Raw genomic sequence first — 126,331 nt, 5'->3', positions numbered from 1 at the left:
AAATAAGTGATTCCTTGCTATACCTGCATTCCAAATATAATGTTATTTTTTGCTAGCTTGTATTTGCAAACATACTAAAGGGAGGGAAAGGGAGAGATAATATGTAGATACTTGTCAGAATGTCTCTAGACACAAGCCATAAAATACGAAACACAATCTGGCAAAATTTCTTCAGTAAAAGGTACTGTAAGAGGCACAAGGTAAGAGGCACAAGGTAAGAGGCACAAGGTAAGCCTCTAGAAAAAATTTAATTGCTATAAATGAGATTCTGTAAGAAGTACTTTGATAAAGTAATATTATCTTAAAGAAGAATAAAGTAATTACTATCAAAATATTCCATGTGGAAAGAAAAACAAATAGAGACCAGAACTTACGTTTTCCTGAGGGCTATTAAAATATCATGGTAACCATATTAATTCACAAGTCTTTCCTAAATTAAATGAATTCTTGAGCATGTTAGACTTAATTAATGAAAGTTAGGCTTTGGTGACTTTAGTGTTTTTATTAAGCAGCAATTTATTGTTTGATCAGTTTAAGGTAAAGGTAACGGTTCCCCTCGCACGTATGTGCTAGTCATTTCCAACTCTAGGGGGCGGTGCTCATCTCCGTTTCAAAGCTGAAAGCCAGCGCTGTCCGAAGATGTCTCCGTGGTCATGTGGCCAGCATGACTAAATGCCAAAGGCGAATGGAACTGAGCCACCACATCCCACTTTTGATCAGTTTATTACTCATTATAATAAACTATGTAAAAATCCAGAACATGGAATAGTTCAGTTATGTTATGTGGATGAAGCTATATAATGACAAGTTATGCTCTGCTTTGTATGTAAATCTGTAGGTAAAAGTTTAGCAGTTAACATCAATCACAATTTATGGACCAAACACATAAAACAGACTGAGCTGATTCTAAGTGCAAGGAACAAGAAAAGAAATGGGTTTAGACAAAAAGTAATTAACCGTTCATTAATATCTATTGCTCTAAATGTTATTCATAGATAACCTGTCAAAGTGATGTTAATATGTAAGTTGATCAATGAGCATATTATAGATTGATTTGAGTTAATGTAAAATAATTGTGACCAAATTATTTATACTTATTAATATTAATGCAGCATTTGAGAAATGGAAAGCTATTTTAAAAATGTGGAATTTCTAAATCAAGTTTAAACCATAGGCAGGAATTAAACCATTCAGTATAAATCCAGGAAAGTCATCTTGTTAATTCATATTGAAGAAATTTAGAAATTTAGAAACCATAATTAATTTCAGCAAGAGATTCAAGAAAGATTCAAGAATAAGAAGTATATATAGATATAGTGTGAGGTGGTTGTCCTTCCCACCACATAGACCAGGGTTCCCCAAAATCTGGACTGTGGCCCTCTAGTGGGCCATCAGCTGTTTGCAACTGAGCCATAGAAATATCTTGTGAGTGCAGGCGCATATGCATCCCCACTGGCATGAGCAGCGGGCAAGCATGTTCCATTTGCATGAGTGGCAGGTGCATGTGCACACTGCTTGTGCAAATGGAGCATACATGTTTGCCAGCAACTTGGGCAGAACCATTCCCCACCACCACCACAACCAGTCCAGAAAGCCAGAAAGGTTGGGCAACTCTGCCACAGACCATTTGGCTTCTTCCTTTGAGTGGATTGCTCTAGCTTCATGCGTGTCTCCTTTGTTTCTGCAATGCTGTCATATTGCTTCACTAAATGACACCTGCCACATCTAAAAAGGTGGAGAAATAGATCTGGAAAAAGTTAAAAGGGATAATCCTGACTTCAAACTTATGCCTAGGAATTATAGCAAAAATAGCAACTAATGGCTAGAACATCCATCACAATCAAAATCTTTTAGTGAGAGGCATTTGAGAATTATGACAAAGAACTTTCAGGTAAAGAACTAAACCTCAATCATTCAACCACAATCTTTAGACATATTCTTGGTTTCAGTTGTTAACTGATTTTAAGTAGAAAGATTACAAAGGGAATACATCATCTAGAGCTCACATAATATGCTGTGAAAAAGATAGCATGGTAATTCTGTAATTTGACTGACAGCATCCACAGTAGCTTCTAATAATAAAATGTGGGTTCCTTTATTAAGACAATCTTTGTTATTGAAATTCTGATTTTAAAATATTAATATCAGCCAGTGACAAAATATTAATATCAGCCAGAACAAATGCATGTTGCTTCCCAAACTGCAGCCCTCCAGGCTCAGATACATATGGATCTTTAGTAGAAATGGGGCTGGGAACTAGGGAGTTAAAGTTTGACTCCTATAGAGGGTTAAGATAGAAGAAATGGGTTTTTATATTAGAGCAGACTAGAGACTCCACTTATAAATCCAAAGAAATTTCTCAAGCTTTCGTGTGCTTTCCAAATTCTGTAGATTAATTCTTAGCATCTACAATATATCACTCTAATTGTACTTATTCTGCAACCAAGTTTTCTAATTGGTGCTGCCAATTTCTATCTTCCTCGGATAAAGGTTAAATTATTCCACAATTGAACAGCAAGCGTGATAGATGGAATTTGAGTGGAAAGGTTCCATAGAAAGCTGTATGGGTTATTTCACCCTTCTGGTCCCTCTTTGACAAGCACAATTTAGCTAAAAGGATACATACGACATTAAGCTTTCTCATGCCTGACCATTGAGAATGCCATAATGTCAATTATTAACGTTTTCCATTTGTTTCAGGAACATTTGAAAGGAAAGATCTGTGAAACACTCAGAAAATTATTGACTGAAAAAAAGATGGGAAATCATTATAAAATGTACCATCTCTATTTACTGGATATATTTAATACTAATTATGTACACTGTTAAAATATTGTATGGTATTCAATTATCTAGAGAGGCAGTGAAGTGATGTGATTAAAGTACTTATATCAAATCAGGAACCTTGTTTTTAGCATCTACCACATCCACAGGATCATGTGGTTAATCCATTGTCTTCAGCAAAGAGTCTTTCACCTTCAGAGGATTGATTTGGGATTATTATAACAGTATTAGCAATAGCACTTAGACTTATATACCATTTCATACTGCTTTTACAGCCCCCTCTAAGCTGTTTACAGAGTCAGCATATTGCTCCCAACAATCTGGGTCCTCATTTTACCCATCTCGGAAGGCTGGAAGGCTGAGCCTGGTGAGATTTGAACTGCTGAACTGCAGCTAGCATTTAGCTGAAGTAGTCTGCAGTACTGCACTCTACCATTGCATTACCATGGCTCTTCATAATCTTTCATGTAACTCTGTACCATACGCTGCCATCTTCCTACACGTTTGAATCATAATAATGATAAACAAAGGGTGATGGATCAGCACATATATTTTCATTCAGTCAAATCACATGGAATGAATAAATATATTGTGAAAAAGTGTTAGGATCACACCTGATTCTGTACTTGCGCTGTGTGAGTTGCCTATATTTTGAGTACATTTCAGTAAGTTATTAGTGTATTAACAAATGAAAGTGGAATGCAGTATCAAAGCAGCTGACTTCTTTTTCAGTCTGCACTATGTATTTTTATTAATTACTATTAATACTGACATATAGTCTAACAGATTGAAATCCTTCCCATAAGCATTTATTACAACAATTGTTTCTAATATTCTAGGAACATTTGCAATAAGTATTTATGAACATTAACTAATTTAATATAATTACAGTTGTTAATTATCATACAAAATATGTTAGTTTCAGATTTTCAACACAATGTCCATATCTACATATATCTACAGACCCCTGCTTTGGTGTCCTTACCCACCTGTCTTAAAATAAATAGATTATTTTATTTTTAAATGGCAAGTTGGAAAGTGGCCAAATAAAGCATTTGCCTCCTTATATGTGTTTCCAATAATGAATGTATATGTAATAAATGTTTAGTATCTGGCCATATAGTCACAATTTTGTCACTGGATAGTTCTTCCTCAAAATCACGATTTGTCTCCTTGTATAAAATTATTAAAAATCCTTTCAACATTACACTATTGTCTCTATCTCTCTCTTCCTCCCGCCTTCCCTGAAATAGAAATAAATAAATATATATGTTTGAATGAGAAAAAAGACATGTGAAATTTTGTTCCGCTGATTAGGAAGGATGGTGTTACAGTCAAATGAGGTAAATCTGTTGGAAGCACTGAGTCAGTTTATGTTGCAAGCTACCCAATAAAATATATGCAATTATGTATAATCCAGCACAGCATAGATAGGCTAGTTCTTTTATCTTCCACTCAATTAGCTCTGAAGAGATTTGTTCCAGGACCTACAGCTGTGATTTAAAGAGAAGAATACTGTGTGGATAATTGATGCAGAAATCACGGTGCTATTGATTAGGAATCGTACTTTGGTGATGGGATCTTGCCATTCAATAAAGAACCACTGGAAGTGAGTTTCATTATCTTAGCAACAGCACCTGCAGAAAGAATAGTGGCTGTTAACAGTGTGCAGAGACATATTTTGGACTACATTGTATATGGACTTCTCCTGCTCTTCTTCCAGATGATTTTTGTTTTTAAACAAACATTCCTTGTCCCTTTGCTGGCTTTCCATTTTTATTTTCTCCACATCCTGTGCTGTCCTAAATGTTATAAGAAAAGTATTCGTTTCTTTACTGCTTATACACCATGAATCTTACACCTGATGCCCTTCCATTAATGACTAGAGTTAAAATCTGACATGCCTAGAGGATATCCAGTTGGAGGTGGCTAATACAAATATTTTATTTGTATTATGAATCTCAATACAATGCAGGTTTTATTCTTCATATGTTTATTAACCTGTGACAATAAATACCTTTCTGGTATTCTGTGTATAAAGATATTTTGGAGAAATTTTGTGTATAAAATGGGAAAATACGTAATTTGCAAGGTTCCTATACTTATATATTATATTCTAGAGAAATAAAACCCCTGGATTCATAAAAATCAGGAGTGGCCTCGGTTGAGTCTAAATTAATCACTCCCCTCCTAGAATTTCCTTGTATGTAAGATGGAATATATTAAAGATTTTAGAAGTTATTTTCAAGTAAAGCCTGAATGGAATACTTCTCTTTTTGTAGCAATATAATTAAATTATTTTTCTAGATACACTGTCTAAGAGATTAAAACGAATCTTGCACTTCATTGGTATGAAGGTCAAACATACAACTGAAGCTTAATCTTGAATATTATCACAACTACTGCAATCAGTGTTTATAATGTCAAAGGGCAAAATCTCTGGAAGATAGCAAAGGATTGCTTTGAGCAATTTTGTACCTCTTTGATGTCTGTAATCAGATTAAAAAGTGCTTAAATCCTTTGTAGGTTTTAACTGTTAATTTTCTTTGAATTTTACTGTTCTTTCCTTGCCCAGAGAATAAAGGTTAAATAACTACGTGGCACTTCAGACATTTCTTCACAGGCTTATATCATTTTTTTCAATAACTAAATGTACTTGTATTGATCAACTTGCTTGGTTTATGCTATTAAGTATAGCAGTCAGTTACACATAGAGTGATGTAAAGACATGATTTGATATTTATTAGGCAATTTTGTCCATTGCTACAGAAATGAGCACTGGACTTTGAGATCCTTCCTGTCTCTTTCTTTGTACATTCTGCTTAATCGATTATTCCCTTTTTGTGGCATCCATTGGTGAGAGGGGAAGGATGATGAAAGAAGGGGACAGTTGATGAAAGCAGCAAGCTCCTGCAGATGCCATGACCCTTTGATTTGTAGGAACAATAAGTTGGCCTTATATCTATGCTGCCAAACTGTGGATTGTGTTGAGTTTTAAATGAGACCTGCTCTTCAGGAGTTCACAGTTCTAATTCCTATGCCAGCAGCTTCCCCTTTATCATCAGCATAAGAAAGTCTACATCCCACCAGGACCCAAAATACTAAACTGAAATCTGTATTAAAGTCGACCTTAAAAAAAACACTGACACCATTGAGTTGACAAGAGAAATTGTATTTTGGTTATTTTAGATACAGTTATGTATTGCGATTCCCCGGGATGCTTCTCCCAGATATCTCTCCAGATGTTATTTTGGATGAAGATGAACCAGTACCGGACACATCAGAAGGGCAGTTGGTCAATGGCTCCAAGCAGCCATTGGAGAGTGATTTGGCTAAAGCACAGGTGCAGAGGACAGCTCTGAGGCTGTTAAAATGGGGAAGGATGCAGCTGCAGCAGGTCAGCGACAAGGAAGAGGAACTGCCTTCTGCACTGATCTAAGAACATGTAGGGCAGAGAAAAGTCAGGAGAAGCTAAGGTCAGCCATATTACTCATGAGAAGGCAGCATCACTCCTCTTGATGGACTGCACCAGAAGCTGGGCTATTTAGCACAGCAGACAGATGGCGATGATGCTGGGAAGAATATCTTTGTTTCCTTGCTGGGTGTTCTTGCCTTGAAATTCAGATTGTGTCTCTTCAGCTGTTACTTTCTCCTTACCTTGCCTTATCTTTGCATGTGGATTTATCTGTGGATTTGCCTTTGTCTTGAAACTAGCCTTTTCCTTTGCAACTTGCTTTTGCATATTGTGTCTTTGCCTTGAGGACTAGTGTTGACTTCATTTGAGTAGCCTGTGGAACTCATTGGGGTTGATCTGGCGCTATCACAGGGAATTGCTGGGAAATACCAATTCAGCCTCAGAAGTCTTAATAAAATCTGTTATGGCAGATTATCTTGTGCACTAAGCTCAGGTTGGAACATAGCCAGTACATAGCTCAAGGTTACCCAGGCCTAAAATTTCAAGCCTAGTGGTATAAGGAATTTTATTATGAGCAGAGGAGTTGAGTACTCTTCTTGTAAAATACCTCTGGACCCTCTCTAATGTTTTAATGTCTGAAATGCAGTGTGGATTACAGACAGGTGAGCAGTATTCAAGTATAGGTCTGGCAAAGGTTTTGTATGCCCTAGTTAGCAGCATAGCATTATCAGAGAGAAAACTACGTAAAATAAAGTTGACAAGTCTGAATGATTTTTTGGCAATATTGTTACAGTGAGTTCTGAGACTTAGATCTGTCAAAATGAGTACTCCTAGGTTTTTGACAGAGTGTGAGTCATCTTTTAGATCGTTTCCGCTTGTATTTGATGTTCTGATTTTTATTGCCAATGTGTAGGACTGAGCATTTGTTAGCAGAGATTCGGAGTTGCCAATTGTTTGACCATTCAGATACATAATCTAGGTCATTTTGAGGGGTAGTAGAATTGCCATTCTGCTAAATAGTTTTACACTGTCAGCAAAGAGGACGCAGCTGCTTATGATCAAAGGTCGTTTATGTAAAGTAGAAAGAGTGTTAGTCCTAGAACTGCCTTGGGGAACACCAGTTTAAACTGGAGCAGGGTTAGGTATAGTGTTTCCAATTTTGACTACTTGTTGCCTGTTTGATAGGAATGCAGCTATCCACTTGTGCAAAGATCCAGAAATCTAGCATCCATTCAGAAAGAGTGCAACCCCATTAAGAGACTAGTGAGATTAGAGTTACCAGATACCTGGTAATCCCAATTAACAGAAGCTTTGTTTTGACAGGATTTAATCTCAGGCTATCTATTCTTTACAATCTACCCATCACCAGTTTCCATGTTTCAACTTAGGGTGGTACTGAGAATTATAACAAGACCTAGAGAGACATAATTATTGCATCAAGGTCCTGATGAAGGTTCATAAGCACCATCATTTTATCCACTGTTTATCCACTGCAGGATAAAAGCCTCTTCCACATGTTTCCTGTGTACAATATGAAAGTGTACAATATCATCAAGAGAGTAAAAGAGTTGAAATGGAAATGGGCTGGTCTCATAAAAAGAAGAACTATTGGCAGGTGTGTCAGGGGAAAAAAAAACACCCTGTTAGAGATCGATGAACCGTGGCTGATTTCCTTCTGCATATCTTTTGAGATATTGAGAAAAATAAGTCTTTAAAAGTATTCTAATTAATAAACAAACTTTAATTAATGAAATAATAAAATAAAACAGAAAATAACTAATTGGTTACATTTTGATAATGAAAGCTACGTTAGCCAAAAGTTGGCTGGCGAACAAAGAAGAGAGGAATTTTGGAATGTGTAACGCGTGCGCAATAAATCACTTTCAGATAAGAACCCTTTTTTGTTTTATGACCTGCGCAATAAAGCTTTCTTAGTTTAACTCTTGAGTGTCAGTTTAGGCAGTTCAGGCCTAGCAAACCTTTTAACATCGTGACACCCCTTCTTTTGCTAGTCTGGGCTGACGTCATCAAATCATCAATTAAGGCACATCTTCTTTCGCAGATACTCGTGTTGATTTGCGGCAAGTGGTTTGTTAAGCATGTCTGCGATCTGATCATGTGTAGAAACATATTGCAATTTAACAAAACCTTGCTTAACTAATTGCTTTGTGTTTTGATAACGAATGTCAATGTGTCTGGACCTAGAACCTGTAAAATGTGACTCAGAAATATAAACAACAGATACATTATCTTCCATCACAGTGATTGGTCGAATCGGACGTGTCCAGATATCTGTGATCAAAGCATCAAACCACGTTAGAGAATTACAAGCATCTGAAACACAAGCATATTCAGCTTCAGTAGATGAACATGAAACAAAACTCTGTTTTCTCACTTGCCAGTAAACAGGACAACCATTTAGGAACATCATGTAACCAGAAGTGCTTTTGCGTGACTTCTTGTCACTCGCCCAGTCGGCGTCGGCAAAACAAATCAACTTTGGTTGATCAGTGTGTGTTGGTTCTAGCAATAACTTCATGTGCTTAGTGTGTTTTAGGTATTTCAACAACTTCTTAATGCATGACCAATGAAATTGTGTTGCCTTACCTACGTGTCGTGATAAAAGATTAACACTAAGTGCGATGTCAGGTCTGGTCCAACTACTAATGTATAATAGTGAACCAATGACTGAACGATAAAGTGTTTGATCCTCGAACTCAGGACTTGGTTCATGTGTTAAGTTGTGAAAATCTGTTTGCATGGGTGTCTTTGTTGTGCTAGCATCTTTCATGTTGCAATGATGTAGAATGTGGTCAATTTTCTCCTCTTGTGAAAGACTAAACCCCTTCTGTGTCTTTTCAATTTGAACACCTAAATAAGTGCTAATGTGTCCTAAAGATTTTAGTGTGAAGTATCTCTGCAAACTTTTGGCAAAAATCTCACTCATTTTCTTATTTGGACCAATATAAACAATATCATCAACATAAACAAGAATTATCTCATATGCATTGTTAGATCTTTTTGTGAACACGCATTCATCAGTTTCGGACTTAATAAAGCCCATTGAATTTAGTTTGTCAGTAAGACATAAATACCACATTAAACCTGACTGTTTCAGACCATAAAGACTTTTGTTCAGGAACCAGGTATCCCCTTCTTGCTTTCGGAATCCTGGAGGGCTTCTCACGTAGATCTCTTCATCTAGGTCTGCATGTAGATAAGCTGTGTCCACATCAAATTGAAAAACTTCTAAACCAAGAATAGTTGCAGTGGTTAAAGCAATTTTTACACTTTCAGTTCTGACTGTTGGTGAGTAAGTGTTTGTGTAGTCCTCAGGATAACGTTGAGCGAAACCCTGAGCTACCAGTCTGGCTTTGTATAAAGACTCACCATTCGGTTTCTTCTTGATTCTGTAGACCCATCGGGTGCCAATGACTTTCTTGTTTGCTGGAGGTTTTGCAGGTGTGAATACATTAAGTTTCTTTAAACTGTCCATTTCATCCTGCATTGCATCATACCACTTGTCTTGTTCTGAATCAGGAAGCTGTTTGATTTGTGTGAATGTCTCTGGAGGAAGAGTAACGTTGCAAATCAAAGGTACTGGTGATTTTGTCAGTTGCCATGAATAACGTTGTGGAGGGATTCCTTTTGTGGCCCTCTTGGAGCGTCTAGGAACAACAGACCAGTCTTCTTCTTCTTCATCATCATCCTCGTCCTCACGTTCGTCGCTAGCATCAGCATCCGCGGCTTGAGAAGACGGAACATCAGGTTGTGAAGAACTGGTAGAAGGAATATCTGCCTGCGAATTGTCATCAGGCTGCGTGGCATCTGGAACACCATCTCTAGGAAAATAAACTTCAGGATCATTGGAATGAATCCTGGACCAGTCAATGTCTTCCTCAAAATTAGCAGATTGTGAAATGACAATCACATGTTTAGTATCAATGAATTTGTACCATTTTGAATTATCATCAATACCCATAAATCTCAGTCTCTTTGCTACTGTACCTCCCTTTCTTCTTTGACTTAAGGGAGTGTTCACCATAGCATATGAACCAAAAATGTGGAGGTTCTTGAGATCAGGCTTGTAGCCATACAGCATGTAGAAAGGAGTTTGATTGATTACACTGCTCCAAGTACGGTTGACAATGTAATTTGCATATTTGATTGCTTCACCCCAGTATGCGTTACTGAGATTGGCATCTTCTAGAAGACAACGCATCATGGTTTGTAGAACCCCTTGTCTTCTTTCTACGACTCCGTTATGAGCCGGTGTATATGGAGCAGATGTCTGATGAAGAATTCCATTCTTACGCATCCAGTCCTGGAAACGCTGAGACATGAATTCTGCACCACGGTCACTCTGGATTCTGGCGATGCGAACTTGGTATTGTGTAGAAACAAACGCTGCAAAGTCTTTAAAGATCTGAAAGGTCTCAGATTTCTCTCTCATAGGATATACAAATCCATATCTAGAATGATTATCTACAATTGTTAAAAAATACTTTCTGCCACCAAGGGTTGGTGGGAAAGGACCCACTATGTCAGTGTGTACCAAATCAAAAATGCGTGTTGACCGGCGTGTAGCGTGTTTTGGAACTGGAGCCGCCTTGGATTTAGCCTTTTTGCAAACGGCACAATCCAAAAACACCTTACACCCCTTTAGATCCAAACCTTTTGCGAACTCCGGCATCTTTCTAAGAACACGGAAACTGGCATGCCCCAATCTTCTGTGCCACTTGTGAATACACCTGGAATGCAAAGGTTTACCAGTTAGTGAATTCTCAACATTAACAGTTTCATGAGGACCCTCAGGCTTGCTTTGAGCAATCTGTTTCTGTTTTCTTTGTTTGTTGGCTTTAGGAGCCTTTGGCACAGTAACGCTTTCTCTCTCTGGGACAACTCTCTCTGGGTTTGCGTTGTGCCTTTTTGGAGTTTGCATACTTGCCTGTGCTTGCCCTTTAGGCTTTGGCTTTAAGTAATAAACACCACCAATCAGCATGGTTTCAGCAACAATATCACCATCTTTAACTAAGTAACTTGCTTTTTCGAGGTGGTGAACCTGGAACTTTAAATCTCTAGACAAGTGACTTTGACTAAGCAAATTACTGGTTGCTGAAGGTATGTAATAAACATCAGGGATGTGTGTATCGAGCTCTTCAATGTAAACAGTTCCTTTTCCCATAACCTTGCAAGTGTGGTTGGTGAAGGAATACAGTTCTCGATACTCGGGCTCTGGTTCGCCCATCTCTGTGAAAAGTTCCCTTCTGTGGGTAACGTGCACAGCTGCTCCACTATCTAAAGTCCACAAAAGACGTCTGTCGAACTTTGGATCAGGTTGTGGAACGTTGGTTATGGCCAGTGTTGCAAGCGGAGCTTGTGGATCACGCCTTGGACCACGACGACCTTGTCTTCCGCCTCTACCTCTGCCTCTGGAATCTGTTCCTCTGGGCTGGTACGTGGCGGGAGCTGGAACTCGTTGGGGACAATCCCGGGTGTCATGTCCCACACGGTTGCAGGTGTAGCATTTTGGCATCCTTGGAGCGTAGCCTCTTCCTCGGAAGGGACGTCTGGCTGGAGCCTTTGGTGCTGGAGGCCGTTGCAGATGTGGGGTAGCTAACCTGATAGCTTCGTCTTCCACTAAAAGTCTGCAAACGTGGTTAACTGTGCGTTGAGCAATAGGCACATAGTTAATCTTTGCAACAGCATCTTTCCATTCATAATTCAATGAGTTAATGATGATGCTAATCATTTGGATATCATCGATTACATGGCCATTTTGTCTCAATTCACTTCTCATTCTTTTCAGTTTGGTCAAATGTCCACCAATTCGTTCACCAGGTTTCAACTTCGAACCATGGAACTCAGACATGAGCAAACATGAGGATTCAATTGAAACGGGCCTGTAGCAATCTTCCAAAATAGCCCATATTTCTTGGGCAGTTGCATCAGGTGGAAAGATACCTTGGATCTCAATTTCCATTGACATGAGTAAAGTCGTGATAGCTCTGTTTTCAAGGTTTCTTATTGCAGGTGTCCAGGGTTGACGGGGAGGATCAAAAACCATGGAATATGTGCCTTCTCTTCGAAGCAAGAGCGCAATTTCACTGACCCAGGCTTTATAATTCTCTCCTGACTCCTTTAATTTGGACTCACCAGTCAAGGGGGTGACTGTGAATACCTGCTGAGGAACAATTTGTTGCTCTGGTTGCAAAGCTGGTTGTTGAACCAGGGGATGCTGGGGTTGCATCATTGGCCTTTGCGTGGCAACATCAAATTGGCTTCCTCGAATTCGCCTTTGGCTTTGCCTTTTTTCATCTAGGGAGGATTCAACGCCGCCAGGGGGTGTTGAAGACTTAACCTCTGATGGCAAAGTTTGGGCTTCTGTAAAACTCATAGACATATCTCTAAAAATCTGGTCCAATTGCTTAATCTTTTGCTGTAATAATTTTTCTCCGCCAGCAGATGGCAGTGCAGCTTCACTTTTTGGCTGCCTCTCCTTTCTATACGTATGCGGAAGTTCAGTCGACTCAAAGGGACCACGTGACCTCGGTGACGTGTACATGTCTCTTTGTTCTAATTGACCAATGAACTCTGTGGGGTGTGTCTTAGGCTGTTGTTTTGAAGAAGACAAGATGGCGTCCTCAGACTTTTTGGGAGTGGGGGAGCTTCTTCTACTTCGCCTTATCTCTTCAAAACACACTCTCGCCTCCCTAGCATATTTTTCAAACAGTTCTATTTGATCTAGATAGCTTTGCATTTCTTGCTCACCATCTGGGGAGATGTTATAAAATCTGCTTTCTGCGTGGGAGGATATTTTCTGTGCCGGCAGTTGCCATTCATCAATCGTTTGATAATCTGCGAGGGTCTGGGAATGGAGTGGCTCTGGCAGAGTGGGAAGTTTTGGCTTGGCCCCCAAAAATTCATAATCTCCTGGAGATATTTTAGAAGGAGGAACCACTGACCTCGTTTCGTGGATGTCGCGTCCTGTAGCTCCTTCTCCCATATTTGGCTCGGCACCTGAAGGAATTTGTTGTTCCTGAAGCACGTTTTGATCTTGCTTCTCTGTGTCCGAGGGAGCCTCCTTGTCAGAGGAAGCTGATCCATCTGTGCTCGCCCCATCTTTCTTTTTCTTTTTTTTCTTTTTCTCCGACATTGCTAATTAGGCTTAGTCGGTTATCTTTAGATAGCATGAAGGGAAAATACAGCCATAAATTGTAACCATCTCAGCTGGTATCATCAAAAGCCAAAACTCTGCTACCAAGTTGTCAGCCAAACCTCTGCTACCAAGATGTCAGGGAAAAAAAAAACACCCTGTTAGAGATCGATGAACCGTGGCTGATTTCCTTCTGCATATCTTTTGAGATATTGAGAAAAATAAGTCTTTAAAAGTATTCTAATTAATAAACAAACTTTAATTAATGAAATAATAAAATAAAACAGAAAATAACTAATTGGTTACATTTTGATAATGAAAGCTACGTTAGCCAAAAGTTGGCTGGCGAACAAAGAAGAGAGGAATTTTGGAATGTGTAACGCGTGCGCAATAAATCACTTTCAGATAAGAACCCTTTTTTGTTTTATGACCTGCGCAATAAAGCTTTCTTAGTTTAACTCTTGAGTGTCAGTTTAGGCAGTTCAGGCCTAGCAAACCTTTTAACATCGTGACAAGGTGGACCAATGTAGAATAGATCCTTGATGAACAGCATTCATGAAAGAGACCTAAAACAAGATGAAGGCTATCTATCAGAAGACCAATGCTGTTTTGAATCTGTGAGTGATCTGAGTCCTGACTGGATTTCTCTAGGAGTCTGTGTAGCTGATTCCCCATTATCTTCTGAATGACATTTCCACAAAAAAAGGTTGGGGATAATGTGAAAACAGAAGGAAGGAGTATTATGTTGTTCACTGCCTTGAGTTACTTATAAAGTAAAAAAGGCAAGATAAAAATTTATTCCAGCTATATATATGAAATATATGAATGGATTGAAAGATAACTTCTCCAAGAGAGGGTGCACAACCACCTCTTTAAAAGATTATGTGTTATACAGGAATATAGCTTCAAGGACACTGCCCTTGCTTTCTCTTAAATCAGTTTACTGGCTTGTGCTTTACTAACATAGAGGAGTAGCTGCCAGACTCCAGAGCAATAGCTTAATCTTATGCAATGAGCAGCAGAAGATACAAAGATTCAGCAGCAATAAAACTTTATTGATCTCAAACTTTGTAAAAAAATGCAATCCAATATTAAGTCACCTATACCAACATACACACTGCCCAGGGTTGAGATGGCTGAAACTGGGTTGTTGGGAACGACAGCTATATGGCATGGAAGATTAGAAGAAAGGCCTGGACAATGGAGTCTTCCTTCAGATGTTTCTTTTTAATGCTTTGCCACAGGGCTCATCTCACATTCCTTCCACATCCCCTCAGCCTTTTGCTGACCTGTTAAATTGCAGAATCAAATTGACTTACCTCCATGGCAGTTAATAACTCATTTTATTTTGGTCTCTGATCTTTCTTGAATTGCTTCCTGATTTCATGCATCAATGCACATCCTTAGCATGTATCCAGCTGGAGACCCTATTCTTCTAGACCCAGAATAGTGATAAAGATATTTCTTGCATTAATATACTCTTACTAGTTTAGCAGGAGTTTAAAACTATTACTTATGTCAGTTTCCTTCCTGTCACCTAAAGTTCAGGAAAAGGTAAAATTTAGCAAAACTATAACTGATGGCATAGCATCCCTCAAAGAAGCATTAACCATCTACACAATACAGCTACATAAACCCTATGGGAGAGAGGAATACAGCCCACAGTGACATGTTCATTTCCTTGAATTCTCTAAGCTGAAAAAATTTCAAATTGATAGAGATGCTGTCCATTTCCAGCTGACATCCATACAAGAACAAAAATGAATAGCCACCAGCAAATAATTTTTAAACACATTTGGATAACTTGCAAGTGCTTTGTCATACCCTTCTAATTTAAGAAAGGCAGGTGATTATGATGGGAAGAAAATGGAACATTAACTGCCTCTCCTTCCAATCCATGCTGGTCTTCTATCTATTTAAGGCTCTTGTTTTGTAGTCATACAGTAGGCAGTAAATGAAAATTCAGTCACATTTATTCATTCACATCACAGGCAGCATTAACATTCTTTTCAAGCCTATATGTTAAAAGCTCTCTGAAAATAAGATACATCAGTCTGTTTTGATTTTACAGACAAAACAGGGTTTTTTCCCCAATCAAATCAGCTTTAAAAAAAGAAATAAAAAGTGTGAACATTTACAAAAGTTAAACATTAAGCAGTTTCTCCAAACAGCCTGTGATGCTAATATAAAGATGACAGCTTTGGGAGTAGAGAAGAGGTAAGAATAGATTATTGTTAATCATTGGAGAATTACGCTTTAAAGGGACACGTTGTATTGCCTCAGGGTGCAATCTGTCTATCTAGCTGACAGCATGAATGGACCTGACACTTCTCTATGAAATGTTTCTTCTTCTTTTGAACCTTAAGAAAATGGGCAATATTGTTTTTCTCTTGAATCTCTCTCTTCCTCTTAGAAATGAATACAGATCAAGGCTTCAAAACACTCTTCTATATTAGATGTCTCTTTATATATTTAACAATAATTTTCCAAAGAGATTTCAAGATTCTGTTTTACTACTGTGATCTAAAAATTCAGTGATTTCTCAGCATTGTTTCCCTTAATATCAAATATAGTTACTATCACCTATAATTTTTATTTCCTCATGGTTCAATTGTTATTATCTTTTCTGAACGCCTGGGGAGATTGTTAAATGTGGGATCCAGCAGATCTGCCGACATGGAAGAGGATATTGTTTCCCCCCACAATGCAGTGGTGCTTAAACCACTATTAAAGAGACCATGATGACACTTATGGATCAATATTATAATCAATTGTATGTCTCAGATCCATCCTGTAATATTTTCATTAAATCCTATATCAGTGATGGCGAATCTTTTTTGGCTCGCGTGCCACAAGTGGGGGGAGCGCAGGGGGGTCGTGTGCGGGCGTGCCGCACCCATAATGCAACGCGCGACCCCCTCAGTGTGCATGCGTGCACAACATGCGACCCCCCCATTTTTACATGCTTTTTTCGCCCTCCCCAGGCTCCAGGGGCTTTATAGGAGCCTGGGGAGGGCGAAAAGAGCCTCCCCTGCCCCCCTGGAGGCCCTCCAGAGGCTTCAGGGACCGTCCGCAGGCTTCCCTGAAGCCTTCGGAACGCTTAAAACCACCCTCCGAGCAAACCGGAAGTGACTTCCGGGTTGCTCAGAGGGTCATTTTAAGCGCTCCGAAGGCATCAGGGACGGTCCCTGAAGCCTCTGGGGGGGGCGGGGGAGGCTCTTTTCGCCCTCCCCAGGCTCCTATAAAGCCTCTGGAGCCTGGGGAAGGCGAAAAATAGCTTTTAAAAAGGTGAACTCAGCTGGCCAGCGTGCGCATGCGCGCTGGCCAGCTGACAGGGCAGCGCCTCGCGTGCCCTGACAAATGGCTCCGCATGCCACCTGTGGCACGTGTGCCACAGGTTCGCCAACACTGTCCTATATCATGGTGAGATTCAATTTTTTTTACTACCGGTCCTGGGGGCATGGCATGGCTTGGTGGGCGTGGCTTGGTAGGCTGAACAATTTACCACCTCTGTCCTATATGCTGAAGGCTATATTCAAGGATTGTTTTCCCACCTGCTGAAGCTCGCATCTTTATGCAACATCCATGGCAATACTTGAAATCTCCTGATTGTACCATTTTATCTCATGCCTAGAGGCAGTGAGGGTCTGGATGAAGGACAAAAGGCTTCAGATGAACTCTGGCAAAATTGAGTGGCTCTGGATTTTGGGCCTACTGGTTGTAGGACAATGCCTTTTTTGGTGCTGGATGGGGTGGCACTGTCCACAGACTCAGTGTCTGCCACTTTGATTCTGGATCCAATTCAGGGGATTGGATTGTCTTAAGAGACTATCTTTCCCCAATTACATCAGCCTGTCTCATTTGACAGAGAAAGCACGTTGCGGGTACCATCTGCCGAGGACCTATATTTGGTGGGTCCCAGGAGCTGGGCTATTTTGTTGTGATGTACACCCCATCTCCCCCTCCACAAAGTTAGGTTAACTCCATCCCTGTTATCATTCCGGAAGTCCCCTCAAGACCTGGTTATGACCAGGCCCATTCAAGCCAGGTGCACTATTTGATCTCTCTCTTAGTTTGGAGAAATTAGGTCCTCTGTTTTTCTATTTTCCTTAACTCTACTCATGAACTTCGTTTAGCGTAGCCTATTTTCCTGTCTGGCTGCTGCTTCAGCTTACCAAAATGACCGAATGTTACAGACAGTCTAGGAAAAACTGATAGATACTGTATATACCTTCAAAGATGTGGATAGGGCTGCAGTTCACTGACAGAATATTTGCTTTTAATACAAAGTGTCAACTTCAATTGCTGATATTTCTATACACTGTTAAGATCGTCCAGTGGTTTGACTTGAGGTATGGCAAGTACTTTTATTCTATGGACAGAAAACTTCAAGTCAAGGAGGTGATTTGATAGCTTTCAATGCCAAACATTCTATCATTGGATACTGACAAGATAAAACAAGTATGGTATAATGGATGTAAAAATTTCTACTAACAAGCCGTTGTGTTAAAAAAAAAAAGGAAAAGTATTTTATTGCAAAGTTTCTGTGAAAAATAATTTCTTTTGATTATGACAGTTAAGGTTTTTTTTTAAAGTCATATTAGCAAGCACACACACATTAAATTTAAATGGTCTCCTGTGATCAGGCTGAATGGGCAACAAATTAAATTCAAAATGAATAAAGTTAGTTATTTTTCTGCCAAAAACCCCTTGTTTTCCAGCACAATTGTATCTTTTTTCTTGTCCATCTTTACTTGTCAGTATCTAATTTATATTTCCTGGCATTATATAGTCTTTCCATAATGTCTTTCTCCTCCAGTCAGGAATCCTTCTGTAATAAAACTCAACATATTCAATATCTTGTTGGTATTTTACATATTTCTTTCCTAACCTTGGTATTTGAGATGGAGGTAGGATAGTTACCATAATCTCCAGTCAAACAAATCAAAGCTAACTAAAGATACTGGGAATTTTAGCTAAATTCACTTGCATAGCTGATGGGAAAAGCTGGTCTAAAGTTTACACTCATAGTTGATGCTTATATCAACAGAATAAGTCTTAACACCCAGTAATCCTAAATTGTTCATGAATGCAGGTATTTCTATATAGGTAGTCCTTAACTTATAATCACAATTGAGTCCAAAATTTCTGTTGCTAAGTGAGACATTTGTTAAGTGAATTTTGACCCATTTCCTGACCTTTCTTGTCACAGTTAAGTGAACACTGTGATTGTTAAGTTAGTAACTGGTTGTTTAGTGAATTAGGTTGCAATAAAGGACCATGTGACCCCGGGACACTGAACTGTCGTAAGTATGAGTCAGTTGCCAAGTGTCTGAATTTTGATCATGTGACCATGGGAATGCTGCAATGGCCATAAGTGAGAAAAATGGTCATAAATCACTTTTTTCAGTGCTGTTGTAACTTTGAATGGTCAATAAATCAACGGTTGTATTGTAAGTCAAGTACTACCTGTAAATTTTTCTTAATTTCAATACGGCGACCAATTGGAGCAGAAAAATCTTTAGGAAAAGTATTCAAGTACAATGAACTAATGGCTAAAAACGTGAGAACGTCCGGGCGGGTTGGCAGAGCCTGCTACTGAGCGCACCTACAAAGGTAAGTGGAACAGCGAGGGGAGGGGAATCCACTGTGCCATACAATTTAGATTAGCTAGAAAGCAGGAAATCCTGCTTTCTTGCTAATATAAATCACATGACACAGCTGATCATCAGAAATGCCGGTTCACCTGAACCGGTAGCATTTTTTTTACTACCGGTTCTAGTGAACCAGTCCAAACTGGTAGCATTTCACCCCTGGCTAAAATTTATTTGGTTCTTTCAACTTCCATAGCAGTCTAAAGACTCAATTGTTGCTTCTTCTCCTCTCATTTAACAGGTTGAAAATTTAGGTTGAGAAATGTTCTTTATATCTATTGCTCACAATAAATTTCATAAAGGGAACATGTGGAACATGTAGCCAATTCTTGGTAGTTGGTGCATAACTTTATTTTTATAACATGAAAAAGCCAGATATTAGGGTCTTCAGCTGTCTAAACAATTTATTGTCAAATATTAGATTTTTTTAATGACATATTTTTAAAGCAACTTATGAAACATAAAATCACTAACTGCTAAAACAGTTCATAGATTAAAAACATATATATATATGTTTGTGTTGTATTTGTACTGATAAATAAATAAAGGGACACAATATATATATATATATATATATATATATATATATATATATATATATATATATATATATATATATATATATATATATATATATATATATATATATATATATATATATATATATATATATATATATATATATTTGTTTTCGTAGATTTTCACGGGTGTAGGTATGCTGGTTTTGTTGTATTCGGGTCTTTTCCCGTGTAAGGTTGAGATTGTCTTTGCAACGTTTCGGCAGGATCTCACCTGCCATCTTCAAGCTGTGGGCTTAAAATGTGATCGGAGCTGCCGTCTTTCTGTAAGTCTTGGTGGGAGGGGATGGGGTGCTGGCTTTGTTTCAGTAAGTGGAATGATTGGTTGTGTGGTTGTATCATGATTGGTAGATTGGTGCTGATTGGTGCAGGCTGTGTGTGCATTGTTGTTTTGTATTTTAACAGCTTGGGTGGTGGGTGGTGTTCGTTTGTTGGCTAGGGCTGGTTTCCAGATGTTTGGTAGGCGGGAGGTATCATCACGTTTGTTCATGCTGTGGGGGTGTTTCTCTATTTCGATGGCTTCCATGATTATTCTCTTGTGGAGGTGTTCTGTTTTTGGAGATTAACCTGGCTCCTTCAAAGTTGATTTCATGTCCTGTAGCTTTAAGGTGCTGGAAAAGGGAGGAAGTTTTTTCTTTTTTTCTTACTGCGTTCTTGTGTTCTGTGATGCGTGCATTTATCCTTCTGTTTGTTTGTCCTATGTATATTGCTGGGCAGATTTTGCATGGTATTTTGTAGACTCCTTGGTTTTCTAGCTGGATTTTGTCTTTGGGGTTTCTTAAGATGTTGGCTATTTTTTGGTCAGTGGTGAAGGCTGTCCTGATATTGTGCTTGTGGAGAATTCTGCTGATTTTATCTGTGGTGCCTTTGATATAAGGAAGGAGGACGATGCCATTGTCCTGTTCTGTGTCTTGGTTTTTTGGGGGAGTCTCTTTTTGGATTAGGTTGGTGATTGTTTTTCTTTGGAATCCATTGGAGATTAATACATTTGTGAGTTTGTGTAATTCAGTTTTCAGGTGGTCTTTGTCGGCTAGGCATTTGGTTCTGGAGATGAGGGTCTTGGCTACAGAGTTGATCTGTGCAGGGTGGTGATGGGATTGTGCATTTAAGTAGCGGTTGGTGTGTGTTTTTTTCTGGTAGATGGTGTGTCCTAGGGAGCCATTAGGTTTTTTGTAGATTAGGACATCCAGAAAGGGAAGTTGGTTGTTTGCTTCTATTTCCATGGTGAATTGTATTTTGGGGTGAAGGCTGTTGAGATGTGTGAGGAAGTTGTCCAGTTTTTCTTTTCCGTGTGGCCAAATCACAAAAGTGTCATCAACATATCTAAGCCAGAGTTTGGGTTTGTGTTCAGATTTGTCTAAGGCGTTGGTTTCAAAAGGTTCCATGTATAAGTTTGCAATGACAGGTGAGAGGGGTGATCCCATGGGTGCTCCTTCTATCTGTTTGTATCTTTGTCCATTATGGATGAAGTATGTGTTGGTTAGGCAGTGGTTGGTCAGGTCCAGGATGTGTTTGGGGGGGGGGTTGTGTTTTTTCTGGATGGCTGTCAAGGCTTCTTTTATAGGCACTTGGGTGAAGAGGGATATGACATCGAAACTCACAAGTAGGTCGCTGGGTTGTATGTTTTGTTTCTTTATTGTTTCTATGAAGTGGAGTGAGTTTTGTACGTTTGAGGTGATGGTTTCTGCGTAGGGTTGGAGTTGTTTGGCGAGGAATTTGGCAAGATTCTGTAGAGGTGAGCCTATGGAGCTGACTATGGGTCTGAGTGGTGTTCCTTCTTTGTGTATCTTGGGGAGCCCATAGAGTGGGCCATCAGTGAAGAGATCCAGCAAAGAATCATCCCCAGAGAGAAATCTTCCAGATGCCCCAAACTCTATGGGCTGCCCAAGATACACAAAGAAGGGAAAAGACCCGAATACAACAAAACCAGCATACCTACACCCATGAAAATCTACGAAAACATATAGATATGATATATATATATATATTCATCAAGGCTTAAGTGCTTTTCTTTTAAACAAGTTTGCCCTCCCTTTATTTACTGTAATGCTAATCTTGCCCTGTGTTAAATGTCCCAAGGGAAAAATATTTGGATCTAATTATAGTGGTAATACAATTCCCAACAATTTGTTTTGCTTGGCTAGTTGTTAATTTAACTACTTAAGACCTTTTCACAGAGACATAGGATTGACAATTAGCAGCCCAATGCGTTCACTTCTACACCACACTGGCTTTGCATAACAGATAAAAGAGCTCTAATATTCGGCAGTGTTTTAAGACTAAGTAGCAATTCTATTGTTAAACCCAACACAGCTATACACAATGAATAAATCCAAATGAAGCTAAGGATTATTGATGAATATTCTTGAATGAACATCTTCATATTACTAAATATAGAAAATAAAGCTGTTGATTACTTCATGCAAATAAAGGTTGTAATCTATCACTACATGTGGATAAATAAATTATGGAATACACAGTAAGGAACAATAGATTACTTTCTCCAACTTGTTTCTGATCAAATATAAGAACACACAAGGGTACCATGTACTATAAACTAACATTTTGTAAATTTGATGAATCTCAGATAAGTATGGAAATCAACACGTAATCATAACTTGGGTCAGCAGTCTCATGCTTGTTAGGACAAAGTAGTGTTATCCACTACCAGCTTAATTGTTAGTTTGACTCAGTGGTGGGGTTCAGCCAGTTCGCACCACTTTGGGAGAACCGGTTGTTAACTTTCTGAGCGGTTTGGTGAACTGGTTGTTTGAAGAAATCATTAGGGCAGAAAATCGGTTATTAAATTATTTGAATCCCACCACTGGTCTGACTAGAGGTTGCCCTGCTAAAAACAGTGCAAAAGAACACAAACTAATGTAGTTACGTTGTTTGGGCTGTAGAATTATAAGTTTACAAGGTTTTCCTAAATAGATAGATTTGTGTTTGATACTTGCTTGTGAAGATGAAATGTTGTCTCACATTAATAGAAGTTCACAAGATTAACCAGAAGGTATTCTCCCTTCTTTTAAGAAGACATAACTGTACAGATATGTTTGGAGTTAATCAGTTGGTAATATGTTCCTAATGTTTCTGCTTTCAGTTTGCTGTTTTCAGTTTTTGCTGTCATGTTTTTCCCAGTTTTTCTTCTGCCTATAACCAGTTTTTCTTCTGCCTATTTTCTCTCTTTTCTTAATACAACTCCTGTTATTGTCTCTCTAGAACTGGCCTGCCTTTTTTCTTTGTGTTTGTTTTTTCATATGCTACCAACTTACAAGCAAGTATAAGGCTCATGATTACATTTAGTAAATCTTAATAAAACTTAAATCTATTCTGGCTGCTTATTGAGGCATCTTATATTGTTTCTTTTAGAGGCTGAGATGATGTTGGTGATCCAAAAAAGCAAACAGCAGCCACAGTGTTGGAATAAAAACATTTCAGTGCAAACAGCCAATGTTCTCAGTGACTGAGTTCTTGCTTGGATTATGTCAAAAATAGCTTTTAGAAAAAACAAATAACTCTTGTAAACAGAATCCTTAAAGAAAAAAAAATAGTGAATAGTTAGGTAATTCCATTTCTATTAGTATCAAAGGTCAGTTTCAATGTTAGCCATGATCTACAGCCAATTGGGGGGGGGGGGTCAGTGATAATATTGCAGTTACCTTCAGCTGTTCCTTGGGAATAATCTCTTTGGAACTACTGCAAAGTAAATATCAATCAGCTTGGGTCTTCATGGTCCAAGTGAACTTCACTCCTGCCGATGTTTTAGCTAAAGGCTTCTAATTAATGCTAAATTACAAACTGTATCCAGTACATTAACACAGTGTCAATTAATTAGCATAAGATTAACATACATTTACTTTTCAATGAAATATGATTGCCGAAGAGCAAACTGTTTAGCAAAATTGAAGGCACCTGTGCTGCCTTCTTTCCCTGCCATTGAAGCCTTCTCTCCAGCCTGAGCACAGCAGAAGTGCCAATAAAGCTGCAACCTTCACACTAGTGTGGGAGGTGATGTGCATTTGGGAACTCTAAAGACACCAGCAAACTACCCCTACACTAGCCTAGGGGTATCCAACCTTGGCAACTTTAAGACGTCTGGACTTCAACTTCCTGAATTCCCCAATTAGCATTCTGGGAATTAAAGAACACAGATCTTCAAGTTGCCAATGTTGAACACCCCTGCAGTAGCCAAAGAAAAGAATGTATTTTTTTGTTCTGAAGAATTGAATGGTTCAAAAGAGATGAAAAAGGGTATAGAAGCCCAGTAAGACAAAGCACACCAGTAAAAAGATGCAAGAGTTTTACATGCTGGCAGTTAACAAAAAAAGAAGACATCTGAGAGAGGAGCCTGGGTTTAAGAAAGAAATGTTGAGCATAATAGCAATTATGCAATAGCAGTATAAAGCTAAATACTGTTTATAGGTAATTGTAATAGATATAATATGTAATGGTATAAACATTGTCATAATAATAGCAATAATGTATTGTAATTGTTATTGTAATAGTATAAAGCAGGGGTGTCAAACTCGTGGCCTGTGGGCTGGATGCATCACGCACTGCCCACACCTATGCCCATAGAGCAAAGAAGAAAAAAGTCATGATACATCATTTGACGCTGCCATGATGACACAGGTTTGACAGTCCTGGTATAAAGATAGCAATAGAATAGATGAAGCACTCACACACATCACTTTCTAAATGAAAAATAAACCATGGAAGATTCTCCCATATAGCAAGAAGATTGGCCCAAATTCTCAACTTAAAGACTTTGGGCTAATCTTCTTATTATATGGGAGAATCTCCCATTGTTTATTTTTGGTTTATCTTTTGTGACGAGAGAATGAAATTTGACCATGAAACGATAGAGGACACTTAAATTTATCTTATTATTTATTAAACAAATGTGTATGTTCCTTTGTTGCCTTTCCATCAAGTGTATTGTTTTAGGAAAGAGGGACTGCAACATTTGGGAAGGTAAAATGGAGAGGGTGGGATGAGGTGTTTTAGTACCACTAGGGGAATAGAAATGATGGCATGAAAGTGTCATTTTCATGAATTCCAGTTTCCGAAGTTTTAAATCTTTGCATCTTGATAAGAACTTAACAATAGCTTGAACTATTTTAATCACTGATGCATCTTACAAGTTTGATTAAAAGCGTTCAGAAAACTGATTATAAAAACAATTATATGACATCATACCATCTGTATGCTATCACTTGGATTTTTAGCACAAAAAGAAACATACCTTGATTGATAGTGTTAACCCATTACAAATGCTCAGATTTATTGTTAAACAAACAAATACACATAAGTACTTAGAACAAAGGCATATTTGTGTCACATAGAGATGAATATTATTCTAGGATTCAGTCAAAGTAGACTTTTTGCATGCTCTTATTGGACAGATCAGGGACTGATGTTCTAATGTGGCTCAGATGTGGCACTGATGTCGCTCAGTAGCTAAGATGCTGAGCTTGTCGATCAGAAACATTGGCAGTTCAGCATTTGAATCCCTAGCGCCGCGTAACAGAGTGAGCTCCTGTTACTTGTCCCAGCTTCTGCCAAACTAGCAGTTCGAAAGCATGTAAAAAAAATGCAAGTAGTAAAAACAGGGACCACCTTGGTGGGAAGGTTAGTGTTCTGTACACCTTTGGTGTTTAGTCATGCCAGTCACATGACCATGGAGATGTCTTTGGACAGCGCTGGCTCTTTGGCTTTGAAATGGAGATGAGCACCGCCCCCTAGAGTCAGGAACGACTAGCAAGTATGTGTGAGAGGAACCTTTACTTTTACCTTAATTGGACAGATCAAAGATGAAAGAGAATAGGTAGTCCTTGACTTACAACAGTTTATTTAGTGACAGTTCAAAGTTACAATGGCGTTGAAAAATGTAACAATTTTTCACATCTTTGACCTTTGCAGCATCAAAGTTCAGATGCTTGGCAGCTGGTTCATATTTAGGACCACTGCTGTGTCCCGAGGTCACATGATCAACTTTTGTGACCGTCTGACAAGCAAGGTCAATGGGTAAGCCAGATTCACTTAGCAACTGAGTTTGCTAACTTAACAACTGCAGTGATTCACTTAATAACTGTGGCAAGAAATGTTGTTAAATGGGGCAAAACTCACTTAAAAATGTCTCAACAACAGAAACTCTGTACTCAATTGTAGCCATAAGTCTAACTCAAGAGTATTTTTGTACAATCCCAAATTGGGAAGAATGAAGGTCATTAAGTAAGCTATAGAGGGACTGGGGAATTTAAAAAGGTGCTGCCTGAAAATGCCCTTAGTGAGTAGATTGTGATTGCCATGTGTAGCATGGGTGACAAACTTGCGGAGACACATTGCCATCACGTGATGTATCATGAATGTTTTTACCTTTGCGGAGCTGGGTTGGGCATAGCCTGCATGTGACGCATTTGATCTGCGGGCCACCAATTTAACACCCTGGTGTACAGTATGTTGACTTTATTCTCAATGATTATGAGTGATAATTTTCTACAGGTAGTTGTCACTTAGTGACCATTTTAAATAGTGTTTATTCAGTTACAACAGTGCTGAAAAGTTACTTTGTGATCAATGTCCACAATTGCAACTTTCACAATGTCTCTGTTTCTATTCTAGGTCTCATGTTCACCAGTCAGTATGTCTCGTCCTGTTTAAAATCATAAGCCAGTTGTGGCTGTGTGATTTTCTTTACTTAGCAAGTGCTTCACTTAAGGACTAAGTTACGAGTCCCACCTGCAGTCACTAAACAAAAACAGACGGTGCAGCACATATGAAATTGTGGGAAAGTATTTATAAAATTGTGTAATTGGGTGAATCTATCTAAGAGAAATTATTTATGGAGGAGAAATCTAACTGTTCCAGAAAAATGGATTGTTTAAAGTTGTGGCTGTACGCCCATGATTTCAAGCTATGGTAAATTAAATCTGAATTGGTTTCACAGTTGAATTCCTTGTTGACAGTTCTAGTATGTATTTAAATGTAGTATCCATCAAAAATGTTATAATCAACAGAACATATATGTTGAAATGCAGTAGGTTTCATCAACGTTAATGTGAATTTATATATTATATCTGAGAAAATTAGATGCAAGTTTATGTTGGCCATGGCTTCTTTTCTAAGTGTTACTGAAGAATATTTGTGCACCACAGCATCTGTAGAGTTGGCAGCAGGTTCATTCATTCTGTCCAAGCTTCTTGATCCCTGTGGTTAGCCTTATCACTGTACCTTCTTAAATACTTGCTTACATTTGACACCACAAGCTCTGATTTCCTGAAAAGGAAAGTTCATTTTTAGCTGCTATTTAGTCAGATTCTATATGTTTCTCATGCAAAACCTTTGCTATCTACAATAGAAGCATAAGAAATTAAACTCAAAGATTAAAACAGAGAGAATTTCATCTTAATCTTAAAAATTCATTGTATGACATTTATTGAGGGGTCCTTGGTGCTCTCTGAGCTTGGTTGTTTTCTTGCAGATGTTTCATTACCTAATCTATGGTGCTAGTAGTGACTACTAGTTCTAGTAGTGATTATTAGCACTTGCTTTCTTGCAAAAGTTTCTATCACTGATGATTACTAGCACTGATGATTACTAGCACTTGCTTTCTTGGAGAAGTTTTATTGCCCAAACTAGGTTACGAAGTAACCAAGTTCAGAGAAGCTCCAAACAACCCTTGGTTCAATCCTGAGCTACAAATATTCTCCTTTATTGTATGACATTTCTTGTTTCAGTCCACCTCACCTTTCAGGATTGCTGTGAAGATACAATGAATATGTAAAAAGAATGATTATATACTGGCTTAAATTATTTCTTTCTCAAACATAGACATTGGATATGCAAGTTTTAAGTATTTCAAGTAGACATCGTATATTAAATGCCCTTGCGTGCAACACTGGATTCTATTTTGCTGGATCACATACTTTTACTGGAAAATAATTTTATAATAGAATCACTTTTGAAATATCAAAAGCTTTTTTTATGGGGGAAGATTTTAGAATTCTTTATTTACATTTAACACCAACTGTCAGTAGCTGCAATGATATTTAAACAAAAAAGTATCCAGGGACAAAGCATGACTAATTCTTTATAAAGTACAGTCAGGCAGACACGTAGGTTAAACATCTGTGTGCATTTGCAGCAGTGAGGAGACCAAAATATTTAACCCTCTCTTATCTTGATACTTTAAGTTATTTGACTGTCCATCAAAATAGCCCTTAACGAATAATTACAAGTATGCCGTTGTATTGCCAGCATGATTATGTATTGTACTGAGTGGATTGAAATAGCAGCATCCGGCTTCAGTTATAATGTCTTTAAAGTAAATTCACAGGTAGGAAGATGTTATTCAAAAAAGTGCATCTTAGAATCCAGTCCTTTAAGAATGAATGGGTATCTTATCATGCCAAGGATATGCCTTTAGCTTGGGATGATTACTATATGTGGGGTTAGGACTATTATTAGAACTACACATAGATTGATAGGATGAAAATAGTAGAAGTTACACACTGTTCAGTTAGGTAGTTCGTGAAGGAAAGAATAATCAAGATGCTGGATGTTCCATTTATATTGTTAAGCAGTTGGTTTAAACCAAGATGCCACAATTGATATGTCACTAATGATATTTTTCCTATAGACAGTGCTGAATAAGGCAGAGCTGAATAGTCTCAGTGCTTTAATGAGGCAGTATAAATGTTTTAGATTTATGAATTATTGGAATGCTTCAAGGGACAGGACAGGTCTGGAGAAAATGGACATGCTGCACTTGAAACAGTTATGTACAAAGCAGGTGGGAACATAAAATGAAAAATGGGGAAGAAGAGTTTTAAATTTGATCCCAGGAAAAAGTTGTAGGATGGAAAGAGCTAATTCTGGAAAAATTATTCCCAGAAGAAGAGGATGATTTATTGTGGTAAATGTTCAGGGGAATCACTGCAGTCAAAGTCAAATATGAGATGGAATGTGCCACAGGAAATCTAAAAGGGAGAGTTGATGTAGGTCCTTACATGCCAGTGCTAGGATTTTCCAAACTAAAATGGAAGATTTGAAGTCCAAGAGCAGAGATACAGATCTTTTAGAAATCTTGTGGAATGGAAATAATTTTGAAGACAAAAAAAGCAAGAAGAAAGTTTTAACTTTGCTGAAAAGAAACCAGCATGGCTTTTGTAAAGCTAAACCTAGTCTCACTAAGCTACATTTTTCTGATGTTGTCAACAAGCCTATAGATCCAATAGATTCTGTATGTTTAGGTTTTCAAAAAACAGACCTTTGATAATTCTGTCATCAAAGGCTCTTGGACAAAATTCAGGCATTAGATAAGAGCACAGGTGGCCTCATGGTTTAGAAAAGCATTAAAATACATCAAAGTAGAAATACATAGATAGCTATCCTTTTAAATTATCTGTTTCGAATCACCCACTGTGGCATCCTGTACCTGTTAGGAAAGGAAGTTTTCCATTTGTATATATGGAGTGAATACTATGGAATAAACTAGCCTTGCTTGTTTAAGTTGATAAAATAAAAATAAAATTGTGAAAGAATTTCAGATTAAATAAATTGGCTTCAAAATGGCAAATGTAGTTCTGGGTAAACAAATGCACCTTAACACAAATAATAATAATAATAACTAGGACAGATTTCTAAGTCCCTGACTAGAACTTGAATGACCCAAGAACATTAGGCTAAGATGTGATTCTTTCTACTTGCTTTTCAAACTATATTATTCAACGATGATGACAATCACATCAACAGATTCAGAATTTCCCCTTATACACTAATTTGATATGAGTTGGTGCTGATGGATTCTAGAAATTACAGTAAACCTGATAAAAGGTTAGCTCAGGGTGTAATTGCTATAAAGAAAGGCAAATTTCATGTTTGGCATTATTAGGAAGAGAACTAAAAACAGAACTGCAAATATAATAATTTCCTTGCGCAAATTCATAATGAGACTGCCTTTGGAGCAATGTATATGTCAGACCTGCAAGCCATCTTTTATCTTTTGGACTTCAGGTCTGCCACATTTTCTACTGTAGAGAAATGGGAGAGGGATTATACAGAGTGTGGGTGATAAGTAGCCTTAATAACATTCTTTTTCAGAAAAATGATCAAGGTCAACTAGCCCTGCAGCTGCAATGAGGTGACTGGGAGCCATATTTAGTTAGGGTGGTGCCTGATTGGATCATGTGATGGACATGTGGGTGCTGGGCAGAGAGTTAAACTTTCTTTTAGATGGGGAAAACTTAGAAACTTTCAGATTCGGGGTTTTCCAGATGTGCCAATACGACATCTCTAATAAAATGGAACTTTGAGGAATCTCAAGTCTCATAGTCTTCTTTTGTTAGAGGTGTTACTTGGAACCCTGACATTAACCCAAATCTGACAGTATATAGCTCTGGTCACAAACCTTATAAATTGTGTATCAGGGACTAGAAAAGAGAACAATAAAAATAATTAGGGGACTGGAGCAACTTCTTTTTGATGAAAGACTGTGGCAACAGAGTCTTTTTAGATAGAAATGTGAGAAGTAATAGGACAAAGAGAAGCATTGTAGAGTTATATAAAATCACACATGGCATCACTATGATAATGTAGATACATGTTTTTCTTCCTCTCTCAGAAGTTTAGAACTGAAATGTAACACGAGGACATTCAAGATAAACAGAAGCAAATCTCACTTTTTCTCATAACACAAGAATTGGGGAATTCACTGTGCCAGCAGTTATAGTAATGGAAGTTGGATGCTTTTAAAAGGAGATCAGAGGTATTTATGGAGAACTAGAGTCTCAGTGACTACTAATTTTGATGGCTGTTTTCTACCTTTTGAATCACGGCACTGTGCCTTAAATACTTGTTGCTAGAAGCAACAGTGGGAAGGATTACTGCTGCCAAGCCAAGGTGTCTGAACTTCTGAAATGCATCTGTGACCTAATGAACTAGATTGGATGAGCTTATACTATGATTCAGGAGGATGCTTTTCATGTCATTTTCTCATGTCTTTGATTTAACACAAAATATCAGACTTGAATTTCTATATGAGAGACTTTAGACAATGGTACCAATATATTTTAAGAGACAAATTACCTGAATGCTCTGAACATATTTTTTTCAGTCAAAGTTGGAGCTTTCGATATAACTTCTCAGAGAATAAAAATATTTCTGAATTGAAAAACCTAAAGGGAATATGTGATCTGAATGGAATTTGAACAGGAAGGAGAAGGGCACTTTGGATTTAAAAATGGATTAGCTGGAATCGAACTAGTTCAACAAAATTTAAAAAAATAGAATGCCATGTATTATGTATCTTTCATATCAAATGAATTCAGTTACAAAATAAATGCAGTTGGGATGTAAGACACTGCGACAGGAAGACCATCACTTAAAAGGCCACCTATAGAAGAGAAAGGGTCATTTAATTAAAAGAAGTTATAAATAACCATACTTGACAAGAACAGAAAAATGAGATCTAGAATGCTACAGAAATTGACCTAAGAAAAATGTGTGCATTAATTGACTTAAAAATGCTGACTAGAAACTGAGCTGTCCGGAAATAATCATGAACAAACCTCTGAAGCTTATGGCAGATCATTTAATAGACATTGCAAAAGGATTAATTAACACATGGAATAGTGTCTGGCATTCAAGAAGGCATATAATATTATTAGTGAAGCATCATGGAGTAAATCTTATGTCAACTAAATGTTTTGCAAATGAAAAGATTTTTTCAAAAATTCAAAAATGTGTACAGCAGACATTAAAATATATTAATAAAACAGCATCCACATATTTGAAAGGTACAAGGAAAGAATATTAAATGTTTCAGAATGTTTACGGTTTAGAGATGTGATAATGCAAGTCTTATAATCATACTGAAAATACAACCAAAAGCAGCTTAAGGTATAGTACATAAGGATTCTCAAATTTATTTGGTTATGCTAAAGCATGAAAAGCCAAAATTTGGCAATTTAAAAGATGATATTCTCTGTTCTGATCTACTACAGATTTTAAGATCTGTGGTTCATTTCTCCATCCCAACACATCATAATGACTTTTATATTGGTAAATGGAATGCCTGCCCCATGGACACATGGCTTGATAACATTTTGGTACCAGAGTGGCATGTTACTTGTTATTTTTGGATTTGTTATTTTTTAAAATATGAAGTCTCTTCATATTTGAGGTTTCAGCATATTCCTCTCTGTTGGCTTAAAGATTCACCTACCAATTCAATTTAAATACCTAAAGGTTCACCTGGATGCTTATGCATGTATTATCCTGACCTAAAAAGGAAATGCATTTTAGAAGTACCAAGTTTGGAGAGTTAGTTTTGTAAGCTGTTGTGGGGGAGAGAGCTTTCAATGCTATAAAGAACTACTTGAAAAAGAAATGATAAAGTTTATTAGGTACTAGTAGATAGATTGTCAGAGATAATGGCTGGAAAGAAAATGATGCTTTCAAAAGTGAATTGCTCACTTTCATTTCCAAAGCTATAAATAATTTTAATCTTAAGGGGAAAAAGGAACATTAAAAAGAACAGCTGCTCTTCCTACATTATGCGCACATTGTTTATGATGTACTGTTTAGGGTATAAAAATAACCCCAATTCAAATTTTCTTTATACCATTACTGGTGTTAGGAATGTTCCTATGCTTTCACTGATACAGAAAGATTGATACAGAAAGAAAAAAATGGATAGTTTACTAGAATGCCTTCTTCTATTTAGACCAATGCTGTTTATGAAAGAATATAGTAAACTTGGTATTGCTATTAAGTATTTCAGACATCCATCAGTGCTTAATTATTCTGGAGATCGGCAGTGTGATGTTCAAGAAAGATATTGATTACTGCATTTAATAAATGAAAGAAAGAGATAGGAAAGAGTAGAGAAGAAGACACACATTTTAAACAATTTCATATCTGGACTACTGGGCTGAAAAACTGAAAATGCCTACATTAAAAGAGTTGATGATTGTGAGCTATTCATGGAGAGGATTTGAAATCACACAAGTGGTCTAAACAGTCGCTTCTCAAGATAGCACTTTCCCAGTGGCTTAGAGAAAGCCATATTTGTTTGAATAGAACCAGTGTCTTCCTTTCCTAATCATTTTTGGAAAGTGCTTGTTAATTGCTTTTCACCTATTATGAATATGCGGACTGATAAATTTTGGACAGCACTGGGAAGTTTCCTGCAATAGGAAAATAATTGCTTCAAAAAACAAAGCAAGTTTTAAATGTACTTTTATGGAAAAATAACAGAATAACACACAAAGAAGGGTTTCCCTGGCAATTGTAACGTCACCAGCTAATCGCTGGTAGGTCAGAAGTGCCTTGGTAGGTGCTTCTGACACGAATGTAGTAATAGCAGGTTTTTAAATTTTGGAATAAACAGGAAAAGGGTGAATACAACATTGAATTTCGAAAGTTACAAACAGAATAGAGATTCAGATGGATTTGAAATAAGATTCTGTCTGTGCAAAAATGCTATGGTTTAAATCTTTTTTTTTAAAAAAAGAATCATGATAGGTAAAGGAGTCCCTGTGCATTTTACTTTGCTAATCATTGCCGACTGTAGGGGGCAGTGCTCATCTCCATTTCAAGACCATAGAGCCAATGCTGTCCAAAGACATTTCCATGATCATTTGGCCAGCATAATGTTATGTAGCAATGTTACCTTCCCACCTTAATGGTTTCTATTTATCTACTTATGTGTTCATACTTTTGAACTGGTAGGTTGGCAGGATCTGGGGTGAGGACGGGAGCTCACCCCATTGCATGCACTCAGGTCTTGAACCTGAGCTGCCGGTTGACAAGCTCAGGGTCTTAACCACTGAGCCACTATGTTACCCATTTAGAAACTAGAAACAGAACCAGAGAAACTAAAGATTACAATGAAAGAAGAATACTTACGGACAGATTTGATTTACTAATACAGAATGGAGCAAAATACTTCAATATTTGATGTACTGAAGGGTCTTTTTGTACAATGAACCCAGAAATTAATTTTAAAACACACTCAAAGAGATTCATTAGAGATAGACCAAGTTTGAAAGATGTTATGGAACAAGTTTTACTGGATCAAATAAAAACACATCTGAAAGTGGGTATAAAAATTATTAAAAAGATGCTATTGCATATACAAAGAAAATCAGGATATTAATACTAATTAAAAGGGATGTACAAGTAACAGATCAAAAGAGTGACCTGAATAACTTTCCTATGTTGGATTTACAAGAGATTTTTGAAAGGTTCAAAGACTTTTGAGAGAAAAGGTAAAGAAAAAATGAAATCAAGTTCTAAGACATTATTTGAAGTTTTTATTTACACCGTTTTTAATTTCTTGATTGTTTTTTTCAAATTGTTATTTCAACATTGTTAAAAATAAAAGGAAAGAATATAAAGGCTTATTTGACAAAGGTTAAATTCGATGTTAAATAGATCAGGACTGAATGACAATGAGGCTTTAAGCATTTGTTTATAGATAAGAGATGACATATCAAAAGAAGATATTTCCCATTTGTTGCATTTAAAGGGAATTGATAAATTATTAAAATTACTTGTTTTCACTTGTTATGATGAAAAAGGAAGTACTTACTGTATTTTTTTTCTTTACTATATTCTTATTTTCTTTCTTTTCTATTTTTTCTTTTTATTCTTTTTTAGTTTTTACCTTTAATTTATTTATTTATTTATTTGATTTGATTTCTAGACCGCCCCCTCTCCCCGAAGGGACTCGGGGCGGTGTACAGGTACCAAATTAAAAACCATACAGATAACAATAAATATAATTAAAACTGGATTAAACTTTAAACCCCTGTACAAATTTATAAAAATTAAAAACTTAGCTTTAAGACCAACCCGTAAAATTTAAAAATACAGACTGAGGTGGGAGAGCTGGAGTTAGGCCAGGCCAGCTAGATTAAACAGGTGGGTTTTGAGCTTCTTGCGGAAGGAGCGGAGGTCCGTGGTTGTTCTAATATCAGGGGGAAGGTCATTCCAGAGGGTCGGGCCCATCACAGAGAAGGCCCTTCCCCTAGGCGTCGCCTGCTGGCACAGCCTAGTGGACGGCACCCGGAGGAGTCCCTCTCTGTGTGAGTGGATCGGCCGAAGGGATGTATGGTAATTGTCAAGCTACTGAGGATTTATGTAATAACTTTCAGCTGATGAGAGGTTGTAAGCTGTAATCAGCAAGATTGATGCAATGAGGATGATTCAGCAATACAGGCATTGCCTCTTTAAGAATCTGATGGTCCACACAAGTCATTTACTGTTTTAAGAGGAGTCTATATGTAGGTGGTCATTAGAGAGGAGTTCCTCTGTCTCACCATGTATTCAGTTCTCTCCTTGTGTCTGTAGTGAATGGTAAGGAATTTATTTCCTGCATGTATATGTCTGTATATAGTTGTATATAAACCACTTTTAATCTTAAGGCTCTGTGTGCTGTGTTATTGCTCCTGGGTTTAATACTAGATAATACTAGTCACTAGTATTATCAGTACTAGATAATACTAGATAATACTAGTCACTAGTCACTAGTACTAGATAATACTAGATAATACTAGTCACACTGCCAAAACTCTGACAGTAATATTTAATAACATTATATAACAACAACAACAACAACAACAACAACAACAACAACAACAACAACAACAACAACATCCTTACTAAGTGCATTTTGTTTCCTTCAATCCATTGGTTCCAACCACGGTCTTCTTTTTCTCCTTTCTGCACACAAAGAAGTGTATCTCCATCCCATGTCACACAACTCTAATAAAAAAAAAATACCATCCAATTCAAACCAACTAACAAAACTGAACTGTAAAATATATTATTTTCACCCTTTCTTAAGTACTTTTAGGAAATAAAATTCAATATTTAATTTTAGAAGTTAGAGTGTCTTTAATAAATATTCTACTAAAAATGAAAAACATTTTCCCAACAGGATTATTGTTCTAGGATTTATAAACTCCTTTTAATCCCATAAAAAAATTAAAATCAGTAATTTCAAAGTCTTTTAAATTCTACGCCAGAGGTTCAGCTCAAACTATTCTTAAGTAGAAGACCAAAAAGGGAAGATATGATAACTTTATAACAATTTTTTGTTTGAAGAAATCATTAAAAAGTCATATCACCCATGGTCTGTCTGTCCGTCTGTCTGTCCCTCCCTCCCTCCCTCTCTCTCTATCTCCCTCTCTCCATCCATCTCTCTCTCTCTCTCAGCAGGGAGCATAATAAATCTAATTTGTTCTGCATCTTCTTCTAATTAAAGTTAATTAAGACTCAGTTAATAAGGAAAACCATTCAGTTTTGATCATTCAAATTGGATATTATTGAGTATAACTTTTAATACTTTTCTTATATACATGTAACACCTCAGTTACCTAAAATGATTAAAATAAAAAGACTTGGTGAATTGTTATTTCTTGGATAAAATCTTTAGCTCATCTGACAGAGAGAGTGAGAAAAAGGCAGGCAATAGGAATATCTGAAATATAATTTTTTCTAAGTAGTTAAAAATCATTTAAATTAAATTTAAATTAAAAATACCTGATATGTCATTTCAGTGCTTGATCAATATTCCATTTCTGCTCCATAAAAATTACAAATTGATAATAACGTTGGAGTATATTTGGAACCTGTACTTATGGGTTTCTAGGCTCATACAACTGCAGTAATCCAAGATTATTTCAAAATGTTGACAAGTATGTGATGTTGTCATACTATATTTTCCACTCTTACATACATCATTTGTATTTCAAATTTTGTCACAACTACCGAAGTCATGGATTTTGCGTAATTTCATGAAATGTTCACATATGTGTACCACAAGTTAGACAAATATCTCTGGCAAAAGACTTCTTTTAAAAATAATAAGAACACGCTTAGAAAATATTTCTCTGCACCCTCTAGAATAAATCTAAATTAAGGTCATACAATGCAGGCATCCTTGACCATGGAAACTAGATAAAAATGCTTGAGTGTCAAGAATTTGATATACATTAATCTGAAATTTTTGAAATAGTATGAAGGAATATATGTGAAAAAAACACACATTAGGATAGCATCAACTTCACCAACTTCGTAAACATTTTGGGTAGTCCTTAACTTCTGAACATAATTGAGCAGAAAATTTATGTTACTGAGTGAGAAATTGGTTAAGTGAGTTTTGCCCGATTTTACAACTTTTCTTGTCACATTTGTTAACCGATTCATAAAATTCATAAGTTAACCACACTTATGAATTTAATCACAAGGTTGTTAAGTGAATCTAGTTTCCCTATTGACATTGCTTGTCAGAAGGTTGCTAAAGGGGATCAGATGACCCTGGGACACTTCGTCATAAATGTGAATCAGTTGTCAAGCATCCAAATGTAAATCACATGACCATGGGAATGCTGCAGCGGTCTTAAGTGTGAAAAATGGTCAAAAGTCACTTTTTTCAGTGCCATTGTAACTTTTAATGGCCACTAAATGAACTATTGTAAGTCGAGAACTAACTATATCAGGAAGCTATTTCTAGCATATACTGCAATGTCCTGGATGAAGTAAAAATGGCATGCGACATGAAAGGTGACTGCTTAGTTTAGTTTGAACAGGTGACATTTGCACACTTACTAATAATCTCCAGTATTTTAAAACTTTGAAGTGTTTCTTAAGATTTTGTAGTATTCTCTATAGTAAACATAAAAGAGTCCGAGAAATCAGCAGCATATTTAGATTACCTAAATTATTATTTCTATATCAGGTGAGAGTAGAATTTGCATATAAATGATCTTATAGTGAATTATTTTATCAGTCCATTTTAACTATTATTATATGAAGTAATTATTATGAAAAAAGAGCTTTCCTTCAGTGGAGAGTTCTCTTATATGTTAGGATGGATTATTTTATGAAATTGCCAAATAATCCATATGATAATCTAAGGGCCACAAAAGTATGTCTTAATGCATTTTTCAAGAGGAATAAAAGAAACTCAATTTGCAATTTTGCTGCATACCAATGCCAATTAAATCTCAATCCCTGTATTTTTCAAAGACAGCTTTTCACACATTCAGTTGAGAGTCATCAACTAGCAAATTATTTCATGAAAATGAAATGAGGAATATTTTAGCTAAGTGTTTACATTTTAAAGACAGCAGTGGTGTTCTGTTTCCATGTTGTTATCTTAAGTACAAGCCGAATTAATATTTTACAATGGTATTCTGGAGCTGTTAAGAATTAAGGAGATGGAAAAGTGTTATATCTTCTTTTATTAGGCTGATGAGGAAATTATTTTAAATGTATGATGTTTAAATTAGATTTGGTTTTATTCTTTTAAATGCAAAAGTGCATTTAAAAACAATGATCCCCAAAGTGGAGAAAACAATTTATTTTCAAACTGCCACATGTGAAATAAAAATAAAACAACATTACATCAAAAGTCCCAACTCCATTTGAGTTGATTAATTTAGTCTAGGTACTAGAATATTATCTGATCACTCTCCCCCTTTTTTTGATTGACATTTTTTCTGAAAACTAGCTTGACTCCTTGTGTACATGTAATAATACATCTTTTAGAAAGTCACATAGCACAGATTTAGTTCAGTAAATTCATGGTAGAAAGCCCTTTTATTTTACATAAAGCTAATTGGAGAAAGAAGGAGAGGGAGATAGAGAGATTCAACAATGCCTGTTTAATGTATGTATTTCTGAGAAATGTCTCTGCTAGGCCTTGCCTGCAAAGCTAACTGAAGTTATTTTAATTGAAGTTAGTGGGGATTACAAAAATGAAATCTAGACAAAGTGAGACATAAGTTGTACCTGCCCAATGCTTCAAATGGGACACATACAGTAACAGAGCTTGTGTCCGTGGATCAGTCAAAAAGTCAAAGAAGACTTTTCACCAGTAGAGGGAACCCTCATCCAGCATTTGCAAACTGAATAGAGCACCAGCTGACCTTGAAAAACTACAATAATTTTGATGGTTCTGTTTCATTAGTTGTTCCTTTTTAACAATTTAATACGACTTTGGAAAAACAAAAATTCTAACCTATGATGCATTTTATTCTGCTAATACTATGTTGTTTTCAGTTAGTCCCAATGGAATATAACATTCTAAATATGGTGGGATCAATGCCACCAAATTCCAACAGTGAACAATTTCTGCTCACTTCAATGAGTCCAGCCTAAGATATGCTTCTAAAATATAAGACCATTACTTTAATTCTGAAATAATTTTATTTCAAACATATGATGTCTTCAATTTGTAGTCTCTCTGTATAGGATCCCACTGCCTTTTCCACATTATTTTTTTTAATCTGTGAAGAAGAGGTACACAATGTGTTTTGACAATTCATAAATAATTCATTCATAATATTCAGCCCTCTGCCCTAAGCATTTTTGTTCGACTAGCAGTTATAGTTCTATAGTTTGAAGGTGAGATTTTCCTACTAAAGATTCCATGCTGTCTTCTCCTTAAGCCTTAAATTGTCACTGCTGAATTTTCTCCTTTGGAAAAGAACTTTCATAGAACTGGCATAGGATTAGGGTTAAAGATTTTTTAAGCTGAATGGAGTTTGATTGTTTCTTTTATTCTGGCTTGTCACTTATTTCCAAAGTTCCCATAAATCACAAAAATGTTAACTTCTATTTTGTCCAGCTGACAAAACCTAGATTGTTCTTGTATTGGCATATGTTCAAAGAGAACAAAGTACAAACAATATTTTAGACATACCTAATTATTGCTATATATTTTTTATAAATGTCTTTTCTCCATTAAGTTCTTCATGGAAAACTTTTTTTGTTTACGTACTTCCTTCCATATGTTCAGTGACTGTGTTTAGTGTGATATTCTGGTAAATACACATTCTCATTGCATGAGACTACATATACAAGAGTCCAGAAAAGTACACCTCAAATTATCATTATCATTGATAGCTTTACCATATGTAGATTAATAAAAATAGTTATGTGCTTGTGTTTGTAGTACTTTGCTAATAGCATAAATCCAGTGTATCGTGGTTGCAATCCTAATCATACATTCTTCCTTATCAATATGGTTCACAATAGAGTTTTAGAATTGAAGTATAGACCATTCTGTGTAGCTTTGTGGGCCAGTTTAGGTGTCAAATGTATGTCACTTCCTCTGATTGTACTTTTGTATTTACTTTCAGCACACTCCAGGGTTTTGTTACTTGCCTTTTCCCCATTTACAGTCCTGCCTTCATAGGAATTTGAGAAATCAAATGTTCTTTCCAAACCCATTCCTTAAAATGCATGTAAAGCAATCATAGCTGTGTTGGCTGATTTTTTTAAAAATGTAATTCTATTACTGGCAAACTATAAGCTGACAAAATGACATAAAAGAAAGTAAAAGTGTTGCAGTTATCTAAACTCTTCCTTAGACATAATAGCGGTAAATTAAGAAATGGGAAAATAGTAGGAAATAAAAGCAAATATGCAGAAACCTCTGCTGTAGAACTCCAAAGGTCCCATCATTTTGGTTGATCTCATTAATGTTGTTGTTCAGCTACAAAGTTTGCATTTTCAAGGCAATCTGAACTCCACCCACAGCTGTGTAAAATGTAAATATAAAAAGTAAAATACATGCTTTGTACATTGTAATTTAAGTATGAAAAAGGAAAAATATACAAGTCATTTAAAATCAAGCCATTTTCAATGCCCAAATACATTTAAAAAGTAATGTAATATTGTTATTTAAGCATATTAATTAATTCATAAACATTGGCATTTATGATTAAATGCGAGGTTAAATAAAAGTCATTCTTCCTTTATTTTACAATGCACATTTCAAGAAGCTATAATCAGAAACAAGACTTTTGGGATATACAGTACTTTGAAAGAGTAAAACTAATACTTAAAGAACTTCATTATTTTTGGCTAACTAGAATTTTTTGTTGTTGCTTAGAGACTCCAAGTTAGAAGATGTACATTTTCTTTAAAATGTAATTTAACTTCATAACTTCAAAAATTAATGTTGCTTCAATTTCCAATTGGGCATGAAACATACTAAATCTGCCCTGCTGTCTTTCATCTCTTAAAATAAACATTGCTTTTAAAAATTATGATTGTAAGTATTTCCCATGGCATTCAGCATTGACAATAGACAGTAAAAACTGCCTATGAGAAAAAAATAGGCAAGGAAAGCTAAATACACAGCAGGTACAGAGAATTCCCTAGAAGGTGACACGTGTTTACCCTGGAGATAGTACTTGCCTTGAAAACTGCCAAACTTGAATCATTTCTGAACCTGAAATATATAGGTTCTCCTTTTGTTAGAGCATGTTATTTAGAAACTAAAACCAATATTTTGTTAGGAAAACTCCAGAGTAAAATATCTACACCAGACTTACTGCAATCAGGATGCTCAATAGATTCTTCCATAGGAAACTGTTGTCAGAATCCTTCTGGTTACTTTATCCTTTTTGATGGTGCTACCTATTGCTTTATCACTTGACCCAGATATGTTCCAAGTGCAACATCTGTTAGCCTTGTTTATGCTGGCTTGGGACATATCCGGAAAGCCAAAGATTCTGTGTTACTACTCTGGATATTATCATTTTTCTAGTCATTGATAAATCATATAACACACAGTACGAGCCAGCAGAAATGATTGAAAATTAACAACAATATATGCTTCGTGCATGTGTTTTCCTGCGTCTTTCACATATATCTGTTCACCAATCTCCCCCACAAGCATGGGACTATGATATGCTGAAATCATCTTTAGCTATTGCCAGATGAAGTGATTATTGAGATCACTCCCTTTTTTGCTTTAATATATCAAAAAGAAAGCTCAAAGGAGCATGACAAGAACACACACACAGAGAGAGGTTATATTGTCAAAAATTATATTGTATACAATACAGTCTAATTTTTACACAGATCATTAAACCTGTCTTAACTGCACAAAATATTATTTAAGCCATTGTTTGAATAAAACTTAGCTCATAAATAGATGAAACTCTTGTGTAGATTTATTTCATTACTGAAGTGTGACCTTCTTTGTTATCTCCAAACTTGAAGATCTGTTGTACTTTTTATATGGTGATAAACATTTTTTGTAATAATGTGATTTTTGTATTTTTTTAATCTCTGGTTTTACCTGTTTGTTTGAGCTGCATATGTAGCTCACCAAAATCTCCTTTAGTGAGCTACATATATTTGATTAATAAATTAAATAAGTAAATAATTTTTGGAAAATAATTCAAAACATATTCATGTGTCTCCTAACAACTTCCCTATAGAAAAAGCAGTAATTCTATTGCTCTTACTGTAATTATTAATATACTGAAGTTATTCTATTTCATGTAATGTAGAATGAAAAATTCAGATAACCTCTGGGAAGCAAGATAAGAGGTTAAAAAGGTCATAGTCATCATAACAACCAGGTCATTGTCAATCCTCCCAGTTATACCAGGGTAGAAACACATCTAAGTGAACTGTGTCTTATTGTATGGATACATTACAGATACTTGCAAATCTGAAAGTAGAAACTTCCCACTGTTGCTTTTAACTGCTTAATACATTATAATGGGTCAGTAATGGCTAACCTTTTCAGCACCAAGTGCTGAAACTGGAACACATGCGTGCCAAGCGCCGGAACCCAGAAGAGAGCAGCTGGCAACGGTGCACAGAGAGGGCTGTGCATGCCACCTCTGGCACACATGTCATAGGTTCGCTATCATGGGAATAGGTTCTTCCTAAGTGTTTTTCTTGTACTATTAAACTACTTGGTGTTCCTGCCTTTTTTCTCCCATTGTTTCCTTGGCAGCACCTCTTTCTTTATACTGATTCACAGTGCTTTACAGCTTTCTCTAAACAATTTTACAGTCATCATATTGCTCCCAACCATCTGGGTCCCCATTTTACTGACTTGGAAGGATGGATGGCTGAGTCAAACTCAAGCCCTGACAGGATTGAACTCCAGACTGTGGGCAGAGTTTGCCTGCAATGCTGCATTCTAATCACTGCCGCATCACCAATAATCACCAATGGTGATTATGATAATTCCCCTTCCCCCCAATTGGCTTCCTGTTTGGTTTTATTCCCTGTTTAGGCGTGTCAATAGATTGTTTGGATTGCTATTATATTTATATCATAATGTTATTTATTTTAATGTAAGTTACAAAACTGTAAATAGTGTCTCTCAGAGTTGGCTTTCATTGGAGTCTTGTGAAATAAATAAAAATAAATTTAATGTGGATTAAACCTGATTATATGCATACTGCTAGAATACACTAGAGTACAATAAAGAGATATTGCTTTTCTTCTGTGCTTGGAACCCAAATGAATAGAGGGCATCAGAAATGGAAAACATGGAAGTTTGTATTTCTATTCAGTTTATAGATCATTGAGCAGAGAAATCTGCAGGGTCTCCCAAGAATTCCAAAGTTCTATTTAAAGAACCATCATTCCTCCCATTTCAACTTCATGTTCTTCCAGGTGTAAGGAATATTTCAGAATCCTGGGGATAATTTAGGTAATGCTTTTAATGTGTTGTTGCTGTGACAAGCAGGCTGAGAGCCAATGATTTTCAGGTTAAAGTGGGCAGTTATGCAAACACTCAACAGCCATTCAACTTCAAGGCCACTAAACAGCACACAGAGTCTGTTAATCTGTGGGGAAAATGGACTTCAATAAGCATTTACATCCTTCACTATGGACTTCAATAAGCATTTACATCCTTACAGAAGCCGTGGGAAAACATCTGTTTTGTATAGCTTCAACTAGTTTGCAATAAAGATTGTTATCCAGCTAAACTGAGACTTGAAGACTTCTGCAGAATTTTAGTTTAGGGAAAGAGTTTAGCCAGGCAATTTAGTAAATTGAACCAAGGTTGGAGAAATTTGACAATTGATGCTAATGGGGCTCAGAACAAAAATGATGCAGTTATATTATCTGCCTTTTTTGCATGATGTAAGAAAAGTTGTATTACAGTGATTATTACAAATAAAATAATGTTCAGTTTGCAGATAATTGGTTCAATAATGGAAAGCTTGAGTAATAGGATATGTCAAGAACAAATGAAAATGTTTGAAAGTCAGTTTTTTCAATTCCATGCAAAAGATGGATGAAATAAGTAACACTTTGCAATTCAAGGACTTTTTCCATGACTTGTGTTCGACTGAGACAACAAACACATTAATCAGATATAGGAAAATAATCTATATTTTACAATATTGGTGGGGGGGGGGGAGGATAGAATTTTGCCATGTGAAAAATAGTGAAGTCTAAGGAAGTGAAGTAAAAATAGTGAATTTAAGGAAGTAATTAAGTTTGTAATCCCGTCAATATTTCATAAAAATCCACTTTTATAAAAGGATGCATATGTTAATTGAACCGATCCCATTACTTTTTATCCAAATTGCACTCTCTGCTATAGAGCAGAAATCTAAGTTTTCTACCTTAATAATTCAACTTTGCCAGATAGAATTTTCTTTGGTTCCCATCAAACCTATCTTTCCTTAATCTAAGGGCCTTAGAAAAAAAAGTCATAGCAAAGAGTAAACTATCTGATTAAAAAAAAGTATGATGGAGGTCCATTTACCATAGCCTAGATAGCATCTAGATAGCAACTGTCCCCCAGCACATTTGTTGATAAGCCATAAGATGTTACAAAACATGTTTCCATGAAAATAAGACCTGGTCTTATTTTTTGGGGGGTACCAAATAAGCATTAGGACTTATTTTTGAGGAAACACAATTTTAGGGTGATCAGGCCTGCCCCCTAGTGCACACATAAGACCCAACAGGTGTGTGAGGATTGATGATATATGGTAGTAACTGTAGCCTGCCACTTGGTCGGCGCCCTGTGGGGCTGTGCAGAGTGGAAGGCGCAGAGCAGAAACAGACAATCCAAACGCACAGAGTGGAAGGCAGGTGAACCCAACCTACCATGCATGCTGCAGGCAAGCTGAGAGATGTGAAGATGAGCCTCTTATGGCCACTTGCCACTCTAGCCCACTGTGCTCAGTTTTCCGCGTGGTGCATCCAGATCACCTGCCTCTTCCCGCCCCTCTGCCTCTGACTGCTGCCGGTGTTACTGTGTGAAGATGAGCCTCCTGTGGCTGCCTGACACTCTGGTTCTCTACCACTCAGCTTTTCTGTGGCCCACATAGTGCATTCGGATTGTCTGCTTCTCTCTGCTGCTTGCACAGGTACTCAACTCACCTGTGCAGCGTGGGCTGCGGATGCTGCCAGACACCGCCAGCTCACGCTTGCTCACCGCATCCTAAGCTGGCCATGCACAACTCCCTTCACTAGGGCTTATTTTGGGGGTAGATCATATTTTTGGGAAACACGGTATTGCCCTTAGCTTTAATGGTATTGGAAAGAAAACTACAAAGAAAGAAAACAATTAAACAATTCAGTGTGTTTTGATTTGTGGACTATGAGTTCCAAACCAGTTAAAATCTGGTTATTAGAGTTAATTGAGTAAGCATATCTCTAATGCCACAATGCTTTTTAACAAAATGTTATACATCTGCAAGGGGGCACAAATAAAATGTGTCATGGACTTGTGTCAGATGTTGTTTTGTGATGTTAACATGACTGACCATTTTCTGGTCATAGTCCTATTTGTACAAGTTTCTGGCCAGAAGACCAGAAGGCAACAAATATTCCAAAGATAGTAATAGAAAACTTATATAACGTAGGGATGTGAGCAATGACAAGCCTACATTGAATGAAATGCTAGTAACCATTGCAAATTTTCATTAGGAAAAGTTTTAGGATAATATTTATTCAATAAGGGAATATATAATAACTGTAATAGGATGAGCTATACTGTAGTTCATGGACAGCAATTAACCTAGTTATATGGGATCTCAATTAAATAGTATTCAAACTAAATTAAAAACTTATTTCATATTCTTAGCCTACCATTGTCTTCAACTCAAACTAAACTGTTCCCAAAACTTGATTTCTGGAAAGAAGAATTAAGTTTTTAGTACTATACTCTTACCTTTATTTCTTCTCTGGCTCTTAGAAATTTGATCATTTCATGTATACATTTATTTCAATAAAATAATAAGTCCTTTGGAAGCGCAATTATGTGCTTTATATGCTTTAAAACAAAAGGCACTACTAAAAATTGGTAATTTGACACTAAATTTTAGTACAGTTCAGAGTTCTCCAGAATCTGATAATCATTCCAGGTAGATTACCTTGACCTATGGTAAAAGTAGTTCTCATCTTAGTCTATGTCCGGACTTCTATTTCTACATTTCCATTTGAAATAATATATTTTAAAACTATAAAAGGAACAAGTTCTCTACTGAGTTCAGATGATACAGAAATTGCAGAGGTTCTTTTCATCTTCTCCCACACTAACACTTGAAGTATTTTCTTTCTAGTTTTCTTCCAATCATACACCCATGGGAATGTAAAGTTGTAAAAAGACTTGTTTAGAAGAATTGTGCTTATTCTTAGTGTGATTAGCACATTTCCTTGCTCTTTCCCCACTTCTTTACAAGAAACACATTTCTATTGAGTTTTATCTAAATGCCAAATCGTTACAAGTTATGAGCATAATACTCATGCAGTTTTGTAGATTATCTACAACTCACATTTGGCACTTGTAAAGAATATAGAGTCTGGTTGTTTCCAGCTATTGTGGAACATAAATCAATTTCATGCCAAGTCTTCTTGATTCAAATTCAATGGATTGTATGTAGCAAGGTCTATAATTTCTATCATGAGGATGCTAAGGATGTTAGCTAGACAAGTTAATGAGACCTGCAATTATCAGGAGAGAGACACAGCTGGTTATGGTAAAGATAGGGAAACACACACACATACGTTAAATTCTTTTTATACTTCTGGTGATTTGCATTTACTGATTAATTACACAGTTATTTAAAAATCTTTGAAATATGAAAGTGTGAATAATGGAATAATTGAGAACTTCATACATGTAACTGGATGAAAAGCAGAAAGCTTCATACATTTTTTTAAAAAATTCCTGCAGATACAGAGATAATTCATAACAACAGATTACTACATGATCTTTAACACTGCTCTATAGGACCTGCATCTTTACATACAGTAATTGAATATCCCATTTGAGCATAGATCTCAAGTAGAAGCTCTTCAGATGTTTCTTTGAGAACTTCTAAAAGTTTGGGAAGGACAAACATAATGATTCCTTCATTAGCAATATTTTAGTAAAACTTCTCTCAATATCTTTAAACTGATAAATGAAATCTGTCTTTGTTGTTTTAATGTAGAGTTGGGACTGTCCAGATGTTGATTAAAATTCCAAGCAACTTTAAAAGCATGATCAATAAAAAAGATGTTCTAGCAACATCTGCACAGCTAGATTCCCTTCCTTAATGTTTTCAGAGAAGCTTTTAGATTTTATCATATTGATATAAACATGTAACTGCAGAGTTCTATTGAATTTAATATAATTTATATCTGAGAATATATGACATATTCATTAAAATCAATATTTTTTGCAATTTGAAAAATATTACCCTCTTTTAAAGATGTGTATTGGACTGCATATTTACTACAATTATGTGTTGGTACAAAAGAAATAAAATCCATGAGTCTTTCCAATCTCAAACTAGAGAGCTGAACAAAGGAATCATGTTAGCAGTTCTTGTGGCCAAAAAGAAAACAAGTACATATAATAGGCCCAGGATGGCGAACCTATGGCACAGCTGAGTTCAGCCTTTTTTGAAGTGATTTTTCGCCATCCCCAGGCTCTAGAGGCTTTATAGGAGCCTGGAGAGGCCGAAAAGAGTCTCCCCCACCCTCACCAGAGCTCCTCCGGAGGCTTCAGGATCTTCCCTGAAGCCTCCGGAGTGCAAAAAAACAGCCCTATGGGCAAACCGGAAATTCGGGGATGGACTTCCATTTCCTTGTAGGGTCAGTTTAAGCTCTCCGGAGGCTTCAGGGACCTTCAGGAGGCTTCCCTGAAGCCTCCAGAGGACTAAAAATGGCTCTATGAGAAAACCGGAAGTCCCGGTTTTCTCATAGGGCCATTTTTAGTCCTCTACAGGCTTCAGGGAAGCCTCCTGAAGGTTCCTGAAGCTTCTGCAGGGCCTCCGGAGGGGCGGGGGAGGCTGTTTTCGCCCTCCCCAGGCTCCTATAAAGCCTCTGGAGCCTGGGGGTGGGTGGGTGAAAAAAGCATGCAAAAAATGGGGATTGCATCTCATGCACACATGCACAGTGGGGGGGTCACGCGTTGCATTATGGGTGTGGCATGCCAGCGCACAACCACCCTGTGCTCCCCCCTTATGGCACACAAGCCAAAAAAGGTTCACCATCGCTGTAATAGGCAATTACAAACAGAATGTAGCCACTAAGTGTTGCACTACCCAACTTGTGACATAAATTGGTACATTTCTGTGTATATTTACCCATATACAGGACTTCAATTAGCATTACAACATAATTCAAATATCAAATATCATTTAAAGCAGAAAACATAATTTTTGTACATTTTGCTTTTAATGCCAATGATATCATTTTATTTTATTTACTAAGAAAAGCAGTATAATTAATGAACCCTGCAAATCAGCTATCTTCATCCAACTGCCATCTATATATACACCAGACTATAATATACAGATTTTCCAACATGTAGATTCTGGGAATCACAGTCTCAGAATATCTTGAGGACAGCAATTTGAGAAAACTATTCTAAATCCTCTTTAAATGCTGTTTCTGTTAAAGATAATACAGCTTCATTAGGGTTCCTGCTATTAAGCAAACTGTCACTGGCTTATGTATGCTTGAGATTATCAGCTCCAGGCAAATTAGAATCTACAATAAATGCAAATTACACTAGTTATGATATTGCTTTCACTGTAGATTTATTAAATGGTGGCAATTAGTGAAAAACAAAACAAAGCTGCTAGTCAGATTTTTGTATATCCTCTGTGTACTGTGCCAGAGCCAAGAAGTGTAGACATATTGACAAAGGGTCAAGAATATTGATCTTTATAGCTTACAGAGATAGTCATCAAAGTAATTATTTTATCAGTAAACAATGTATCTGCCCTTATGGTATATATGAAAAATCCTTTGGAACATTTATACAGCATTCCATATTTTATTGATACTCTCTTTATTGACCAAGTATCTAAAATGATCTGCAGGACCAGTAACATATTCCACTTCTGACTAAAATGCAACTAAATGAAAATAAATCATCAATAACCACTTGTCTTTAATAAGTTTCACTTTGTACTGACCAAACATGCTTTGGTGGTTTGTTTCTCTTCCATTCACTCTTTTAATTAGCAACTTTGGCCAAAATAGCATATAATGGAACCAATAAATGTTTTATTAACATATTTCAATAGTTCTGAAACAACTACACAAGCCTTAATTCAGGGCAGACTAATACAATATTTTTGCAGAATGCTATCATTTGTGGAGGCACAGACTTGTGCTAGAATGTGTTCTAGAACTAGACAATATGCTTGTCTATTTGGTTATTAATTACAAACATTTGAATCATACTGAAAAAAGGTTCCTTGATAGATTAACTCTTTAACAACAGTTACAGAGTCATGATAAACACAATAGTTCTTGCAATCACTTGCCACAATCTTTGGAATCATCAGCTGGATCACTCAATCACATTAAAACTTATTAGCAAAGGAGATTGCCAATTAGAGGTGTTTGCCAGAGAAACTTCACAGCATCTCTAGAACTGCTATGAGTGAGATTCCTCATTATCATTGCAAAGAGTACTTTTTCTTCAGAGAAACGATAACAGGACTGAATCTCTGCCTAGGATAGTTAAGTGTTAGAGTTGGCTTGGTGTAAAGAACCAGGAGACAGCTTGAAACAGCCCATTATGCAAAGAAAACATTTCCTTAACACCTGGGAAGGGAGAGACTATTAAAAGAAGAGCCAGCAGATGTCTCTTACCTGATGTAATGTTATAGAAGAAAGGGGAGGAGAATCATAATCAGATTTGCAAGATTCTATTATTAGATCCAATCTCATTAAAGTATAGTTTTAGTCCTCCCACAGAATCATTTCTTAATCTGGTCTACTTTGAAGAGTTTATACTTAGTATTAGACAAACCAAATTAAGTATGACTTAGCCAACAACCATGGTTAAAAGATAAGGGAGTAGCACAATATGAAAATGTATGTTTATATAATATACGTATAATATGCATGTTTCTAAGTATACTCCTGTGAAGAGTTTACTGATACAGGAGGCAGCAGCAGTGCCTGTCATGGTAGTGGTGGAAACCCAGAATTATGTAATGGTTTTGGAATTGTACAGAAGAAACACAAAACACGTGTGATACAAGATTGCTTGGAGATGATGACAAATCTTGGCATTGCTACCTGACAGTCTGCAGGGACCAAAAGTTCAAAACAGAAAAGATGTCCAGGTATCACAGTTCTTCTTGAACTAAAGAAGACAGAATCAACATTTCTGCTAAAGTCAAATAAGATAAGCAAAGAAAACCTTTTAGACAATCTTCTATCCCAGTCTAACAGAAGCAAATTGGCATATGAGCCACACTGGGTACATTTATTTCCCTAGTATCAATCTTCTTCTAGAGTCCTGAAACTATTTGTTGTCCTAAAATAATATCCAAGGTTTGTGATACTTCACCAAAGGCAAAATGATGCTAGGACAATCCTATACATTGTTAGTCAAGGAGTCGCCCATAGGACTGCCTCCTAATTGGTTTTTCACAATAGATGCCTGCTCATCCAGTCCAAATAATTATGAGCTTTTCGTCTGCAACACCTTTGAAGTCCCACAGTTTCTGGCAACCATGTTGTCCCCAAGAAAACCTTGATACAACATTTTTAGTGTATCACATTACATTTGTTGTGGAATAGATAGAGGAATTATTCTTCATTTCTAAAATAAAAATTAGATTCTGTGAGGCAGGTACAATATCAGCAAAAAATCATTTATTCTGAATATGTCACTGCTAACTGGGATGAATTTGACACGAGTCTCCATTATTTTATTCTGCATGCTTATAACATTCAAAAGCAGAAATTGAAGAATATCCCACTAGAGATGCCAATTTGCAAGCCTATAAAAGGTTCCTTATTAAGGTACAAATTTTATTTTATGTAAATGAAAATAAAAATAGCACAGAAACCCTATTGTACTGGACCATGCAGCTGACCAGTCTAAAAAATTATTCAACCTGACATCCTAAAAGTAGAAAGTGAAATTTAAATCAAGTAGACCTGTGAAAATCAAATCTAATTGGAAAACTGAAGGAATTTCCTTCCTTAATTTGATAAGGGGAAAAAAAGGATTGATGCCTTTGCAGCAGGCCATCAAATTGTTAAATAAATTCAGTTTATTTAGAAAGTCAATTTAATACAGAGATTTGATCCAATAATAATTGAACTGGTATATGAAACTAACAGCTCTACTATAAAATTAAAAAGCCAGTTCGGTGAGGAGCTGAACATAAATATCTAGCCTCCAGTGACTGACTGCCTCTAAATATGAGAATTCATTTCAGTGTTAATTCTTCTACCCATTGATAGACAATACTTGCTTCCATACAAGATTGTCAGTGTTTTGATTCTTTTTTTGTCTTCAATTTTCACCCCAAAATCAACTGAAGTTCTTACAATCTAATAAAACCAACAATCTTTGATTTACATGACTTATCTCCAATAATATAACTAGAATATATTTCCAGTCTTTATGTTAACATAACCTAGTAAGTGAATTTGAGTCAAGTTTTATTTATTTATTAAATTTATCTGCTTCCCATTTCATAACAAAATGAGTCAGGGTGGCTTACAGCATTAAAACCTTAAAGTTCTAACAAAGAAATACATCTAAAACGATACAAATAGCAATCCCAATCAAGATAAAATTATAGCTAAAAGAAGGGGAGGGGAAAAAAAGGATGCAGTTAATTCAACAGCCACTTCCAGTATGATGTCCCCATTAGGCCCCAAACCATTTTATAGAGCCAAGTCTTTAGGCTCCTGCAGAAGATCAAAAGGAAGGGAGCTAATCTCACCTGAGGAAGTAAGATGTTCCAAAGGGTAGGAGCCACGGCAGAAGTGTTTTTTCACTTGAACTCTGTAACCACGTTCCTTGACTGACAGGGCCCACAGCATGCCTTCTCTGCTGCCATGGGCAGAGTGGGTCAGTTGTTCATTTATTACATATATAACAATTAATTTGGATGTTATATAGAGCCGCGGTGGCACAGTGGTTAGAATGCAGTACTGCTGACTGGCAGCTGCCTGCAATTTGGCAGTTCGAATCTCACCAGGCTCAAGGTTGACTCAGCTTTCCATCCTTCTGAGGTTGGTAAAATAAGGACCCAAATTATTGGGGACAATATGCTGACTCTGTAAACCGCTTAGAGAGGGCTGTAAAGCACTGTGAAGTGGTATCTAAGTCTAAATGCTAATGCTATATGAGTAAATGAGTCCTGTATTCAATAATAGAGTAAATTTGAATTATTACCATCTGGCAAACGGTACAGGATAATAGGCTGAAAAACAGCTTCTCTCCCAGGGCAGTAACCATATTGAATTCTTTGGTATAGTGCAATATCAGGTTTTCAATTTCAATTATATAGAATGTAAAGGACGTATATGTTTTTATTTTTATAGTTATAAAATGTACACTGAAGACGGCATTTAATTTCATTGTACCATGTGCAATGACAATAAAGTAAACTAACTAAAACTCAACGACTTGCAATTCTGAAATAATATGTCTTTTCCCTATAGGCAGTTAAACACCAAGAAAAGGATTAGATATTACTTGTCGGCCTTTTGGCTAAGATCAAGTGTAATTTGTGTGCAGGACTAGATTATAATCTGAACTGCAACAAGATTGGAGGAACTAGCATGGAAACAATTACTTTATATTTCCTTGTGTTATGACACAATTTTTCCTACATCCCTCAATTTAAAGATTTTGGAAACTGACAGCACAGTCAATTTTCACCTCTAAAACTTTATAGAAATACCAGTGATGTATTCAGAAGAAGCAGATTCTAAGATACAGCCATCACTCATGCTTACAGCAATATATCTATTTAGCAAAAGAGCAAGATGTGGGAAAGTATATTATTTCATTATATTTACTGATTTGCTTTATTATTTTTGTGCTGTGTTCTATTCTGGAAAATGTTTACAATGTATATCTGAAAATGTTCTGGAGATTCTACACAAGAAAAGGAGTTTCTTAAAAGTGAGCAACCATAGACAATAGTAGTTTGTGGAATCCTTGGTTTTCTCTGACATTTGTGGTTTCCTTGCAGATGCTTTCATTATCTGACTAAGTAACATCATTAGTGCTAATGTGTGTAAGGTTTGCTAGTTGTTCATATATGATAGCTGTCACTGTTGGTGGGGCTATGATTTTCTTCTTGGTAATAATACTATTTGAATGCAGCTGAATCCAAGATAGTATAGCCAATTCCGATCACTTATATTTTCTCTTTAAATAGATTATTTTTACTGCATGAAATGTAAACATTATGAGGGCACATTATGAGATGTGCAAAGCAATTTTTGGGGCTAGCAATTCTTAAATTTGGCTTCTAATCTTAAATTAGAACTTTGCTGAAGAAGGCAGAACACACACTGAGCAAAATATTGCAAACATTTTAAAACCTTGCTGCATCAGTTTGACAGCTTATTTATAGTCATACAGTCACATCTACAGCTGGGAAATTCATGACTGATTTGTTTTAATTCTGCTGAATAGTGTACGTAAATTATGTTAATTAAAGATCAAAAAGTGGAATGCTATACTGCCAATGGTGTTTAAAAAACAGGTTTATATAGCATGTGAGAAGATATCAGCTGTATCAGAAAGATTGGAGTAGGTAATTGTATGTGATTCAGAATGTAGGCATTTTAATTCTAACTACTGAATTAAGTACAATTAAAAAAAATGGGAGAGTATCAAACACTGTATTATTCCATGTCCTGTAATGTGGCTGCCTGCATTAATTGGATTGCGTATATGTATACCTTTTACTTGTCCTGGGATTGTAGGGATCTAATAAAATGAAAAATCTTCCATAACCCTTTTCCATCTTGACTAGCATTATATAGAGCAATCTTTCTTAAAATTACTAATTTATAACTAGAGCGAAAAGCTGCCAAATATTTTTGAACATGGCAGATTTGGTTGTTTCAATATTGCTCAATAGTTGCAAATTACACAAAAATAAAGGAAAATATAAAACATATATAATGCATTGTATACGTGATACTGTCAGCAGCATAGATGCTTATTGAATTTTCCAAGCTTAGGACAAAAGGGCAATTTTTTACCTTGTAGAATACAATTTTAAACTTGAAAATTACTTTTTTTTTTGAGTCAGCAAATAACCAATGGAGGAGTTAAGCTGCAGTCACTGATAAGAATCGATACTCAGAACGATGGGGGTACGGAAAGCTCATTTAATAGCGAAGGAAATAATTAATTATAAGACAAATGTCTGATATAAAATTGTATGCAAGGCTTGTAGTTCATGGAAGAGTTTCAAATCAACCATTTCAGTAAATGGCATTTTCCTTTGCTCTTTATTATTTGCATAAATTGCTTTTCAGTATTCTAATAGTTCAGGTGCTTTTAACATGTAGAATGCTTACTGTGCAGCCTTGAGTAGGATGAAGTGCCAGATTATAGTGCTTAGTTGGTGTGAGCACAGGCAGGGATCAATTTTTAAACACAGTGTCATTTAATTTATTTAGAATAGTTAATGATTTACCTGATGCGTGTATTAGCAACAATAAACAAATTGCATTTTGCTTATATATATTTAAAATCCATCTGCTGCACATTATAGCCAGGAAGAAAACATTCCTTACCAGGTTTTCAAGAATCTATTCCTCTTTCCATGGCCATGTATCATCTCTATGTCAGGTACTTAAGGGCATCAGTTAATGTTTCAGGGACAGGGGAGAGTCTTGTTGAAGAGAATGGTAAAGCAAAAAGCAAGGTCACCTTGTGCCTCTTGGCTGCATTTTTAGGGGCTGTGGGGAAGGACTTTTTGCACAAGTTTTGTTTGATATAATTGGAAATCATTGCACATTTTTGGCAATCATGTTTTAGAAAAGAATATTTGACCATACACTTTTTCATTTCATTTGTAATGGTGCATTTCCTCTAGTGATTCCAAAGTAACTCATTTGTGACAAACCTGCCATAATGGAAAGATGTAAAAAGTAAGAATGAAAATTAAGTGGCAACCAAGGATAACAGCTGAACCAAGGAAAATAAGTGGTTTAATCAGTTACAATTTGGCAGGCCAACCAATATAATACCGTGGTTAATAACTGATTAGACTTATAGAAGCCTGTTTCAGAGTCTCCCTCAACCATGGAAGTCCTCTGAATGTCTTCTGGACACTTACTTTCTTTTAATCCAGTTTACCTCATAGAATACTTGTTGTGGACAGGAAATTATAATAGATAATTTGCTTTGGGATTCAGATAAAAGATGAGACGCTTGCAATTTATTAGTCCAATAATCAGAACATTTGGAAGACACATTTCCAGAGAATGGTGGTTCTTATTAGTGACAACTCTTATTTTTATGGAAACAGCCATACATATGGAGAGATTCTTCAGGAAAAGATTGTATCTTCTCTTCATACATTTAAGTTAAAAGATTTTAAGTTATTTAGGAATAAAATATTAGCAAACTATTTAAAACCAATAACCTGTCACTCGTTTTGTATCCACATTACATTTTGTTTTGATAGCTCGATGTATGTATATAAGGTGAAATTGCATAGTGTCAAAACAAAATTTACACACATCCTTTCACCTTCTGTAATAAGAGAATCTTTTGTTTTCTTAAGTATAGAATGAAGCAGTGCCCACTCAGAATGTTTTCTTTTCCATTCATAAATCTTTTCCCCATCTAAATAGCATTTTGCAGCTGGAAATCCCTTGATTCGTGGTTGTCTGAGACTAACAGAGCGACACATTTTAGACTTTGATTTAACAAGCTCATGCCACTAATTAATATGATTTCTTACGAATGTCATAATACTGCTTGTCTGTCAAAAGGAAGACGACCTAAATGTTCACTTCTAGTAAGCCTGTTGTTTCTGACATAAGTATCTTTTCAAGAAAATGTGCATTCATTCTTGGTTTGTTTAGAGTGATTAGTGAAAAGGAAAAGGAAAAGTAATAAATACCTGTTGCTGTCAACTCAATTTATGACAAGTAGTAATTTATTCTATCAGAAATCCTATTCAAATGAATAAATACACCTGAGGAGTGAAGGACTGTTTTGTATAATTACCAAAATATAAGGTAAAGGTGGTGCTCATTTCCATTTCAAAGCTGAAGATACAGCGCTGTCTGAAGACGTCTCTGTAGTCATGTGGCCGGCATGACTAAATGCCGAAGGTGCACAGAACGCTGTTACCTTTCCACCAAAGGTGGTTCCTATTTTTCTACTTGCATTTTTAATGTGCTTTTGAACTGCTAAATTGGCAGAAGCTGGGACAAGTAACAGAAGCGTACTCCATTACGCGGCACTAGGGATTCAAACCGCTGAACTGCTGACCTTCTGATCGACAAGCTCAGCATCTTAGCCACTGAGCCACTGGTCCCATTATCAAAATATACCTAGAAACTATTTTTGTAAATTTATGAACATATTTGAAAAATCAAGTCTATTTTTTATAATGCAGTTCATTGTTTATGGATATAATCTTAATGCCATCATGATTTCCATGGAGAAATATATTTATAGGATAGCCAGATAGCAGATACCTAAGTATTGCTTTATATAAATTATCAAAATGTGCCTAAAAACCACTTTTGTAAATTTTATCAATTTAAATGAGATTTTTTTTACAACAGTTGTAAAACATGTATTACATGTAAATATTCTTAATGTCATCAAGATTTCAACACGGAAATATATTTGTAGGTTTCTAGCCTTAGTGAAAAAATATACCGCTACTTTGTACTCATTTACCTGAAAGTAAGGTCCACTGCATTTAATATGGCTTACTGTTCAATGTTATATATATAACAACAACAGCTGTTTTGAAAATACCTTTTGGATTGATTTTTTTTGGCTAAAATGCTGCTAAACACTAAAGCAGGATTATCAGAAAAGTCTTGCCACAAAACTTGTGAAAATAGTGAAGCAGGATTTTTAAGCTCATAATTTAGTCCTATAGGAGCAACATTCTAAACCTTACCATACATTTGCGACCATCCACCCCTGTTAAATCCTCTTCAAATTCTGTCCCTATTTCAAAATCCATGATGTAGTTTTTAAAACTGCTTAGGGTTTTAATGATCATATGGTTTCCATCCTGAATAATCTCTTTGTCAGGTTTGAGCCTGCTGGCTATTTTTCTCACTGCAATATTTACATCTGGAAGAAAAAAAGAGAGGCTGGAATATTTTATAAAATTAATGATCTAAAATTTGGGGAAACACTGAAAACTGTGCTGCTGTTTAAATCTAAAATTCAATATAGATTAATATTCACGTTTCCTTTTAAAATAAGGTTACGAGATCTGGCCTGAAAAAATCCAGACAATTCCTAGATGAAGTCAGATTTTTCTGTCCCCAATCTACCGTATATACTTGAGTATAAGCGTTCCGAGGGAGGGCTGTAAACTTCCCTCCGAAGTCTTGGGATGTTCTGAGGAGCCCCCCAAGGCAAAACGCCGCTGCCAGGTAGTTAAAAGTACGTCTCTGATTCGTCTCTGTCAGTCTCTCTCTGATTCCCTCTCTCTCTCCCTCTCTGTTCCTCTGTCTGTCTGTCTCATTCACACACACACTCACACACACACACACACACACACACACACACACTGTGGTCACCTTGTTGAGTGTTCCAATCACATTTGAAACACTCAACAACTGGCCTGCATTGCCAGTTTCAAATGTGATTGGAACACTCAACAAGGTGACCACAGTGTGTGTGTGTGTGTGTGTGAGTGAGACAGACAGACAGAGGAACAGAGAGAGGGAGAACAGAGAGAGGGAGAGAGAGAGGGAATCAGAGAGAGACTGACAGAGACAAATCAGAGACGTACTTTTAACTACCTGGCAGCGGCGTTTTGCCTTGGGGGGCTCCTCAGAACATCCCAAGACTTCGGAGGGAAGTTTACAGCCCTCCCTCGGAACGCTTATACTCAAGTATATACGGTAGTTTCTTATTCTTGTGTGGAAATTTATGGTTGAAATTAGGGGGAGGGGGAAATCTTCTCATAGTTTTAAACCTGCCCTTCCAAGTAATTAAATTTTGTACCCTTAAGCCATATATAGAATAAATAAAAATCTAGAATAAAATTCTGATAATTTCATCTGGATAAATCTAAAATGCTGCAATTTGTATTATGTACTTTATGGATTTTATTTCTTTCAAAATTGCTTCAGTTCCTATTTAGTCAGAAGAGTAATATTAATAAAGAAACTAGCTGCTAAGAATATGTTCATGCAAATCATATAATTCATCCTGAGGCTCAAATAAATGGAAAAAGTGAAAACAAAAATCTTACCTAGAGCTTTCAAATACTCCTCAAAATTCTCATTACTGAGCATTTTCCAATAACCGTTGAAATCTGCAGGCATACTCCTGTTTGTTTTCTAGTTAAAAGTCTTACGTTTTTTTTTTCTAGTGTTTTAATTCTGCACCATCCAGCTCAGTCCTTTTTCTAGAAGCAAGTTTAAACCCTTAGTATCTTTATCTGCACGTCTGGCAGTACAGCTAAGCTAGTTCCTTTAAGCTGATTAGCATTGAAGTGTTGTTTTTAAGTTCTTCCACAAAGCTGAAAATTTTTGCTTGCAGTGTGGTTTGATTTCAATGGAATATGTCATTCCCCTTCTGCAGGGCAGTTATAAGGTCACTGATTATCTAGATAGAGATTTTAACAATGGTAGATTTTTGCTTTCAAATGACTAAATAAACAAGATGGCTTTTGCTGATAATGGTAAGCTCTACCCACTGTTTGGAAAGGGAATTTTATTTAATAAAGATGATGCAATGTTATAGTCTTTAACAACTGGTTTCCTCTTTTACAAAAAGAGATTATACCACTAAAAAGGAATTGTATATTCTTTTATGACTAGCCACATTTGTTGAACAAACCATGCTTAACGAAGTTATTCCTTAGTGATATAAGATAGCCATCTTTTAACTAGCTAGTTAATAGATGGCTGAAAATGTTCCAGGCATTACTCATTCAACCTTGTATTATTGGACTAACACCCAGCATCTCTAGCAGAAGTGAGCATTTTATTAATCAGAACACGTTTTCAGCTAAGAGAATGTGAAGTCTTTTCAGGCTGAGGAATAAGCAGTACTTCACAGAAACCCATTAACTCCTGTGCAAGTAAGCAAGTGAAGAAAAAAAATACATGTTGTACTGCATTATTCAACAATATGCTGTTGCTTGAAGGGAATCACATTAGACTGTAAGTCTTCTCGTCACTTAAAAATACAGCAGGGAGATTTTAACAATCCTATTGTAGAACAAATACTTTTCAGTGTAACATGAATGCAAGATTAAATTAATTGTATTAGTTAATTTGGAATATTTGTTATGCCTCTAAATAAAGAGATATTTGAAAAAATGTTATAATCCGATTTCTACTGAATTATATCATGTGTCGTTAATTTCACGTATTCATTCCAAAATCTTCAAGACTGAGTTCAGTTATCAAAGCAATTTATTGAATTTCTGATGCCTTTTATTTAAATCTTGAATTATTAGTTTTAATACTCAGACCCACATCCTGAGTTGATATGACTTCTTAAATGAAATGCTTGTAAGACAACCATGAGATAGAATAGTACGAACAAATGAAGTAACGTGTTCAGAATAACATGTACCCATTAACTTCAAAGATATAGCATCTGAATCCAGGCCTCAATAGCCAAGGCCTATATTGTAGCTATAGGGTACCTGAAAGTTGCCTGGAAAAGGCAAATCTTCCTTTATCAGATGTTTATTCACTTTCTTACTTTTTCTGTTTACCCTCAAAAAAGAAAAGGAATGTTATTTGAGAATGGCAATGCTCAGACTAGCTATTTTAAGAAAGTGCATTGAAATTAGTTTCTGGAGGAAAGGAAATTTTTATCAGAATCAACTAGCATACAAAATATTTTTTTTAAAAAAATAATATAGAAACCAACATTTCCTTAAGCCTGAATTGTATTTTCTGCCATCAGAAGACTGTGGAAGTATAGCAAAATAAGTATCTTTCAGAATTTTGAGTGTTATTGTCTCCTCCTAATAAGGGGGTTGAAAATGTTTCTGTAAATGGTTTCCTATTGTTAAGCAGCACATCAAAAGAGAAAGAACAGGAAAAAAGCAATAAAATGTGTGTTTGCTGCTTGAAAAGAAATGCCAGTTGCTGCTTACTTAAGACAATATTTGTGTCGCTACCAGTCAGAATCAAGGAACAGGACAAATTTCCCCATAGCTTGCTGACTCTATCATTGAAAGGGAATATGCCCTCCAGCTAATTACATTTTTGATTGGCTCTGAGGAGCTCAACTTTCATTGTTGAAGCATATATTCATGTTTCAGGCAACATTTTTCTTGTTTAGCTTCCTGAAGGCCTAGAACTGTGATGGCGAACCTAGGGCATGCGTGCCACAGGTGGCACATGGAGGCCTCTCTACTGGCCTATGAGCCGTTGCCCCAGCTGACCTCAGTGACGCATGTACGCACGCCTCCCACTGGCTAATTTTTGGGTCTCTGCAGTGCATGTTGTTTAATCAAAATGCAGTTAAAACACTATACAAGCCATCAAGAATATAACTATATACCAGCGATGGCGAACCTTTTTTGGCTCGCGTGCCACAAGTGGGGGGAGTGCAGGGGGTTGTGTGCGGGCGTGCCGCACCCATAATGCAACGCGCGATCCCCCAGTGTGCATACACGCACAACGCGCGCCACCCCATTTTTACATGCTTTTTTCGCCCTCCCCAGGCTCCAGAGGCTTTATAGGAGCCTGGGGAAGGCGAAAAGAGCCTCCCCTGCCCCCCCGGAGGCCCTCCAGAGGCGTCAGGGACCGTCTGGAGGCTTCCCTGAAGTCTTCGGAATGCTTAAAACCACCCTCCGAGCAAACCGGAAGTGACTTCCGGGTTGCTCGGAGGGTCATTTTAAGCATTCCGAAGGCTTCAGGGACCGTCCGGAGGCTTCCCTGACGCCTTTGGAGTGCTTAAAACGACCCTCCGAGCAACCCAGAAGTAACTTCCGGTTTGATCGGAGGGTGGTTTTAAGCGCTCCGAAGGCGTCAGGGAAGCCTCCAGACGGTCCCTGAAGCCTTCGGAACGCTTAAAATGACCTCCGAGCAACCCGGAAGTCACTTCCGGTTTGCTCGGAGGGTGGTTTTAAGCGCTCCGAAGGCGTCAGGGAAGCCTCCGGACGGTCCCTGAAGCCTCCGGGGGGCGGGGGAGGCTCTTTTCGCCCTCCCCAGGCTCCTATAAAGCCTCTGGAACCTGGGAAAGGAAAAAAATAACTTTTAAAAAGGTGAACTCAGCTGGCCAGCGTGCGCATGCGCGCTGCCCAGCTGACAGGGCAGTGCCTCGCGTGCCCTGACAAATGGCTCCGCGTGCCACTTGTGGCATGCGTGCCATAGGTTTGCCATCACTGCTATATACACCTAACACGAGCAGGAAGTTTCTCACAGGAGAAGAAAGAGTTAAATCCTAGAGATACAGGAAATGCATCACTGAACAATGGAGATGAATGCTAAAGAGGAAAAAAGCTGCATACAAGGCAGACATAACACTTGTAACAGCATATGCATGCATGGGGGGGCAAGGGGAGTGTGGGGGATGTGGTGCATCCCCCGTGTCCCATTTTTGGTCCCAGAAGGCTTCAGGAAGGCCCGCTAGGCCCAAAATGGGGTGCAGAGGGGCACTGCACTCCGTGTTCCTTTTTTGATCCCATGAGGCTTCAGGGAGACCTGCTAGGCCCAAAACGGGCATGGGGGTCACGCACACATGCATGGGGGCGGAGGAGCGTGCAGGGGTCAAACATACATGCCCCGGGGGTATGCAGGAGTGTCATGTGTGCATTATATTATAGTTGCGGGCACACACACATGCGGTGTTGTGCGCACGTACTCGATTTTGGCATGCGTGGACAAAAAGGTTAGCCATCACTGATCTATAAGATGGAGCAGCATGTTACATTTTTGTCTTAGACTGTATTAAAAAATAAGCATTAATGTCTTCTGACTTTTGTATTCATGGTTAAAATACTGACATATCTGAAAATAAACTAATTTTCTTTGAATTTATTTGAAGGACTAGTGAAATGCCCATAGATAACACAAAGTAATTAACCAAAAACTATGTAGGTTTTTTCTTTAATGTTTAGAAAATGTGAATGATGCAGTGGCATAAATGTAATCAGGTAAGCCTTATAAATCCAGTGTTGACAAGCAGAATTGTTTCTTCTACTGTAACATGACAGTGGCTGACAATTTAATACTAAAATAGATGCATTAAGAACATTATGGCACTTGGTATAATGAAAGGTTTAGAGAAATAATTCAAGATGTATAAAAAATTCACACTGAAATGTTAACTAAAAACGTTAAAGCAGATTTCCTCCCCAAACAAAGTAAAATACTTTTCATGCTAACAAATTCTTAAACAACTTTACCACATTTCAATGAGGTCAAGCCGTCATTAAAAAATATGTTTACAATGTGTATACATGACTGACTCCAATACTTTCCAGTTTTTGTATCATGAAATCAGATGAAATTAAATTGGCTTTATTTATTGACTTTAACATAGGAACAGCATCTGTAATTAATCTTGATTGTTTATGTAGAGAGGGGAAATCCAGTTTTAAATGCAATCTTTAGAAATGTTCATATTCTTTTATGCAAATTTTGCATTTAGTGGATTTCTTCCAAATGATTATCTTCAAGAGGTCTCTCACAGACATAAATACATGCACACACGCACGTACATGCACACTTCTATCAAGTAGTGGGATTCAAATAATTTAACAACCGGTTCTCCCGAAATGGCATGAACTGGCTGAATCCCACGATTGCTTCTGTCGACAAAAAATAAACCAATTATTGGGAGTTAAAACTGATGGCAGAAAAAGATCCAGTGGTCCATTGTGTTTGCCCTTTGAGTGTTTGGTTTGTTTGTCTGGGTTCACTTTCTTTTTAATTGTTTATTTTTATTTGTTTTCAATCTATTTTTAATTTTTTGTCAGATGATAAACATGTATTTATCCCAAGCATGTTTAAATGACTTGACCCACTATCTCTGCTGGATAGTAATGGATAACTAATACAGGTAGTCCTCAACTTACAACAGTTCCAAGTTATAACACCATTGAAAAATGTGACATAAGAGCATTTTTCACTCATGATCATTGAGCATCGCCATGGTCATGTGATCAAAATTCAGATATGTGGCAATTCATATTCATGACAGTTGATGTGTCCTGGGGTTATATAATCACGTTTTGTGAACTTCTGACAAGCAATGTTTACAGGGAAGTCAAATTCATTTGACAACCATATTATTAACTTAACAACTGTAGTGATTCACTTAACTATTGTGGTAAGAAAGGTCGTAAAATGGGACAAAACTCATTTAACAACTGTCTAGAAATTTTGGGATTAATTTAAGTTGTAAGTTGAAGACTACCTGTACCAAAATTTCCCTTCTAGAACCTTATTCACACTCTTAATATATTTAAAGTTTTCAGTCATGTTCCTCCTTTCCCTTCTTCTTTATGTATTTTGTTCCTCAGACTTTGCAGATTTTTTGTTGCCTGTCTCTGGTCTCACTCAATCTTATCAAAAGATAAGTAAACAGCATAAACACTTTAAGGGGCTACACCAAATTTTCTTTAATTTATTTCATTCAGTCTTTTCCATATATAGATTGTGTTTCTTAATGTAAGAAATAACAGAATCTGGCAACAAGTATTTCACACTTTGTCCTTTGCGCAAGGCACACCTAATGCCTGTAGCACTGATTTCATTTAGAACCCACTCTTTTACTAAATGGATATTATGCTGGCAGTTATTTAAAAACTCCAAATTAGTGATGTGCTGGGAAGGATCATGGCCAGCACGACTAACACAGACCAATCCAAATCTTTCCACTATTTCGACAATATCTTCTGTTTTCCAGAGGTTAGGTGTTTGAAATGTCTTCAAAACATCAGCTCCACATAGAAGTTTTAGCTCTGGAACAACTGCAAGAATGATGAGAGTTTATTGTGAGAAATATTATTTTTATTGTCTGTTTTCTTTGTTGAAGTCTTTGCTTAAGAATAAATATTAAAATTTAGCCTACCAATCTGTCTACTTTTTAAAAAGAGATGGTTACAAAGAGTATCTTTATTTTTCCTATTTCAAGTTTCAAGTGATAATTTTATACCTCCAAACCCCTTTTCCTCACATAAAATTTGCATTCTCCATGGATCTTCATCAGTGTTGATCATATAATATACATGAAGAATAATCCAATGACATTTACCATTTTATTTATTGGACACATTTCCTTTTCTTCTCCAATATGTCTTTGCTTTGTTGTAAGAATATAAGCAGGGCCTTGCTGGATCAGACACATGGTCAAATCTAATTCTACATTCAGATTTCAAAGTGGCCAAAGAAGTCCACTAGTTCCCCAGCAGAGGGACTTCAGAGGCCATTAGACTGGCATCATTTATCCCCATGACTTTCACGAACCGATCTAAACCTTTCTTGAGGCCACTAAGCTGATAGACAGCACCAGATATCTTGGTAGTGAATTTAAAATTTCAATTACAAATTGTTTCACAAGAGTATTTCCTTTTGTCTACCCCAATTATTCCAGGATCCGATTTCATTGGTTTTATTTTGGGAGCAGGTAAACAGCTTCTCTTTGTCTATTTTATTTGCACTATGCATAATTTGGTATGCCTTAATCATGTTTCTTCTCATTTGCTCAAATTTTGCAACCTTTCCTCATAGGGAAGCTGCTGCTTCACCATCTTAGCTGCCCTCCTCTGAACTTTCTATAGTTCTACTATACAATTTTTGAGGTGTGGCAACTAGAGCAGTACCCAGTATGCCAAATGTATAAGCAATACTGTTTTATATAAGGGCATTATGATATTTACATCTCTTTTTTCCCCACAGTGGATGCCCAAAGCTGTTAAGCTTAGAAAAATATTTGATGAGGGGCTATTGAAGTATTTAACTTTTTATTTTAAAAGACTGTCATTTTTATTGCTATATATGCTATACCATTTTATCTGAAGAATGGGATAAAAGTGCTTTATATAAAATGAATATTGAGTTAAGCTCCTGTTATTGCTTGACATTTTTTGTCTTGCGATAGGTCATTGGTCCACTTAAGCCATAATGCATCATGGCTTCTATAGAAACCCTTTTCCAATATTCATTGGTTACAACCTTTTATATGGAAATGCCAGAATCTAATCCTTTTGAATTATAAACTTAATTGCATGCAGGATGTTTTCCCATAACAATATGATTAGAAAGGCTCCTTGGAAATTGTATACTATATTAGCCTAAGGTACTTCCCAGCTATGGATTATTAGTTTCGATTGCAATGAATTCATTGGGACTAAACATATTTGTTGGGCTCGGTTGTATTTTGAAAATGAACAGACCACTTCAAATGTACTAATATTATCTTTAAAAAAAAGAAGTAAAAATCCAAAACCAACAAGGGGAGATTAGGAGGCATCACAGGCATAAATCAGGATATGTATTAAAGTCTGTATGGCAGGTTTTTTTCTGAGTAAACCAAACAAAGAACTTTGAGAGGTGACATTAAATGAAGTGATGGAGAAAAGATGTATTTCCTGACAGCCACAGAATAAAACTTGTGAGAAAAATAGGGAACTCTTTAAAAAAAACCAAATATTGATATGTAGCCAAACTGAACAACTAAATGGCTTTTCAAAGAAGGCTGACAAAAGAATCAACTTCAATAGGAAGAAAAGTGAGCATATAATATCCTTCGATTTTTGAGAGCTACTGTTAAATAACGATCTTGCACTTTCACAACAGATAATAGCTTTTGCTGAAGTCAAGTGCTTATAATAATACTCCAGCTCTTGAGCCTTTGTTTTTGTAACCTTTTGACTGGCGTTACCAGAATCAATACTGATAGTGCAAAAGTTATAATAATACTCCCTAAGACCTTTCCAGAAGGTTAGCCAAGTTACACAATGGTGAGATTACCAATAGCACAAAAGAAACAGGTAGATTTAACACCCAACAAGATCTTACTAAAAGGTAGAGCTCTTAGATAACCAAGGAAACAATACATAAGCTATTTGGCCGAGTTGAAATTAAAATAGCTAAGAAATAACTGTGTATATAATGCTAAATTAGTTACCCTAAATAGAAATAAGAAGAACTAGAATAGTTATTTGAAGAAAAAGAGATGTAAAACAATAAAAATCCTTAAAAATGTCTGTAGTTTTTTTTCAAATTTTTGAAGGCCAACTGCAAATAACTGAATAATATTTTATCCATAGGCTTAGAAATTAACTTTGAGGACTGTGTCATATCTAGAAAGGGAAATTTTACAACATCTCAATTCCAACTTTTCCAGTTAGCAAAATGCATTGTTGGGTAGAGCCAGGAGTGGCTTCCTGCCAGTTCTAACCTCTTCTATAGAAGCTATAGTCCAGTTTAGAACCAGTTCCAGCTCCCTCCCCACATCCATCCGCACATCATCAAGATGAAAAGCGAGAGGAGGAATTCTGGGAGTTGAAGGCCACAATCTTAAAGCTGTCAAGGATGAACACCCCTGGGATTTTTTTCTAAAGGGTTAGGGTGCAAGGGTCTTGTAACTTGACAGCTTTAAGACTTGCACACTTCAATGCCAGAGTTGCTGAGCCAACATGACTGGAGGAGGAATTCTGGGAGTTGAAGTCCACAAGTCTTAAAGCTGTCAAGTTTGAACACCTCTGGTGTTTTTTTTTTTTGGTTAGGGGTGCAAGGGTTTTGTAACTTGACAGCTTTAAGACTTGCGTGCTTCAAATGCCAGAGTTTCTGAGCCAACATTTTGGTTGCTAAGCAAAAGCGTTGTTAAGTGAGTTTCACCACATTTTACAAGTTGGCCATGCCCACCCAGTCACATGACTGCCAAGCCACTCCCACCTGATCACATGGCCGGAAAGCCACTCCCACAAAGCAGACCATACCTACAGAAGAGGTTCTAAAAATGTTTGAAACCCACCACTATGTAGAGTTGTGCATAAGTGCTGAAAGATTCCACTGATATTTTTAAAACTGGTCTTGACATGTTTATACCTATCAATTACTTTACCTGTACATACAATCTCCAGCTTTTAAAGCAAACAATTTAAATGTGAGCTACTGAATTGGTAAAAGTAAGCATAGACAAATTATATAGACATTTTACACAAGTTGGGCTTCTCCTACATTTTGCGTTACTGTTACTTTTTAATTGTCTTTTATTTAATTCTATAGAACAGCATCATTCTCTTTTACTGAATAGGTTTACTGAATAGATTTCATATATTGAAATATAGAGTGTTTTCCTTAGCCAGATGAATTCAGACCTTCAAGTTTTTTTCAGAAGGAATCAGGTTATTCTCATAATCTTAACATAAACTAAGAACACATTTATTGTTTTCTCAAGGAAAATTAAAGTATACCTGAAGTTACACTTTATAATTTGTTCAAAAACTGTCAAAAGACCCATTCTCTGTCTTTGAAGGCATTCTAGGGCAGACATTATGGGGCTTGAGCATTAGCTTTCATTTGTCACTATCTTGATTTTATTATTCTTTGGCAGATCTCTTACATTGTATTTTTTTTGCCTCTAGTGCAAGATATAACTTGGTTATTACAATATTTGTTTAGCCTTCAAATTTTGATGCAGTTATAACCTTCTAATTATTGTGCTTAATCTTCAAGGACTATTATAGATTCTCCTTTCCTTAGTTTTCTATTGTGAACCATGAAGTAGAAGAAAAAGGTGTGTACATTGTAGTAGGACTACAGTCTATGAACTGCAACACAATTATATTAAACAAACCTGTAACTGATGATCTGATTAATGGGACAGCTTCTTCTTCTTTGAACCAAGTATTTTCTCTACACAGTTTTCTGATATTGTGTGATTTAAGTAGCTCTTTATAATGATGCCTGTACAAAATAAAGGGGTCGGTATAAGGTAATTTTCTCAGAGATACATTTTGTGATTATCTTCTATTGGCACTTTCTAAAATTCAATTGGCTGTTGCCAACTTTAGTTCAGAGTTTAATGACAGGGTTGGAGAATTTACCAGATTAATTTTGTGTCTTGCAAGATGTATGCAAACAGTACTTCACTCTTGTTCAATTGGAATATCTATTGACCATTTGTTATTTATATAATATACTAGGTAACAGATGACATAAAATACATTTTGTTGGATCACTTCTTAACAAAATAAATGAAATAATTTTCAGATATTACTTAAAAAACTGAAATAAGATCCCCTAAAACAGCGATGACGAACCTTTTTTGGCTCGTGTGCCATAAGTGGGGGGAGCGCAGGGGGGTCGTGTGCGGGCATGCTGCACCCATAATGCAATGCGCGACCCCCAGTGCGCATGCGCGCACTATGGGTGCTCCCCCTCCCATTTTTACATGCTTTTTTCGCCCTCCCCAGGCTCCAGACGCTTTATAGGAGCCTGGGGAGGGCGAAAACAGCCTCCCCTGCCCCCCCGGAGTTTGCTCGGAGGGTCGTTTTAAGTGCTCCGAAGGCCGGAGGCTTCCCTGACGCCTTCGGAGCGCTCAAAACGACTCTCCGAGCAAACCGGAAGTCACTTCCGGTTTGCTCGGAGGGTCGTTTTAAGCATTCTGAAGGCTTCAGGGAAGCCTCCGGACGGTCCCTGAAGCCTTCGGAGCGCTCAAAATGACCCTCCGAGCAAACCGGAAGTCACTTCTGGTTTGTTCGGAGGATCGTTTTGAGCGCTCCGAAGGCTTCAGGGACCGTCTGGAGGCTTCCCTGACGCCTCCAGAGGGCTTCCGGGGGGCGGGGAAGCTGTTTTCACCGTTCCTAGGCTCCTATAACGCCTCTGGAGCCTGGGGAGGGCCAAAAATGGCTTTAAAAAAGGGTGAACTCAGCTGGCCAGCACGCACATGCGTGCTGGCCAGCTGACAGGGCAGCACCTCGCGTGCCCTGACAAATGGCTCCGCGTGCCACCTGTGGCACGCGTGCCATAGGTTCGCCATCACTGCCCTAAAACAATAATCGTTAACAAATGCTTATAATTTAAACCATGTGCCAAATATCTGTCAGTTCATGTTAAACTTTGTGAGGAATGTTGATACTGTACCCCAAAAGTGCAAGTGTTTTCCAAATTCTAAGAGTTGCCTTAAATGCCCAGCTTCCCAAAATGCAATGACTAAAGAATGATATTTATATTCCCATTTATTCTGTTAAGAATGAGCACCTGGAGTGCAATAGGAAAACTATTTGTCCCTCTAATGCTTTCAACATTTTGTAATATTATTGTTTGATTTATTTAAATTCTAACCCAACTTTCTACCCTAATGATTACTCACATTGAAAAAAGCAGTATTATAAGGAGTTTGTTAAAATTAATAATACCTTAGATACTAAAATATGTTAATAATTAAAAATCTGGAAAAAGAGATGCAGCTGTTTCTTACTTTTTTAAAACACGTAGAGAGAATAGAAAACAAATATAAGAGGGAATACATGTCTTGAAGCAAAATCTTCAACTGAAGACTTTCAAAGGCTTTCATTTGGAAAGATGACTTTCCAATTGATTTTCCTTAAAATGGAAATAACGAATTGTTATTGGAAGTTCTTTGAGTGATTATATGTGAATATACAAAGATGGATGATGCATCTAAACACAGCCCATTCATAATATTCTAGAGTTTACAAAATTCTTGTTAGAAGCCCTTTGCTCTCTCATTCTTACCATATATAACTAATTGCAACTGACATTAAACATCTTTAATTTCTTATGAGCCTGATTCAGAATAATCAAGGAGGAAATCTGAAGATACACAAAACCAAGTGAGGCCGGATTCTCAAATAAACACTCGTAGAGTGTCTAGTAGTCCTAAACTGACAAAGAAAGGCCTCGTTTTCCAAAGATTGCATTTAATTGAGAATAGTATACAGCCGAAGATCATACCAATCCTCTTTCCTTGCTCTATTTTACCCCCAACAATCATGCTGTGGGGTGAATTGAGATGAGAGAGAGCAATTGGCCCAAGCTCACCCAGTTTTTAATTCCTTGAAGAAAGGCTACAGATGTTCTTGTCATAGACACAGAATGAGTGTAACATTGAGGAATTTGAATGAATTTGAAATCTTATAACCCATGATATTAAACATCTGCTAGGCATAATTTAGATTTAGAACATGAATGTAAAATTTCATCATTATGTAAAAGATTGAACAGTGGGAATTTCAATCAAAAATAATATGAAGTTCAATATTAAATTGCCTTTGAATATTTCACCCAAAATTGGTATAGATGTTTTATCACTGATATATTACTCCTTTGCTTTTGCTCCTCTGTTTACATTTAATACATATGGCAAAACATGTTTTGAATACTTTGCATAGCTCTATTACTTAATATTAGTCTATCTAACTTGATATCATGAATGGATGAGAAACCTAGTGCCACCTGTACAGAGAAAATACTATGCAATTTGAGATTTCAAAAATGTAAAACTTCCTCTCTGGAATAATGGCTAATTAATTTGGGGAAATATGCTTTGATATCTTGAATAACTTCATATTTAAAATGTAAATTGATGTACAATTTAATCTTATTGAAAAATCACTTTTGTTATTACATGGGATTGCACTGCATCCCAAAATATTCTCTTAGTGTATTTTGTAGTGTTTAATTTACTTTTTTGATATTGATTTTAATTTTGTTAATCAGCGATTTTTATTGTGCCGTTGAGATATATTTTGGACGGCAATATGGTATGAAATGACTAATACTAGTCGTAAAGTTGTAAATGGTATACTAGAATACTTGCATTTAATCTTTATACACTGCCAGAATCACTTGTGTTAGACTGTCAACCATATCAATCATATCAGCAAGTTAAATGGTACATTTGATGTGCTGGTTAGCTACAGTTTTCTGGATATCCAACCATAATATATTGCTTAGATTGTTTTTTCCTTTTTCCGATGATATTCTCTACATTTCTTTAAATGTGCAAAATTTGCAGATATCTATGCATCTGAAAAATGAGCCAAATGAGTCCCTGAAATAGAAGGTACTATAAGGTCCTTCAGTTCAGGAACTTGGTAATTGCTGTCTTCACAGGAACTATAAAGCACAGTAAGGACTAAATGAAAGGGATTGTTAGATCTGCAAGACCAGCAGTGGAGGAATTAATAGGAATGGAACAGATGGAAATCAAGCAGGTCAGAACTTTTCAAAGACCTTGGCCATGTATTAAGCAACTTCCCTTGTGCTGACAGCAGTATGACAGACGGCAGTGGATTTCCTGCATGGAAATCAAGTCATTTTTTCCCCCAAGCAAACATATGTTATGGTACTAGGAAAAAAATAACAAGGATTGCAAGCCAAGTAACTAGAAAAATCTTTGTATCAGAGTATAAGTTATATAATTTACCTACATAGTTTCTTATAGAAAATTAGAATGAAAAAATTCTATACAGAAATTATATACAGAATCGTGCATTTTCAGTAATCAAATGAATTCCAGAACAATGTTCTATTTTGGGACTTAGATACGTTAGCAACACAGTAACTATACTTAGGCTTTGTGCGTGTGTGTGTGTGTCAAGGGAAATGTCCTTATAATCATCCCTGAAAATAATTAAGAATTTAATTTAAGAATTAAAAAAAGGAATGTAAATGTCTGATAGGAGAAGGAGGAATAGGAGGAGGGATTGTTAAAAGTTATTAGTCTACCTTATTCTTCTCTTCTATATATGAGTCTACTTACAACTGCTTTATTCTAAGCAAAATAAAGTTTGCTACCTTCTTTGCTTGTGGATTATATCTTTTACTAAAATATTTGATTAAATTCTACTATCAGTGGCAGCAACTATCAATAATATTACCTTAGTACTATGACAGTCTCAGTCCACTGACTTTGCTCACTCTCCCAAGGATCCACCCTGATCCAGTTGGATGTTTCAACTGCAAGCCGAACCATTGCAACTCGATGCTTTGCTGCTACCAATCCTTGTTTCCCGTAGTTGTCACTAACTGGTGAAATTATACCTTTTATCACATGGTACTTTCCTAGATAGAGAAAAATATATTTAAACAATCCACTGTTTATACCTTTTCTTGAAATAGTGATAAATGATAGACTGAGAAATTCTTCACTGCGTGAATAAAAAGGATTGTTTCTTCTTTTCTGCAATTAAACTATTGAAAGTTCTATTACTGAAACAATAAGTTATTTATTTAAAATATGTATAGCCACACACCTTATACTGAATTCTGGCAGCTCCCAAGCAATAGTTATAACAGCATCATTTTAAAATAAATAGATAAATAAATAAAATATTACAATAGACAGAAGATAGGTCTGTGTGTATGACATATAAATGACAAATAGTAAAAATATGGGACCCTAATAAACTTTAACCGCAGTCCACTACAAAAACACTCTTATCCAAGTGTTTAGGGGAAAAGCCAGGTCTTAAGTGATCTTTGGAAGGCTAGAATGATAGGGGCCTGCCAAACCACAGGAAGAAGGGTGTTCCATTGGGCATGGGCTGCTGTCAACTTATAAAGTTGCCATGATGACGAAAGGGCATGTGCATTCCACACATACTTTTGGCTAGAGTCAGATCTCAGATTACTGCAGCTGACTTGGGAGGGGTGCACCTCATTGGGGAATGTGATTTATGACACAGACTGAGGGGAGGGAAGGAACAGGAGTAAAATTCAGCTATAATTCAAATAATGCTGCCTGCAAAAAGGTCTTGCCAAAATGAATGTTCCTAATAAATGACTGATTTTCTTTTGAAATTTGGCTCAAGACTCATGAACCAATTAGGGCATTTTTTGAGAATGGGACATGGAAAAAGCATGATGCTCAGATCTCAAATAAGGCAATATTTAAGGGAAGGGACTTGGAGTATATCCAACCTATCTAATCTATTAGGACAGGAAGATGTCCTTAGGAAGAGGGGTCCTGCAGATAACCTGGCCCGGTGACTTTACTAAAAATAGCAGATAATCATAAAGCACTCTGCAAATGCAAATATTTTTCATCCATAAGGTTTAGGATTAGGTTAATGATTGGGTTAATGATTAATTCAAATATATACCAGAACTATAAGAACAGCTTCAAGATGATCTAGCTAATGTATGCTTTATCTGATAACTATTTGCTTCTTGGTATAATGCATTCTAGTTAAAATCCTGTACTTATAAAGTAACAGTGACATGTGCTTTAAAATGTTTTCTGCAAATCTTCATAATAGTGTTAGCCAGTGAAAAAAGTAATTATCACAGATTTTTAGACCATGTGTGAATAGCTACAGGGTACTTATTTAATTAATATCATGTGTGCCATCTCTCTATACGAGTGACAATGTTAATTAAAAGGTAAAGTCAAGAATCTTAAAGAATGTTCTGAAATACAATTAAGTAATGTCTACTTCAAGACAGATGATAAAGTTCATAATTCAAACGAACAGAAGACACTGTGGTGTTTAATAGCATTTTTTTCTTAAAATTATAAAATTGGATAAACAGCAAAATATAGAAAAAAATGAAACTCCACGAAATAATATCTGCTTCCCCAAATTGAGCTGAAGTTATATTTCAAGTTAGATAAATCTAAGGCATAAAATTAATATTAGATTTAAGTCCACTTTTCTTCCATGACTTAAAACAGCAGCTCCTCCTACTAATGTTTCTACAATGTGATATTGTAAACATGTGAAAGTGATTTCCTCAAACTTATTATAGAGACGTTTTTTTGCTTTGCAACATACATTTGTAGAAATGAACCATCTCTCTTTGAATCATTAAAGTATCTGCAGCTTTTGAAATATTCACATATCAACTTGAAAAGCTGTCCTTGTCCATCTCTTTACTTTTGCTCCTTTGTTTTTTGTTCCACTTGTCACATTTAACAAACATGGCAAAACATGTTTGGATTGCTTTGCATAGTCCTATTACCACTGGTGGGATATGACCAGTACACCCTGGTATGGGCGTACCGGTGCCTGCTGGGAGCTCCGGAGGGCCCACCTGCCCGCCTGTTGTCCTTACCACTATTTGAGCTGACCGGGGCATTTGCACATGCACACGGAGCATATGGAGCCTGCGTGACGCTCTGCCGAGCATCTGGAGCATCGCAGCTGGTGGGTATGCATGTGTGCAGCCATACCGGTTGCAACGGGATCCGGTACCCATCACTGCCTATTCCTTAACATTAGTCTATCCAAATTGGTACTATGAATGGATGAGAAATCTACCACCACCCATTAAGAAAAAATATTTTAAAGAGAAAATACTATGCAACTTGACACAAAGCCTATTACTGTACTTATTTATTTATATACTATCTTCCCATTAAGTCAATGAAGTTGTACTTTGTTTTAAAATAAAGTAATCCTCATTGGGTCTTTGAATAAGAAATAGTTATGATTGGATCTTGTACATGCACATGCAAAGTCAATGGGTAAACTGGCAAGAAGTTGTAAGTCACACGAGGTCCTTGCTTAAAGATCCATTTGCTATTCACTTAATAATGGCAAGTGTGATTGCCATGTAATTAAACAGCACAGTCACATGGTTTTTGAACTTACAACTGTGTTGCTTAACTACCAAGTTCTTAGTCCCAATTACCATTGTTAGTTGAACACTACCTGTACTGAAATTTTAGAAAATATTTTTCTTATCTTAATTACAATTCTATTCAGGAATGCATGATACCAGCTCAGTAACCTGTTCTATTCTTCTACCTTCCATTTGGACACAGGGATACTAAATTAACAATAAAGGGGGGGGGGGGACGCTATCCAGCAGTTTTCTCAAAGGGCTGATATTCCTTGAGTATTGATAGCATGGGCTTCCCAGCCTGTTTAATTTATGACAGCACTATTAGATATAGAGGAACATAACAAAGAGAAAAGTAAAAGCATAGTGTTAAATAAACTGTTCTGATTCAAGGGTCAAACCAAATAAAGTAATGGGACAAAAGTTGCAATAGTAATAGGAGATAATTAAGCAGCTATTACAAATATAACCAGGAGTTTTGTATAAAAGACCAAGAAGGATTTAGAACATGAAGGAATAGGCAATACAAATTTCATTTCATTAGTCTCACTGAGTTCGGTCAACGATAATACTTAAGAAAGTGAGTCCCAGTCTGCAGCATAAATGTATATTTGATTTATTTTCCACACATCTTGCGAAGCAATTTCAGGTAGCTAAGCAATAAAAAAAAATCCACTGTATAATACCAAAAAAACAAAATGATAAAAGCACATGAAAACAGAAACAAAGGAAACAATGGCATTTAAGGGTAAACCCATCAGAACAAAATGACATAGCTCATCAGTTCAAAACCCTCCCAATCCCCATGGCATTTCTCTTGGTGAAATAGTGTTTCACAAAGCATGTGCTACAATAGGGAAGATATGCTTCCTGACTCCCACTAGATGACACTCTTCAAGCAACAGGCCAGCACCAGGCAGATCTAATGGCATTGTTAGAAACAATTGGAGTGATGTGGTCCCTCAAATATCCTAGCCATTTTTGAACGGTTTCACTGGTGATAAACCAGCATTTGAACTGCACTCAAAAACTATTGTGAACCAATGCTAATATGGCTATATTGAGAGATGCCCATAATTTTTCATACGATTGTATTCTATACTAGTTGCAAGTTCTAGATGTCCTTCTAGGGCAGTCCTATTTATAGCACATAACAATAACCTACTCATAAGCATGAGTGTCTGTGTGCAGTGCCTCTCAATACAGGAAGGGATGAAATTGGTGTACTGTACATTGGTGTACTATATAAGATTATCAGAAGGCCTTGAACAGCTGTTGAAAATCCAGGATGATTCCCAAGTTCACATACCAGTTCTATCTGAAATAGTGTTATTTCATCCAAAACTAAAGACAGAAAATGATTGGATCCATAAGGCCTAAAACTTAAAGCTGCTGAGTTTGCTAGGGTTGATCCAAGCTCAATTATTCCCCATAGCAGTGACGTGCGGTGAGCTTTACGGCTGGTGAGGCTGGTGACGTCATCAGCGTGAGCCGCGGTCCCCTTCATGTTGACTCAGGAAGGAAGGGAATGGGACCACGTCAGCCTCCCTCCTGCGCACGTCCCATTCCCCACCTTCCTAAGTCAACATGAAGGGGACCACGGAGCACGCTCCACGGGATCGCGGCTCATGCTCCGCGATTCCCTTCATGTTGACTCAGGAGTCAGGAAGGAGGGAATTCTCCTCCTTCCTGACTCCTGAGTCAATATGAAGGGGACCGCGGCTCACACTCCGCGGTCCCCTTCATGTTGACTTAGGAAGGCGGGGAATGGGACGTGCACAGGAGGGAGGCTGAGGCTAGAGGAGCCTCCTGCACACGTGGTCCCATTCCCCTCCTTCCTGACTCCTGAGTCAACATGAAGGGGACCACGGAGCGCTCCCATTCCCAACCACATGTGCAGAAGGCTCCTCAGCGCCTTTTCCCTTTTTTAAAAATTTTCATGATGAGAGCGGTGCGGCTCTGCCTCCCCTGACCGCACGTCCCTGCCCCATAGACACATCACAGTCTTCAGACACTCAGACAGGACCTTCACAACATTACTTAGTCAGCTAAAGATAGAGAAGTATAGCTGGATGTCATTAATACACATATTTCTCTTAAAATGAGAAAGTTGGATAGGGTGAAAACATTCCAGAAGTTGTGGTCTAGTGATGTTTTTTTGACAAAGAGGTACACAATAAACAAAGAAGCATACTTTTGGAGCTTTAGATGCAATTCTTGCAGAGGATCTTCTACTATTAAGCAGTTTTTTTAAAAAAGCTAAATCAAGTATAAACACAACATAAAGGGTATTAAATTTATGTTTACAGAAGCCTCTGCATTTCAGAAGTTTGAAGATGATTCTGTTGCAAGACTAAAGAGATGATGCGAAAATGAAGCTCTAATATTTTATTTAGATTACATGATAATACCTTATCATGCAGTATTTAATTTTTCCAAGTTTCATTCATTCTGTAATGGAAAATAAAAAAAATAAACTGCTGCCATTAATTGCTGTGACATTAATAAATTCTAACACCAACCTCGTACCTGTGATCAGGCATTTTCTTCACATAAATTGGTTTAAATAGAATATAATAGTATTCTCAGCAACAGAATCTTGAGAAAATGAGAAAGAGAATAGTAGCACATAGACTATTTCGTTCCTGTTACCTAAAATCTCAAAAGGTGTTCAGCATCTGTTCAAGGATTCAAAGGAAATTTCTCATATGGTTGTAATCAGAACTACATCTTGCTGCTAAAAAGCCTTTTTATGTGTATCTACTGACAACATGAGCCATCCTTTTGATTACAATACAAACATGTAATAAAAAGAAAGAACAAAAGGATAAGAAGCTAAATGTTTCTTGGAGTTCCCTTGGTACCAATATTTTCTATTATCATCAAATGTTGATGATTTTAATATTCTAAATAAGGTCTGCAAAATTGTGTCCGTACGTGCGTGTCTATGTGTCTGTCTGAGTTTGGTGAAATTTACATTGCTAATCACTACCAAAAATGTTAATATATCTACAAGAGCTCATATAAACGTATGGCATTTCATGATATGTCAAGCTAAATCTATTCTTGTATCTCTATATTTGAACTTGTAAGATTATACAATAATACAATACAATAGTAGAGTTGGAAGGGACCTTGGAGGTCTTCTAGTCCAACCCCCTGCCTAGGCAGGAAACCCTATACCGTTTCAGACAAATAGCTATCCAACATCTTCTTAAAGACTTCCAGTGTTGGGGCATTCACAACTTCTGGAGGCAAGCTGTTCCACTGATTAATTGTTCTCACTGTCAGGAAATTCCTCCTCAGTTCTAAATTGCTTCTCTCCTTGATTAGTTTCCACCCATTGCTTCTCGTTCTACCCTCAGGTGCTTTGGAGAATAGTTTGACTCCCTCTTCTTTGTGGCAACCTCTGAGATATTGGAATAATGCTATCATGTCTCCCCTAGTCCTTCTTTCTCTTAAGCTAAACATACCCAGTTCCTGCAACCGTTCTTCATATGTTTTAGACTCCAGGCCCCTAATCATCTTTGTTGCTCTTCTCTGCACTCTTTCTAGAGTCTCCACATCTTTTTTACATCGTGGCGACCAGAACTGAATGCAGTATTCCAAGTGTGGCCTTACCAAGGCATTATAAAGTGGTATTAACACTTCACGTGATCTTGATTCTATCCCTCTGTTGATGCAGCCTAGAACTGTGTTGGCTTTTTTGGCAGCTGCTGCACACTGCTGGCTCATATTTAAATGGTTGTCCACTAGGACTCCAAGATCCCTTTCACAGTTACTACTACTGAGTATGGTATCACCTATACTGTACCTGTGCATTCCGTTTTTGTTGCCTAAATGTAGAACCTTACTCTTTTCACCATTGAATTTCATTTTATTAGATAGTGCCCAATGTTCAAGTTTGTCAAGATCCTTCTGTATCTTAAGCCTATCTTCTGGAGTGTTGGCTATTCCTGCCAGCTTGGTATCATCTGCAAATTTGATGAGTTCCCCATTTATTCCCTCATCCAAATCATTGATGAAGATGTTGAAGAGTACTGGGCCTAAAACAGAGCCTTGGGGTACTCCACTGCATACTTCCCCTCCATGTAGATGCAGTTCCATTGAGAACTACACGTTGAGTGCAGTTGGTCAGCCAGTTACCAATCCATCTGGTGGTGATGCTGTCTAACCCACATTCTTCTACTTTATCTAGTAGTAGGTTATGGTCTACCTTATCAAAAGCCTTACTGAAGTCCAAGTAAACTATATCAACGGCATTCCTCTGGTCCACTAATTTTGTCACATTATCAAAGAATGCAATAAGATTAGTCTGGCATGATCTGTTTTTGACAAATCCATGTTGGCTTTTGGCTATTACTTTGTTTGCTTCTAGGTGTTCGCAAATTCGTTGCTTGATTATTTTTTCCAGAATCTTTCCTGGTATTGAGGTTAGGCTGATAGGTCTGTAGTTTCCTGGATCTAATTTTTTCCCTTTTTTGAAGATGGGAACCACATCAGCTCTTTTCCAGTCCTCTGGTAGTTCCCCGGTGTTCCAGGATCTCTGAAAGATATAATTCAGTGGTTCTGAGATCTCGTCTGCTAGTTCCTTCAGAACTCTGGGGTGTAATCCATCCGGTCCTGGTGATTTGAACTCATCTAGGGTAGACAGGTGCTCACTTACCATTTTCTTCCCTATTTCAATTTGTGTTCCTAATTTTGTGGTGCTGCTTTTGATAGGTTGGACTGTTTTATCCCTTTGTGTAAAGACAGATGCAAAACATGAGTTAAATAGTTCTGCTTTCTCCCTGTTGCTTGTCACCTTCTTGCCACTTTCTCCTAGCAATGGACCAATTGTTTCCTTAACTTTTTTCTTGTTTTTAACATGTTGGAAGAAGCTTTTTTTGTTAATTTTTACTTTTGTGGCAAGCCTTTCTTCATTGTGAGCCTTAGCTTTCCTCACTTCATCTTTACAGGCTCGGGCTATTTGCTGATATTCTGCCTTAGTTATGTCCCCCTCCTTCCACTTTTTATACTTACTTTTTTTGTCTTTCAGTTTGTCAGATAGTTGTTTATGCAGCCATGCTGGTTTCTTTTGGGAGCTGTTGTTTTTCTTCTTCATTGGTATTGTGTTAGACTGGGCTTTTCTAATCTCATTTTTCAAAATTTCCCAAGCTTCTTGAGTTGTTTTCCCCTCGAGGATTCTCATCCATGGAATTTTTCCCAAGCTCTCTCTAAGATTATTCTTAATCAACTGAATTAGATATTAAGGTAGTGATGTAGTAATGAATTACATAGATACATAGCTTTAAAATAAATAAAAATAACTTCAATGTGAACAAGAATCTGAAAAACATTACATTACAAATGCTGCCTCTAAAACTGAATTTAATTAGAACTATATAATATTAAACAAAGACTATTAAACAAAATAATCAAGAATTTAACTACTCTTGATAAGATTTTATTTTATAGCATTATGTGCTATAGCATATTAGTGTAATTCTTTATTCCTTCCATAAAAGTGAGGATATTGAAGAAAAAGGTTTTCTTTTGAAACAATATTTCCAGCTCCAACACTTTCAGCTTCAACATGTCTTGGAAGAGCTACATCCATATATTTAGCATCCATCTCCATTTGTAAAGAGGTGAACAGCTCTTTAGTTCTGTATTTTCTCCCCAAATGCATTCTACATTCTTCCCATGATTTCATTCTACAGAGAAAGATTTCATTAAAGGTAAAATATATAGATCATTTTTGACATCTTTAAATCATAGCAAATGGTGCAAGATAATAATGTACAGAGGAACACATGAGTGGAGAGTGTTAGCCGTAAAAGATTGCCAAAAGATATTTAGCACCATCAGTCAGTACTAAAAGTCATTCATAGAACAATAAATTGAATCACACTAAAAATAAAAACCTAAACAAGCATGATAAGGCTTGGAAAATAAATAAGGTTGTGCGTTATTAATAATAAAATACAATAGGATGTATTATTCACTAATATACAGACCTATACATTATATTTAAGAAATTATTTCATAAAATTTATCCATTGGTATGAATAAAACATAACTTTTCAGAACATGCCTGAGTTTTTGATCCTTAACAGAAATTAGACATAATGAAGGAAATACTGTGTTAAATGGTAATAAAACAAAACCTTATTTCTATCTCCTAAAAGTAAATAAAATTCAAAGGAAATTCTAAGAGACAATATACATGAACTTTACCCTTGTTTTTGCAGGATGAACGATCCAATAAACCTTAAGACAATCTCATTTCTACCCTGTTCTGTTTACACATGGGAATTAGATAGAATGAAACATCTATAAGAACCTTGTATAGTTCCATCTAGCTCTCTAACTTGTCTCAATAATAGCACTCTGCAGGTCTTCCAAACTCTCTGCATGCCCCATTTTTTTGTTTGTTTTTGCCCTCCCTAGCCCGTGGGAACATTCTACAAGCCTCTCAAATCCTCTGCATGCCTCATTTTTTGCCAAAAATGGGCATGCTTTTGGAAAAAAACAGTCCCATTTTTGCTCATTTTTGCCCTTCCCAGCCCCTAGGTACACAGGCCTTCCAAATCCTCTACATGCCCTGTTTTTGCGAAACATGGGCCAGTTTTCACAAAAAAACAGGCCTATTTTTCACCTCTTAACCACCTCCCCCCAGGCATCACATTTTTGCTCTCCCCTAATCTTAACCCCAGGGAGCACTTTGCAGTCTTTCCAAACTCTCTACATGCCCCATTTTTCACAAAAAGACCATTGGCTTACCTGAAGGGTCCTTTTCTGTGCACCGCGGGGCAGTCCAAGCAATGGGTTGTTTCAGTCTGGTTGCCTTGGGACTGAGAAACTTTTTTTCTTCCTGACCACGCCTCCTGGTGTGGCTACTCCTCCAGAAAATTTTCTCAGTCTGCCCATTCGGATTAACTTTGTGAGCTCCAGCTGAATTAACCTTTGGCTTGGACTCTTTAAATTTCTTCCCATTTTTCTTCCATTACTCCTTCCCTTCCTTCTCCTTATTTGGGTTATCTTGCTGTGATTCTGTTTTTTCAACTGCTTCGTCTCTTTAAGAGACCTGGAGGTAAGCGTGCTGGTGGGGGGGGTGCTCCTCAGCCGCGCCGTTTGAGCCGGCTTTGGAGGCCTGCCGCTTGCCTTTAACAGGCGCGGCACAGAGCGGCAAGCTTTCTAATCCCCTACGGCCACCTCGTTTGTTGTTTTGCTGTAGTTTTTTTGTTTCCCCAGGCCTGCTCGTTCACAGCCGCCGCGGAGGAGCGTGCGATCGCCGCAATACACGCGGTCGCCGCTTTAGCCTCCTTTCGCCCCCACGCTGTTGTGGCCACCATTTTGGGCGCGAAAAATTCATGCCCTTTACTCCTTCGGCATTCGTGGTCAGGAAGAAAAAAAGTTTCGCGGTCCCAGGGCAACTAGACTGAAACAACCCATTGCTTGGACTCTCCAAGCGGTGCACAGGAAAAAAAAACAGGGAGAGCAGAAGGTTTTGGGAGGCCTGCAGAGTGAGGGCTGAGGACGACAAAAACTTTTAAAAAAAAATTTACCTCTTCAAAATCTTGGTGCATCTTATACTCCAGTGCATCTTATAGTCTGAAAAATATGGTAGATACCAACCTTTTCTTGTAACACCATAAAAAGAGACCAATATTGGCAAAAGTGAAAATACAAAGATCTTCATTAAACACTGAAAGGGCTCATTATACATAGATGGATGTTCTATTCTTAGGAAAATTACCAGGAGCCATCAATAAGAGTCAACAAATTTTTTTAAAGTAAGGCATTGGAGGGGAAATCTCATCTAGCATTGTAAGAATTATCTTCCATTTCTACAATTAACAAAGATACCAATATGTTCACTATTTGCATCATCACCAAAAACTGAAACTATAAGGTTCTGGTTAACCTTGAAATCTAAGCCTGTGAGTGACTTTATGTAGCAGCATAACATTAAAACAACATTTCCAGATTGCCCATCATTGACTGCTATTGCTGGTGAACTATTTCCTGAAGCTTTCCAAGCATTCATGACTTGCAGTCCATTTATTAGTGATATTGAGACTGAATGAACCTGCTCATCCGTATCTTAGATCTTTGCTAGTGCTTGAGTGAACATGACCCAGTCAACTACCTGGATCATTAGCTACTTGGATCATTATGGCCGAACACAGAGGCAGCTAAACATAGTTTTTCCTCTTCTGTAATTTCTATTTTGAAGAAACAGTTCAAAGTCATAATGAATACATAGAGGCTTTTTTCTGATTTCTCTTCCTAGTTAAAATTGCAGACTACATCACTTCTTTAGCTTAAGTTATAAAATTAGCATACAGATGTGACATTGCAGTTTAAGTGTTTCATGACACCTCTAAAAGAGAAAGAATCTGGGAGAGGAGTTAAGACCCCTTTCATCACAAGTTAGTCTGCAATTATTCTATTGAACCATTGGCGAAACTTAATTATACTGACGGGGAACAATTTTATATTTCCTTATTGTCAGTTTTATTTCAAGAAGGAGTAAATGTGTAAACTTTCAATTTAGATGCTGTGAAGTAGTTGGTTTAAGTCTTGAACTTTTAATTAACAGAAATTAAAATGTATTGAAACAATGCGGAATGCTTCCCCATTTTTGGAGATACAAATGATTCCTTATTGCAACACAGCTCACTCTGCTTTTGGAGACATTAAATAAACTCACCTGTTTGATGAAGGTGATCTCTTGCTAGTTCAAATAAACGCATGTGCATATTTGTTATGGGATTAAAGGAGCCGCATGAAAGAAGAATGAGGGGTGTCAGATGTTTCATTGCACCAAGTAATCTTCAATAACACACCATTCATCTGAAAGGAGAAAATAACAATTGTAACAATTCATCCAGCTTTCTCAATTATTTCCCTTCTTCCAGGGAAAGAAGATTCCATATTGTTGGCACCATGGCAGAAGACACCCTCCCTCCTTCTGGGACCTGCCAAGTGCAATTCCCTAACAGACAAGATCCAGTTAACAGCACCTTGATATCAAAATTATTCAGAACAATTTCAACGGGTTCAGAGAAGGACAACAAAGATGGATTGGAGAAACAACCAGGCAATTAAGAAGAGAATATAGATGTGTTAGATGTAATAGCCATTCTTCAAACACCTAGAAAGATGTCACACAAAAGAAAGCCAAGATCTCTTACTTGTTTTTCTATAGTGCAGGGCAGATAATTATGAAGTTAAATTATAGGAAGGCAGATTTCAATTAAATGTGAGGGGAAAAAAATTAACGAGTGTTTCAATAATGGTACAAATGACCCAGACAAAGTGTTCTTCCACTAAATACATGGGCACCTTCCTAGTTTTTAAATTTGTGCACTGAACAGGCAGTTGGATCTGATGGCCTAAATGTTCTTGGCCAATTATATGATTCTGCACAGTTGCACAGATAATTGGTTCCTCACACAAAATCAAGTCAGGATTCCAGGAACTGTTCCATTCCCCCATAGTTTTCAATCTACATTTCATTTTTTTCAGCATGTCACGTCTATCAAATTCAATTAATTTTCCTTGACCTTTTCTGTTCCATTTCTTTAGGCGTTTTAATTCGAAAGCTATTTTGCATTTCCATAAACTTTTGGGATTTTTTAAAAAATCAAGTCTGTTCATTCTTCTCTTAGATGCTGAAACTTTGACTATAGAAATAGCATATTCTGAACATTGGAAATAGTAGGAACATTAGATACAACCCACTCGTTATGTCAGTCTATATATATATACAAAAGACTTCCATATAAAATTATGTCAATCTGGGAGGAGGAGCCAACGTCGCTACAAGACGGACATGCAATCTCAATGCTCTGAGATCACTGTCAAAACTTTTATCGCTGCGTGGTCCAATCGGACCTAAACCATCCCACAGACACGGCAAACAGGAAGAATACGTCCTGCTGATATCAGGGACACCACAAAGTCCCTGATCGACCCAGGAGAAGTTCTTCTTGCTGGCGATAAAAGCACAGCCCATGGCTGATGAAGTTGGGACAGCTCCAAATGAAAGGAAATGGAAAGAGAAAGTGTTTACAGCTGGTGAGGAATTTTTACCGTTTTAAAAGAGACTGCCTACAAAAAACTTAAAATTAATTTAAATCTGAGAACAGAAGAAATAAGCGGCAGAATTAAGCTTTGAATGGTTTTGGTCAGTGTGTTATCTTGCTGTTAAATGCTATTTTTATAGATTGAATTTATGCAAGCCTTTTAAAACGAATGGATTAAGTTTTCTTCTTCTATCTTTTATTATTATTATTTTTGCAACCTAGGGACTAAAATTCTCCTTCATTACTACGTATGTTTTCCTCCCCCCCCCTCTATTTTACTCAAGAATTTGATTTTTATTTTTTAACTTGGAATATAAAAAAGAAAAAGAAAAGAAGGAAACAAAGAGAATCTAACAACAGAGGGAAAGTTAGTGCTGCTGTTCGGAGACTGGAAGCTCCGAGAACAAAGCACTTTCACTTTCCTCACTGAACAGTCTGGCATAGCAATTCAAAGTCTCACAGTTTGTTTATAGAGAGTGATAAGAACCAAAGGACGAATTGTTTACACAGGTGTCCTTTTGAACTATATCTCTAACCAGAGAAAGTGAAAAGAAGATTTTACTGTGAATTTATGTTTAACCTTGTAAAAATCCTTCAAGCCAGAGCAGCAGTATTTGTCAGCTGGAAATTATGGCACAACTTCGACAGCAGAAAGAAGCTTTACATTTGCAAAAGATGATGTTTGAAATTCAGAAATTATCAAACACATTTGAGAGGACGGAGAAGAAGTTGGAAAATCTAGAGCATCTAACAATAAAATATGATGAAGAAGTTGGAGATGTTTATCAAGTGGAAAAAGTGGAGGTTAGAGTCCTAAAAACCCATGAGAAAAATGACCACAAAGAAATCAAATCTGCTGATATCTATGGTGATTGGTTTGTGTCTGGAAATGGAAAGAGTGGAATACGGAAAGAGGAATTAAATGGAGGGGAACTCTATCCCAGATGGCAAGATACAGAAGTAGAAAAAACAAAAGAATTTATGGATTTAAAGACAGAAATTTTATTAGCAACATCATTGATAACACCACTGACAATTAAAGATAAGCTGATCAAGGAAACAGAAAAAGGGCATTGAAAATTACATGAGAGACTCAATAAGCAATGAGTTGCAAAGAGGAGTCCATGCAAATTTGATTAAGGAGATGATTAGAGGACTGATACTACAAATGGCAGAAGACATGAGATTGTTTTGCTACTGGAAAGATATAGGTTGATAGATGAAAGTGTATAATCTAAAACTAGTTACATTTAGTGAAATTTAGTGACAATAGATATAGTTAAATAAACAACTGATAATGATAATAACGTATACATATGTATTGGTATGACAAGTAGTAATTGGATATGAATATTGAATGGTACCTATGAAAGGAAGATTAGAAATTATTTGGTTATATATAAAGGTTAATAAAAAGAACGAAGTTGAATTTAGATAAATTTTGATTATTAGGGGGAAAATGCTATGATAGTGGATAGAGTTAAATGAAGGAGGGATAATGTATGGGTACAACATAAGGAAATTGGATGTAAATTGTAAACAGTGATTTGGAAAGGAGGATTAGAAATTTTTGTTACTAAATATTATTGATGTTTAGTCAGAATAGGCCATAAGGATATAGTGTTATTGGAGGATATTAGAAATAACAAATGAAATGCCAGTATGTGGTCAGGTTTTAAATCTTGGTACATTTTATGATGAAGGACGTTTAAACAATTATAGTCAAATGAAAATGGAGTATGATGATGGTAATATGTATAAAAATATCTGATTTAAAGTATTTAATACGAATTTTGTCACGACAGTGGAATAGATGCACGAAAGCTTTTTGTAACCAACTGATACACTTTCTACTGTAAAGAAGGAGTATTTTTTGTGTTGTGTTTGTTTTGAAAATTTACAATAAAAAAAAACTTTTAATAAAAAAATGTCAATCTATAAGATTGAATAATAGAATAAGAAATTAAAAAGCTAGGGTGGGAAAAGATACTTTTCAGCTCTCAGGGAAATCTAGTTACTTTTTCTGTAACTAGCTTTCCAAAGGTTAAAACAGAATTTCTTTGTTTAAAGTGAGGCAGGATTATTTATTTTCCTTTGAAGAATGTTTCCTTAACTGTGCTAAAGAATGAAAAAGAAAGGTGTATCATTTTCTCTCATCTCAGGTCCAGAATCCCAAATCCCTTCTGATGTTCAGCAATATTCTCTGTAATTGTTAGTATGGCCTCTGATTCTTCTTAAACAGAAAAGAAAAAAGGAAATGTCCCTAGACCCCTCAGATGAACAAATTATTGGTATTTTTCATCTGTCTTCATATTCAAAAGCAGTTTTCTGCTACATGGCTTAGAGGTTGTAGTGCCAAGCTGCTCATTCTGATATTGGCATCTCTTTATAAGTAATTATTCTTCCAACTTCCATCATAAAAATTCTATTAAATTTGGGATCTTTAAATATAAACCAACCCACAGAAAATCTATTATATTATAAATAAAGACACTGAAGTATAACATTACATCAAAGAAAGAATCACAGCTGTAAGGATTATTGCTTTAAGAAATACTTTAGAAATACAACCTTTTCTTTGATAGTTACAGAGCACTGATAATGTGCGTACAACGACGAAGAAGGCAAAAGAAAGCCTATGGCTAAAAATACTCATTTCTGCTCAGTAAGTATGTCAAATTAAGCATCCACATGGCTCCAGAAATCCTACACTGCAATACTACAAGCTGAGCATACTGTTCACAAATTTCCCAGCAATATTGCTATTATTCATTTTGCATGATCTTGCATGCTTAAGTATTTAATTTTGGCTAATACTGTGGGCCAAAACAGTGGTGGGAGGCATTTCATTTCTATCTAAAGCAAAGTTAGGAAGAATCTATACAATATTTGTGTGTCAAGAAAGCTAGATAAACCATCTTTATTTCATACACTTTTAACCTCTGTTTTCATGACTACCCAGTATTAGTTTATAAATAATTACTAAAATGTATGGACTACAGTAAGAAAAGCTGAAAAACTAGGTAAAAATTGCTACCTTAATCAGCTCTATTTGGTAAAAATTCAAAAAAGTGAATGCTTGTATTTTAAGGTTAATAAAATAACACAATCAAGATTATGAATTATGTAATTAAACATTAAAACAGGTAATATACATATCCCAGTATCAGATACAAAAGAGAGTCAGAATACTGCAGAAAAGGAGAGAAATATCACAGCTAGTTCTAAGTAGTGTCTGATTTAAGCGTCACATTCTTCATACTGGATTAAGTGATCTTTATAGCACCTGAAATGAGCTGCAAGCCTACTGATTTGTCCTTGTTTCTCCTTTTATGTCCTCCTTTTGCATTGGTCCCCAGTGATTCTGACTATTTCAACAAGAAAGAAAATACTTTATTCTTGCTTAAATGAAGGTTGTTGCCAGGAAATTGGGGTGGAATAAAAAGAGGAGGGTAGATGCAGCTACTTAACAGGTAACACCCGCAATATACCTTTTCTGCCTGATCTGATGGGATGGGCTCAGGGGTGAGTTCCTGCCAGTTCTAACCTGTTCTATAGAAGAGGTTCCACAAATCTACCGTGCTGTTTAGAACCGGTTCCAACTCCCTCTCCCTGCCCATCCGCATCACGCTTGCCCCGCTCGTCACTCACTGATTGGCTAGCTCACCAATCACCCCGCCTGACTCTAAAAGTCCTATCTAAACCTTAAGTCTTAAAGCTGTCAAGTTTGAACATCCATGGGCTTTTTCCCCCCAAAGGGTTACAGGTGCAAGGGTCTTGTAACTTGACAGCTTTAAGACTTGCACACTTCAATGTCAGAGTTCCTGAGCCAACATGACTGGAGGAGGAATTCTGGAAGTTGAAGTCCACAAGTCTTAAAGCTGTCAAGTTTGAACAACCCTGGGGTTTTTTTTCTAAAGGGTTAGGGGTGCAAGGGTCTTGTAACTTGACAGCTTTAAGACTTGTGGACTTCAACTCCCAGAATTCCTCCTCCAGCCATGTTGACTCAGAAACTCTGGCATTTGAAGCCTGCAAGTCTTAAAGCTGTCAAGTTACAAGACCCTTGCACCCCTAACCCTTTAGAAAAAAAAAAACCCAGGGGTGTTCAAACACTTCAAATGCCAGAGTTTCTGAGTCAACATGGCTGGAGGAGGAATTCTGGGAGTTGAAGTCCACAAGTCTTAAAGCTATCAAGTTTGAACACCCCTGGGGTTTTTTTCCTAAAGGGTTAGGCATGCAAGGGTCTTGTTACTTGACAGCTTTAAGACTTGCGTGCTTCAAATGCCAGTTTCTGAGGCAACATTTTGGTTGCTAAGCAAGAGCGTTGTTAAGTGAGTTTCACCACATTTTACAAGTTGGCCATGCACACCCAGTCACATGGCTGGCAAGCCACTCCCACCCAGTCACATGGTTGGCAAGCCACTCCCACAAAGCAGGCCACACATACAGAAGAGGTTCTAAAAAATTTTGAAACCCACCACTGGATGGGGTGGACAGATGTAATCGGGAAGAAGTGGTCCCTGAAATAACCTGGCCCAATGCCATGCAGGTCAAAACCAGCACTTTGAACTGGACTCTTCTGAAACAATGAACAGTATCACAAATTACAATCATCCAACTCCTGAATTTGAAAAACTGCTCGGAGAGAAATTGTACAAGAGTTCTAATCTCACATGAGATCACTCCAGAACATGTTCAGGGTTTCTTATCTTACTACAGGGATATGTAAATATTAGATATTTGGGGACAGTTATTTTCCATGGACAGAATTAGAAACAGCTACACAACTTAATCATGTGAGCTACACTTGATATAGGAACTGTTGATTCTGCTTCAGAAGAATCAATGGAATAGAACAGGTTTATTACTCAGCAATCCCAGTTGTGTAGATGGCCACAGGAATAATTACTTACAGTGTGGATTCTTCACTGAATGAATGTATTGTACTGTAATGAACAGATGACTATAAAAAAAGACCAGTAGTACATCCAGTACCACAACCTTCTCCCTAAAAAATTGTAAAGAATTATACATAAGGGTTCACTGAAATTTGGAATGATAATTAAGCACATTTATTTGTTTAAAATCTGGACTCTCCTGCATATCTAGTCTTTATTTTATTTGAATTTAAATGCAAATGACATGAAATCAGTTTTGTCTTTTCCCAGCTTACTATTTTTAGATTGCAACTCCAAAATTCCAGTGGACTCCTTGGTTATATCCTCTCCCAGCAAAACTATTCTCACATACAATTAGGGAGTTAAAATTGGCAAACCCAGGAATTAACTATGTTAGAAATTATACATCGATGTTTTGGTCCAATTTTAGTCAATGGTTAAAGAATATCTAGTTTTATTTATTTTTATCATTCAGGAATGGAAGCCCATCCTTGGTTTTAGGCCCATTCACATAAGAAGACCTTTTCACTGTAGTGCTAACTTTTTTGTTTATGTTTAAAGCACCTTCCTAGCATATAAAATCCTCTAGAAGTTAGATAGCTTTTTCTTTGAATACTCCAACATCATATTATTCCTGCACAAACAAGGAAAGCATAAGGTTTTTTGAGTTATATTTCTTAACAGGTAACTCAGTAGTAATTGCCATTTAGTGCCACATATTTTTGCTCTTCATCAAGCTTTGTATATTCTATAACTGGTTTACTGCTGTCGAATCAACTTGCATTAGATAAACCTGGGTAAAACAATACATTGACAGGTTTTTTTTTAAAAAAAATTGTACAGTTATGTAAAGTTAATACCAGGAGGAGACATTCATATGTGTTTTTCCCCAAAGATCACACTTAGATACTTGCCCAGACTTTAGGTCCTCCCCAGACTGTAATAAAAAGTAGACGTTTTGGTCAGGAATCTAAATTAAGAAATCCTCAACATTTTCCTATTCTCTCTCCCCCCGCCCCAATTCTATCTGTAAAATAAGTTGAGTTCCACAGAACTGTTACTCAAGGAAAGTCTTACATAGTTTAAGCAATGTAATCATACTGGATACCAGTTACGTGCGGTGAGCTTTATGGCTGGTGAGGCTGGTGACGTCATCAGCGTGAGCCGCGGTCCCCTTCATGTTGACTCAGGAAGGAGGGAAATGGGACCACGTCAGCCTCCCTCCTGCACACATCCCATTCCCCGCCTTCCTAAGTCAACATGAAGGGGACCACAGAGCGCGCTGACTTAGGAAGGCAGGGAATGGGACGTGTGCAGGAGGGAGGCTGGAGGGATCGCACAGCGTGAGCCGCGGGACAGTGGCTCACGCTTTGCGATCCCCTTCATGTTGACTCAGGAGTCAGGAAGGAGGGGAATTCCCCTCCTTCCTGACTCCTGAGTCAACATGAAGGGGACCGCGGCTCATGCTGCGCGATCCCTCCTCCGCGATCCCTCCAGCCTGCCTCCTGCGCACGTCCCATTCCCCGCCTTCCTAAGTCAACATGAAGGGGACCACAGAGCGTGGTCCGCAGGACCGTGGCTCACACTCCACGGGACCACGGCTCACGCTCTGCAGTCCCCTTCCGTGGTCCGCTTCATGTTGACTCAGGAGTCAGGAAGGCAGGGAATGGGACGTGCGCAGGAGGGAGGCTGAGGCTAGAGGAGCCTCCTGCACACGTGGTCCCATTCCCCTCCTTCCTGACTCCTGAGTCAACATGAAGCGGACCACGGAGCACTCCCATTCTCGACCACGTGTGCAGAAGGCCTCAGCACCTTTTCCCTTTTTAAAATTTTTTTCATGATGAGAGCGGTGCGGCTCTGCCTCCCCTGCCTCCCCTGCCCGCACGTCCCTGCTGGATACCAGCTAATTCTGTTTTATTCCTGTTAAATCTGTTCACCTACCCCAGAAAAATATGTAACACTGGTTAAGCTCATATCAGTCACTTTTTATCATAGTCTATGTATTAAGGGACACTTCCCCATAACAAAATTGGAGTCATGTTTGCTCAACTTTGATCTTCCACAGTATCACAATTGCATGGAAGAATATCCAGAAAAGGCAATTCTTAAAAGCAGGGACGGGATAAACAAGGAGGAAGAAAAATATTTATGTAGCTAAATAATTTCTCTGTGTGGCAAAACCAAGCTTACGAATCATGTAAACACCAAGAAGCTCCAAGCTTAATGAAAATATTTGAATGTAGGCATATCTGTCTTATAGCTGAAGCAGAGGTGGGTTGCTCCTGGTTTTACTACTGGTTTGCTTCGCGTGTGCTTCGCAGTCATCCAAAGCAAACATCTGCAGGTCTGTGCGCATGCGTGCACAGTTCAATGTAAATTGTTCTTCATACATGTGCAGAACATTTACAGTAAAGTGCGCACGCATGCCCACTACTATACAACATGCTGGCAGTGGCGACTGGGTCAGCATGGGTCAGTCACCGCTGCCAGCATGAATTATAAACTAGTTTGGGGGCATGGCCAGCCTGCCAGCATTAAACTGGTTTGTGGGCATGGCCAGCCTGGGTCACTGCCAGTTATGCGACCCAGGCCAAAATACCATTGCCGGTTTGACCGAACCGGGAGCAACCCACATCTGATCTGAAGACATATAAAAGAATAGAAGTGTTAAGGTGTGAAGAAGACGGTTATTAGACATTGCTGGATCTGCTTTTGCACAGCATGGCCTATGTGTAGGTGGTAGAGTGTACAGTTGAAGAACCAGAAGGACTAAGCACAACTATTGGTGAGATATGCTGAAAGATTAGCTGCAAGAAACTAAGGCTGCCTTTAGAGAACATTGCTAAGAATAGCGCAACAAAGATTCTGGAATCTAGAAAGGAGTTATTTTTGTCTTCTCCCCAATCTCCCCAGTCAAGTCATCCCAGAAGTGAAAGTTCTAATGCTCTGAGATTAAGAGACTCTAAAAAGACTCCATTTGGAATTGTCAGTGTAGAATTCCATATGTATAATCTGTTAAATCAACAATACTTTATTTACTGGTAATATGCATAAATTATATACCTAAAACACCACAATAGTAAACACTATAATTTAGACAAAAACAATCTATATAAACCTTCAGTTTGTGTCCCTTTTATTAAATTTCTTACAAATACATAGTTTTGATCAATATGGAAATTATAATTTAGCTGTAATATTTTTAAAAAACACAGAACGTGTTGAGGTCGAGATTTTTTCCCCAAACTTGTTACAAAATTTAAACATTCACCTTTTTAAAATAAAATATGTAGACTTCACTTCATTAATAGATCAAAAAGATAAAGATGGTTAAATCAAAATCTTTTCAGAGTAAACCTTAAAAGTTTTAAAAAGTGTTCTGTGTAAGACTGCAAATTTTGTTTTTTTATCATTTCTATCCTGGAAGTTGGCAAATGGGCATATATAAGTAAATACTACTAAAATTTGATTATATGTTAAAAGCTCTGATAATTATTTTTCAGTTACAGACAGACCAATAGCCTTTTTATATTTTTAATAAAAAGCAGCAGTTTTAATCAGCAAATGGCAGTAGGTTATCCATGGGCATAACTCATAACACTCAACCTACACTCTATTTTTCTATCATTAATATTAAAGGTCTGACAGGTTAATTGAGAAAGGAATTATCTGTAGAACAGCCTAAGATTGCTTTCAGTTTAGCATTGTACGATTATCTGACAAAGTTAGTTCAAAGTTAACACTTCAAAGATATATTTAAAACAAATACTCCAAACTCAAATTTTCATCTCTATATTTAATTGTAAAATTACTTTAATCTTAACTTGGGGGAGGAATAGCAAATTGAAAAAAAAATGGTTTAATGCAGAAGGTTTAGCCAGGATGAACTAAACCTTCAGAGGCTTTTTGGATATTTGATCAAAGAAGCTGTCAGATCTACCATCACATCACTTCAGCCCTGCTTTGCTATTATGGCATCCTGCCATAATAGGAATAGGGGGAATAGGGGAATGTCGGGAGAGGGGATGACAGGAACAAGAGGTACCAGGAAAAATAGGAGCTGCGGTGACCCAGTGGTTAGAATGCAAAACTGCAGCTACTTCTGCTGCCTGCTGTCTGTCTGCAGTTTAGCAGTTCGAATATCACCAGGCTCAAGGTTGACTCAGCCTTCTGAGGTTGATAAAATGAGGACCCAGATTGTTGGGGGCAATATGCTGATTCTGTAAACTTCTTAAAAAGGGCTGTATATACTGTGAAGCAGTATATAATACAATACAATACAATACAATAATACAATACAATACAATAGTAGAGTTGGAAGGGACCTTGGAGGTCTTCTAGTCCAACCCCCTGCCTAGGCAGGAAACCCTATACCGTTTCAGACAAATGGCTATCCAACATCTTCTTAAAGACTTCCAGTGTTGGGGCATTCACAACTTCTGGAGGCAAGCTGTATAAGTCTAAATGCTATTGCTATTGCTACCATCCCAAGATAAGAGACAATGGTTGAAAGATCCAAGGACACAGAATAGAATGCAAATGGCTATTAAAGAGATGTCAACGTTAGAACTGTTACCAAAACACTAGTTTAAATACTAGTGAATATATTAACAAAATGTATATTCCCAGGGGAGGGCCTGGGAAAAGGAAAAATCATGGGGTTTATGCAGGAATATTTAGATCTGGCTTTGCTTACACTTTAACACTTAGCTTTAATAAAAGTATACCTTTCGCTACAAATGGGAGTTGAGGGTCTTTCTTTCCTAAACACCCAAGCTGGGACAGTCCTGATGTAAGCCCAGGTTGCATCTGGCCTTTATATTCTCCCATCTTCATCAAAGATTTCAAAAATTATGCTGCAAGAATGGAGTAGTAGAGATAGCAAGCTTTCTTACGTTAGCATGGCATCTTATCTGGCTAGGGAAATAATGCAACTCAGCTATTTCTGCCACAATGAACACAGTGGAGGATCTGCTTTGAGTGTTCTTTTAAGTATCCTATCCTTAAATAGGATTAATTAATCCTATTAGTTCTCTCATTATTCTTACATGTACTTTTTACTATTCCTCTGAAAATAATAGGCAAATGAATGTCTTTGACTTATTTAACTGTTTTCCTGTTTATGTCAACTGTTAACAAACTAAATACCAATCAGAATATAATTAAACATTTCACTTTAATTTGAAAAAGGCACCAAATGCAATATTGATTTGGTATGCATTATTACATTACCTCAGAGGCTTAATCAAGCAAATTAAGCTCCTAGGTACCCTTAGAAAAATATTAAGAAATAACTAAAGTGATATTTTCCACTTTATTATGTTAACTAATTTTGACATAGGCATAGTATTACACTTTAAGAATATGTACTATATCAGTGATGGTGAACCTTTTTTGGCTCGCGTGCCATAAGTGGGGGGAGCGCAGGGGGTCGTGTGCAGGCGTGCCGCACCCATAATGCAATGTGTGACCTCCCCAGTGCGCATGCATGCACTACAGACGCGACACCCTCATTTTTTCATGCTTTTTCGCCCTCCCCAGGCTCCAGAGGTTTATAGAAGCATGGGGAGGGCGAAAACAGCCTCCCCCCCGGAAGCCCTCTGGAGGCTTCAGGGATCTTCAGGAGCCTTCCCTGAAGCCTCCGAAGCAGTCACAATGACCCTCCGAGCAAACCGGAAATCACTTCCGGTTTGCTCGGAGGGTCGTTTTAAGCGCTCCGAAGGCTTCAGGGACCTTCAAGAGGCTTGCCTGAAGCCTTCAGAGGGCTCAAAACAACCATCCGAGCAAACCAGAAGTCACTTCCGGTTTGCTCGGAGGGTCGTTTTAAGCGCCCCGAAGGCTTCAGGGACCATCAAGAGGCTTCTCTGAAGCCTTCGGAGCGCTTAAAACAACCCTCCGAGCAAACCAGAATTCCGTTCCTGAACTTCCGGTTTGCCCACAGGGCCGGTTTTTTGCGCTCCGGAGGCTTCAGGGAAGGTCATGAAGCCTCCAGAGGGCCTCTGGGGGAGGGGGGCAGGGAGGCTCTTTTCGTCCTCTGGAGCCTGGGGAGGGCGAAAAATGGCTTTAAAAAAGCGCGCACATTTGTGCTGGCCAGCTGACAGGGCAGCATGTTGCGTGCCCTGACAAATGGCTCTGTGTGCCACCTGTGGCACGCATGCCATAGGTTCGCCATCACTGTACTATATAGATGGATACTTTAAAACCTTGTTGACAGATCCTTTCCTTTATTTTATTTATTTATTTATTTGGATTTATAAACCGCCCCCTCTCCCAAAAAGGGACTCGGGGCGGTGAAATCCTTTAAGGATTTCTAGGTAAAAAGACAACCGACAACCCGTCTTTCTAGGTGGAAATTTCTTAATCCATTTAGTAACAATTTCTCCCTCCAGATTAGTCCTGGGAAAAACAGAACGGAAGATACTTCAAACCTCCCAAGCCCAGTAATAGCAAAGTTTGGCTAATTTTAAAGAAAAAAAGAGAGAGATAATTGTTCAACCACATGTGGGTGAGGTTTAATGAGAAATATGCTTGTGAAACATGGCACTACATTCTTAGATAAAAGGAGCTTATTATCTCCTACTTTGTCACAGAACCTACCTAGGAGCCAAGCATATAATTAATAGCAAGGATGGTCACATCTAGATAAACTCAGTGAATCTTAATTTTCAGTAGCTAGGCATAAGAGATCAATACTAAGAAAAAGCAAATAGTTACACTCAATAATGTATAACAATTTGAAGATAATTTCTAAGATTTTAAAAATCTCTGGAGAAAGACCCCACATTTATAAATAACTGTTTGCAACTTATTTCATATAAAATCTTTCAATGTTCTGTGCCCTAACTTCAAATTCTTCTTTTCCTGTTATAATTATTTATAATTTCTCCTTCATGGTGAGCATAAATTAGCTAGGGCTGAACCATGAATTCCAACACCTGCAGAGAAAAGAAATTATTGAATGTAACGTATTAATTGTAAGCAGTCTACAACAGCAGGAGAGAGAAAATCTAAATTTTGTTTTATAATACTATTCAGTTGCAAACAACACTTTGCACATCAATGCAGCAAAGCCCCTGTGATGATTTATGTGAGTATGTGTTAGACAAAGTTAATGTGAATTTTAAATAAAAAGGAGGCGGGAGGGCTTAACCTCTTCTTTATTCACAGTTTTTATCTTCCAAATTCTTTTTTGTAATTCTTCTCTACTTTGCAATATTCCAAAAACAGACATCTAGATAAATAATGTGAGATACAGTAATAAAAATATTATGAGGAGGAGGATAACTGGTTCAGAAAAATCTCAGTTCCTCTTCCCATAACGATGGGCTACATCAATCTATTTTTCACCACTGTAAAGAAATGTAATCCCATTCTGAGCAAGGAACTAAGGCAAGGAAGATTCCAATATTTTATTATAGCAAGATAGAACTATGAAATAAAACAAGCTGAAGTCAGTCCAGGAATATACTTTCTACTAGAAAATACTGGAAGCAGTCTATATATTAGACTTAAGCCAGTTATTTCAATATTAGTAATATTAAATTATACGGACTTCAACTCCCAGAATTCACCAGCTAGCATGCTGGCTGGGGAATTCTGGGACCTGGGTCTACAATTAAAATTTCCAAGGTTGAGCAACACTGCTTTAAAATGATTTTAGTTACAGAAAATATCAGGTGGTTTATAAAAACAAACATGCTGCCAGAGGACTGAACTACCTTGTAGTTTTGGCAATTCCTGTGTATGTTAGTTACACTGCAGGTTAAAGCCTAATATGGGGAATAGGAAAAAAATATTTCTACTTCTGATTTTAAGAGGACTACTAGGCTAGACTGGAAGTCAATATTTTGTCCATCCCTACCATAACAGAATTTCTACCCAACTGATGGAGAAATCCAAGTGTGGATACATCTGATAAGTACTCTGTCCAAGAGAAATCTGATCCATGAATCACAGAAGCCAGAAGCATCAGATGGGACTTTACAAAGTGATTGCACTTGAAAGGGACTGATTCAGAGGCTATCAAAATTAACACATGAGGGACACACTCGTTATGGTCATGTTGAACAGAATTTAATCTCAAAGCCAGCAGTGTGAAAGTTAAAAACAAAATTTAGCCCTAGATGGAGAGATGTACCGGTAATGTCTTCACAGCAACCATTTAGTTATGATGGTGATGAAAAAGGGGCAGATATACAACCTTTGCAGCATCTCTCTTTCTCCCTCTCTCTGTCACATTCACCATTATAGTCAGTTTAGTACTGCAACCATCTCTGACCACAGAATCCTTTGACGTGTTCCCCCCCCCCCACCTTGCAGAGGGTAAGGATTATCTAACAAGCCGTCTCTTCCTGAGCTGCTTTCTTGGCAGTGTAGCACATTCCTAAAAGGTTTTAACCACAAATTAACAAGATCAGTTCTGTGATCTTAAGCAGTTGATTAGAACCCTAGGGCTGGCTCATGCTGCTGCTGTCAGGCCTGTAGTTATGTTCCTTTTAGGATCTTTGGCCTGCCACACTTTCTATTAATTTCCTATGCTGTTTTATTACTGTAGTAGTTGGGAGGGGGGAATAGAAAGGAGTAGAATTGTGGAATGTGTTGTTGTAATTCTTTCTAGAAGCTCAAGGTCATCTTTTGTCTCCGCACCTCGACACCTGACCGGAAGCAGAGGGGTGTAGATGCCAGCATGGAAGGAGAAGATTGGACCATGTGATGGATTATGGGTGTGGGGATAAGATCATGAACTTTCAACTGGGTGGAATCCCAGGAAGCAAAGCAGATTTGGGATTTCATAGCACAATGCCAACATGTCTGTCTTATTAAATTGGAGTTTTAAGGATAGCTCTGCCTTGAATTCTGATTTAATTCTGCATGGTATTTGGAATGCTGACAGCTGCCTTACACTGACAAGACCCTAATCAGTTTCACACCAAAGAATTTTGCTTGTCTCCTAAGAGGCTTCCAGGAAGCACATTAGGCAAACAGTGGACATTAGCACATTCCTTTCAATGCACATTCACTGTTGTGTACCCACTTATTCTCTTGTAAACCTTTCTTCTTCAATGAAATACAAACATCAATTCTCTTCTTGTTAATTATCCCAGCACCAGGGTGAGCATTCCAAAGGAATGAGGAAAAATGGCTACAAGACTTGCCTCTTTACCTCATGAGGAAGGTTCTGGAAATCTTCCCTGCCATTTGGATTCACGTGGCTGTTTTGGCGTATCCTTCTAAAGCTGTAAAGCAGGGGTGTCAAACTCGTGATGATACATCATCGCGACATATCACAATTTCCCCCCCCCTTCGCTAAAATGGGGGTAGATGTGGCTAGCACATAACACATCCAGCCTGTGGGCCGCAAATTTGACACCCCTGCTGTAAAGCAAAGGAAAGCTGAAATAAAATCATAAGCACATTTGTGGTTACATGATTTTTCACTTAGTGATGACTTTTCTGATTGAATTACCATGGTCCCTAAACAAGGACCACCTGTAGAGGATAAGAAATTCTGAAATGATCCATGTGCAGAAACATGACAAAGGAATCTTCCTGGGACTACAAGGGATCAATATAAATTCCTAACCATACACAAAATCCTATGCAGACAATACAGGAGAAAGTCACATCAAAAATTGCTTCAGAACCAAGACAATTTACACCAATATATAAAACTGGCTACAAATGCACCTGCTTGCCAAAGAAATGCAAAGTGGAAATAATGTCTTGATTAGACAAATGAATAAAAATAAGTCATTTTGCAGCTGTGTGTTATTAAGTATGTTGAAAACATTTTGGTATTATTTAGTATTTATTTTGGGACTAACTGTATGTTGTAAACATTCTGTCAAATTATGAGAAATGTCTTTGCAAATCAACGGTACTATAGTAAGTTTTAAGACAAATATGGGCTCATATACAGTATATCACAATGAGAAATGAGCCAGTTTGGCCTAGTGGTTAATGTCACTGCGTTAATTGGTTTGCCAGCTTGTGCTTATATTCTGAACTATACAGCAGAATGAACTATTTCTTATCTGACAATGATTAGTGCGCATGTCACATAATACGTCACACATTCCTTTAATTTTTTTTGAGATCTTCCGTTCACCTGCCGAAGGACGCAGGCACATAACTCTGCCAAAAGGTAGTTAATTGAGTTAGCAAGTTTTGTATCTTTATTTTCTTTTATATTAAAGTGTTTTTATTAGATCTTGCTTCGGGTTTTATTTTTGCTTGTCTTCAGAAGTATGCTACAAGGAATGCCAAGATCCTCGCCTCCTTAATTCAGGGTGGAAATCTCCCCTTGACAGTTAAAACACCAAGCTAGAAATCAGAAGATAATATGTTCTAGTCCTGCCTTAGGCATGAAGGGCAGCGGGGTGACTTAAGGCCTGTCATTCTCCAGTCAACTCACCTCACAGAGTTATTGACATGGGGCAAATAGAAGGAAGGAGTATTAGATATGTTCACTGCCTTCATTTATTTATAAAAAATAATAAATGTAGGATAAAAAGTATTAAATAGTAAAATAATGACTATGGAAGAATAAAAATGTAGTCTGCACACCTGTGCTCTGTACTTCCCAAATTTTTCTCGATACCATCTATTAGATCCTTTCATCAAAAATTCCCATGCTGGAGCAATTAACAAACTAACCCACCATTTAATCTCTCACACTTTACCTTCTTTTCAGAAGAGAACAGAAATAGAATTATTCCAATCATCAAGGCCAGATGCAGAATTCAGACATGGGTTAAATAAATCACACTGTCGCAGCAATTTTAACATTTTTTGAGACACATCATCTAAAGTTGCAGCCTTGCCACTGTTTAATCTATTTCCTGTTATTTAATTTTTATTTATTCATTAAGTAGCTGTATACATAGCATGTACTCCTGTACTTCTCCCAAAACTGTAAAGTAGGTTGGCCTGAAAAAGAATGAGTGGCACAAAATCCCCCAATATAAAGGAGTTTATTGCAAATCTGTCTGAATGTCAGCAAAAATAGAACAGGTATTGGGTAAGAGGCCAACTAAAGAAAGGTTAAATTTGAAAACCGATCAGATCTGGTTGGATCAGTAGGGTAAAACATTCCAGAAAAAAAATCCCTCAATATATTTCTACTTAGGAAGCAGTGGACAGTGCCTCGAAGTGTCTGTCTTATGTTTCCCAGTGCACACAAGGTATTATTTTATATAGTTCCTCATACAGAAGAAAATACAGCTGCAAGTAAAGGGATTGAAAAAATACTAGTCACTGCAAGTAAAGGGATTGAAAAAAAATACTAGTCACTGCAAGTAAAGGGATTGAAAAAAATTCTAGAATTCATGCCCTTTCCTCTACTTTGCTGTCCTTTCAAACTCAGTGGAATGTTGGAAATAAATCAAGAAGATGGTATACTATCATCTATTTGTCCATCAGCATAATGTCTCTCACACAACAGAAAAGAATGAGACTAAATTTGGTGAAGAAGCAAAGAAATGAAGTTGAACAATATAAATATTGTTTATTTATATTGCTTTGTTGTAATTTTTAATGCAATATCTAGCCAGATCTGGCTAAGTATTAAGTATTATTTATTTATATTGGTCAGATATGGCTAGAGATTGCATTAAAAATAACAAAATCCAGGAAAAAATACCCCAATGCATCTCTATGGTTAGAAAGCTGGTTGGGTAGCTGCTTGGAACGTACTCAATTACTGGTACTCCATTCTTCAGTTTTTCTCTCTTCTTCCTCACCTCATATGGAGGCAGTGATATGGATAACATTTTTCAGCCTACATTTTTACCTTCTACACAGGTAGGTTTTTCAGCCCTTCTAGAATCATTGCGTTCGATTTCAAGAACTAAAGTGTTTTATTTCCTACAGTATCAAACTACATCAACAAACTATTTTATTCTGCACATACATAAATTCTAGAGCTCAAGGTCCTATAAAAATTTCACTGGCTTAAAAATGGAAAGAGCTAGCAGATATCTTTTAAGACTCATCATTTGTATAAAATGTTTGTATTTCACTCATTTCTGTTTTTATTTTAGTGAAAACCCTAAACGTAACATATGCTGCACAGAAGGGGTGACATTAATTCAACAGATAATATTTCAATGACTTATAAATGTAAACATGCGGAAAACAATCTAGACGCTTGGCTAACATCACAGATGGCATTGAGATATTAAACAAATGCAACAATGACAATCTCCCGCTTTGCTTTGTATTTTGTACTAAAGATTGGTATTAACCTGCAGTAAGGTCTGGTGTGCACAGGTATCAATATATATATAATTTTTAAAAAAACAATTAAGAATAAATAGCAAATGTGTTATCAGCTTCAATCGACTGGGTTCCAAATGTAATTGAAGCCGCCTCTCGTATCCAATCTGGTCTTTTGCAGAAGTCATTAATCCAGATGAGAAAAGCCATTTGTTAATTGCAAAGAGTTCACCTGCTTCTTATGGCCACGGAAATAACTGGGGCCTTTAAAAACCGTTAGCCCCATTGCCTTTATGAAAGCCTTTCTTCTTCACATTGCCTCTTACTCCCGAGGACATCCCAGAAGTCAGCAGTTGCTCATTTTAAATGTTCTCTTTTTAGCCTAAAGTGAAAGCCTGCCATTTTCTTAGGCTGCCTCTGACCTAGAGGAAGAGCCTTAAAAGGGCAAGTGGAAATCCAAGCGGAGGTTCGTCCCTGACGCTGAACAATTTATTTTCACTTTTGAAGAACAGCCCTTCCTCGTTTCCGTCTTTGCCTCCCTTTAGAGCTGGGAAAGCGCAGTCACATACCTTCCTTGCGACAAACCTCCCGCCCCCTTCGGCGCCTCACCACCCTGCATCGCCCAAGTGGGACGTAAGATTTGAACCACCTTGTCCTCCCTTACCAGCCAGAGTCCATATCGCTGACCTCCGCCGAGTCCTTTCACCTTCCCGAACTTGATCACAGTTCTGCCCCTCGAGGGGAGGTGCTGCTCCCGGACAGGCAAGGCGGGGTAGAGTTTGAACGTAAACAAACGTAAACTTAATTGAGTTTTACGCATGGTTACCTTAACACATGTATCTCGCTTCTGGTTTCTGTGTTCAGCGCTAGTGTAAAAATGGTTTCTGAATTCTGTAGTACTCGCTGGTTGCGCTGCACTCAGTACTTCCCCCCACCCCCTAACAAGAGAAATACAATGGAGCACTTGTTAGGGGAGAAATGTTGAGTCCAAATATTGTATTGGGAGATCCATGATTTGGTAATATGTAAAGGTTAACGTCTTGGATGAAACAAATCCATACCTTTGTGTCCCTAAATTTCTCTTCATCTTACTGGCAGTTCAAGAATGATAGAGCCTTCATCGTCTTTGGCTGGACCATTGTTAAACCAGCATTTCCTTTTGCCTCTTACTATGACACCATCCAAGGGAAATGCTAAAACATAATCTGTTATCCATTGTTTAATTTGGAAGGAAGGCAGATTTCTTCAGTGATCTGAAACAATCTAGAGTAATAGGGTACAGTTCAGACGGTAAATATCATGCCTCTGTTTATTTGCGCATAATTTTCTGGTAACTCCAGGATGCCTGAGGAACACTTCAACTCAGAAGCTCTGAAACCGGATTTGCTGTCCTTTGAGTTTCCACAAACTGGATATGAATAGAGCCATAGAGTTGAAAGGAATCTAGTGCAATCTCCAGCTTGGTTCAAGTACTTCTGACAGGTTTCTGTCTAGTTTTTTGGGAGATGTTATGTTGTTGCAAAACATCTAATTTCACTGGTTCACACAGTCAAGAAGTTCCTCTGATATCTAACCTGAATTTATTTCTTTATAAATCCAATGGTCCTGATTCTGCTCTCTGGAGCAATAGGGGCTAAATCCACTCCCTCTTCTGGCTCAAATATATTTTCACATTGCTATATTATCTCCACTCAGTTAATTCTTCTGAAGCTAAACGTACTCAGATCGTTTATCTGTTCCTCAAAAATCTTAGTTTCAACGTCTTCATATCTGGTAGTCCTCTTCTGAACTCACCTTTGACTTTCTTGATTGATATATTGATCCAATTCGCTATTGCCCCTTTTAAACTGGGGTACTCAAGAGTTGCATGCTCCAAATAGGGCATGAACAGCAGCGTGGAGTGAACTATGTTCCTGTTGATAAAGGCAAAGTAATATTTGACTTTTTAATGACTGCACCACAGTGCTGGTTCGTGTTTAACTTTCACACATATTATTTCCTAATCAGGTTTCTCCCTCCCTGTACTTTTGCCTTTCATTTTTTCTACCATTACATGCTATCCTACTCATTTTAGCTCGTTGCTCAAGGTTATCTCCTTTAACATAATAGCATTAGATCTTCAGTCAGTTTAGCATTATCTGCAATTTGATAAATAACTTCTCAACCCTCTCATCCAAATTATTGATAAAAATATTGAACAATGCAAAGCCTGTGGAAAGCCCTACAGCAATATTCCTGATACTTTCCTCCAAGCTGAATGAATATCTTTAAAAACTATTCAGCCATCTATGAATTCAACTAACATTTCCATTTTCCCATTTTATTAAAGTGAATCTGGATATACAGAATTCAAAATAAAACAGTTGGAAAGGACTGTTTGAACAGGAGACCCTATATTACTGTATTCAACAAAATGAATGCCAGGAGTAGCAGTACAGCAAAAAGACTCTAGAGACTCCCCTTGGAATATTGTGTCTACAATAGTTTGGCCCAACATTTTAGGAAGGGCATGGGTATTATAGTGTGGCCAAATGAGAACAACCAAAAAGATAAATGTTTATTTTATCATGAAGCCATGGACTTAAATGACAAAAGAAGAGGATTTCAATGCTATATACAGAAGAATGTTCTAACCATTAATGTTCAAATGGAACAGGTTGCCTCAGGAACTGATGGACTCACCTTTCTGAAAATATTTAAACAGAGGATGAATGGACATCTCTTGGGGATGCTAAAGTATTAGGTTTCTACCCTGAGTTGAACACTAAAGTTTTTATTTATTTATAGAATGTACTTTTATGTTGCTGCAATCCAAAAACACTTTTGGCAGCTTTCTCTGAATAGATACAGATTAAAATATCCATGGCAGGAATAAAACCACTACAAACAGAATAAAAATAAAAGCCATATAATCTAAATTATAAATAACCTAAATAGAAATAAAGATGGCAACATTCATATTAGGGGAAAGCTCTCCTAAGTAATTACATTTTAAAAATTTCTCAAGGCCAAAAGGAGGGGACCACTCTGATCTCTTCATTGTTTCCTTGCCTCAGCCCATGAAATCTGAAAATATGGAATTTACAGCTGTTTCTCCCTTATAGATCTAAACAGTCAGGCCATGGAATGATATGTGGAACTTTCGCCCCACTACCCTCCCACTAGCCCCAGAAGAGGTGAGAGCATATCCCAGTGTGTCTTTTACTACAGATAAGGTCCTCAAATCATCCTACCTTGCTTTCTATTTTTTTTTAAAAGGTAAACCAACAAGACGCCTTTCCAACATTAACATTCTCTGGATATTACCAGTTATTCTGTGGTATATTATCGTGCTGACTTGTTATTTAACAGTAGCAATGCTAATAGTACTGAAAAAAAATCTTTTGATTTTGCTTTTTTCTATCCTTGACAAGGCTGTTGATAGACAGAAAGACAAAATGGAAGCAATGCTTTAGAAATCCAAGACCATAGAAATCAATTAAAGTTTAGCTATTAACTTCATGGGCTCCTTGCCTTTGTTGAAAGCCATATATTTTCTGTCCCTCTGTGAACAGCAGGAGACATAACATCAATTTTAATTTTGTTAATCCACAATTAAAAAGCACAAAGGGATGGTTTAATGACATCTTAGAAAAAATAGCTTCCCAGTTGGCATCTAAATATTCTTTTTTCTTTTAATAAGTTCATTACTATTTAGCTGCCACTTAATTTCAGAGTTTTAGTACTTTTTGAAGGGAAGTGTCTGAATACTTTATTACAGTTCCGCTACATTTCTGTTGTTAATGTGATTAATCACAGACAGTACTTAAAATCATTATGGTTTGGAAAAACATACAAATAGAAATTTTCAGACAAGAAATGAAGAGGCCATACACAAGAGTCTCTAAATCAACAATAAATCCTACAATTAAATCACTTAGCACCACTACTGTTATGATTAAGTTGCTTTACAAACTAATTCAAACTTTCAAAACTCTCGGAAACAAAATGTGAATTAATACAATGCAAATGTTGTGGTAAATGAGTGTGGACCTTTTATAAAATCATTAAAACTAAACCTTATTTTAAATAGAAATAAAGGAACACAGAAATTGTTCACATAACAGTACAGATAATACTGGTTTGAAAACAATCTAAAGGTAAAGGTTCCCCTTTCACATATGTGCTAGTTGCTCCCAACTCTAGGGAGTGGTGGTCATCTCTGTTTCAAAGCTGAAGAGCCAGCTCTATCCGAAGATGTCTCTGTGGTCATGACTAAACGCCAAAGGCGCATGGAACGCTGTTACAAGCTAGCTCAATGCAGTAGTGAGTTACAGATCCTGTTCCAACCAGTACAGTTGGAACGGGCCCGGTGGCATCCATATAGATGCTTGCAGTGCGCGCATGCATCTTAGCATCTCCGCGACGATCCAGCTGCTTCGCAGAGCATCACGCAGCGTTGTATGCGCCATGCGTGTGTGCGTAAGTGCAGAAGCCTTAAAAGACAGGTAAGGAGCTCAGGTGGGCGGGTGAGCTCTCTGGAGTACTGTACCAGAAAGGTATCCGGTGCTCCAGGCAGGCTCCGGTACGCCCGTACCGGGGCATACCGCTTGCAACCCACCACTGGATCAATGTAAACAAGAAACTAGAAAAAAGTATGTAAACTAGAAAACAAGCTACATCAATGTGATTTCATCACAATCTTTTTCTAAATGATGGCATTTTTTTTCTGATAATTTATGCTGATTTGTTTATGTTTGTAGAACAAATTGTGTTGTTGGAGAATTGTCTGTTTTAATTTGCTCTAAACAAAGTAAGAAAAACAAGATTTCAGATTTGTTCTTCCAATATAGAAACCTGTGCTTACTCTTTAAAACCCTTTCCAGACTCAGATAATGTTAACAAGTCTTCAACTTATTAAATATTAAAAGTTTAAATAGAAGTGTTTGTCATATGCAACCAATATAATACAATGAAAAATGAGATAGTAAATAATAATAAAAGACTGAGAATAGGATTTATGCGGGAAAGAAAAAAGCAATATTTATAAAGCCAAATAAATGCTTTTCCAATGACTCATCTGCAATAAGGCTTTTTAAAAATGTTCGGAAAATAAAGACTATCAATGATATTTTATTGCTACAGCAAATTTTATTTATATCAACTTCAGATTTTTATTAGCATTTTATATGTTAAGACAGTAAAATACACCATTATTGGAGTATAGAACCAGGGTTCTAATGCAAATATAATTTTTCTATTGATTTTGGAGATTAGAGTTTATTTCATTGGATAGCACTATATCTATGTCGTTTATGCTAATCACATTTTTAAAGCATGCTTTTGTAGGATGATTTATTTATTTGTTCCATTTATATGGTCACCCATCTCAAATGTAGGACTCTAGGGTGGAATTAAAGCAGGATAGGTTCATAAAAACAATAACAAATAAATAATTACAAGAAGACAAGATGAAAACAAAATGACAGTAAATGTAAGCAACATACAGACTCAACTAGGTAGCCTGGGCCAAAGGCTCTGCAACAAAGCCAGGTTTTTAAAGTTCATATGAAAAACCAGTAGGGTCAGGGAAAGTCTAATCTCTGGGGGAATGATGTTCCAGAGGGCAGGCACCACAACAGAAAAGGCATTTTCCAAGGAATACACATTTTGTAAAGGATGGTCCTTCCTGCTGGATCTTACATGACTGGGTAGGTTACAACTGGGACATGGCATTATCTACCATTTTATGAAGGTGTAATACATTCAGCCTCTTTTTTTTTCAAAGTTTAGAAATAATTGCCTGAACATTTTTTAAATCAGGTGCTTGCTTCTTCCAAGAAATGTTCAGCATTCACAACTTGGGGGCACTTTCTTTTGTTTACTATAAAATCTAGATACATACATATTGCCATTGCACTGTGGCTGGTTTCATAGGGTAAGTTCATTGTGTTAAGCCTCATAATGTGGAACAAAACATGATGGCTTGGCCTGGCCTGCACCTAAAGCAAGCTGTAAGTGACAGGGTTAACCTAAACAGCTCAGCCAAAGCAAATATCACATGTCAATATGTTTGTTCACGTCAATAGGCATCTGAGTGGAAGCAAAGAGACTTGCAGAAGAGACATGAAGTGATAAGTACATTAATGGAGGAAAAGCCAAAGAAGCAAAGAATATCAAGTTTAATCCTAGCCGTTCTATTGTATCAGTAAATTCCCCCCAATAGTAATAGAAGTATAGCAGTGATTGCACTGACCAGGAAATCTATGGATGCATTAATTCTGGAAACACAGCTTCTATAAAATATTAATAGTGGGATATATATTATGTATTATATCAGAGGATGATGATGATGATGATGATGATGATGATTAAATACCATGAAACTTTTGTCAACTATTAATATTTTTTTCTGGGTTGACCTGTCCCTAACCTGATCCTTCAGCTCTTCCAATTACCAATGCACTCATTCATTGCTACTGTAACTGAGTGCATCTACTTGCTCCTGGTTGTCCTTTTCTTTCTTTCCATTTTCATAGAAGTAGTCTTTGCTAGAGAGCTAGTTTTTTGCATAATGTATCTGAAGCAGGATTATTTGAGCCTGGTCATTTGTGTCTCAAGTGGTAACTCTGTCTTGATTTGTTTAATTTGTTAGTTGTCTTGGCTGTCCATTTGGAGTTTTCTCTAACACCAAACTTCAGAAGGATCAATACTTTTCCTATCCTCATTCTTCCCAATCCAATTTTCATTTCCATAATGTATCACAGGGAATACCCATGACTATCATGATTCTGATCTTAGACACAATATGTCATTTGAATATCTTTTTTAAGGCTTTATTGGTTGCTTTATGTAGGACAAAGAAAAAAACTGATGAACCTATGGTGGTATTTATTATTATTATTATTATTATTATTATTATTATTATTATTATTATTATTATTATTATTATTATTATTATTATTATGTTAATCTTTGGTGAGATTCACAGTCTTTGGGGCTGGTTGGTAGCTCAACAGCTCGAGTCTTCTTCTTCTTCTTCTTCTTCTTTTTCTTCTTCTTCTTCTTCTTCTTCTTATTATTTAATCTTTGGTGAGAGTCACAGCCTTTGGGGCTGGTTGGTAGCCTAACAGCTTGAGTCCTAACCAAGGACCTAGGAACTGTTAAGGTAACGTCGGAGGATATAAGTTGTTCCAAGTAGGGTGGTTTTTTGTAGAGTCAGAATGTTCAAGTCAGGTAAATTTAGAATTTTCAAATAGCGAGGTAGCCCTTTAGGTATAGCTCCAAGGGATCCAATTACAATTGGGACAACACATGATTTCTTTTTCTACAGTCGCTCAACCCCAATTTGCAAGTCCTGGTATTTTGTTATTTTTTTTCTTGCTGTTTATCTTCAATTCGTGCATCACCAGGTATTGCAATGTCAATGAACCATACTTTTTTCTTTTCAATTATTGTTATGTCAGGTGTGTTGTAGGCCAAGTGCCTGTCAGTCTGGATTCTGAAGTCCCACAAGATCTTGCCTTTCTCATTCTCTAAAACTTCTTAACCTGATGTTCCCAGTGGTTTTTGGTGTATTCAAATCCAAACCTTTGGCACAATTTCCAGTGAATAATCTTAGCAACGCGGTCATGGCGTAGTAGGTAGTCAGCTTGTGAAATTTTGCTGCACCCGCTGATCAAGTGGTTGACTGTCTCATCTTTCTCATTATAGAGGCGACATTTGCTGTTGGTGGTAACATGTTGAATTTTTGCCTTCATGTAGTTTGTGGCTAAGGCTTGTTCTTGAGTTGCCAAAATAAAGCCTTCTGTTTCTTTTTTCAGTACTCCTGATCTTAACCAGTTCCAAGTTAGTTTTTGGTCAGCTTTGCTTATTATTATTATTATTGTTGTTGTTGTTGTTGATGATGATGATGATGATCACATAATTAGTCAGATATTTAGACTGCATTTGGCATTTTTATCTACCTACTGAGTCATTCTCAAGGATTTGAAATAAGGAAATGGTTGTTTGATGGTATTAAAGATATTTTTGCAGAATGTAAGCTGTTAATTGCCTTTTGCAATTAACTGGTAATCATTTTGTCAATGCTGATAGTCTTCAAGTGGTGCTCCAGATGTTTTAGGATTGCACCCAAGATACCTTTTACTACTAGTATTATTTTTGCTGTCTTTTGCCCCAGTCATTCTACTTCTATTTGCAGGACTTTGTATTTTGCTATTTTCTCCAGTTCTTTCTCTACTCTACTGCTATTACCAGGTACTGCCACATCCATTATACCGACATTTTTGTCTTTCTTATTAACAGTTGTTAAGTCAGGGAAGTTATATGGCAGGTGCCTGTCTGTCTGAATTCTAAAGTGCCAGAGTATTTAGTTTCTTCATTTTCTATTACTTTATCTATTTTGTAGTCTCACCAGTTCTTGCTTGCAGGCAAATGATTTTTTTTTTTTGCAGATAGTCCAGCGCAGAATTGTTGTTATTTTGTCATGCCTTTGTTTGTAGACAGTCTGTGCAACCTTTTTGCAGCAGCTAACTATATGGCTCACTAACTTCAGATTCTTTGCAGAGGAGGCTATTTGCAATTGCTGTTTTGTCAGTTCTGGCTTTGTATGCATTTGTTCTTAAGCCTTGGTATTGTGCTACAGAATTAGCCCTTCTGTCTCTTTCTTCAATTTTCCTGCCCTGGGCCATTGCCAACTCCATTATTTTTATTTTTTATAATCACTTTTTATAACTTCAGGTTCTGTGCATAATGCTTCCTTCTCCTAATATCTGCAGACTGGTTGTGCTGAGAAAAAAAAACGCCCATCCTAAAATTACCTAGCCAGTTTTCATGCCTAAAGGAGAACTATAAATCAAAATGTCCCGGTTTCTAATCTGATATTTTAGCCACTACACTAGGTTAGCTCTGATTTCCGCAGTAGTGTATTAGGATTTCCAGCAGTTAATCTGGGACATCATCCCCAACTTTTCTTACAGTGATTTGCAAATGTAAAATAGGGAAACACTCCAAGAACAGGAGAAAACTACAGTTGCTGAATTCTGTAAGTCCTAGCACATGCATTGTCTGCACTAAACTTGTTTTTCATCAAATTCACAGATGATGTAAACTGCCTTTGGAATCAAAATACATACACTGATGTTTTACTATATCACATTTACACTAATTTTTCCAATTAAAAAAAAAGAAAACTTGGACTGGTACCCACAATTTAATTTGGATTCTTAAGAGCAGCTGCAATTGTAAGCTCTTGCTGCTTCATTAGTACCATTTTAATATTGTGTACCAAGTTCCAAAAATGATGTTGGGGTGGCTTCTGATTTTATTTTCTTACTTTGCCACCCTGCATTGCTACTAATGACTAACTTATTGTCCAACTCATTTAGTTGATAACTTTCTTTCTTTCATACATAGCCCTAGGCCAAACCTCAGAAAAATGCATGACTTCCATTTGCAGTCTCCCATGTCACATCGAAGAGATATGGCCATACAAAAATATTTATTTCTTTGTAATGTTTTTTCTTTATAAAAGTAATGAGTAGATGGAAACCAGTTCCCTTTAAAAAGTAATATCAGCTATAACAAAATTATAGTACTTATTGGAATTTTATTTCTTTGTAGCAGTTATTTTAATTTAGTGTAATAAAACGTAACTAGTTTTATTACACCAATTAGTCCGTTTATAAAATACAAATTTCTAGGTATCGGTCATAATGCAGTAACCATAAAGTACAATTGAAATCACAACTCATCAAATTCAAATTATATATGAACATTTTATACTTTCATTGCTATAAAAGTGTAAAATAAAATCCCTCATTAGAACAAGTCCATTGGTCTAAGCCAGTGTTTCTCAAACTTGGCGACTTTAAGTCCTGTGGACTTCAACTCCCAGAATTCCCCAGCCAGCTATGCTGGCTGGGGGATTCTGGAAGTTGAAGTCCACAGGACTTAAAGTTGCCAAGTTTGAGAAACACTGGTCTAAGCAGACCAAAATGGCTCACAAAAAGCAGGCATGTCTGTAAAGAATGCTGCATTAAGCTTTATCTCTCAGTAATTTGATTCATCACCATGCCAGAATTTTATATTTTTAATCATAAAAAGAAGGAGGAGAAGAAAAGATTTGTAAGGAGTTCTGCAATCAGAATGCTTTGGGATGAATCTTTTTTTTTTATAGCACATGCCATTTCAATTTGCATTCAAAGAAAAGGATTGGGTTAAAATCTAAAAATTTATACACTCCAAAATCTGTGTACCTGTTACTAGTTACTAGCAGGAATAGTATTTGTCAAAAAGTAGTAACTAGTTAGCCACTGGAAATTCCACTTATTTCATATGAAATCTTCACCATTGAAATATCCAACCCATCAAATAACTTTAAAAAGCTGATCTTCAAGATTGATGCCATTTTGAAACCATGATCAAAGTTTGGACATAGTGGATATGATTTCTTTTCTATTTAAGTCATTGCTATACCTTTAAAATGTAATTATGTTGTTAACTACAAATAAGCACAACTACAGTTGTGCTTATTGGAAGTATGTTGGTTTGTTTATGGAATAAAATTTAAGATAGTTGCTGCAAAACAGAGAATATAATAAAATAAAGAGAGGGTGAGAGGATGTTTTTTTGGTTTAGAGTATGGAATATCTCTGCTTCAGAAAATAAGAAAGCTACAAATTACAAGCAGGGGTGCCAATTACACAGTCTCTCTGAAGAATGCCAAAGATCAACAGCCTTGCCAGAAGCTCAGCATTTACTGTGATCCTGCTCAGAAGTTTTCTTGAACTTTTGTGAGGCTTATGAATATAGAAATACTTCAGAACTTTAACTATATTTTCTACAAACTGTCAGCCAATCAATTGAATTAGGCAAGAATTTTTTTATCTTTCCCTCCTATCCTGACTAATTTATACTTCTAACATAAAGAAATACATTAGGACAAAGCAGAAAATATTGCCTTTTTTGAAGGGGGATTAAAGATTATTGGAGCTATAATAAGGTTTCCTTAATTCAGGTTAACTGCAAATGTAGAAACAAAAGATTAGCAAAGATAATTCCACCAAGATTATTTTATTGTACATTTCTTAAACTGGATTATTTCCCCAGGTTATTCAAACTGGTATCTTCAAATATGTTTGTATAGACTGATTTGGTTTACATAATTTACTAGACCCTGAGGATCATTAAATGTTGTGACTTTTCGCAGAAATAATGATTTCCTGAGTGCTGAATGATGTTATTGGGAGGCCAGTACTTGTTTTTGAAGTGGCTAATCTAAGAGTAGCTGCTGAAATCTTTTTAGTAGGATTAGTCTCCATGCTCCAATGCTATCCTAATTGATTCCAATTAGAAACACAACCTGTTCCAAAGGCTTTTACTGTTAGATCGGGTAATGGATAGGCACACACAGGCTAACGGTAACAACAGCTCTTTATTAAATGCAACAAGTGAAAACAATCCAGCGAAGGTTGAGTCTGACAGCAGGCCTTTTATAGGGAACTGTCAAACCCTTTGACCAATGAGATTAAACCTCTGTTCTCACCGGTGGAAACCACTATAGTTGAAGCTAGTATGTAATATCCCTCCCCTCTTAGATGAAACAATCCTACTGGTCACGTAGTCACGCAGGTAGGCGGGGTTTTGAGTAGCTCTGCCTAACCTGCGCAGATCAGTCGGAGGATATTCTTTAAACAGGTCGGACGGACCTGTTTGCTCCGCAGCTCCGCTTAGTGGAAGCTCCTGGAACCTTTCACAGGCCGCGGCTGGAGTAGGAAGCAAGGAAGATTGTCCATCTGGTCATCCGCAGTGATAATGGCACAGGGTTAGGACAGTCCCCAGCCAGTAAGCCCAGTAGTGGTTTGTGGTCCGTAATGAGTTCGAAATCACGGTCATATAGGTACTCATGGAACCTTTTTATTCCGGCCACTGCAGCCAAAGCCTCATGGTCCAGCTGGCTGTAGTTCCTCTTGGCAGCGGACAAGGTCCTAGAGTAAAAGGCTATTGGAGCCTTGGTTCCATTGGGCATGCGGTGGCTGAGGATGGTTCCAACGTCGAACGGTGAAGCATCACAGGTCAACACCAGTGGCAGGGTCTGGCTGTACTGCACCAGGAAAGTGTCCGCCGACAGAAATCTTTTTACCTCAGCAAATGCGGTGGCTTCGGCTCTGCCACAGGACCACTTTGCGTTCTTAGCCAGGAGACGTTGTAAGGGCTCAGCAACAGTGGCTTTCTATTTAAGAAAGACGCTATAGAAATTAAGGAGCCCGAGGAATGCCTGTAGCTCGGTTTGATTGCGAGGTGTAGGGGCATCCTCGATTGTTTTAATTTTTTCCAAGGTTGGGTGAATCCCAGAGCCGTCGATTAGGTACCCTAGGAATTCAATCTCGGCACATTAATTTGGCATTTTTCTTTCTTGAGACAGAGGCCTTTGTCTCTAATTCGAGGCAAAACATTTCGTACACATTTGAATAATTGCGCCTCATTTGCAGCCAATACCAAGATGTCGTCAAAATAGGGGATGACTCCTGGAATCCCCTGCAAAAGCCATTCCATGATGCTTTGGAACAGTCCAGGGGCGATACTAACACCAAATTGCAGGCGGTGACATTTCAATGCACCCGTGTGTCACAATGGTTTGGGCCTCTGCTGCAGCGCCATCTACAGGCAATTGTTGGTATGCCTGCGCCATGTCCAATTTAGCGAATACTTTGCCAGGGCCTAATGAATGTAATAGGTGCTGTACAATTGGTACAGGGTAAGGGCTTTGTTGTAACGCTTTATTGATTGTGCATTTGTAGTCCACGCAGATATGGACAGACCCATCAGATTTGACAGGTGTCACTATAGGGGTCTCCCAGCGTGCGTGATCAACCAGCTGTAGGATTCCCTGGCCTATGAGCTTGTCAATTTCCAGATCTCTTTTGGGCCAGAGAGCGAAAGGTACTCTCCTGGGCTTTAGCCTTATGGGGGCTATGTTGGGGTCCAAATTAAAGGAGATTGGAGTCCCCACATACTTACATAGACCGGTGCCGAAGACGTCCTCGAACTCCTTAAAAATCGCTTCAGCGCTTTCGTCTTACAAGGTGTTGATACCAGTCACTTCTAGGCCCAGGGCTTCGAACCACTCAAGCTCCAGGAGGCTCCGTAGGTCACTGATGACCACCGTCACTGGGAGTTGGCTGCTGTATTTCTTGGATTGCACCCGGAAGGTGCACTGGCCCACAATGGAAACCCGATTCCCCTGGTAATGGCGGATGTTAGGGGCGCGTAGATGCTGCTTCTTCAGGTTAGGGATAGCCCTTTTAAGTGTAGACCACGGCATGATGGTCAGTGATGACCCCGTGTCGATCTCCACTTCGCATGGAGAGCCCTCGATGAGGACTGTGACCTTCAGCTTTTTTGGCCGCCTAGTGCAGACTTGGCTGATTGAGGTGTGGTAGGTGACTCTGGGGTTGCCGTCTGAGTGCCGTGGTGGCTTCTGCCATGCCGCTTGGTTGGGCCTCTGTTGGTGGTTAGCTTGGCTACTTGGCTGCCAGGTCGTTGTGGGGTGCTCGCTTCTGCACACCTTGGCGATGTGCCCTTTTTGCTCGCAGCACTGGCAGGTAGCATCGCGGAAGTGGCAAGCCGATCGGGCATGGTCTCCTTTGCAGCTAGCGCAAGGTGGTAATTGTTTGAATTTGCGCGCTGGCTTGGCGCAGCTACTGCGCATGCGGCAGCTGTCATCTTCTTCGCCTTCAGAGCTCTCGGCCTCTGCAGCCTCGCGGTGAATGCATGTATTCTTCCACGCGTCTTGTGGAGTGTTTTGATGCTGTAATGTCTCTATGGACTTGACGGCCGATTCTGATGCCCTGGCCTCGTCCAAGGCAATTGGTAGAGTGAGGTTAGACTTGGCAAGTAACCTCCTCTGTAAATTAATGTCCCGCACACTGCAAATTATGCGGTCAAGAATGAGTTCGTCTAGGTCTCTGAACTTGCAGTACACTGCGGCCTTTCGTAGCACCGCAACGTACTCTTTGATTGATTCGCCTTCCCGCTGGTTGTGAATGTTAAATTCATGCCGGCAAACATGCTTAGACGGCTTGGGAGCATAGTGGGTCCTTAGCATCTGCTGGAACACGGACCAAGTGCACCAATTGTAGTGGCATTGGTTCTGACAGGTCTTTGGCAGTTTTGAACACTTCCCGTCCACAGTAACCGAGGAACATGTTTTTCTTGCGGCCTTCAGAAAGGCCTATGATGTCATTGGCCTCGAGGAAACAGTCAAAATATAGCATATACGAGCCCCAGTGCTCGGTAACTGGGTCATACGGAGTCGGTGGGGCATGCATGGCCATTTTGTGTGTGAGGGTGTTTTGAGTTTGTCGCTCAAAATGGCTGCTTGAAGCCACGCTTAGCTCCAGCTGGATGTACTTGCTGGATTGCTATGCTCTTTTTGGTTCACCTAGTTGCCTTCCAATCCCATCCTCGTTGCCAGTGTTAGATCAGTTAAAGGATAGGCTAATGGTAACAACAGCTCTTTATTAAATGCAACAAGTGAGAACAATCCAGTGAAGGTTCAGTCTGACAGCAGCACTTTTATAGGGAGCTGTCAGATCCTTTGACCAATGAGATTAAACCTCTGTTCCCGCTGGAACAGAGGACCTTGGTGGAAACTATTATAGTTGAAGCTAGTATGTAACATTTACCATTGCAACATTAGTATACTAAAATGGGTACTCTGCATTTTGGGTGGAAGAATGTGCAGGCATAACAATTCTGGATAATTAATGATTGAGCAGTGCTAATGAAATTGCATGTTAAAGTGAATATAATATACATATAGTTCCTCATTTTAACTTCAATAATTTTAAATAAATACCTGTCCTTGAAATCGAGCCTATGCCCCTACTCTAGCTTTGCAAAACAATTGTTTAAGTCAGGCACATTTTTAGGTTTAAGCATTGAGACTTATGCCAAAGATTAACAATTTGTGACTTATTGGTACTGTGGTTTCACTGAATAAGTTATATTTTTATTCTTTTTTAAAGAATTATTTATTTAACAGTGCACAACATATGTACAATGAGATTGAGCTCCCTCAGTGTATCCCTCCCAATACAATACAACTTACAATGAAGACAGAAAATCCCTAACCCAATAAATCATATTAACAAACACCCAGTCCTATTGCACCAGAGTAAACATGTTACACGTTGCGCCACCCTACAAGTCCATCGTACTATGTACCATGTTACCCCGAAAATAAGACAGGGTCTTATTTGCTTTTGATTCCCGAAATAAGTGCTTGACCTTATTTTTTGGGGAGGTCTTATTTTTGAGGTGCAGGAGGCAGTGAGCATGGTCACCTCATGGCTGCTGGTATGTTGCAATATTTTCAGGGAGGGCTTATTTTCAGGGGGAGGGATTATTTTAGTGCATGCGCTCAAAAACCCGATTGGGCTTGTTATCCGGGAAGGTCTTATTTTCAGGGAAACAGGATAGTTATGATGTTATTTCACATTCAGGAGTCTGATAGCCCACATATAGAAACTGTTCTTCAGCCTGTTTGTGCAGCTGGCTTGCCGATGGTAGGAGGGTAAAGAAGTGCCGTCCAGGTTATGAGTCGTCTTCGAGGATTTTCTTCACTCTTCTAAGGCAGCGAGCCCTAGTGATCTTATCTAGCGGTATCAGGACAGCTCACAATCTTTTGTGCTGTGCTCACTACCCTCAGTAATGTTTTTCTATTCATGGCTATCAAATCGGCATGCCATATCGTGATGAAACTTTTATTTTTTTTAGTTTTGCCTTGCATATTGCCATTTGTAGGAATACAGCAATTCTGGTTGGTAAACCATTGTTATGTCTCAGAATTGCATATAATTCAATTGTTATTGCAGAGATAATAAACATTGGTTAAAGGAAAGATGATTTAATATGGTGTGCAAACTTGGAAAGTGCTGGCTATAAAATGTTTTCAACTCTTAAGACAGCTTGATGGATGGTATGATAAAACAGTCATCAGAGTAACCTTGCCACATTGTTTTGCATCACTTAATAAAGATAATCTACTAGAGATTGGCAAGTGACTGAACAGATCATCACATTTCCTGTCTACCTTTGATGGTAGATGGCAACTCCAGCACAATTTCCAAGCTGCGGTTGCAGCAATGAGATGATCACTGCCTGCCTCTGGAGAATTAGGAATTCCAGATTACTTCTTTCTTTTAGGAGGTGACTTATTGCCAGTCACTGAATGGCTTGTTTGGATGTAGCTAATTCAAAAGCTGACAATAGCAACCAACTGATGTTCAACCTAATTATTTCTTTAGAAATCACTGGTGAAATCAAGCCTTAAAGAGAAGCCTTCTCTATAAAAGGACAAGAGAGTTCCCTTTGTATTATCATTGGTTCAAGATTTAATGCTTCAGTTGATGCTAAGTAATTTTGCGCTACAGTCATGTGTAAATGTGTTCAAGGCATCACTGGTATGAATAAATAGGCCTTTGTTCATAACTTTTATGATTAGGGTTGTCAGACAAATTGGATCCAGTTTTGTATATGGAGAATGAGAAAAAGCACATGGGAGTAAACTTTGCTAAATCATTGTATTGTTTAACAAAATCTTTTTAAATTAAAGAATAACTCTACAAAATATCCAATACTGTATTTTTGGACCCATAAATTGTAATACTACTGTTAACTATCATCTCAGTTCAGTAGTTAAAGTGAAGAAACAGTTCTGCTCTGGGAGTTTAATAAACTCTGTAAAAAACCTGTATTCTCAGAGCTAGCAATTATCAATAATCTAGATTAATGTGATCAATATTGGCACATGGTCCTATTATTTTGATAATTTCTTTACATTGTTTTCTTTACCAAGTGACTTTCCTGTGTGCTTGCTATTACAACATGTGATGAGAGTTTCCAATCTATATAGCTTTATCTGAATCAAGTTTTAAACACACACACACACACACACACACACACACACACACTGACCACTGTTCTTTTCAATGTGCTTGGAAATCTTACAGAAGTCTTTGAACAGTACATTTTTCATCCTGCAAAACACCTGCCTGCTTAGACATTTTCTTTCAATGCATGTAACCCCTGTAGATAATCTTTAAGTAGTTTCCTTTACATAAGTATATTGAAATTCTCAATCCAATTAAAGAAGCAATATCATTTCCAGAAATTTAGAACTAAATAGTAGTTGCTTCTCTGAGGAATTAGAAGGTCCGCAGATAAAATTTTAAGAGTTGCCAAGAAATATTAAAAATGAATCTGATCCAGTAGTAAAAGTACAATCTTCTCTGAATCAAACTGTCACTCTAGTACAAGGGTCTCAAACTCAATTTCACTGAGGGCTGTGGTTGAGCTTGGGGGGGAGGGTGTCAGGCGTGTGTGTGTTGTTTTTCCTTAACTGCCAGCGAAGATGGCAGTCGAGTCAGATGAGCTAGAGGAGATGGAGGGGTGCCTGGGTTATAATTGGAGTGGTGGAAGGTTCTGAGGAGCAGGAGGTCTCAAAGCCAGATGCAGAGCAGGGCCTATCTACTCATGCTCAGGTGGAGAGACAGCTTTTTCAGGTCCTGAGCTGAGCAAGGGGGAGGAACAGTTGGGCCCTGTCTCAGATGCGTGTATGCACAGAGAAGTGCAGATTGGACAGCAACACAGGACTGAGGGCCAGCTATTCAGGAAAAGGAGGAGATGTTAACAAGCCCCTCCCTGGCTGTGATAAAAGGAGGAAGGGTGTGATGGGCATGGTTGTTGGAGACATCCGTTCATGCTCCAGAAGAGTTCCCTCCGGCAGAGTCCTTGCCAGGATTTCTTGCCACTAACCAGGTTGGTCAGGACTCTTTATGTTGGGATTGAAGTGCTAATTGAGGCTTCCTGCAGAGAACTCAGAGACTCCTACAGCTTGTGAATCACCTAAGGATGTGTAACCTGGACCTTTGACAGTGAATGCCATGTATTTCTTCCTTTATAAATAAAAAGGGGTTTCTCTTCACGAATAGGCTGTTGAGTGGGGTTTGTGAAGGCTGGGTCAGAACAGTGTGGCCGACTGGGTGGGTGTGGCCAACTGGGAGGGAGTGGCCACTCCCCAAACTGCTGGCATGTTTCCTCTTCGCATTGGGTAGACTGGGCCGAAGCCATGCTGGCCCTAATTTTTCTTTTCGCAATGGGTAATATACATCTTAATTATTTCTGTTCAAAGAGTCAATTTTTTACTATTTTCTTTCCAGTATAATATTTGTTCATTTTTCCAGGTCTTCCATTTAATCTACTTTGTCTTGTTTTCTTCAGTTTTTTTCCAGATTCTTTTGAGGGAAAAATAATCTGCAGTTAAAAAATACATTCAGTCTGCATAATTAAGGCTGTATATTTAGATCGTGAATCACCAAGGGATACAAAAGATCAGATTCAAACTGATAATGCAACCTGTCCCAGTGTGAAAACATAGCAAATCAGAAGCTGTGATCCTAGAAAAATAAACGAAGTTCCTGTTGAATAAATATTAGGAGTTGTTAATCAATAGGCAGGAATGGTATTTGTCAAAACGTGGGACAACATGTGTAAAAACCCTGCTAATGAGAATATGCAAGGCCATGAAAGCAAGATTCACCAGCATTATGTAATAAGACAGTTTGAAAGCTTATGTGCGCTGATTTCTACACCAGTGATTTCCAATTGCTAGATCAATCACCATCCAATTTGAAGCAGGATGTTTAAGGTTTTTCTTTTTTCTTTAAAAGAAGGCTGTAAACTTATATCATCTTCTGAATATATAAAATGTATGCTTAGGAGGAATTGGTGTTCCCTCTGCATGCAGAAGGTTGGGGTTTATTTACTCAGAAGAGCATACAGAATTTACTATTGGTGCAAAATGACTAGGCACAAGATAAAGACAAAGGCTCTGCTTTATAGATGGTGATAATACACCATCTAAATCTGCTTTTCAAGCTTGGCAACTTTAAGATGAGTGAACTTCAATGCCAGCATGAATTCCACATATTTTAAAGTTACCATGAATGGTGCAGTGGTTAGAATGCATTATGCAGGTGAACTCTGCTCACAGCCAGGAGTTTGATCCTGACCTGCTTGAGGTTGACTCAGCCTTCTACCCTTCCAAGGTCTGTAAAATGAAAACCCAGATTCTTGAGGGCAATATGCTGAGTCTGAAAAACCGCTTAGAGACTATGAAGCGTTATTAAGTCTAAGTGCTATTACTATTGCTATTGCCAAGTTTGAAAAAAAAATTGTCCAAAACAATAAACACCTATTTTGATTCCACCTTTTCGCTTGATGAAATTAAAAAATAAAAATGGTGATTGGCAGATGGTTTGGGCAAATTGCTAGTGTCACGGGTTTAGCCATCTTTCATGGCCTGTTAAATTTAGACTTGGTTCTGTCATTTAGGTTGGATCCTCACAAGCATGATGTGGTTTTCCCAGCCAAAATGGTCAAATATGCTCATTGTTTTGCTTGTTGCTGTGTGTATACAAGGTCCTTATAAACCAGCTCAGACAAAGCAGGAGTGAATTTTCCCAACAAAATAGCAGTACATTTGCACAGGAAAACCAGGACCACTTTCAAAAGTTATTCTAGCCTTTGCTTCCTGCTTAACCTGCTGTCAGGCAACAGGAACAGTTTTTAAAATTATTATTAATTTAGTGCCTAAGATCAAACCAACAACTTGTACAATACATGAAAGAGTTAAGGAAAACACCACATATATCGTGATGGCGAACCTATGGCACATGTGCCAGAGGTGGCACACAGGGCCCTCTCTGTGGGCACATGCGCCGTTGCTAGCTGCTATTCCGGGTTCCTTCGCACCATGCGCACTGGCCAGCTGCTCTCTTCCAGGTTCTGGCGCTATGGCATGCGCATACTCGCCCTCCAGTTTTGGCACTTGGTGCTGAAAAGGTTAACCATCACTTCCATATATGAATTACATAAAAGCCAGAGACTATCAAAGTTGTGAAGAACACACCAGCCAGTTTCTATGGAGTAAAGCTACAGATGAAAATGTCTTTAATACATTGATCACTTAAAAGAAAAGCTGTGATCTTCTCATGAGCGATATTATTAGGGTTATAAGTTTTAATTGCTGGTATACATAAAGTAGATACTTTAATAAAACATGGTGATGACATTTAATTGCTGGTGTACTTTAATAAACATGGAATACAGATTCAATAGCTAAAATTCAACAAGCATAATGTTCATATAGGATGTTATAATACGTTCCAGTTTTTGCCCTGATTGGTAAGTGCCTTATTCTGGGCCATGAGAAGCCCCCTCTCATGTGGACTAGGCATAATCTTTTAAAGAACAGCTAGGGAAAATCAGAAGGCAAAGCAGAAGGGAGATTATGACCTGAATGAATGAATATCTGAATCCCAGATCCTTTGAGTTCTTCTAAGGTTTTATGAAGGTCTAAAATACATATGTAAAGCTGGCATTGACAGAGCACAATATATCACATCTTGATCCATTTGTCTTTTCAACGTGGATACAGATCTATTGTTCAGGGTCAGATGAGTCATGGAGGTCCCCTGAGGGTTTGCCTGCCCCAAGTCTTTAACTGACAGTCCCAAAGAGTACTTCTCTAATACAGCTAATTGTAATTGCATTTAAGGCCTCAAAGGATGAGTGAGGAATGTGTACTATTGCTTTGAGAAACTTATAGTAGCTTGTATAAAGATATCTTTTTATATTAACACACCTGGCTAACAGACTGCAGTATTTCCAAAGGTTTGGTCTTGAATAGATGAAAGGCAACTGGGAAAATATTTTATAATGTTAGAGATGCTATTAGAGCCCTTAAAGCCAATTTCCTGGCTTGATTAACACAACAAGATAGAAGATTGGAAGTAAATGCCTACATATTTAAAAGACTTCATAGAGCAAGTGCTTGCTTTTCCTGTACAAACTGCTTTATTTTATTTTATTTTATTTAAGCATTGTGCTCACACTCTGAGTTATTTGTTATTTCCCAAACAGAAGAACACCACTTTTAAGATTTCCCTGCTGTAAGAGAAGGATGTCTTTCTGAAGCATGAAAGAAGCTTTTATTATGCATTGTTCCAATGTTATGAAATGTATTCCCCCTGATATTGTATTTGGTCTCCACTGGCAGCCTTTAGGATATCTGTAAAAATGCACCCATTTTTCTAGGATTTAAAAGGAAAAAAGATTAGTATTAATTTTAACCTGCCTTTTATTATTTTATATTCAGCTTTTGTTTTTCAGCTTTTGTTAGCTGCCTTGATTATTCACTGAAAAATAATTGTAGGTCACCAGCGAATGAATCAAACACATATATATTATAAAATATATTTTGATAACTCTTTTTGGAAAGCTTTGGAGACCACATCCAGCCTTGGACCCATAGCTTATTTATTTTTATTTTTATTTCTATGTATTTGCTATAAAGCTGGTATGCAGATACCATCAAAGTTTTGTTAAGGTATACAATCTTCCCAATCTTTATCCTTTCCACATATTAGCTGATTAATGTCAGAAAGCATAATGGATCCTAAGAGAAGCAAAGGAAAAAAAAGTTCATATTTTACTTTTAATATGGAACAAAACAAACATGTTAGATGCATATTTTCCCCTGCACTACACATTGGACCTATCTCTTATAAGCAAAGCTTTGGGCTATCTGGTTGCAACTCTACAGCATATAATGTTTTATATTCTAGGAGCTGCAGTATAAGATCTCTCAAGCAAGTTAGGGAAAAGTGTCTTAGAAACAGCAGAAAGATTAAAAGAATGACATCTCCTTTTGTTCTCTTTTTGAAAAAGCCTTTGCTGCAAGTCTTACTGTAGAATTTGAGTGGAAATAAAGATTCTAGGAATCCATTCTAGCTATAAAAAGATTTGTAATGAAAACATTGCCAATTGTGTCTTTATCTATGGAATTCAAAGCACTAAACATAAAATTTAAACAAGGAAAGGTACAGCAAACAGATTGTTGGGAAAGGGCTGGGTGCTTTTATGCTCTTTTATTGCAACGTTTATGGCCTTGCAAGTGATGATAAAGGTAATCAAATCTCATGCTTCGGAGCATATATTCAAGAGCTATTTTCTTCCCCCAATGCAAAATTTGGCACTCCACAATGAACTGGAATGTACGTTAAGTAATTGCTTCCATCGGAATTATATGTTAGAGGCCACAAATGAAGACTGTATGATGCATAGCTCCATCTCTCTTAATAACCCTGAAATCAGGGCTTTCACTCTTACACTCAGTGGATTAACCCTGAGTAAAACATTTGCTGAAAACATACCAATCATTGAAAATCATAGCACAGATAGGCCATCCACTATCAGAATTACAGCATCTCAGCTTTGTTTGGGGAAGGACTGCAAAAGTATAAATGTCTGGACTTTACCTGCCTAAGCCAATCCTCCATATCTGCTACTATTTAAGGTGGTAGTTTGTCTTACGTATGACATCCACTTCTGTCAGACATGAATTTACATGAGAAGGTTCAGTATTCAAAGGTTATATATAAGGCACCAAGTAAATAATTTTGATAAAGGTATAGGTGACATAGAAGAGTAGCCTAAAGTTTTAGAAGATTAATCTGCAGGGGATCCGGACCACAGCTAGTTTTTTTTATCTGATGCTATCCATACTTTTTGACAGGTTATTGTTTACTTTTTTTCTGTAAATATTAATAGGACAAGTCATTCCTATGGGAGAGAAGAAGAGGGTTGTGACTAGAGAGAGTTTGCATACAGGCCTAATGACTGTTCACATGCTGTGGTAAGCTATGATATGTTAGTCATGATTAATAGAATAAATGACAACTGGAAGAATTTGCACATTGTACTGAAACAGAAAAGGATTTCTTGCAAACTATAATACCTACTGTAGATTTGCTAGCTCATAAACTAAAAGCAAAATATTATTATGCTTATTATTATTAATAATATTAATATTATTATGCATTATGATTTAGTGGACTGTAAGAACTCATCTACTCAATTTTAGGGAAGAAAGTAAATGAACCTGGCATTATGTTAGGCAGATAGTACAAGTAGAAAAGCCTGACTCTGTTCAATAGTTATCTTCCTTAAAGAGTCCTTGTCAACTTAGAAACAGGTTGGGCTTTTTGCAGCCATTTTCTTGACCCCCCCCCCCAACACTTTGGGGGGAGGAGGGAGCTTTGGAACCTCAGACCAGACATCAACAGCTTACTATCTCATGGGAACCAAGATCATCCTACCAAGTGCTGGTCAGAGACTGAAAAAGGGTAGCAAGGAGATGCCAGAACACCTAATTGGACAACGTGACCTATGACAAGGGACAGAACTGTCTAATCTTTAATTATACTGAAACACAGGAAATAGCCAGAGCTGGTTTATTTTTCAACTGTGCCGAAATGATGTACTCAATAAAGCAGTTCTTTGAGAAGGCCAAAAGTCTCAGACTTGCTGAATTGGTTGGGTTCCTTATTCGAAACTGTGACAGTCCTATAGTTTGACCTATTCATACATCATACTAACAAAGTTATGGTGTATCTGTTATTTGGTTCTATGCATTGTGCAAATACAGTCAAAGTTTATTTTGATTTGATGTAACCAGATAACTCTGGGCAGTTATCACAATATATCACAATATATCAAAACAATATAAAAATAATGTAACAGAGACAAACAATAGAATTAGACATGGGCAAAATAAAACAATGATGATACCAGCAAATTTCAAAATGTCCTATCAACAACTGACATCCAACAAAATGGGCATTCAGTTTTTTTATGGCTCTTTGAAGCATGAACAGGTTAGGAGTCATCCAGATCTTAGAAGGAGATCCATTCTAAGATTTAAACCATTGTTTTTGGATTAGAGAATTGCATGAATCCAGTCAGCCATAGATTATTCCAGAACCACAGCACAACCCCCTACCTATAAATTTAGCATGTTGTGTGAGCCAAGCTGTTATCTCACAAAACTAATGGGACTCATGATCTCTATTCCAAGTTTCATATAGAAAGTAGGAGCTTGGCCTTTCTTAAGGTGACCAACTGTCCTCCTTTAGGGAGGACAGTCCTTCTTTTGTAAGTTCTGCCCTCCCTCGAAAAGTGTCCTCCTACATGTCCTCCTTTTCGATATTTGAAGACTAATCTGTTGCGCGTTATGTGACGTATTTGTATTTGACATGACAATTCGTCAAGACTCGGTATAGTGCAGTATAAGACACGATTATGAGACGCATGCGCTCCACACGGGAGACCTTGAGAGCGCGGCTGCAAGTGGCTTTGTTTACTTCTTACCGAAACACAACATGGCACATACGCATGCAGTAGACTCACAGCACGTCGGCAGTTGAGTGACTCACGGTAATTATTTCTTTCTCAGTGAATATTCAATTATACAGAGGTAAGTACAATTCACGTTTTATTAAACAGTTTTTAATGGTGTTTTTTTTACTTCATCGCAAGTATATTGGACAGATATTGAATCTTGTGTTGAATTTTTATCTAAAGAAATGCTAGACATTAAAATAGACGACAATTGTCTCTTTGAAGAAATTAGAAGACTGAGTGTATATTTAAATTCTGAAAAATTAATACAATGGGAAAATCAACATGTTGAAATTGATAAAAGATGGGTGGATATTTTCAGCCATTTCAAAAATGAACATATTCCATGTGAACATTTATTTATACTTGTTCAATTTACGTTGTGCTGCCCTGGAACTAATGCAGCAGTTGAAAGAGTTTTTTTCAATTGCCAATGATTTTTCGACAAGTGAGAAATCGAGATTGAACGTTGATACTCTAGCTGCAGCACTTGCCGTAAAATTCAATATG

General features: G+C 37.4%; 2 protein-coding genes across 6 annotated transcripts; both read right to left on the bottom strand.

Moving 5' to 3' along the window:
* Positions 1 to 26,108: 26,108 nt before the first annotated feature.
* Positions 26,109 to 58,152, bottom strand: RBP1 (retinol binding protein 1; the record flags this gene model as incomplete). The annotated part of the gene is made up of 4 exons (XM_081953855.1): positions 26,109 to 26,868; positions 35,260 to 35,361; positions 56,766 to 56,944; positions 58,080 to 58,152. The coding sequence occupies 4 exons, from the start codon at positions 58,150 to 58,152 to the stop codon at positions 26,815 to 26,817; spliced, it is 408 nt and encodes a 135-aa protein (XP_081809981.1). The 3' UTR covers positions 26,109 to 26,814.
* Positions 58,153 to 63,231: 5,079 nt separating this feature from the next.
* On the bottom strand, positions 63,232 to 102,615 carry NMNAT3 (nicotinamide nucleotide adenylyltransferase 3). Of its 5 annotated transcripts, none has more exons than XM_081953848.1 (5): positions 102,595 to 102,615; positions 83,042 to 83,184; positions 71,658 to 71,841; positions 67,607 to 67,716; positions 63,381 to 63,773 (listed from the first exon to the last, which is right to left on the bottom strand). In XM_081953848.1, the coding sequence occupies exons 2-5, from the start codon at positions 83,148 to 83,150 to the stop codon at positions 63,433 to 63,435; spliced, it is 744 nt and encodes a 247-aa protein (XP_081809974.1). In that variant the 5' UTR covers positions 83,151 to 83,184; positions 102,595 to 102,615; the 3' UTR covers positions 63,381 to 63,432. The 5 variants fall into 5 exon arrangements, with proteins under 5 accessions (XP_081809975.1, XP_081809974.1, XP_081809972.1 ...); XM_081953846.1 differs by lacking the exon at positions 102,595 to 102,615 and adding an exon at positions 102,103 to 102,205; XM_081953847.1 differs by lacking the exon at positions 102,595 to 102,615 and adding an exon at positions 94,045 to 94,065.
* Between the last annotated feature and the right edge of the window lie 23,716 nt (positions 102,616 to 126,331).

This window comes from Natrix helvetica (assembly GCF_964273705.1).
Source record: "Natrix helvetica genome assembly, chromosome: 5".
Taxonomy (NCBI): Eukaryota; Metazoa; Chordata; class Lepidosauria; order Squamata; family Natricidae; genus Natrix; species Natrix helvetica.
The sequence above is the reverse complement of the archived record's forward strand: the minus strand, read 5'-3'. Positions and strand labels throughout refer to the sequence as shown.

Excerpts from the sequence above, each read along its gene's own strand:
- NMNAT3 (XM_081953848.1), bottom strand. The coding sequence starts at position 83,150 with ATGAAACATCTGACACCCCTCATTCTTCTTTCATGCGGCTCCTTTAAT. Across the intron at positions 71,842-83,041 it reads AGATCACCTTCATCAAACAG|GAAAGTACCATGTGATAAAA; the intron begins GTGAGTTTATTT and ends TTCTCTATCTAG. Across the intron at positions 67,717-71,657 it reads GAGACTGTCATAGTACTAAG|GCATCATTATAAAGAGCTAC; the intron begins GTAATATTATTG and ends TATTTTGTACAG.